At 53.0% G+C, this 136,342-nt stretch overlaps 7 protein-coding genes and 2 pseudogenes across 24 annotated transcripts; 5 read left to right on the forward strand and 4 right to left on the reverse strand.

Annotated features, from left to right (window-relative positions):
* Positions 1-2,476: 2,476 nt before the first annotated feature.
* On the forward strand, positions 2,477-8,789 carry G6PC3 (glucose-6-phosphatase catalytic subunit 3). Of its 5 annotated transcripts, none has more exons than XM_075994597.1 (6): positions 2,477-2,987; positions 6,424-6,530; positions 6,941-7,031; positions 7,428-7,546; positions 7,764-7,905; positions 8,138-8,789. In XM_075994597.1, the coding sequence occupies exons 3-6, from the start codon at positions 6,961-6,963 to the stop codon at positions 8,499-8,501; spliced, it is 696 nt and encodes a 231-aa protein (XP_075850712.1). In that variant the 5' UTR covers positions 2,477-2,987; positions 6,424-6,530; positions 6,941-6,960; the 3' UTR covers positions 8,502-8,789. The 5 variants fall into 5 exon arrangements, with proteins under 5 accessions (XP_075850712.1, XP_012642144.1, XP_075850715.1 ...); XM_012786690.2 differs by having other exon boundaries at positions 2,477-2,927; XM_075994598.1 differs by having other exon boundaries at positions 2,870-2,987; positions 6,424-6,578.
* On the reverse strand, positions 8,137-44,982 carry HDAC5 (histone deacetylase 5). 4 transcript variants are annotated; one of them, XM_012786686.2, is made up of 27 exons: positions 44,841-44,982; positions 39,199-39,409; positions 32,501-32,572; positions 21,351-21,610; positions 21,120-21,264; positions 20,906-21,020; positions 20,506-20,636; positions 20,194-20,340; positions 19,992-20,104; positions 19,541-19,672; positions 19,090-19,312; positions 17,957-18,168; positions 17,403-17,687; positions 16,488-16,653; positions 15,640-15,773; positions 15,161-15,281; positions 14,648-14,697; positions 14,377-14,484; positions 13,895-13,950; positions 13,688-13,775; positions 12,591-12,710; positions 12,240-12,337; positions 11,961-12,079; positions 11,374-11,507; positions 11,013-11,097; positions 10,728-10,893; positions 8,137-10,644 (listed from the first exon to the last, which is right to left on the reverse strand). In XM_012786686.2, the coding sequence occupies exons 2-27, from the start codon at positions 39,218-39,220 to the stop codon at positions 10,605-10,607; spliced, it is 3,342 nt and encodes a 1,113-aa protein (XP_012642140.1). In that variant the 5' UTR covers positions 39,221-39,409; positions 44,841-44,982; the 3' UTR covers positions 8,137-10,604. The 4 variants fall into 4 exon arrangements, with proteins under 4 accessions (XP_012642140.1, XP_020136390.1, XP_012642142.1 ...); XM_020280801.2 differs by having other exon boundaries at positions 32,501-32,575; XM_012786688.2 differs by lacking the exon at positions 32,501-32,572.
* A 4,937-nt stretch (positions 44,983-49,919) lies between these two features.
* On the forward strand, positions 49,920-50,011 carry LOC142862363 (uncharacterized; annotated as a pseudogene).
* A 4,738-nt stretch (positions 50,012-54,749) lies between these two features.
* LOC105883513 (large ribosomal subunit protein eL27-like) lies at positions 54,750-55,508 on the reverse strand (annotated as a pseudogene).
* Positions 55,509-61,624: 6,116 nt separating this feature from the next.
* On the forward strand, positions 61,625-76,141 carry HROB (homologous recombination factor with OB-fold). 2 transcript variants are annotated; one of them, XM_012786694.3, is made up of 10 exons: positions 61,625-61,828; positions 62,927-62,977; positions 66,245-67,414; positions 68,659-68,742; positions 70,180-70,320; positions 70,900-71,008; positions 71,195-71,280; positions 71,656-71,778; positions 73,357-73,465; positions 75,224-76,141. In XM_012786694.3, the coding sequence occupies exons 1-10, from the start codon at positions 61,826-61,828 to the stop codon at positions 75,313-75,315; spliced, it is 1,968 nt and encodes a 655-aa protein (XP_012642148.2). In that variant the 5' UTR covers positions 61,625-61,825; the 3' UTR covers positions 75,316-76,141. The 2 variants fall into 2 exon arrangements, with proteins under 2 accessions (XP_012642148.2, XP_075850705.1); XM_075994590.1 differs by lacking the exons at positions 71,656-71,778; positions 73,357-73,465; positions 75,224-76,141 and having other exon boundaries at positions 71,091-71,274.
* Positions 76,142-80,083: 3,942 nt separating this feature from the next.
* ASB16 (ankyrin repeat and SOCS box containing 16) lies at positions 80,084-87,497 on the forward strand. The gene is made up of 5 exons (XM_012786695.3): positions 80,084-80,470; positions 82,242-82,509; positions 84,366-84,858; positions 85,362-85,475; positions 85,924-87,497. The coding sequence occupies exons 1-5, from the start codon at positions 80,170-80,172 to the stop codon at positions 86,107-86,109; spliced, it is 1,362 nt and encodes a 453-aa protein (XP_012642149.2). The 5' UTR covers positions 80,084-80,169; the 3' UTR covers positions 86,110-87,497.
* A 3,579-nt stretch (positions 87,498-91,076) lies between these two features.
* On the forward strand, positions 91,077-94,322 carry TMUB2 (transmembrane and ubiquitin like domain containing 2). Of its 3 annotated transcripts, XM_075994602.1 has the most exons (4): positions 91,316-91,868; positions 93,146-93,456; positions 93,535-93,712; positions 93,959-94,322. In XM_075994602.1, the coding sequence occupies exons 1-4, from the start codon at positions 91,834-91,836 to the stop codon at positions 94,320-94,322; spliced, it is 888 nt and encodes a 295-aa protein (XP_075850717.1). In that variant the 5' UTR covers positions 91,316-91,833. The 3 variants fall into 3 exon arrangements, with proteins under 3 accessions (XP_012642164.1, XP_075850717.1, XP_012642163.1); XM_012786710.3 differs by lacking the exon at positions 91,316-91,868 and adding an exon at positions 91,077-91,243 and having other exon boundaries at positions 93,146-93,712; XM_012786709.3 differs by having other exon boundaries at positions 91,317-91,868; positions 93,146-93,712.
* Positions 94,323-95,286: 964 nt separating this feature from the next.
* Positions 95,287-103,130, reverse strand: ATXN7L3 (ataxin 7 like 3). Of its 4 annotated transcripts, none has more exons than XM_012786706.3 (13): positions 102,660-103,129; positions 101,199-101,309; positions 100,765-100,897; positions 100,405-100,576; positions 100,121-100,218; positions 99,905-99,927; positions 99,535-99,580; positions 99,286-99,371; positions 98,907-98,975; positions 98,589-98,632; positions 98,240-98,311; positions 97,993-98,150; positions 95,287-97,905 (listed from the first exon to the last, which is right to left on the reverse strand). In XM_012786706.3, exons 2-13 carry the CDS (start codon positions 101,247-101,249, stop codon positions 97,757-97,759), a joined length of 1,101 nt encoding a protein of 366 aa, XP_012642160.1. In that variant the 5' UTR covers positions 101,250-101,309; positions 102,660-103,129; the 3' UTR covers positions 95,287-97,756. The 4 variants fall into 4 exon arrangements, with proteins under 4 accessions (XP_012642160.1, XP_012642161.1, XP_012642162.1 ...); XM_012786707.3 differs by having other exon boundaries at positions 99,286-99,314; positions 99,535-99,601; positions 102,660-103,128; XM_012786708.3 differs by having other exon boundaries at positions 99,286-99,314; positions 102,660-103,126.
* A 5,897-nt stretch (positions 103,131-109,027) lies between these two features.
* UBTF (upstream binding transcription factor) lies at positions 109,028-123,608 on the reverse strand. 5 transcript variants are annotated; one of them, XM_012786698.3, is made up of 21 exons: positions 123,165-123,608; positions 120,177-120,301; positions 118,533-118,708; positions 117,887-117,970; positions 117,634-117,789; positions 115,174-115,238; positions 114,826-114,946; positions 114,363-114,473; positions 113,896-114,029; positions 113,637-113,778; positions 113,303-113,344; positions 113,059-113,172; positions 112,801-112,956; positions 112,303-112,458; positions 112,108-112,218; positions 111,413-111,501; positions 111,120-111,309; positions 110,286-110,333; positions 110,113-110,184; positions 109,892-110,035; positions 109,028-109,796 (listed from the first exon to the last, which is right to left on the reverse strand). In XM_012786698.3, the coding sequence occupies exons 2-21, from the start codon at positions 120,232-120,234 to the stop codon at positions 109,671-109,673; spliced, it is 2,295 nt and encodes a 764-aa protein (XP_012642152.2). In that variant the 5' UTR covers positions 120,235-120,301; positions 123,165-123,608; the 3' UTR covers positions 109,028-109,670. The 5 variants fall into 5 exon arrangements, with proteins under 5 accessions (XP_012642152.2, XP_012642150.2, XP_012642151.2 ...); XM_012786696.3 differs by lacking the exon at positions 123,165-123,608 and adding an exon at positions 122,717-123,009; XM_012786697.3 differs by lacking the exon at positions 123,165-123,608 and adding an exon at positions 121,431-121,569.
* Positions 123,609-136,342: the final 12,734 nt, after the last annotated feature.

Here is a 136,342-nt window from a genome sequence, read left to right on the forward strand (position 1 = left end):
GAATCAATATCCTTATTTTACAGATGAAAAAAATAAGTCTTAGACTAAACTTGTCCAGAATCACAACTGTCAAGGACATAGTCTACCTGTTTCCAAAGATGGTACTGTATATTGCTATACTGTATTAAATAATAATACCTACCTCATAGAATAGTTAGGAAGTTCAAATGAAATCATGTGTATACATGCATGACATGTGGTAGATCTTTAATAAATGGTAGTTCCCCATGAGTCCTCTTGGAACTCAAAGACACTTTCCCATCTCCCTCCTTACCCTGTCCCCCAAGAAAGCCGGGCAAAAAAGGCAAGAATAAGAAGCAGGGATAGTGACAAAGGGAGACTTGGCAGAGGGACTTTGGCTTCTCAAATACCTTTTCATCTGATATATAATGTCCATCTAATATACAAAAGTTTTAACATTATGTAAGGTACTATGCAGTTGCATTTTCAAACCCGACCACCACTAACTGCCATCTAACCCACCCACCCCACAATATAGAAATATCAGAGCCTTATGTATAAGAAACAGGTTGACCTTTCTCTAATGTAGAGGGAGGCAAAGGGCCAGCCTTGGCATTACTTAACCTGAGCAAAGTTCAAAAGTGTTTCCTTGCCCTGCAAAGGCACAAACTTCCTAGTGTTGGAGGTATTGGCACAATCATTGTAATAGGAATAAAAATTCTGCTCCCTCATACTTGTGTCGTTTCCAGAGAACTTTCATGTTTCTCCTCCTTATTCCCCCATAAAAAATCATATGTAATCACCATCCACTTTTGATAGAGTATTATGATTATAGGTTTTCAGGCATGCACCACCATGCCCGGCTAATTTTTTCTATATATATTAGCTGGCCAATTAATTTCTTTCTATTTATAGTAGAGACAGGGGTCTCGCTCTTGCTCAGGCTGGTCTCAAACTCCTGACCTCAAGCAATCCGCCCGCCTCAGCCTCCCAGAATGCTAGGATTACAGGCGTGAGCCACCACGCCCGGCCTGATTACAGGTTTTCTTATGTGACTTCCAGGCACCATTAGGAGAGGCCTTCTCTAAGGAAGCAAAAAATCTCAGCTGAGAAGATTAATCAATTAGCAGGGAATGAGGGTGGCCATGTTCCAGGCAGAGGGAACCGCATGTGGCAGGACCCCTAAGAGGAGAGAGCTTGGCAATTTCAAGGAACACACGGTAGCTAAGAAATACTATGCAGTAGGGCCAGTGTGGTAGCTCATGCCTGTAAACCTAGCACTCTGAGAGGCTGAGGCAGGAAGATCACTGAGCCCAGGAGTTTGAGGTTGCCGTGAGCTAGGCTGACACCACGGCACTCTAGCCCAGGTGACAGAGCGAGATTCTGTCTCAAAAACAAACAAACAAACAAACAAAATATTATGAAGCAGGATGGCCTGGTGGCTCACGCCTTTAATCCTACCACTCTGGGAGGCTGAGGCGGGCGGGCGGATTGCTCAAGGTCAGGAGTTCAAAACCAGCCTGAGCAAGAGCGAGACCCCGTCTCTGCTATAAATAGAAAGAAATTAATTGGCCAACTAATATATATAGAAAAAATTAGCCTGACATGGTGGCACATGCCTGTAGTCCCAGCTACTCAGGAGGCTGACGCAGGAGGATTGCTTGAGCCCAGGAGTTTGAGGTTGCTGTGAGCTATGCTGACGCCATGGCACTCACTCTAGCCTGGGCAACAAAGTGAGACTCTGTCTCAAAAAAAAAAAAAGAACAAGGTTGCTTGAGTTAGAAGAAAAGGAGCCACTTCAATAGTCTTCTAGGCGGGACCTTGCCTAGAATAGCTGAGATGTCTCTGTATGTTCCTCCAGATGATTGTTCCAAACTTTGTCACGGGTGTGTGCCCCTTCTCTTCCCATACCAACACTGTCACTGTCTCTTGATTTATCTGCTTAGCTGGGTTTTGGGTAGTAAGAGGATAGAAGGGAGGAGGAGGAGGCAAGGTTAGAACTGCGAAGAAGAGCGACTTTGTGCTAGATGTGAGAATTCGCAAGTCTTTAGGGAAGACCCCTCAAAATCAAGAGTCGTATAGGTCAGCCTCAGTATGAATAGCGGTTGAATTAGAGCGGGAGTCTTGGGCTGAGGAAGGCTTGAATAGATTAGCAATATGCAAATTTAGGGTCCAGCTTCAGCTCCCAGGAGGACGGGGTGTCTAGGTTTCTAGGTTTCAGCCTTCTCTCTCCAAGAGATCTGAGGTGTTTAGTTTGTTTGTTTGTTTGGTAGGTAGCAGTACTGGAGAAGAGAGAGCGGTCTGGGAGGAATCCTGGCCCTAGAGATAATACATCCGCCTTCGCAGAAGCAGAGCGAGGACCCTGGGCGCGCTGTCCGCTTGCTGGTGAGTTCATCTCCTGACCCGGAACAGCAGCTGGTGCTGCCAGTATGCCGGCTGCCCACGTGCCAGCAACAGCGGCCACGTGGGGCCCTGAGGAAACGCCTTCGCGAAGGTTTGTCCCCTGCGCTGTCCGGTAGAGAGGAATGCAGGGGCAGAGCGCAGGAGGAAACTACCGGCAAGACGCCGGACTCGCGGGATCTGGGGCTGGCAGGGGGCGGGGCTTGGCGCGGACCGCTAACGGGAGGGCGGGGTCTGGGGCTCTGAAGAGTGGGGTTTGGGTGGAGGCGGGCAGCCACTTAGTTGTCGCCGGCACTCCTCGGCCTCCGCCCTAGAGCAAACCCTGGCCCAGCCGGCCCTTGGGTCGCCATGGAGTCCACTCTGGGCATGGGCATCGCGATAGCCGAGGCGCTGCAGAACCAGCTACCCTGGCTGGAGGACGTGTGGCTCTGGGTCACCTTTCTCGGCGATCCCAAGATCCTCTTTCTGTTCTACTTCCCCGTGGCCTACTACGCCTCTCGCCGCGTGGGCATCGCGGTGCTCTGGATCAGCCTCATCACCGAGTGGCTCAACCTGGTCTTCAAGTGGTGAGACAGCGAAGCCTTCCGGCATCCTGGTCCCCCATCCCCAAGGGCCCTGAGTCCTGTGTAAGCCTCGCTCTCTCTCAGCAGGTGTTGCAGAGGCCTTCCCACCCCTACTCTGTAGTCCCTGATTTCCCCCTTTGAGCATCTTTGTGCATCTTGGACTCAGACCTCAGAGTTCACCCATCCTACTCATTAGACCAGTGTTCATCTAACTGGCCTGATCACAGAAATCACCTAAGGGGCGTGTTTAAAATGCAAATACTCCATCCCCACCTCAAACCTATTGATTCAGAAACTCCAGGGGAGGGGCTGGGAATCTGTATTTTATCTATGGTGATTTAAGTAGCAGAAAATCCTACTTCTCAACTCACTTTTTCATTCATCAATTCATTACACATACTTTGTAAAAAGCATGCTTTGTGCTAGGCATCACACTAGCTGCTAGAGACAGAGAGGCCTTGCCCATTAAGGTGTGGTCTCTGGACCGTGCCCAACAGCATAGGCAGGACTTGAAAGCTTGCTAGAAATGCAGAATCTCAGGCCTGGGGCCGGAGCTACTGGATCAATCAGGGTTTTAACAAGGAGCCCAGGTATTTCGTGTACTCAGTAAAGTTTGAAAAGCACTGGACTAAAGCACACTTTCTCTTCTTTCTCCTTCATTCACTAGTAGGCTCTTCACACTGAGACTTAGAAGCCAAGACTCCCAGGCAGGTGGGTGGAGGCCCTGCAGCCCTCTGAGCTTATCTCTTTGTGTCACCTGTTCTGTCTCTCTCTTGGGCCCTGAAGGGAGCTATGCTTCCTGCTGGGCATGCAGCCATACCTTCCTTCACCTCAGCCTCGTAGCCAGGTCCCCAGGCTGGGGAAAGGAAGGGAGGTTCATAGGATGCACTTGACTGGGCCAGAATGACTTGCTGAAAAACAACATAGGAGTTACCTTCCCTTCCACTCTTCTCTGCAAGGGCTTCATCCCTGCTGTAAAAGGAAAAGCAGTTCTCTAATCACTTCCTTCTTGCCTAATTGCCCTTTGCTTTGTGCACTCTCCTCCCTCAGAGTCTGTATACACCTCCCTCTCTAGTCCTGTTCCCCTGAAGGAAAGTCAGACACCCACCTTGATGGACACCCTTAATGCCACCCTCTCCCCACAGTGAAAAAGCCTCTATTCATTTTCTTTTCTTTTCTTTTCTTTTTTTTGAGACAGAGTCTCACTTTGTTGCCCAGGCTAGAGTGAGTGCCGTGGCATCAGCCTAGCTCACAGCAACCTCAAACTCCTGGGCTCAAGCAATCCTGCTGCCTCAGCCTCCCGAGTAGCTGGGACTACAGGCACATGCCACCATGCCCAGCTTTTTTTTTCTATATATTTTTAGTTGACCAATTAATTTCTTTCTATTATTTGGTAGAGATGGGGTCTCACTCTTGCTCAGGCTGGTTTCAAACTCCTGACCTTGAGCGATCCACCCGCCTGGGCCTCCCAGAGTGCTAGGATTACAGGCGTGAGCCACTGTGCCCAGCCTCTATTCATTTTCTGAGTTTTTGGAAGGAAGAGGCAAGTCCTTTCTGGATCTCCCTCCTGGGCACTTGGCTTCCTGCCAGCATCTCCTCTGCTATTCCACCTTTTCTCTTTCTGGCCATAGCAGCATCTTCAGTGTATGGTTTCCCCGGGCCCAGGCAAGCACCTGCTAGACTAGGGGATTTTGAAGTTTTTGTCCTCGTTATTCTCTTCTCAGCCTCCTCTGTCCATTCCCCACTCCCATTTTCAGACATGAGAGATTGGCCTAAATAATTCAGGTGTGGGCTGGGCATGGTGGCTCACGCCTGTAATCCTAGCACTCTAGGAGGCCAAGGTGCTTGAGGTGAGGAGTTTGAGAGTTTGAGACCAGCCTCAGCAAGAGTGAGAGTCCCATCTCTACTAAAAATAGAAAAATTGCCAGACAACTAAAAATAGAAAAAAATTAGCTGAACGTGGCAGTGCAGGCCTGTAGTCCCAGCTACTCGGGAGGCTGAGGCAGCAGGATCATTTGAGCCCAGGAGTTTGAGGTTGCTGTGAGCTAGGCTGATGCCACAGCATTCTAGCCTGGGCAACAGAGTCAGACTGTGTCTCAAAATAATAATAATAATAATAATTCAGGTGTGGATCCTAGCACTTTGGGAGACTGAGGCAGAAGGATTGGTTGATTTCAAGACAAGTCTCACCCAAGAGTGAGACCCTGTGAAAGGGTGGAAATTAGGTGCTCACAGCAGGTGGAGAAATATTGCTCACACACAGTTTAGGCTAGAAAGAAGTACAAAGTTTATTTATTTTCCAGAGAGAGGCAGGGGGAGAAGGACGGAATAGCCACAGCACACAGAGGAAGGAAGGAAGTGTTGGGTGCTTTAAAGGGTAAAATAGCTTTCCCCCCTCTGCTTTAGCAAACTGATAACAGACACAACTGCAAAGCTGTTGTAGGTGTTATATTTTTCTCCTTTCTCTGTGAGGCCAGCTTTATCAGAGTCCTTGGAATCTGGTTTTTGGCAGGAACAGAGGCATAGAGCTTGGGTGGTAAGTTTACATCCCTACTGTCCACTTAGGGCTCCTCAAGGCTATGAAAGAAACAGAGATAAGAGTTAGGCCAGGGGTGGGAGGCCGAGGCGGGCGGATTGCTCAAGGTCAGGAGTTCAAAACCAGCCTGAGCAAGAGCGAGACCCCGTCTCTACTATAAATAGAAAAGAAATTAATTGGCCAACTGATATATATATATATATAAAAAAAAAAAATTAGCCGGGCATGGTGGCGCATGCCTGTAGTCCCAGCTACCCGGGAGGCTGAGGCAGAAGGATCACTCGAGCCCAGGAGTTTGGGGTTGCTGTGAGCTAGGCTGACGCCACGGCACTCACTCTAGCCTGGGCAACAAAAGCGAGACTCTGTCTCAAAAAAAAAAAAAAAAAGAGTTAGGCCAGGGGTGTTTAATTAAAACAAAACAGAGGGGGTAGTTGTGTTGGGAGTTTTTTCTTCAAAGGGGCAATTATGTGCTGTGAGTTTATTCCTCTTTCTGTTTATTTTCCTCCCGTTAGGTAGGTTATTAGTAAGGCCACCTTTCATCCAGTCTCTACAAAAAATAGAAAAATTAGCCAGGCGTGGTGGCATGCACCTGTAGTCCCAGCTATTTGGGAGGTTAAAGCAGGAGGATCGCTTGAGTTCAGGACTTTGAGGTTGCTGTGAGATATGATGTGAGCCAGGACGACAGAGTGAGACCCTGCCTCAAAAAAATAAAAAATAAAAATAAAAATAACTCAGGTGTGGGTAATTCAGGCTGGAACTGGGGACATGGGGTAGGGGTAGCAGGTAAGTCAGTGAGGGCCTGGAGGGAGGGAGCCAGGTCCTGGGCGAGAAGAAAGAGCTGACTCTGTAATGAGAGGAGTTAGAGTAAATCACATATGTAGCTCAGATGCATACAAACACATGCTCACCACCATCTCTTGCCTCTGTATCACTTTTAATCATCTTGCATCTGTTCTCTTCCAGGTTTCTGTTTGGAGACAGGCCTTTTTGGTGGGTCTATGAGTCTGGGTACTACAGCCAGGCTCCAGTCCAGGTTCACCAGTTTCCCTCTTCTTGTGAAACTGGTCCAGGTGGGAAGCCGCAAACCTCCTCCCTTTCTCGCTGTGGTTAGGGCCCCGGTGAGCATTTCAGAGTACTTTTCAGCCAGGGTGACCCAACCAGAGGCCCAGCCTCTCAGTTACTGGCCCGGAGAACAAAGAAACCCCAGGAAGACCAAGTTGAGTTATGAGAAGAGGGCACCCATGCCATGTCTCAGCTGTTCCCCTTGTACAGAGTATAGCCAAGAGACACAGGTCAGGGCAGAAGCCTGAGAGCAGTGACCTCAGGGATAAAAGAGACTTCAGGGCAGAGGGAGCTGTGGATCAGTGTTGAGGGAAAGCTCTCTTCTCAGCCAGGGGGAAGCAGCTGTGTTGTAGTATCACCAGGGGCAGCTGGGTTCCCCCTCCATCCTCTCACCATGAGCTTCTGGATTCCTTGGCAGGCAGCCCTTCCGGACACTGCATGATCACAGGAGCAGCCCTCTGGCCCATAATGATGGCCCTCTCTTCCCAGGTGTCCACTCGGACCCGCAGGTATACCTTTGACATTGCCCACCATTGGGAGCAGGGGTGGTGGCACCCTGGACCCAAAAGACCCAGTAGCATGGCAGCCTGGAAGCTGGAGTTCTGGGGAGCCTGGGGTATTTGGTCGACCATAAAGTGCCTAGGTGCTGAGGGAAGCCACACTGTGTATGGACACCCCCTAGGTCAGGGGTCCTCAAACTGCGGCCCGCTGAGGACATTTATCTGGCCCGCCGGGCATTTTTGCCACCACTGCCTGTCCTGCTTAGCAGCCAACCTGTCCTGGGCCCACAGTGCACATGTGTGGATGTGCATCACACTCTCCAACGGTCTGAGGGACAGTGAATTGGCCCCGTTTAAAAAGTTTGAGGACCCCTGCCCTAGGCCGTTTGCCTCTCTTCTTTCCAGCCGCTGGGTAAGGATGATACCTGGCCTGGCTTATTGCACCTTCCTGTTGGCGGTTGGCCTGTCCCGAGTCTTCATCTTGGCACATTTCCCTCACCAGGTGCTGGCTGGCCTAATAACTGGTGAGCAACTCGGGCAACAGGGTGGGCCGAGAGGGTGCCTTTGGCAGAGGGAAGACCAGTCTAGGATCTTCCCATCATTCCAGTTTCTCTAGAGCCAACCCCAAATGCCCCCCCGCCCCCATATCTGTCTGTTCTCTTGCCAAGCTACACTGGACCTGGGGGTGGGATGTGGGGAGCGTCATAACTCCTTGAAGCTGTTGTCACTCCACTCCCCTAGGTGCCGTCCTGGGCTGGCTGATGGCTCCCCGGGTGCCCATGGAGCGAGAGCTAAGCTTCTATGGGTTGACCGCGCTGGCTCTCTTGCTGGGCGCCAGCCTCATTTATTGGACCCTCCTTACGCTGGGCCTGGATGTTTCTTGGTAAGCTCACTTTGAAGGCCAGGCAGGCTGGGGCAGGTCCTACCTCACCTGTACCTAGCCTGGTTGGTCTCTGGTTCATTGTAGCTAAAAAAGGACACATTACCCATTCACAAACATAGACCCTTCTAGGGACAAGGCAGAACATGAGAGTGGGCCCCAAAGGGCAGATGGCTAAGAGCCAGTGGCCCTCTAGGTTCCAGTCTCTCCTGGCAAGGACTCTTCTTTCCCACAGGTCTATCAGCCTAGCCTCCAAGTGGTGTGAGCGGCCTGAGTGGGTGCATATGGACAGCCGGCCCTTTGCCTCCTTAAGCCGTGACTCGGGGGCTGCCCTGGGTCTGGGCATCGCCCTACACTCTCCCTTTTATGCCCAGGTACGGCGGGCACGGTTGGGAAATGTCCAGAAGCTAGCCTGCTTTGTGCTGGCTATGGGACTGCTGAGCCCCCTGGACTGGCTGGGCAACCCCTCTCAGATCAGCCTCTTCTACATCTTCAATTTCCTTAAGTACACCCTCTGGCCATGCCTGGTCCTGGCCCTCGTGCCTTGGTTGGTACACATGTTCAGTGCCCATGAAATACCACCCATCCACTCTTCCTGACCTCTGCCTCCTTCCGCCCATTCCCTCCCAACACTCCAGGACTGCCACACCCCAGGAAGCAGCTCCAATCCCTTCTAGCCCCCAAGCAGGCCTGGTTCACCTTAAGTTTCTTGCTTTTCCCAACACCTGGTCTTAGCCCCAAAGAAGGGCCTTCTTTCTCCCAGAGAGGCTGGTCCTCCTGCCTTTTCTCCCAAGCCCCCAAAGAGCAAAGGCAACAGCAAGACCAGCAGGTTCTTACAACACTGTGAGGGGTAGCCAGTGCAGCCCCAATAAAGCCCTGGAACAGTTTTGGATTCCTTTCTTGCCTGTGCATACATCTCCACTGAGCTTGCTAGCATGTGTACAGGTGGAACCCTTGCCAGGCCACCTGTCTATGCAGAGGCAGAGGAAAGGGGAGGGCTGTAAACTCAGGTGAGACCTCTCAGCCCCATGTCCCCTTCTTACTCATCACCACCTAGGCCACACAAGACGTCCTGTTAGATGCTGTAGCTACATTCAGTAAAACCTTGTCTTTTACCTACAGGACAGATCTCCCACCCTGGTGTCCTGTTTCCTAAATTGGCTTCGAGTTCCAGGGCTGGAGAAAAGAATAGTTTTCTTGGCTAGGAGTGGAGATGAGAAACCTCTACTCCATTTGGGAGCCCAGAGAAGAGAGACACTGGCCCCAGAAGGCACTGGCAGAAACAAGTTTATTTACACAAAGACACACAGTGTAACGGGTTACAGAATCCTTAACTGAAATCCATATCCAGGGAGACAAAGCAATGAGTGGGTTTACATGAGAACCAGACCAGCCACAGGGAGAGAGGGGGGTAAGGGGCCTGGAGCCTGGGGCTCAGCCCGGGGAGGCCTGGTACACTGGGCCTAGCCCCATCCCCATCCCCCAGGAGGATCTAGAACACACAACATACAAGTGCTCAATGAACCGATGGTGGTGGGACTCCTACCCCTTCCCTGGCTCCCTCAACCCTGCTCAGGCCCCCATTAGGATAATAAATATGTAAACAGATTGGTGGGGCCCTGGGGATAGGAGGAGAGGAAGTGTATGTGGTACTGGGGGTGAGGAGGAAGAGTCAGCCCCCTAGGAGCCACTTCCCATCTTTGGTTTCCTGTGGGCTGGCTGGACAGCATTCCCTGGAAGCCTTGTGGGCCCTCCAACCCTGGAAACAGAGAGGGCTCTGCAGGGTTCCTGGGAAGGCAAAGGGGCAGTACCCAGCCCCCTCCTGGATTTAGTTTCCTTGGGCTGGTGGCCAACACAGGGAGCCCAGGAGGAATGGAAGCTCCAGCTGAGGGCCAACTTCTAGGTCCCTGGGTTCTGGCTTTCTAGAACCCCCACTCTCACTATCCCCAAGCTCCAAAGCACAAGGGGCCAGGAAGGAGGGGAGCCACTGACCTTCCTACCTGCAGCCAAGGCTGGGTGACTAGGGGATCTGGTCCTGAACAGCAGGGGGGCTCTCACCAGCTGGAGCCCCCTTGCAGGGACCACCTTCTCCCCCTTCCCAGGCCGTGCCAGCAGAGTAAAGTGGGAGCGGGCCTGGTTCTGCGTCTCCTCCTGGCCCCTCCCTCCCCACACACTTTCAATGTCTCAGCCCCCGGGAAGGAAGAAAGGGAGAAGGTGGAGAATGCTGGGATGGGAGCCCACCTTCCTTCACTGTGCATCTGAGACAGGGGTGGCCCTGCAGATCCTCCCCGGAGGCTGGAGAGGGGAGGATGAAATTAAGGCATTTTCCCCCAAGTCAGCTGAAACCAAGGCACCGACTTACTGTTCCCTCCTCACTCGGGGGGGAACTAGAGAATACTGTCTGGCCCCCATGTCCACCTCAAGCTGGCCCAGGCTCCAAGGAGGAAAGGACAGAATGCAGAAAAGTGGGTTTAGGGTACAACATGGGGCTGGGAAGAGCACCCCACTGCCCCAGAGGGAGCCCACGTCTAGAGCTGTGACCTGGGCCACGGGCATGGGGCCTGAGGCAGCTTAGAGGAGCAGGAGGGGCAAGGCTGAGAGACCCACACAGCACACGTTGTTGAATGTGTGACTTTTTGTTTTTAATAGAAAAAATAAACAAAATCACAATGATGGAGCCCAGAGGGATGGGGGCCAGGGTGTCACAGGGCAGGCTCCTGCTCCATGGGCTCCTCTGCTGGCCTGTGGAGACAAGCACAGGGGAGGGCATTGAGCAGGGACACCAGCCGGGGCAAGGGCAGAGAGGTGGGGGAAGGGGGGCTCACCTGGGGCTTTGCTCCCGGGCTGCAGCAGCCTGCACCTGCTCGGCCCCCACCGACAGCAAGGCCATGGCGCTCACAGTCTCGGCCTCCTCGGTCTCACCTGCCTGGGCCTCCCGCAGGGAACGGCCCAGACCGGCGGCAAACCTCTGCACACAGCTCCAGTGTTTGCCTGTGGAAGAGGGAGGGGCAGCAGGAAGAGAGGACAGATAAGTCCCGTGGGCACAGCCAGCCTGGTGCTCCCACAGGCACCGCCCCCTCATCTGAGCCCCTCCACCTGTCCCCACGCACTCTGGATCTCGATGACTTTTTCTAGTGTGGCCACTGCGTTGGTATTGGGCTTTTGCTGCAAGACTGCCTCATCCAAGGGCTGCAGCTGGCAGGGGAAAGAAGAGAAAGCTTAGGGTGGGGAGTGGGGTAGCAATGCCTGCCCCTCTAACTGCCCCATTCAGCCCCAGGCATCCCTCATGGCAGAGGCAAGCATAGCCTTTTTGGAGGAACCCCTACATAGCCTTCCTAGCCACCAACTATCCTTAGGACCCAACAAAACCTTCCCAAGGGGCCCAAGCTCTGGCCCAAGTGCTACTTGACCCAAAGAAGGGGACATTCCTTGCTGGCCCTTCATGTCCCAGCCCCTCCCTCCACCCCTCACCTCTACGCTGAGCAGAGCCGAGACACAGGCCTCAGAGGCATCACAGATGGCGGTCAAGTCGTGGCCTCCCTCCAGGGCCAGCACCACCCGGCCCCCTGCCAGTGTCATCAACTGCCTAGTCAAGTGGCCGAAACCTTTGAGGATGGGTGAAGGCAGAAAAATGAAATGGTAAAAAATAATTCAAGAGACATTAAGAGCAAAAAAGAAACACATGAGATGGGACAGATAGCATAAAATAAGATAGTAGATATAAACCCAGATATATCTATAAGAAAATGTAATGTCAATGGACTACAAGCTCTATCAGAGACAAAACATTGACAGACTGGCCAAAAGTTCCAAGGATATGCTGTCTTACAAGGAACATCACTGAAACACCAGTGGTCAAGAAGCTCCCCGCTACGGTCCAGCAGGAGATACATCCTCTGCTACCCATGCTTCTACCTGCGGCCCCCAAGGCCAGGTTGGCAGAGGGAACATGGGGGGTCTTGGCCCTGCCCTCTGCTCTCCTCCTCTCCTGCAGCTCTCCTGCCCCGCGTCCCACTCGACTCCCCCCTTCCACACCCTCAATCCCCTAGCACGCTCACATCTGGCAGTGACAGAGTAGCCACCCAATGGAGACAGATGTCCTTCAACAGCATCAAACCCAGCGGAGACTAGGACCACGTCAGGTGAGAACTCGTGAGCAATGGGCATCACCACTGTCCTGCAAAGGGATGGCCCAAGCTGACTCCGGCAGATGGCAGGGCCAGGCCTTGCCCCATGCCGTTCTCTCAGAGACAGCCCCCTCCACCCACACTGAACCGAGCGCCTTCTACCCTCCCACTGCAGGGCCCAGGGCGGGGTGTCCCCTTCTCACTCCACACCTGAAGGCTGTCAGATACTCCACGTCTCCGATGGGGGGGTCCACGCCTCCTGTCCATGCCACATTCACATTGTACCCCACACCTGGCCCTCCACCGACCTAGCAGCAGGGTGGGGAAGCAGGTTATTCTCACAGCTGGGGATCCCAGGTATTGCCCCACCCCCATCCCTGCCTCCAGGCCTCTCTGCACTGACCTCTGCTCTGCCCAGAGGGGCAGTCAGACCAGTGTGGTCCTCCCACCAGGAGCCCAGACGCCCCAGGCACCGGCACCACCATGGGCCACCACGGCTCCCCGCCAGGTCCCACTGTGCTACCTCCTGGGAAGGCCTGCATTTAGGCCCAAGAGCTGTACCTCTTCAGGAGCCCCAGAGCCTGGAAAGAAGTTCCCATTGTCATAGCGGTGCAGGGAGATGTAGAGCACAGAGGGGTCGTTGTAGAACGCTTGCTGGGTGCCATTGCCATGGTGAATGTCCTAATGGGGAAGTGGAAGCATAAGGAAATGGCCCAAGCTCTGACCCAAAGGTCAAAAATTCCACCTGCCCCTATCCCACCCTGGGGTGAGCTCTGGGGGTACAGCCAACCACTGGCCACAGGGCATCTGTATTCCACTGGCCACGGTATTGCCCGCCTCACGCTTCCCAACTTGGGGTCTGCACATATGTGACATGGCACCGTGCAGGCGACAGACAAAGCCATGGGATAAATGTGGCGTGTCTCCCTGCAGAACCCATTCCACTTCACAGTTTGAAAGGAAACATTAAAGCTAGTAAGGAATTTAAAACAAGCAGATAAATTCTAAAGAAGGATCCAACGTTTACATGAATTTTTAAGCCAAAATTGGGCTTCAATGGGATCTCATCCTTACCGGGGATTGCTCTGCCTACTTCCCCAGCTCCCAGCGAGTGGCGTGTGCCTTTCCCTCTGCCATTAGGGACAGAGTTTGAGAAGCACCCACAATAGCAAGAGCAGAGTGTTGGGGTCAAAAGGTCTGGTCTGAACCCACAGCCAACATTCCCAGCTAAGTGACCTCGGCAAGTCACCCAATAATGCCTTCATTTACAGAAACGGACATCCTAGTTCTTACTACTCAAGGTGGCCATGAGCAGCTCACATGTCAAGTACTCATTGGGTTCCCGGCACACGGTCAGCCTCCAGTAGAGGCGGCTGGGGGAGAAAAGCAGCCACTAGCGATGGTGGTGGCATCTCTACTGTTCAGGGTAGGAAATCCCCTCTGTTGCTTGAGGCTGCAGGATAGGGACCAAGGAGGAACAGTCCCTCATAGTGAAGAGGGAGCTGTACTGGGCTGATGACCCAGCAGGAGGAACGCAAGGCTGGGCATCGGGATGAGACGCCGGGGCTGCCTGGAGGGGGCTGGAGAAGACTCCCTGAAGGCTGACCCTGGTCCCAGCTCTAACCACCCTTGCCCAGCCTCACCAGCCCACTGCCTACCCAGTCCACGATGAGGACCTTGCCCACGTTCAACTTCTGCTGCAGGAGTTTGGCTGTGATGGCTACAGAGTTGAAGAAGCAGAATCCCCTGAGGGGGGAGGGGAGAAGAGGGCGGGGAGGTCATCTTCAGCAGGGGTTTGCTTCAGGAGTGAGAGCCACTAAGGGGTGAGGGCAGAGGGTTTAGGGCAGGGATGGGGCGGCACTCACATGGCTGTGGATTCCTCAGCGTGGTGTCCTGGGGGCCGGATGATGGCAAATCCATTCTGAAGAGGTGTGGGCAGAGGGACAGACAAGAGGCAGACAGGAAGGCGAGGTGGCCATGAAGGGAGCAGACACAGAAGGAGAGAAGCACAAGCCAGGCATGGAAGTGAGCACACGTCAGAAACACATATATATATTCAATGCACCATTACGGACGCCAACCTTGGGCCTCACGCGTAGGCAGACGCTGTCTCTGCCCTCAAGACACCCACAAGCACACTACACATTAGTGCCCATCTGTTGGTCCCTCATACCTCTCAGCCCCCAGATGTCCCTGGAGCTGTCACTTCCTCCCCACCCTGGTGCGTGAGAGTTGAGGATGCAAAGGACAGTGCCTCACTGAAGGGAAGCCAAGGCTGCCCCTGTCCTCCACTCCTAAGGATGCAGGACCAAGCCAAGGGGCTCAAAGGACACAAGCACACTCTCACCTTGAGCTCTCCCGCAGCCACCTTGAAAGCCAGCTCCACCAGGCAGCCCACTGCCATGCGCACAGCACTGGAGGAATGCATCTCGTTCCACACAGTGTCACTGTCCACCTGCAGGGGCAGGAGAGCAGGCTTCAGCGTGCCCCCTGTAGGGGGAGGGCAAGAATGGGGGTGGGCACCCAGATCGCAGGCCAGCAGCCATGATGGGCAGGAAGGGAGGAGCCAGAGCTGGGACAGCCACCTTCCCACCCCCACTGGCACACACCCTACTCACCCCAATGCCCCCACAAGGCAGCACGGCGTACATCTTCTGGCTGATGGGGCCTGCAGGGAGGAGGGACAGCTACTCTAGAAGATGCCTCAACTGCCAGGGCTGCAGGCTCAGCTCTGCAGAGGGCAGTGAGCTCAGCCACAGGAAATGAAGGCTCAGCCCCAAGCACAGGACAGGCCTCTGCAGCCCACACCAGTTGGGAACTGTCAGTCCCCTGGGGAACATCCTACCTTTGGGGGCAGATGGCAAGGAGAGAGGGGCATTATACACTGGGGAAGGGAGCAAAGCAGTCCCATGCCACCAAGAGGACCCCTCTCTTCCATCCTGCACTATGGCCCACCAGCATGCTCTGTTCCTGTTGTACCTACATCAATGGCACCCTCCAGAGTTAGGAGACATGGCAACCATGCCATCTCTGCCAGAGTGATGCCCTGTGCCCTGCCTACCCTTCCTGACAGCCCCCAACCCACCCAGACAGTGGACATGCCCTGCCCACTGGCCATCCTGCTGGCTCACCCAGCAGCTTCTTGCTGTCCAGCTTCTGCCGGTTGAGGGGACTGGTCCCATAGAGCAAGGTGTGGTATTCCGAGTGCACCGTCTGAATCTCGTCTAGCGTGGCTTTGCGACCCCGGATCCGCTAACGAGGGCAGGAGGAGAAGCCAGTGAGAGGGGACGCACTAAGGCTCAGCTCTCCTGATGCCCAGACCCTCCCTCTGCCCCACGGTCCCAGGCACACTGACACTTTCTGTGAAATCCAAAGAGTTTTGACAAAGTGGACCCTGTTCCCCCAACCCTATGCCAGGACCCTCCCCCTCTCAGCTGAGGACCATGGAGAAAACAGGCAGCAAGGGATAGGTCTGGAGGTGGCTGTGGGGACTCGCCCGAGGTCTAGGGCTGCAGAGAGGATGAGGACAAGACACAGACAGGCTTCACTAGGAGAGACAAAGGCTTTTGCTGGATTTGAGTAGGGGCGGAGCAAGGAGAGGCTTCCTTACCTCGCACTTGCTCAGCAGGCCCGTCTCCTGCAGCCGGGACCAGATGCTCTGGATCCGGCCGGCGTGCTCGGGGTGCACGTGTGTGTTCCCGCACATGCACTGGTGCTTCAGCATGAACGTGTCGTACACCACACCTGCACCACAGACCCACGTGTCAGCCTGCACTGCTCTGGACCCAGGTTCCCAGCCTGGCCACCTCAACTTGCAGAGCTCTCCCCCAGCCCATCTGTGGCCCAAACATCTCCCCGTGGTCACCCAGATACCATCCCACACGCCTGCCTTTCTCCTCTCCAGCTTCCACCTGCCTTCTCCCTGTTCCTGTGTGTCCTTTTCTCCATTACTGCCCATCACAAGCTTCCGTGCTCAAGCCCCAACAGGGCTGTCTGCACACCCCCCACTGTGCCCCAGGCTGTGGCCCCTCATGACACACCCTTCTTTCCCCCTCCCATCTTGGCCCCATGTGCTGCTCCCCACTGGTGAGACAAGGCCACCCTCAGGCATGTCTGTGCCCCCTCAGAGCCCAGCATGTGGCAGCTTCATGGGGGAAGAGCTTTCTGGAACAGACTGGGGCCACATCCTGGACCTCACAGGGAAAAGGGGAAGACAGACAGGACAGTGGGCTCTTTCCACCAGGGCTCCAGGCTTGTGGCATGGTCCCTCAGTAGGATGAAAAGATGCTGGGGCAGAGGGCTGCTGCCACCACCATGGACAGCTATGGGGCACAGGGAGAGAAGGAAGACCTGTTCCTCCAGGATGTCTGAGGGGTCCTGGTAGCCTCTTCCCTCTGCCCACAGGGCTGGACCCTACGGTGCATGGGGGGAGGACAGAACACACAGTGGGGGGCTCACCCGTGGTGAAGAGGTGCTTGGTGGGCTGGTCTGGGGGGCTCTTCATGCCCCCAGGGGCAGCAGGTGAGGACTGGGTGCGGCCCAGGGCCTGGTGGGGCACAGTGGCCAGGCTAAGCGGCGCCTGGTACACCTGCAGTGGCTGCAGCTGCTGGGCATCTGAGAACAGCTGGCAAGGAGGAGAGTGAGACTCAGCCTCGGTGGGAATGAGGGCAGGTGCTCTCGGGGCCTCCAGGGGGCCCCAAGCCAGCCCTTCTCTTTCAAATCTCCTTCTTCCCCCACCTCCTCCCACTTGCTCCCTCCAGGGACAAGAGACACTCCAGCCTTCCCAGCATTCCCGAGATGGGGAGGGATGGGGGGAGGTGATGAGTCACACCGCAGAGTAGCATTGAGGTAAGAGGCTGGGGGGGCGGGGATGGGGGCGGGATGAGTCAGGCCCAGAGGGCTCAGCTGTGTCCGCAATGAATGGAGTGCCAGCTCGGCGCAAGGCAGGCTGTAGTAACGGCGGGGGCATGTGTGTACACACGCACACAGGCATGCATGGGGACCGACGCACAACCGGACGCACGCAGGCAGAAACGCAGATACACATGGGCCATGTGTGTGTGCGCGCGCACACACACACACACACACAGGCCAGCCAGTCGTAGCTGTAGGGAGGACACAGACACAGCTCTGACACAGCCAGGGAGGACACAGCTGTAGGGAGGACACAGACACAGCTCTGACACACACACAGGCCAGCCAGTCGTAGCTGTAGGGAGGGCACAGACACAGCTCAGACACAGCTCTTAGACCCAAGCAGCTCCCTCCCTGCATTCCCCTTTTGCTCCTTTCAGAAAGCTGCTCCCCAACAGCCTGGGGACTACAGACCCCGGGGGTGGGGGGGGGAGAGATCAGGGCGGAGACAGGGGGCACCTTTTTGTAACCAGGGCTGGACTCCTCCAAGTCGGGCCCTTCCTCAGCACCACTCTCGCCCTCCTCGTCCTTGACCTGGATACAGTCCTCCTCCTCCTCCTCCCCTTCCTCCTCCTCCTCCTCCTCCAGGTCTTCTTGTGTGCTCTCACTCTCCGTGGAGCCTTCCCGGGGCATGGTCAGGGCTCCCTCCCCCAGCAAGGCCTCCTGTTGCTCTGTCAGCTCCTCTTCTGTCTCCTCGGGGTGCGTGGTGGGCTGCCTCGGCAGCTCCCCTGTCTTGGTGAGGATCTAGGAACAGGACACAGGGGCCACATCAGCTGCAGGAAGCAGCCGTGTAGCCTGTAGCCCAGAACGGTTCATCCTTCCCTCCCTTCTCCCAGGCAGCCACCAGCCCATACACAGTTTATCAGTGAATTTAAAAAAGGAAAGGTGGCTGCTCTGAGCAGACACATGGCGCCGAGGGTGGCCGGGCATCAGCCCCACTTCTTTCTGCCAGCCTGGTGCTCTTCTTGTCCAGACCCAGCATGGCCCCGGGACATGTCCCTCTCCAGGCCCACCTTGCCCAGCTGCAGCTGCTGCTGCTTCTGCTTCTCCAGGAACTGCTGGTGCTGCTGCTGCATGACCAGCTGCTGCAGGGCCTGGGGACTCTGCGGCAGCGGCGAGGACTGAGTGCGGCTCAGCGGCCGGTGCCGCGGGAGCTTGCCCACTGTCCGCATGCTAGTGGCCACACGTTCACCTGTCACCAGTGGAGACTGCCCATGGAGCGGCACTGTGGAGTTGGGGGCAGGGGAGTAAGCCCCATTGTCAGGGCGCCAGGCCCCCTCCCATCTTACCTCCATCTGCCCCCCTGAAATACCGCCACCACCTCCATACTCAGGAAAAACCCTAGGCCTGGAGCACCCTGTCCCCAAACCTGAGCCCCATTCTTCCTCCTCCCCACGACTGAACAGCTTCACAACTCAGAGACACCACCTCCAGCAAGCCTTCCTGAATTCACCATGCTCTCCCTTTGAGTTGCTTAACTAAGTGCTCATGTAGTCTTGGGCCCTCCATGTGAGTGAACAATGACTAGTTCTTCCCAACTGTAACAAGACCTCCCTGATCGGATCCCACCAGGCTGTGAAGCCCTGGGGCCATGATCACATATTGTTCAAGCAGAACCTCTTCTGATGCCAACAGGTATTTAAGGGCTGTCTAAAGCTGTGCTGTCCAGTTCCATAGCTACTTGTTACATGTGACTTCTGGGCCCTTGAAGCTAGGCCTGTCTAAATTGAGATGTACGCAAGTGTGAAATATACACCAGACTTCAAAGATTTAGTATGAAACAAAAAGTAAAATACCTCATTGATAACTCTGCATATTTATTACATGTTTAAATGACAATGTTCTGAATATACTAAGTTAAATATATGTTATAAAATTAATCGCATCTGCTTTTTTACATGGCTACTAGAAATCACATACACAGATTGTGTTATGTTTCTACTGGACAGAGCTGCTCTGGTATGTGAACTCCACAATGGCAGATTTTGTAAAAAATAGTGCGTGGCACCCTGTAGGTACTCAGTGTTTCCAGAATATGGAAGAAATCAGTGATGCTGTTGAGGGGAGCTGTGACGGGGCTGAAGAGTCTCCCTGACTGCTGGTCCCAACCTGAGCCCCTCTCTGGCACAGCCACCTGCCCACTCACCAGCGATGAGGGTGCTCTGCTGCCGGGCCTGCTCCAGCAGCAACACGTGCTGCAGCAGGGAGGCGTGCCCATGGGGGGTCGTGTCACCCTCCAGAGCCACTCCCAGCAGGCAGCCGGGAATGGAGGATGTGCTCATGAACTTGCCCGTCAGCGTGCCGCCCTGCCGCAGTGACTGGAGGGCCTGCCTCTCGGCCTCCTGCTGCGTCGACAGCTTTGGGGAGGCCTGGAGGGACATGGGAGGTAAGGGAGGGGCTTATGCTGCCCCTGTGCTGCCCACTTTGGACCAGTATCCCTCATCAACTCTCTGTCCACCTCCCAGCTCTGGGCAGGGCCCTCTGATACTCCCTCAGGGCCCTGGGAAGGCAAAAGTCACAGCTGGGCACAGCCAGGACCAGTGACCTCAACACCGGAGGGAGGATGGAGGGTTTGTGCCCCCCCCCCAAGTACTTACGGTGAGGTGCGAATTGGTGACAGTGACTGTGGCCTGCAGCCCTAGGGAGATGTTGGGCAGAGAGGGAGACGTGTAGAGGCTGAACTGGTTGGGGGAGCTGTCCAGAGGGAGGGCCCGGTGCTGGGGGAGCATCTGGGGAGTAGTGGGAAGAGACAGGCATGAAAGCAGGCAAAGGAGAGGCCGCAAAGGAGGCAACTTGGATGGAGGCCAAGGTCTCGGAAAGGTGCCCCTCCACCCCCACTGGGGGAGTCTGAGATCAGAGCCCTTCATGGCCCCATGGGACAAATGCCCCTTCAAGGCAATGACCCCAAGCAAGGACCCTGAAGCCTATCCACATGGGCAAAAGGTCTCTGCTGGGCACCTCCAGCCAAACTGGAAGAGGTGCATTCCTTCTTCCAAGGGAAGAAGAGCAGCCCTGCCCCATCCCACCAGCCCTCAGCCAGGCCTGTACCTCTGTGGGGATGTTGGGGACTGAGCCAGTGAAGCCGTTCTCAGCGATGGTGCTGTGGGAACTGTTGGGAGAGCTGGGGCCGGAGCCTGGCGCACTGTTACACACGGACGACGCTACAGGAGAAGTGGCTGTCACCTGGGCCTGCTCTGAGCCACCCTCCACTCCCAGACCCTCAGAACAGGGACATGAGAGCCGCTCTTACCCCCAGGCCCAGCGCCTGTGATCTCCACAGCTCTCTTCTTAAAGGTGCTAATAACAGTCCCATCCTTGCGACGCAGGAGGGGACTGCTTCTCCGCTCAGCCACCTTCTGTTTTAGCCTCGAACGCACTTTCAAGTTGGGTTCAGAGGCTGGAGAGAAGGTAGCCGGGGCTCAGATACATGCACACATCGGCACACACCTGCGGCCCAGCACACCACGGTCGGCCAGCTCAGGCGGCAGCCCTGCCCCCTCCACGTGCCCACCTCTACCTCCCAGAGCCATGTTCTGGGACAGCAGGTTGGGCACTCACTCACCTGTTTTACGGAGGGGAAAGTCATCTCGGCTGTCATAGGGCCCAAGCAAAGGCAGTTTGTAGGAGGGAGGCGTCCCAGGGGGGCCGCTCTGGGGAGGGGAACTCTGGTCCAAAGAAGCATGGTGGGCTCCCCTGGAGGTGGCAGTAGGGATGAAAGCAGACCCAAGTTATCACCCAGCCCGACGAACCTGCCACCCAGCAATCTACATTTATGAAAAGTCTACTGGGACGTGGGTCCTGGGGAGGGAAATGAATAAAGAAACCACAGGTGGGAGTCTCGTCTCCTAGGAGAGATGGCAGGCCCGTACATGGCCACAGGGCAGGAGCCCATTGCCATCCTGCAGCCAGGCAGCCCCTGAGCAGCGCACCTCTGCCCACCCATGCCTGCCCAAGGCCATTACCAGCATTTGGGGTGCTGTGGGAGGGAATGGTTGAGGCCGCCTGGTGTGGGCTCCTTTGACTTCGACAAGAGGAACTCCTGGAGCCTCAGCTTTACCTCGGTGCTGGCAATGGCACCTGCGGGACAGGGCACAGCGGACCTGGGTGCTGGAGGCCAGGCCCCTGCGGGCAGGGGGCAGGCGGCCAGGGCAGCGGCCCCAGGAGGCCCCGCCTTACTCTCTTTGCTCTTCTCCTTGTTCCGAAGGACGAGCAGCTGCTGCTCCAGCCGCTGCTTCTCCAGCTCCTCCTGCCGCTGCTGCTCCCGCTGCCGCTGCTGCTCCAGCTCCTGCTGCCGCTTGGCCGCCAGCATCTCCTGCTGCTGCTGCAGGGGCGCCAGGGAGGCGGGGGTGAGCCGGGCCCAGGCGGGGGTCGGAGGTCTGGGCAGCCCCCCGCGCCCCCCTCGCTCACCTTGAGGTGCTTCTGTAGCTGGACCTCATGCTGCCGTGTCAGGTGGTCGTGCTGTTTCTGGAACTCAGCGAACAGGAGCTGCTTCTGCAGCTGCTGCTGCTGCTTGAGCGCCAAAAGCTCCTGCTGCAGTTGCTGCTCCCGCAGCACGGGGTCCACAGAGCCCGCCAGAGCCCCCCGCAGCTCCACAGGGCTGGGGCTGCCTCCACTCCCACCCCCTAAAGAACTGGGCATGGCTCCTGGCAGCACTGGCTTCACCTCCACTGTGGACAGAAGAGACAAGAAGGGGTCAGTGGGCCCAGTCCCAGACCCCAGCCATGCCTGGGGCCCAAACAGCTATCAGGCGGGACTAGGAGACTCAAGGAGAACAGATAGAGGGGAGGAGTGAAGTCCTTCTGCTCTATGTATACAGCCTTCTGCTTTAAATAAAGGAGGCTAAAGCCGTGAACTTGAATAAGAAAATATGCATAAGCATGAAGCACAATCCCAGCAGGCTGTGAGTACTCAGCACATGACACTGTCATTTACAGTTAACACCTCTGGGCATTTTACATGAATGACTCACTGAAAACTCATAGTTACCTATGACTTACATGCTACTATTACCCCATTTTACTGATGAGGACACTGAGGTTTAGAGAAGTTTAAGTAATGAGCAGACACAGCCAGGTGATCGAAGAACCAGATCCACTGCTTTTAACCACCATGCTGTACCCTCTGCCCATCTCTCAATGCCACGCCCCCCCCTCAAAGCCCAGACTACAAGAGAAATTGAGGCACAGAGGTTGGTTCTAGAACTGATGGTGCTGGAAGCCAGCGCCCTTGGTAAGCCCAGAAGAAGCCTGTGGAGACCTCCTGGACATCCCCACCCTCTCCCCTTTTTCTGCCTCACACCCAGCTGGGGCAGAGAGGGAAGGAGGGATGGGCTATGCGAATGGGGGTGGGGTGGGAACAGGAGGCCTCAGGGAAAGGGGGTGCAGGGCTGCACCAAGCCAGGGACGGGAGGGGGCTGGGAGTCAGACTTGCTTCCTTTGCTGGATTATCTCCTTTCAACAGTTTTATTGTAATTACCCTGAAAATGCCGCTATATATAGAGTGAGCCAAACAGCAGCTGTGCCTGGGGGGAGGGGGATGAGAGGATGGGCGGGCAGGCGCAGGGAGGAGGTGGGAGGAGGAGACAGGAAAGGAAAGGGAATCAGACAGGAAGAAGGGTAAGGGCAGGGGGAGGGCGGGAGCTTCAGCAGAGATCTCAGAACTACAGTCCCAGAGAACCAGCTGGGGAGGGGCAGGTGACCCAAGGTCTGCTGGGTTCCAAGACCTTGGGTCCACACCCCACTTGGACAGTGGGCTTCCCATAAGCCCACTGGAACCTTCTGCACTCCAATGGGCTTATGGGAAGGCTGGGTCTCCACCACTTGGTCCTCTGGTCACTGAATGTCTCTCCCCACCCCTGCCCTGTGGTTGCCAGGGCAACTGGGCAAACACTACACCAGCAGGGAGCCCCAAGCCCAGCCCACACCCCACAAAGCCTCCAGAGGCCAGCAGGAAGGGGAAGGCAGGATACCACTGCCTGGGAAGGAGGAAGTGAGAGAGTCAGGGCCAACCCATCTTGTTTCTTTTTACTTCATTCTCCAAAGAAAGCCCTTACTTTCCTTGTTACAGCCAGGGAGATCACAGAGGCTGGGAAGATGTGGCCCACTCCAGCCCAGGCCTAGAGGAGAAAGGACCCCAATTTCTTGAGGGCTGCCAATACCTTCTGCCCTTGTGAGCAGGCCTCCCCTCAGACCCCCACCACCATCCCACAAGAGTGGAGAGGGGGAAAAGAAAGTGTTTTTTTGTTTTTTTGTTTTTTTAAGAGTGGAGACGGAACTGGGAGGGGGCAAACAGTGGGCTAAGAGAGGCCCCTACACCTATCCAGACAGGTCTGGATCTCTCCAGGAAACCCAGCATTGAAGAAAGTGTCACCAAGGCAGGAGTAAGGCCTGCTGAAGGCCAAGGCTATGCCACCCTCATGCCTGAATATGGCTCTGGGACCCAGTGGGAGCAGGGGTGGGGTGGTAGAAGGTAAAGCCTGAGCAGGATGTCTCTTTCCGTTCCCACCAGCCCCTGTTCCCCCCAGCATGGTTGGGCACATTCCTCTGTGGTTTTCCCGCCAGCCGTCCTGACGACTCTGTGGCCACAAGGCCAGAGCCACATCTGCAGGAGTGGCCAGATGTGGCTAGGAGGGTGGGGTTACACACACACTCACTTTCCCTCCCAACCTATGTCCCGCCCCAGCATCAGGAGGAAGGGTCCTTGAAAATGGCAGAGGACCTTCCTGGTGGTGGCCAGCCCAGTCCAGGGTGGTAGCAAGGAGTTGGCAGCCAATCTTAGGCCTCCCCAGCCCCAAACTGGCTGGAGGGTGATCTGTTCTTAGGCAAGACTGGCTTGGCCTGGGGCACTCTGATCACTCAGCCAAGAGGTGGACGAGCTTCAACCTGCTGCTCCCGGCAGTGCCGGGGTTACAGGAGCCGGATGCCAGCTCGCCCGCCCAGGGAAAGGCAGGGGTCCAAGCGCTCCTGGCTCCCAGCAGATAACCCTGCCTCGGGCTGGAATTGCTGCCAACAATGCTGGCTTCCCTTGCAGGAGCGCTGCAAAGAGCACATGGGCTAAGGCAGGGGAATCTCCCACCAGACTCTCACTGCTGCTGCAGCAGCAGAGATGTGAGGCCAAGCTGCAGCAAGAGCCGCAGCCCCATTGGTATGCAGGTGGCAGAGTGGCCAGAGGCCTCTGCCACACAGCCTTGTTCCCATGCAAACGGGAAGCACGGGTGACTCAAGAATATTAATTTACAGGCCCTGCAATTTGCAACCTGTAGCAACCTGCCCCATCCAAAATGGACGGGACCATGACCGCTCAGCTGGAGTCAGGGAAGTAGGGGCATGGAACCCCCTGATTACAGGCTGCTGGGTACAGAACCTAGGGCCTGCCATGCACCCCCTTGAGGATCTGTGCCCTCTGCCAGCTTGGCATGAGCAGCAGCTGCCATCAGAACCAAGCACCTGGATGGGGAAGTAGGTGTGTCAGGTTAGGAAGATGCTCTTGGCTGCCTCCTGGTGGACCCAGGAAGGTTGGGGAAGCTCTAAAAAAGAGAAGCAGGGAGATGAAGGGGCACTGTCCTCTAAGGGGACAGGTCAGGAGCTCTGGCTAGCAAACAGCCCCCCTGAAAGGCCAGCAAAAGGGAAGGGCCTAGGGAGGCCCATCCCTCACAGCCCCACAGGCCTCACTCTGCCAGAGAGCTGTAGTGAGTCCAGAGAGGCCAGCCAGCCCACACAGCAAGCTCCTTGGCCCCCCAGCCTGCTCCACACTCTACTCTTTCCAGGGTACTTGGACCCTTCCTCTTCCTGGAGTGGTGGCCTCAGGAACAAGCAGCTACACCATCCTGTCCTCTGGCCTTCCGCAGGGCTGACCCACACTGCCTATGCGGAGAGGCTGGGTGGGCAGGCCTGGGTGTCTCCAGCCATCAGAGTGGCCCTGCACATAGCAAGCTCTGGCTCAGGAGGGGCTGCCCTAAGAGCCTGGCTCAGGGGCAAACTGAGTGGTGGCAACACCTAGTGAGACTTCCTTCCCATCCAGCTGGGCCTCCCTCCTCTCCAGGGACCCCATCAGCCCAGTGGGGGCTCCTATGGGAGAGTCTTCAGGCAGCACAAGGGATAGTGAGGGTCCTCTGGGGGAGATGATGTAGTTGCTGTTGGGGCTACCCCGAGACTATTGCCAGCACAGCCTTAATCTAAAAAAGGAGTATCCAGGCAAGGGGACACTGTCTTCAAGCAGATAAAGGGTTATGGGCCACGAGGAGCAGGTTTTAGCAGTGCCTTTGGGAACAGGAGTTCACAATAGAAAACAGATCCAGCTGCCCAAGAGCAAGGCCAAGTCTTGCTCTTGCTCTGAACGTACCACAAGCCATGCCCCAGCTTGAATCCTTCTCTTGGAGACAGTATCAGCAAGTCAGAGTCCCTATAACATGCGAACCCTGGCTGGCAAGGAAATGGGACCTTTAGTTCCCCCTGGAGAAGACCAGGGGGTAGGGGGCTGGCACAGTGTGTGGACCCAGCTGGCAAACCCAAGAGGCTTAGCATCTGGCTCTAAAAAGACCCTATTCCAGGAGTCACCAGCCCCAGAAGGCTAAAAGGAGGGGACCCAAGGAGCATAGAGTACAAAGGAGGGGTGCATTAAACCATCTGGAATGTCTACACAGGACGGAAATGAGGCCTGTGCAGACACTCTCTGGATCTGAGAAGCTGCCTGCCCAAGAGGGGATCTATTCCAACCCCCCTCATCGCACAGGCCAGGAAACCAAGCTTCTTAGAGAGGCTGCTGTGCAGAAGACCCCACCACCTAAGCAGCAGCAAAACGGGGATCCAAACCAGGTGTCCTGACTCCCAGAGCAGGCAGCTTCCCTCCGCACACAAACGTGTGCAGCCTGCCGCCAATGTGGGCATGCCGTGCGCTCTGTGCAAGCCAGCCCTGCGTGACCAGCCCTCTGGAGAGGTGAGACCCCTCCACCAGCACCCAGGCCCTCAGGATCTCCCCTGTCAGGCTGGGGAGTCAGCAACTTCCTTACATGTCTAATATCTTGCTCTGTACCTTGGAGAATAGGAAAGGCTCTGGTCCCTGTCCTGGCCTCGGGGAGTTTGGAAGGAGGTGGGGCGCAGCATTTCACACTCTCAGCCCATGACTCGATGGCCCCTCCCCACCAAGGACAGTTTCCCATGATCTATTTCTGTGCTCTTATGTGACTAGTGAGGCCAATTTAGGCTCAACAGGTTCTACCACAATTCAAGACTATTTCCACATGTGCAAGCTGGTCTGACTCTCACCTAGCAATTTTCACAACTCCTCATGTAATGCAAGTGAACATGCATCACGTAATGGTTATGAGCAAGGGCTCTGGGTAAGACAACGCTAGGGCTCCAGGCAGGCACGCCACTGCCACTTACGAGGGCAAGGCACCAGGTCCCTCCCTTGCTCCGTGCAGGCATCTGTAAAATGTGGGTAAGAAGAGCACCTACCTCCCGGAATTGCTAGGCGCAGGAGAATGCACGCAGAGGAGCTTGGCGCACGGCCTGGGAGGATTGCAGGAGGTGCTAGTCAGGGCTGTTATTAATGGCTCCTGACACTTTTTTGTGTCCTGGACTCCTCTGGCAATCTAGTGAAGCCTATGGACCACTTCTCCGAATGTTTCTAAAGTGCCTACGATAAAATACTTAGAATTACTAAGTATTTTAAGTGGGGCCAACTTACAGACCACCTGGATTCTAAGGATGCCAGGCTCACAATGAAGCCTTAGTTCTCATTTCAGACTCTCCAGAAGGTCGCACTGTGGTCCTGACACAAACAAAACCCTTCCTGTGGGCCACACCGCACAGAGCGGCCAGCGCCGGGTGCCAGTGCTAGAGAGGGAGCCCCTGGGAGAAGCCTCCTCTCGACTCCAGCACGTCCAGGCTGTCTCACGCTATCTCCAAGAAGGGCCACTGTGTCCTCTGAGGCTCAGGCCACAGTGGTGGGATCCCTCTGTCCCTCAAAAACACTACTTAGCACAGATGAGCACAAGTTTTGGTCCCTGCTCTTGGGGCCCCCAGCTCCACGCAGTCTGAAACTCTTCCCCAGTCTCTAATCTCACCATGCCCTGCTGCAGGTGATACCTCTCTCCCCAGTGTGATTCCACACCCTCCGAGGGTGGGCATTTGGGAGGCCCTAAGCCTCACTTCCTGCAAGGCAGAAGCAAGTGAAATAGACCTCAGAGACCCTTAGAATGTCAGCAAAGGAACGGCATGGAGACTAGCAACTCAACTATCCCAGCTATCAAGAGGAGGAAGTGAGTCCAGAGAGAAATCAGACTTGTCCAAGGTCACCTAGAAAGGACGTGAAGGAGCCGGTGCTTAATCCTGGCTCTTCTACTCCTCTGGCTCTCTCTCTGCCCCCCCCCCCCCCACTAATAAACGAAAGGGAAACACTGAGAGCTGGTCCCAAACTTAAACAGAGACAGAACAAGGAGCCAAACTCGGTATTAAGGACCCATGGATCTAGACAAGAGCACCTGGCTGGCCCCCAGAACACCAGAGCCCAGGAATACAGAAGGGAAGGGGACCGAGTAGAGAGAACCCCCAGAAACCTTGAAGCAGACTGTGACTCTGAAGGACCTTAAGCTCAGGGGATGCTGAGCCCTAGTGGAAGGCACAAAGCATCTGTCACTGGTGAAGATGGAGTTAGTGGCTGATCTTGGGATGCTTACTGGAGAAGAAGGCTCACATCTACAGCCCAGCCATTTCCAGGAAATACATGGGCACAAAGCTAGAGGCAATTAAAAGGCACACCAACCATGCAAAGTCTGCAGCTGTTGCTGGGACTGTTTGCCCCACACCTGGGGTGGAATGGCAGGGGCCCCAGGGCAGATCTGCCTCCACTCCCCAAACACAACACAGCCCTGAGTGTCCATCAGGGCACCCTGCCCACCTGGCCATTTGCCATAATTCCCCACCCCGCTGGGGTTTTGACACCTGCTCCCTGGTGTCTCAAAACATCCTCTCTCCAGACTGACAGGCTGCTGCGAGTTGGATTTGCCTCTAACTGGGGCGACAGCCTCCCTCCCTCTGTGTAGGCCCTTCACCCAGGAGTCCCAAGGCCCAATGGGGCCTTCCAGGGATGCTGATGACATCCACTGGCAGGCTTTGGGTCCCATGACTCCAGTCCGCACAGCCCTTAGGCTGTCCACCAAGCATGGTCTGAGTCTACTGACACCAGAATCACCTGAGAAGCAAGTGAAAGTGGCTGGCACCTGGGCTGCCCTACAGAATCTGAACCTTTGAGGGGAAGGGGGGGGGAATGCCTGGCCTGGGAATCTGCACTTTAATCATTCCCCTGGCAATTCTGATGCAATTGAAAGTTTGAGAACCACTGCCTCACAGTGTCCCCAGGCTGCCTGCACTCATTTCTGCAGCCAACCTGACAGCTGTTACAGCTGTGTGTGTGTGTGTGTGGACACAGTTAATCTGATTTCCTGTCTGGCAGCTGTGCAGCAGGGAAGGGACAGCTGAGGGTCTCAAAAACAAGGAGAGAGGCTGTAGAAACAGCCCAAGTGCCCATCAATCCAAGAATGGATTAATAAAATGTGGTATATGTATACCATGGAGTACTATTCAGCTCTAAGAAACAATGGTGATATAGCACATCTTATAGCACATCTCCTGGTTAGAGCTGGAACCCATACTACTAAGTGAAGTATCCCAAGAATGGAAAAACAAGCACCACATGTACTCACAAGCAAACTGGTATTAACTGAGTGGCACCTAAGTGGACACATAGGTACTACAGTAATAGGGTATTGGGCAGGTGGGAGGGGGGAGGGGGGCGGGTATATACATACATAATGAGTGAGATGTGCACCATCTGGGGGATGGTCATGCTGGAAACTCAGACTTGTGGGGGGAGGGGGGAAAGGGCATTTATTGAAACCTTAAAATTTGTACCCCCATAATATGCCAGAAAAAAAAAAACAAAAAAAACAAGGAGAGGAGATGAGGTAGGAGGGAATGGGGCAGGAGAGGTAGTCTGTAGTTGGAGAGGGTGGTGTTCAACTTTGTTCCTGGGCCCTCTTCTCCCCATGAGCTGAAATCTCTGCAGAGAAGAACATTGACCAAGTGGTCCCAAGTATTTATAGAAAACAAGGCCTCCTCTCAGAATCCATAGGAGCTCCCCAAGGCCAGAATAGTCCCTATTCTCTAAGAACACAAACTTTGAAGCCATACAGATAGGCCCACCACGTGAGGTTGTGTAGGTTGTACACTGCACGTGGGCACCCAGCTGGAGGGGAGAGTTGGAGCTGAAATCTAGCCTACCCTCCAATTACTAAGCCATGAACAGTGCCATGAGGATGTATGCACCCAGAAGGAAGGCCACCTTTTAAAACTTTGCACAAAAGAAGTGGATTAACAATGGCCTACACAGAGACCTGAGTTCAAATCCCAGCTCTCACTTACCCTGTGACCTTGGGCAAGTTCCTTAACCTCTCTGATCCTTCTCAGCTATAAACTATGGCTATTAATACCTTCCTAAAAGAGATAATAAGGCAAGGAAAGAACCTGATACCCTCATCACTGAGTACATTATAATATCAAATCCACTCCCACACCTGACTCTCACCCTTCCCACCTTCCTGGCACCCCTACACCTACACACCTACACACACAGCCATGCTCGGCACGGTCTTATGAGCATGTGTAAGACTATCCAGGGAAAGCCCCAATGCCAAACCTGAACACCATGGCACTTCCCAACGTCCACTACATTCCTTCCTGGCACGAGCAGGGAAGGAAATCCACTCCCACACCTGACTCTCCCTCAATGGGAAATGGAGGCTCCTCTTCCATGCCTTCCCGTAAAGTCCTGCACACTGCCCAGGCTTCAGCTCTACCCAGCACAGGGCGGAGGGGATCTAGGGCCCACAGAAGGGAGGCAGTGAATGCCCCAGTTCTGTGTCTGTGGGAATCTCACACCACAGCTCAAAGTCCCCGGCTTGGATGACGGAGGTGCCCACTGTGCGCTGGGCTGTGGCAGGGCTGCCAGGCGGAGACCCCATCCATCAGGGAAGACTTCTGATGGCCACTCGAGCAAGCTCTGAGATGTGTCCCCCTCCTCAAGCAGGAACAGCAGAGAGTGCTCTTATCTCTCACGGACTCAGCTGGCTAAGGCTCTGGCTCACCCACTGGGGTGACGCACTATAGCTGCCCCTACTTACCCAGAGGTCCAAACCTCAGAATAAAGCCCAGGAATCCTGCCACCAGTCCTGGACTCCAGCCCCCCATGCAACATTCATTCATCCATGTGCCAGGCACTACGCTAGGTCCTGGGTAATCACAGCAAACAAGACAGCCCAGACAGCAAAGACTGCCCCCTAAAACTGGGTTCCAAAGACGTGCTACGGGAGGTGGCAGGTAGGCACCATCCTAGAAAGCCCCTTTCTCCAACCCCTTGGGCTAGGGAGGCCTGCAAGACACACTGCCCAAGAAAGCATCCCTGGACACCTGCTTTTTCAGCCACCAGCTTTCATATCCTGTCTGGAGAAGGATCAAGAGATGGGGAGAGGGGGTGGGGAGGAAAACACCAGGCTGCCTGGGCCCTCATGGCCGTGTTTATCTGGGGTGGATTTTTTTTTAACCCAAAGGTTAAAGTGTTTCTATTTGAAACATCTATTTACATTCCAGAGTCCAAAAAAAAAAAAAAAACAAGGCAGCCAAGCTCCAGGCCTATATCTGTCCCCAGCCGCGTCACAGGCACGGCATCAGAGCTGCGCAGGGGGAACATTCTTAGCCCTCTCCCCGAGCCGCTGAGGTGACTCACGCCTCCCTCCTGCCAGCATGGACCAAGCCACAGCTCTGAAGGCCAGGCAGCGGGGGGTGGAGGATGGAGGTGGGGAGACAGGGATCTGGAGAGAGGGGCTGGGGTCCACGGGGGACAGGCAGGCTTAGGGAAGGGGTAGGGCAGCAGGGGTCCCAGCTTGCAATGTTTCTGGGATTTAATGCAAAAGTAGGTAAGTGAACAAGCTAAGGAGGAAACTTCAGGCCAACTGCTGGCTGCTGCTATAGACAAGGGACAGTGGGGACAGAGCAGGATGGGTGGACTGATATGCCAAACAGGGTAGAGCTGCCCTAAGCAGATGCTCTACACAGCCATTCCTCTGCTTCCCAAAAGACCATCTTGAGTCCCAGACGCTATGGGCTAGGGACCAGCAGGCAGGGTCTTCAACTAGAACTGTAGATTCAACCAGACCAGGGCAAGGACCACCCTCCATGTTTATATCTCATCCCAAGAGCCTGGGAGGTAACCTGCAGGGCTGGTCCCCAGTGTGATATCCCCACCTCTGGGGACTGCATGAGTGCCCTCCAGGGCTGGTCTCCAAGACTGTGCCCTACACCAGAACACTGCATGGGCATCCCTGCCCAGGCAGATGACAGGCCACGTTCCAAGGATTTCCCAAATCTTCCCCAAACATTCGTCCTCTGCACATCCAAGTCCCGCTGCAGCCTTATCCCTGGACAGCTCAGAGCCAAATCACGGTACCCATAAAGGCCCACAGTTCCCCCACCTTCCAATTCGAAGCTCAGGGATCACACCCATGGATCCAGAGGCCAGGAATCCCCATATACCCCACACACACACACACACACACACACAAACACACACTCTCTCTCTCTCCAGTGCCAAGCCACTGCCAGGAGGGGCCAAGCGGGCATGAGTCCAGCAGGCCCCTCCCTGGAGGAAGCATCTTGCGGTGCCGGCCTGGTGGGGAGGCTGTGCCAGAAATGCCTGATGCTGCCAACAGGTTCCTGGGAGTAAGGGAAGGAGTGGCCCAGCTCTGGGGGACCCCACCCCCAGGCAAGGAATAAAAAAGTCCTTGCTGAGAAGGTGGCAGGATTAGGGTATCCTCCAGCCCATGGGAACCAGAGTAACACCTCCTCATCCTCAGGGGGTGGGAATGAACCAAGGCCTGGGGAGGGGAGAGATGGGGGGCCTGGGGCTAAGGCAGCCGAGCCCCTCAACATCCCCCTCGGGCTAACTAGACCACAAGGGCATCGAGCCTCCTCCCCAAGTGTCTGATTCTCAGGAGTCCTGCCTGGGGACTTGCAGAAGTCACTGCACTTGACCCTCTGCCCCCAAGAACCAGAGGAGCTGGGGTAACCACTATTTTTGTAGACGCCCAACTACACCCTCTTCCCCTGCCCAAACCGGGGGAGCAGGCAGCGTGGAGGCAGGTCACTGACCCACTTCCTCCCCTCTGACCACAGTGCCAACTAGGCCAGGATCCTCCAGTAACCCCCAGCCCCCAGCAGCTACTGCCGACCTCGCTGGGTACCACAGGGCCTGGAAGAGATGCGATGGAGTGCAGCTGGGAGGCATGGGGCAGGGCAGACTCTGGGCAAGGAGCACAGGGGCATCAGGCAGGGAACCCCACCTCTGAGCAGGGCTCCCCCAACCTCGCATATTCTCAAAAAATCTCTCAAGAAAGATCTGAGCAGGACTCTATCTGGGCAAGGCTCGGAGCGGAGCCAGATGCTCAGCCCCACGGACAAAGATGCCCAATGGCAGAGGGCAGGCGGGGACACGGAGGCACTTACCTGCCACAGGGATGCTGTGCAGAGGAGTCCGTGGCAGGATTTCCAAGGATGGTTCCCGGCCTGACATCCCATCTGCTGAGAAACAGGATTCTGTCTCATAGATGGTCTGCAGCATCTCCACGAGCCCCTGAGCCTTGGGCACCAGCAGCATGCCAGGGAGGGGCCGCCCGAGGCGGGGCGCCGACCAAAAGGAAGGTGGTCGGTGGAGCCCGCACTGCTCAGGGACTCCCTCAGGCCACTGCTGCTGGGACCCGCACTGTGGGGAGGCGCCTCATCCGGCTGGGCTGGGCGCTCCTGGCAGCAGGAGAGGCGCTGGAGCTGCAGGCCTAGCTCTGCTCCAGAGGGGCGTCCGGCTACCCGCCTGTCCTTGGTTCCCGGAGCTGGGGTATGGCTAAGCACTCGGGACAGGAAGAGGAGCTCAGCGGGCAGGCGGGCTCTCTGCGTTCCCTCCCAGCCCTGGGTGACAGCTCTGGGCCCCGCTCCCTGCTCCTCCTTCCCGAATGAGCCGCCGGCAGCTGGCAGGAGACAGAAATAGCAGTTGGGGGAGGGCCCTGTCTATAAATAGGTGGAGCATGCTCAGGGAGCCGCGGGCGGCTGCCAGGAGGCCCCATGGGGGGGAGGCGCGTTCTACCCCAGGAGGAAGCGCCAGGCGAGGGGGATGGGAAAGGGGAGGGCCTGCACTCAGGGCCAAGGCCACAGAGCTGGGTGGCCAGAGGCTGGGCTCGGGAAAGGCACAGGCCAGGGTACCAATGCATCTGGGAGTGGCTCCGGCTGCTACTCTTAGCAAGCAAGCAAGGAACTGGAAACTAAGAAGCCAGACCAATCCTGTCGCCCCTCTTGCCATCCAGAGCTGGTAAAGGACTCAGAAAGGTCTGGGAGAGGGTGGCAGACATGGCCACCTGGCCTAACCTTGCATCTTTCCTGGAGTCCTTCTAATAGCCTCTTGGGGTTTGCTTAACTTCTGCCCTCCTGCAGAGTTGGGAGGTGTCTCCCCACGCCCTCACCCAGGGGGGAGACCTCTAAACAGCAGCTAAATGGCAGCTCCCTCCTGCCCACTCTGGGGTATTGCCTCCAGAGGCTGCTCAGCTTCTTTCCAGGGGTCAGGGAGACTTCCTTTGCAGGCCTGGCCCCAGCCCTAGGAAGGGGACCAGATAGCACCTGCCCATTCTCATAGGACAGGTAGCTCTTCCCTGGCAATGTGCCAAATGCGATACTAAGAGCATCACATACATCACCTCATTTATTCTGTGTGATGACCTTGAGAGATGGGTACAGATGGGGAAACCGAGGCACAGAGATGAAGTCAGTTGCCCTAGGTCGTATGGCTGTTTACATGGTAAGGCTGGGACATCTGAGGCTTAAGTCTGAGCTCCAACCACCACGTTCTACTGCCTTCCATGCAAGGGAGTACACGAAGCTGCCCCAGTGTTTCCAGAGTTTCCTTTAACAGGTACAATAACCCCCAGTGCCCAAATGGGAACAGACTGGAGGCTGGAGTCCCTCCAAGAAGAGTAGAGAGTCTACCAGCATCCAGCCCTCCCCTGCCCAGCCTCAGGCCTGGCAGAACAGCCCCTGCTCCCTGGGCCCTAGGACTAGTGCACCGTGAGGGCTGGTGCCACTCGCCTGCCCTGCCCACTGCAGGTCTGCCCCTGCTTCTCAAGCTGTGCCTCCCACTGCCACAGAGATCCCACTTGGCCCCTTGACCTCACTGGAGCCTTTTAATAGCCTGGTTATTCCTGGGTCTGCATCCCCCTCCCCCTTCCTGATGTCACAGTTGCTATTTTGGAGCCCCCTCCTGGCCCCTCCTTGCCCCCTACTCCAGGCATGGAGCCAGGGACACCTGTCCTCTCTTTGGACTGGATGACCTCACCGTCCTGTCGGGTGCCCAGGAGGAACTGGCCAACCAAGGACACAGTGGCTGCAGCTTGTGGAGGCCAATTTCCCAGCCAGCTTCTGCCAGCCAGGGATGGCAAAGGGGTCTCCTGCCCTCAGGTGGGGAGTGGTGGGAGCACACCTATAGGGGAGGTGGCAGAGACAGGCTTTCCTGGATCCTAGACTGGCAAGATGTTGCCAGGAGATGCCCAGTGGTGGACCAAGAACAAAACAGGGGTCTGGGGCCACAGTTTCTCAGTCAGGGCACACACCAGAAAAAAAGCAATGGAGCAGTGCTCTACCAGGGGCCTGGTGCTGATGGACAACTAAGGGTAGGACCTCGTTCACCACGATTTGCCCCAAACACATCCAGGCCAGCCAGGCCCTCTCAGGAGGAAGGCGAGGCCAGGGCCCATAAGGGGGTGATGGGCAGCACATTCAAGGGAGCCCAGACGCTGGGAGCAGCAGCCCCTCCCAGCCAGGACTCCACCCACCCACGCTGGGAGCAACCTGAAGGGCTGGCTGGCCCTGTCCTGGCTTTCTGTCTGCCCCAGGCACAGGTGAGCATGGCAGAAGAGGAAGTCATCAGTTACCACCACTTTGACTCTTTGAAAGCAGGGTCCCCAGAACCTGGAGCAGCCAGATGCCTACAGAAAGAGCTGCCCTGCTTAGGGAAGATGGGTGCACCCAGAAGACAGGCACCCAGAGGAGACCAGAGCAGGGACTTAGGGCCATTATGACTTCCACAAAGTGGGGAGCAAAGCATCAGACACAGCCAGACAATCCTCAGTGCCACTCCCAGAACCCTAAAGGCATTAGAGAAGCAGCCTGGGGTGCAGACAAGTGTCCTTTTTCTCCTGAGATTCAGGTGATGTAACAAAGTCTTCCTAACGTCTAACCTCAGTCCTTCCTGCTATAGCCCCTCCACTTCATTTCTCTTCTTCATCTCCTCTCACCCAGCACGCTCACATATCATCCCGCAAACCCTACAGAGCAGCCCCTAAGCATGAGGCACATGAGCCCCATCCAGAGCCAACACTGTCCTCACCAGACCACAGTGACTCTGTCCCCTCCCTCAGAGGCTGCAGTCTGAATCTGGAGAAGGGAAGAGCCCAGTGCTGGCTCCTTGAGCTTTTCCAGGCTCCTATTTCCTGGGCCCAAAAGGCTGGGATGGGGCCCTGACTGAAAGGAAGAAGGGAAGATCTGCTTGTGCACAGTAAGAAGCCAAGACTGGCCCAGGCGCACCCCGGATGGAGTGTGGGCTGCCAGACATCAGGCCTGCCTGCCCTCCAGTCCTTTCCTGCCCTTTAAGCCCAGTCGTGCTGGAGCCCGTCGGCATGGCCCAGGAGCTACTATGTGCCAGGTCCCAGGCCAGGTGTTGGCTGAACCCTCTCATTTGAAACTGAATCCAGGAAAAAGGTGAACACCTACTTTGGCATCTTCCACTTCCCCTCAGGGTTGACCCTGCCCCCTGCGCTGTCCCAGTCTAAGCCTCCAACCAGTGTGGGATAATGGAACAGGGACGAGGAAGGGAGCAGACGCCCATCTGCAGTAAGCACAGAGGTGTGCGGGGGCATCTAGTGGAGAAGGGAGGCCAGGAGGCCACTTCTCAGCCCCCTGCTAGCACTCACCCACTTTCTTGATGCCTGCCCGGGGCTCAGAGGCAGAGCCGAGGCTGGGAGGCAGGACACCCAGGTTCCAAGCTCCACCCCACACCCATGCCCCAGATTCTCTGGTCACCCAGAAAGGAGGGGGCAGCTGCCCTCCCTCCTGGGAAAGGGAAGGAGAGAAAGTGCAGAGGGTTCTGGGAGGTGCTGGGCAGGCAGGTGTTGTCATGAGGCTTGTCTCCCTCCCACGCCGGGGATAAGAAAGCTGGCCTCCTCCTCCAGGGCCCCGCCGCCACCCAGACTGGCTTGCAGGGCGAGCCTCGCTCTTGCCCTCTCCTCTGGGCAAGGGCACAGAGGACAGGGTATGACCACAGCAAGCCTGGGTCCCGGGTCCCAGGTCCCAGGGCAGCTCCTCCAATCTGGTAGGGCCAAGCCTAGGCCAGGCAGATTCTGTTAGACCTTCAACTCCACTGAAGAGAACAGGCAGAAACAATCAGTTCCAGAAAAACAAAGCAAGCGTCCATCCCCAAGCCCCCTTTTGCCTAAAGAGAAGGCAGAGACCAGCGAATGGCCCCCTCAGGGAACCAGGCAGCCCCATCGGTGGCCTCTGCCAGACTTCCAGAACTGCAAAAGAGGTCAGTAAGGTCAAATGCTGGTGTTCAGCCCCACCCAGAGGTGAGTGGATGGGCTCCCACTCCCTCGGTGGTGGGCCCCAGAAGGAAACTGATCAAAGTTTCCATCTGTTGCCCCTCACCAAAAATCCTCTCTCTCACTAACTCGTTCGCTGTGAGGGCAGGAATGGACCATCTCATATTTTCTTCTGTTCCTCCACAGGCCGAATATCACCTTGTTGGTGATATTCACCAAGGACTTGCCAAAGAGAAAAGCTCTTACGCTGAGAAGAATTGAGAGGAACTAGAGGGAATGGCAGAAAACTCTCCGCCCTTACCCAGCCCTGCTTTTCTCCGCCTAGGGACAGGGGAAGCAGGGAGAGGGCTGGAGGTGCTCAGGAGCTGGGACAGGCCCCAAGGACTAACCACTTCCCTCATTCCCAGCTCTGTCCCCTGCCCTCAGGCCCCATACCTTTCTTTCTTGGGGCTCTGCGGAGTGTCCACAGGGAAGTGGAGGCCCACGTGCTCTGGCTACAATGCGTGGTTTCATTTTACTTCCGTGGAGTCCCAGGGCACATGGTTTCCAGACTTCTCCCAGGTGCTGGGCACCCGCAGCCCCAGCCCAGATGCCGGCCTGAGCTCTGGGAATAGCAGATGCTGGGCACCTCAAAGAGGAAGGGGTGGGTGGCAGCTGGCCGTCTCCCTGGCCCAGGGCAGCTGGAACCCCACATCTGGAAGAGCCAGTCCCAAAACCCCAGGGACACTGTGGGAAGGGCCTCAGAGAGATTGTCCCCAAGCAGTGACCCCAGCTCTGAAGTCTCTCAACAGTCCTAAAATGAGGTTCCCAGTCCCAGGCCCCCTCCTTCACTAACCCCCCTCCCCAACGCACGGAAGACAGCATCTCCCCCTGCTGGGGGGAGCTGGAAAGCCAGCCAGGAGGCATGGCCAATGCCACAGGCCTACTCAGGGGACCCATCCAGGCCAGGGCTCAGCAGCTGCTCCCAGGCTGCCTGCCGCCTGTGCCGCTGGGCACCTCCAGCTCCCGCCATGCTCCTGCCAGCTCCAGCAGAAGTAGCTGTACACGGAACTTGGACCAACAGTGTCTGGAAAGGCAACCCAGTAACTTCATTTAGCCTGGGTTGAATATTATAACCTTTCACTGCAAGGGAAAGAATCTCAAAGGTAGGAAACGTCCTTCCCAAGCCACCAACAGATGCCTCTGGGCAGCTTCTGTTTCCTTGGCCAAGAGTTAGACCCCAGCCCCTCGGCTGGAGATGGCTCTGAGACAGGTCAGTGCTGTGGCTCAGAGGAAAGGCGCAGCTGGCACTCGGCCGGGCACAACCGACCACGCTGGGGTAGTGGCCAGCTGAGATGCACAAGGGATGGACGAACACCCACCAGGCCTCTCCCTCCCTTTGCCAACCCAGCCTCAGAGGAAAAATCAGGAAGACAGAGCTGGGCAGCCCACCTGGCCCAGCCCCCACAGGTTGAATGAAGGCAGGGGCAGAGGCAGGAGGATCAGAGGGGAACCACAACCCTGCAGGAGGGACGACGGGGAACGGAATTCGGGGTGGGAGGGAGGTGGCTGGACTCCCCACTGATGCTGCTTCTGTACCATCCTGCAAATGGGTTTTCACCCTAAGCCCTAGTTTCCCTATCTCTAAAAGAAGGAGAAATGTCCATCCACTCCTAAGGATGTGGGGGACATGATGGGGCACAAAGGGTTAAAGTCGAGCAAGATGGACTGTGAACCCTTAAGACTGTGCAGAAGGAGACAGCCAAAGACAGAGGCAGTCATGACTCTGACCACAGTGCCCCAGGACCCTTCTGGGAAACTCCTGAGGGTCCACTCAGACCACTTGGACATATCCTCAAGGGCACATGTCCAGATCCACCTGGACATGAAGCTGCCTGGAGTCCCACCCATAGACTACTTCTGACAACACTGGGCAGGGTCCTAGGAGCAGAGGGAGATAGGAAATCTTAGAGAAAAAGACCCCAAACTAGGGACCTACCACGTCTAGGGCCCAAGAGGAAGAAGGGTAGTCTACCTGGACTCCAAAGAGAGCCAAGACTCCTCTACAAACATGTCACCCCCCTCCCACCCAATGCCACACACCCAAACACAGAGGCTAAGTCTCAGGGCTATGCAAACCTCCACAAAAAAGTATGGAACACAGAGAAACATTCCACCAAGGAAAGAAGCCACCACCACAAAAAGGAAGCTGGGCATTCAGCTACGGTAGGGAAATGTTTCCAACGTCATCCCAGACTTCCCAAAGAGGTTCAGGGATACACATTCTGCTCTCAAGCCTGCCTATCTTGGCTAACAGGGCAGGGTGGAGCTGGCACCGAAGGCCCCCAAGTTGAGAGGACAAGCGTGGGGGCAGAGTTGGACCCATGCCCTCCCAGGGCCAGGCTGGACCATCAGTTCCCAGGTCTGCCTCAGGGTTTGCCTGTCCTTTTCTTGCAACACTTCTCCACTCCTGACCCCTTGTTCCCCTACAGCTCAGAAACTGAAGGTCAGCTGCCCTGGTCTGCAAACCCACGCGGCCCATTGTATCCAAAGCTACCCCAGGGTGCTCTTCTCCAACCTCCCAGCTCTTACCCGACTCGTTAGGAGAGTTCATGCCGGCTCTGGGCCCGCAGGAAGCTGGCGTTGGGGGCTGGGACAGGAGGGGGTGGAGCTGCGGTGATGTCAAGAGAGACAGACGATAACAGACAGACGGACGGGACGGGTGCCCGGGGCCGCCGTGCCTCTAATGCCCATCCGAGGCCATCCTTCGGGGCGAGGCAGTCAGGCACTCAGAACGGCTTCCCTGGGGAGAGACGGAGCAGGGTTAGAGGCCCCTAACTCAGGAATCTGAGAGTTACGGAGACCTTGGAGCTTGTCAGTTTATACCTGGAGATGAGAGGGAGGGACGCCTGCCGGGGGCACAGAGAAAATCAGCAGATCTGGATCAGACCCTGGTTTCTTCTCTTACTAACTGATGAGGCTTCTAGTGCCCAAGGGATTGGAAACAGCTATGGTGGCCACACGCAGACACTCCTTTTCAGACAAGTGTCCACTGTCAGGTGTGGAGACCTCAGAGACTCCCAAAGGTGCCTGGCATGGGACTAGGTGTGCACCAACGGAGACAGTGCAGGGAGGCTTCTGACCTCTATCCATGGCAGTGGGGAGGTATAGGACTGATCTAGAGTCCCTGGCAGCAGCCTAAGCTGGGACTCCCAGGGGGAAAGTCATCTTCTCCTCACTTTCTGACCCTAGTACCACCCGATCCTAGAAGTATGGATGTGCTTCTGTCGTGGTCTCCCCACATTCAACAACGGACCAGGGCAAGAGCTTATGTTTCCAGGAATTGAGACAGTCACAGACCTCATCCCTGATCCAGCACCTCTGGCCTAGAGGTCCAGGCTCAAGCCCAGGGCGCTCTGTGTGTTGGACAGGCTGTGCTCTGTGCAAGGAGGTCTGGCCCAGGGAGGGATGAAGAGAGCCCGTGCTCTGCCTGCCAAGCCACGGCCTGACACATGCTGAGCCCACCCAGAACAAGGGACACCTTTTTCCAGTTTGTACAAAGGCACCAAAAGGCCCAGCAGCATCCCTCCTGAGGCCAATATAGTAATGGAGGATATATTATATTACAGGACCACGGGTTTGCCAACCCGTGTCCGCTCCTCCAGCCCTCCCCACCCCAGCCCCACAATTAGTCCTCGAGCCTCAGACGCTAAGCACGCACCCACCTGGGCCCATCCCTAAACAGCCCACGATCCACCTCAGACATGATCTCATTCGTTTGCTTCCAAATGAAGGCAGGCCCTCCAGTGCCCAATGGAAGCAAGGTAGCAGGAAGCAATCGGAGGCGGCTGAGAGCTTCTGGATGTTTAAGCTCCAACTCTGCTCCCCAAGCCTCAAACAGGCAATCAGCTCTGCCTTCTGGACAGCCCCACCTTCCTGGCAGGATTAATTCTCAGTAAGCTTGGTATTCTCATCAAGGATTCCCAGGGGTGGGGTCCATTTGGAGCCCAGAAGCCAGCCATGGCAGTAACACACACAAACACACACAGAAGAGACCTTCAGGTCCTAGGCTTGCTGCCCCTACTCTCGCCCACAGGGCTTGCCCTCTATGGCTGGAGAAAGGTGAACTCATATTGGGGAGGGCAGAGTTGAAGGGGCCGAATTGCTCCCGACAGGCACAGGTGTGGGGTAAGCTGCACGGGGCTGGGGCCAAGCTCAGGAATGCAGCAGGTGGGGCTGATGGTGTCCTGGCAGGGCCTGCGTGGGCAGGCAACTCAGCCCGTGCCCACACCAGGGCTGGCGCCCAGTCCTGCTCACACCCTTTCCCGTGGGCCGGGGAACACAGGTTCAGAAATTCCCACGATTCCCAGCAGCCTAAGTAGCCTAGCCCAGCTCCGTAATGAGAGGCACCTCCGCAGCAGTGTGCTCGGAAGGGGCAGAGCCCCAGTGGCACAAAAACTAGGTTAAGCTCAGCCCCCAGCCCCCATCATCCTCTCCCACCCACTCTCTGGGTCTTAAAGGTGCTGATCCTCACCCACTGGGGAGAGAGGAGGAGAGCAGCTCCTTGAACTCACAGTGGGCTCAGGGCTCAATCATGCTTTACTTCTCCCCACCCTATAGGATTCCGCAGGAACCCTGGGCCCCATCCACCTGTACAGAGTGTCTGCCAACACCCCCATCAAGGCTCCCAAGTGAACAAAAGCCACCAGCCAGGGCCTCCCTGAGGAACAAAGCAGCGTTCAGAGCCTGATCAGGACAGGCACAGATTCTTGTCTGGGGTGGGGCATAAAGGGGGAAAAGGGCAACCTGATGTTTAAAACCTGAGCTGTTTGCTCCCACTCTGCCAGAGAAACTCACTGACTGCTGTTATGTGAGGATCTCAGTGGGCAGTCAGAGACCAGGAGCTGTGTGGCTCCTAGATGACCTAACACGTGGATGTCAAACCCCTGAGCAGCCCAGCTGCCATGACATCATACGTAGGCAGCCCCCCAGGGCCCAGCCCCCCACCCCATGACAACTCTTTCTTCCAGACCTCTACCCGGCTCCAGGATCCAAACCCACCTCCTACCTCCAACCAGGACAGCAGGGCAAGGCAGAATGAGGGAAACTGGCTGCATCTCACCCTGCAAGCTCACGGCTAAGCTAGAGGAGGCAGGACAGAAACCCTAGGGAGACACCCCCCACCTCACTGCCGAGCACTAAAAACTCTAGCAGAGGGTGGGAGGAGGAGGCAGACAAGTGAGGGAGACCTGGTGTAATGTATACCCCAAAGGCCACAAGATCCCAATGTTGCCCTGCAGGGATCTTATCCCTCAAACAACTCCCTCTGAATTCCTCAGGAGTCAGGTGTGCCTTGGAGAACCTGGACTCCAGTGCCACCAGGCAACCCCTTCCCAACATACCTGCGCTGGCCCTGCTAGAGGCAGGCCCAAGTCCTGAGTACCCAGCCTCCGGTGCCTCCCAGGTCGCAGGTGGCAGGGTCTAGCAGTCTGTACCAAGTCATGAGTCTGAGACTGCTTCACTCTCCCCCAACAACTTCACCAAAAAGCCACAAGCCCAGACATCCCATCTAAAGGCACTGACGACTAAAGGCACCGTGATCTTGACCCTTCCTGACCACGACCACAATTCGCCAGCCTCCGAGAGCTTCCATCACCTAGTGCCTCCCCCAGGTTGGGCCAACAGAAGCCCGGAAGGATCAGAGCCATGCAGGCTGGCTGACTTGGGTGTCCAAGCCCCAAACCAGGGAAAAGGGGAGGGAAACAGGGGAGGAAAAAAGGCACCAGGCTGACAAATTCATTTTTGCAATCGGCCCATTTCTGTTTGTCTGCTCAGACGCAGCTCCAGGCATCTGCACAAGCCAGATGGAGGAGGCTGCTATTTCTAGAAAAAAAAAAAAAAAAAAAAAGGAAGGGGGGGTGAGAAGGGAGGAAGAGAAGAGGCGGAGGCAGAGGGCAAAAGACGGGGGTCTGTTTGCCCTAAAACCTCAAGTAGAATGATACCCCCTCCCCAGCACTACAAGACAGGGTCCCCATTCAAGAAAGGGCTGGGGCTGGGGTGAGGTAGGGTGGGGGAGAAGAAAGGCAGAGAAAGTTTAATTAGCCAAAGTTGGCTACAATAGGCCCCCTCACGGGCTGCATCAGGTTTTCATTCATGAGCAAGCTACAGTGCTCCAAAAATGCCAAGAACCGCCCCCCCTCGCTGTCTCTCCCTCAGCCCCCCCCACCAACAGGAGTGCGTCCTCTAGCAGGCTGGCTGAGCCTGATGCCGTGTTCCAGACATCCCTCCTCAAAGGGATGTGAGTAGGAAGAATTAATTATTAAAGAGCAGCTGGTACTTCAGCACTGACTGCACTACCCCCAGCTCCTATAGCTGATCTCCCCTCCCCTGCTATGCAGAAACACACAGGACCCTCCCCATTCCCAGGCCCCATTTCTAAACACACAGCTAAGATGCCACCCCTTGGGAAAGGAAAGCAAACCTTTGTCTCTGTAGCTACTTGGGGTGGGTGGGGCGTGTGATACTGCTCCCCCCACTCGAAATTAAACGATCCAGCCAAAGTAGGAGGATATATTGGGGGAGAAGGGGAAGCTGACACAGAGCTCACATTTCCTTCATCCTTGCCCCCAAGTAACCTGTACCTAGAATCTGTCCCTCTAGCCCCTGGTGTGCATACATTGTCAGGACAGAGTGGAGAGGGCTGGGGGCCCACTCTTCTAACTCAGAGAGACCCTATCTGCCTTATCAAGACAGCCAGATCCAAGTTCAAATGAAGAGAGAGCAAAGAGGGGATTCAAGAAAAGGAGAAGGAGGCAAACCAAGATCTCCCCAAGCTTTGTGCTGAGGGAGGGAGAGGCAGGAGGAAAGACTGGAATGAAGACGCAGGCAGCCCCCAACATGGCTCACCATCCCCAGCCCTGCCCAGCAGCTCAATAGCCAGCATCGGCACAGGGGCCCTGGTGCCTGGGACTTGGGAGACTGAAGACACTCCCTGCGTACATCCTCTGAACCTAAGAGAAGACCCAGGACAGGACCCAGACCCCAGCTCCAATCCTGCAAGGCAACCTGACCAGGGGGCCCTCTGGCTAAGACTCCTGGATCTCCCATCCCCTGCCTCCTTTTGTTCCTATGATCTGGCTCCATCTTCCCCTCCCAGTTGGACCCTGAACCAAATCACCAACAACAAGAACCCCCTCAAGCTCCAAAGCTAATTCTGAGTCCCAGAAGCATGATGATCACTGACTGAGTGATGGGTTCCTTTTGCATCCCCCAAAAGCAACTGCAGCTACTACCCTTCCTCTTTAGGGACACACCTCATCTCAGAAGGCCAAAGGCAGGGGTATCAAGTGGTCACCTCCTCCCCCAAATGAAGCATCCCACCTCCCCACTCTGCCTCCCCCCTCCCAGGCTCTCAGATTAATTATCACGCAGCCAGTTCTCATCTTCCCCAGGGCCCCAGAGAAGGGTGGGGTACAGAAGCCTACTCCCCCCAAGTTAGCAAGCCACTGGCAGTGCCCCCACCTCTAAGATAAAGATCCAGAATGAAAAATGGGGGGCATCCACCCCAGGAAAGAAGAGGGTGGGGGAGAAGTTCCATTTCATCTCCCAGCTCTCTCTCCCTGGCTCTGGGGTGTCAGACAGGAGAACAGGATGGGAACAAACGCAGCAACGCCTCACGGAGGAGGGGGTGAGAATAATGGGAGAGAGAAGTAAGGTGGGCTCCGCAGTACCCCTCCTCATGCACGGAAGTCAAGGACATAAAATAAGATGCGTTCTTAGCTACGGGGAGAAGCGCTGTGGGTGGGCAGCGCCTCTCACCTCAGAGTACCAAGAAAGGGGTGTCCAGCTAAGAGGGGTCTGCAAGGAATCCGGGCGCAGGGCTCAAATCGCTCCGCAACGCAACATGCGCCGCCGGGGAGGGGGCAAATCATACAGCCCGGTCGGTCTCCAGGCTATTTGGGGGCGCGGGGAGCGGGAAGGCGGGCCCCTCCCCTACCTGCAGGGAAGGCGCCCCTGCATGGGAGGGGCGGGAAGGGACGCGCGCAGTAACCCCGAGGCTCGGCTCCCGGGCTGGCGATGATCCCGGGGGGTGCCGCCTGGCACTCGGGCGCCGAGAGGAAGGAAGGGGGGCGCGCTCGCGGGGAGCCAGCGGGCAGGACGGCAGGAGAAGGGGGCGCCACCTTGGGTCCCGGGGGCCGGGGGGGATGGGATCTGGGCTGCTGCGGCGCGCTCACCCCCAGCGGCTCGAGCTCCGGCTTCGCGGGCGGCGGCGGCAGCAGCGGCGGCGGCAGCAGCGGCAGCGCCTCCTCGACGGCTCCTCCATCTTTGCGGCGGCTCCTCCGGCTCCGCTCGCCGCCGCCACCAACAACAACATTCGGAGACGTCACTCCCATCACGTGACCCAGCCCGGAGCTAAAAATAGACCCAGACCCCCCCCCCCCAGCCACCACCAACCCCTCCCCTCCTTTCGGCCCTCCCCGCCGGGCGGGGCCAGCAGCGCCACCGTGACAGCTTCTTAAAGGGCCGGTACCCAGCAAAGGGTTGGGCTGGGGAGGGGGTGGAAGGGAAAGGTTCTTAGCCAGCGAGTAGTAGTGACAGGAGCGTTGCAGGGGCTGGGTCTGGTTGCTGGGGCTCGGCCTTTGGGATATACGCCTTTCCTCCCTGCGCTTCCTGGACTTCCATTTCAAACTGTGGATGGTGCAATCATTGCTTGCCGAAGCAACTCCCTAACACGCCTTCGCGCGGTGGGAGAGGGGAACTGGGGACAGATTCCCAGGGGCTGAGAGGGCCACCGAAGCCCCTGCTATGGGACCAGGCTGGGGTGCATGGCTCGCACACATCTCAAACCCACCAGGCCTGACCGCACACACTGCATCCGTGCCAGAGAAAGAAAAGCCTGGGTAAGGCTAAGTTATGATTGTAACAGTCTGAGGTCTTCAAAAGGACAGACCAGGAGCCAGAAAGACTCTGGCCCCTGACTTTGGTGCCATCCTATGTACAGCTACCTTTGACACAGTATGAGCATGTGTGATTAAACATAGTTTGTCAATGACCCAGCAATTCCACCAACAAAAATATCTTCTAAGGAAATAAACATTATTGTGTTCAAAAATGAGCAGACAAGAAAAGAGATTGTTTATAATGATGTGAAAATTTGGAAACAACCTAAATATCCATCAATAGGGGATTGTCCAATAAACTGGGGGACGTCCATTCAGTGGAACACCATTCAGACATGAAAATTTGTAAAGGTCTCTACTGACCTGAAAAGATGCCCATGATATTGTTTTCTCAAAAATCAAGAAACAAACAAATATTACTGAATTGTTCCATTATTGTACACAACAAACTAGATTCATATGTCTGAGTGTGTAAGTATGTTAAAAAGCCTAGAAGAATATAAACCAAAATGTCTTTACTTTATTGCCTCTTTCTATATAGCTGAAATTTTGCAACAATTATATATTACTTGCTAATCGGAGAAAATAAAAATATATAACTTTTTTATAATAAATGATAAAAATTCTTCCTACTAAGTATCTCATTAATCTGTCCATTCCTATCTATCTCCATCCCCGCACCCTTTTCTAAATCAAATCACCCCTCACCTAAGATACTTTAGCTGTCCCCTTAACCCATCCACTTCCTATATCCATTCCAGCCTTCTGGCAAAGCCAGAGTGACCTTTTTAGAATCTAATCTAATCTAATGAAGAAAGAGCTTAAAACCTTTCAGATTTTGTCACTGAAATCTGTAACTGGCCCAGAAAAGTGGTTTTCAAACTTTCAAGGATACTTATAAAAAACCCAAGGAACATATCCAAAATGCTAATTCTTGGATCCCACTCCCAGAGCTCCTTTTATTCAGTGTAAATGAGGCCCAGAAATCTTCATTTTTTTTTTTCTTAAGAGAACAGGATCTTTCAATATTGCCCAGGCTGGACTTGAACTCCTGGGCTCAAGTGATTCTCCCACTTCAGCCTCCTGAGTAGCTAGGACTACAGGTGTGTGCCATGGCACCACCAAAATCTTTATTTTAAAAAAGTACCCCAGGGGATTTTGCTGCAGCTAGTTCTCTCCTCATATTTGGGAAAACCAGCCAAAACTTTCTACATAATCTGGTCCCTGCCTACCTCACTTCTCTTCCTTTAGCTCTCTGTACTCCTGCCATGTGGCTTTCTCTCATGTCCTTGAGCAATGTGTTCTTTGCTCTTTAGGGCCTTTGCACAGGCTGTTTTTTCCTCTCTGGGATGTCCCCTTCCCCTCTTCTCCTAGCCTGGCTAAGTCCTACTTATCCATCAGGGCTCAATTAAATATCACTGAAAGAGGTTTTTCTTGGTCCTTTAATTAAATTAAATCCCCTTATATATGTTTTCATTAATCCGGATACAATTTGTAAATATATATATATATATTTATGGTATTATTGGTTCAGTATCTGTGTCTTCCCCTAAACTACAAGTTTCTTGAGCATAGAAATTACACATCTCCCAGCACAGTGCCTGTAACACAAAAGACTTAATGAACATTTGTTAAATGAAATGAATGAGTGTTAAAATACTAAACAAAGGTGAGCATTTTCTGACTGGACAATGGACTCTGAGCAGAAAGAACGCCCTCATGCAGTCATCCCACATCATTCTAAGACAGGGGTCCTCTTACTTCCTTCCTATAATGGTACTGCCACCCATTTGTTATTACTCTTGCACAATCTTTTTTTTTGAGTGAGACAGAGTCTCACTCTGTCATCTGGGCTAAAGTGCCGTTGCATCAGCCTAGCTCACTGCAACCTCAAACTTCTGGGCTCAAACGATCCTCCTGCCTCAGCCTCCTGAGTAGCTGGGATTACTGGCCCCACTAATTTTAGTAGAGAAAGGGTCTCGCTCTTGCTGAGGCTGGTCTCAAACTCCTGAGCTCAAGTAACCCTCCCGCCTAAGCCTCCTAAAGTGCTAGGATTACAGGAGTCAGCCACCCCGCCCGGCCATTCTTGCACAATCTTATGATGTCTCTTGGCAGTTGGGTTGGGTTGGGTTGGGATTTTGCTTTCTCAGTGCATAGTTTTGCCTCCTCAAACAGATCATGAACCACTTAGGAAAAGGGGAAAGGCCATAGATCTTTTTGCCTTTCCAGCACTTAGCACATCACCTCACACATAGCAGGTACTCAATAAAGGTTTGGGGACTGGGCGGGTGGTTCACACCTGTAATCCTAGCACTCTGGGAGGCCAAGGTGGGAGGATCACTCGAGATCAGGAATTCAAGACCAGCCTGAGCAAGAGCGAGACCCCATCTCTACTAAAAATAGAAAGAAATTAATTGGCCAACTAAAAATACATAGAAAAAATTAGCCAGGCATGGTAGCACATGTCTGTAGTCCCAGCTTCTCGAGAGGCTGAGGTAAGAGGATTGCTTAAGCCCAGGAGTTTGAGGTTGCTGTGAGCTAGGCTGATGCCATGGCAGTCTAGCCAGGGCAACAGAGCGAGACTTTGTCTCAAAAAAAAAAAAAAAAAGGTTTGGGGACATTGGAAGATTCCAGAATCTCCTCTCTGGGGATCTCAACATGGGAAAAGGATCTCCCTATCTGGTATAGCAGATGATTGTTAATAACTGTCTCATGGAGCATCTTGGCTAGGCACTTCCCATTCCACAGTTGAGGGAACTAGGTCTCAGAGTATCTATAGAATTACCCAAAATTACAGCATTTATACAGGCAAGAACCAGGATTCAAACCCAGATCTCTCTGTCCCCCCACATACAAAGAACAGGGCTGGTGGAGGGCTCCCAAGCCCAGAGCTCTAGCCTTCTTCTCTAGAGGTCTCTGAGATTATTGACTCAGTCTCCCTGTGACCAAATGGCCCAGAAATTACAAGAATTTACCATATGAGGCGCTGATGAGTCTTCAGATTTCCCCTTCTCAGGTGAGTGAAAGCTAAATAATTCAGCATTAGTTCTACATGTTTCTTGAGTGCCTGCAGTAGGGGCTGGGGATAGAGAGATGATTTTGCCTTTAATGAGATTCAAGTTCCATATAGGGAATAGAACTGTCTTTTGTTATAAGTCCTAAAGTTAGGCAGAACCCTTGCCAGGACCATTCACTATGGAAACAGAGTTCAGAGGGCTGTCTCCTTAACCACTACCTCAGTTTCCCAATGTAGACTAAGCGTACAGATGGGATCTAGAAGCTGACTGGGGAACGTCTGACCCTGTGAACCCACGGTGAATTTGGCCTCTTGGTAGAAGGAACTAAATCTCAGGAGAGAGCCAGGCATTTAACCTGTAGCCTGACAGATGGCAGCACGACTGGACTTTGGAAAGGTGTTGAGGAAGGAACGGGGAGTGGTGAGCAACACTGCTAGGGGCTCTGGGAGTCGCTACTCCTAACTGGAATCATGAGAAATGTCCTGGCCAATACTTGGAGCAAGAGATAGAGCAAACTTCCTGCTTAATGGACACCGCTGAACTGACAGCTAGCACCCACCTCCTGCAAACCCCTTCTCACCCAGGAACCATGCCCTCCCCTCCACAGCCCAGAATTTCTCCTGGGTGGAAATCCTCAGATTCCCGGGTAGGATTCCAGAGGCTCTGGGAAGGCTCTGGCCAGCGGGGCCATACTTAAGTGGCTCATACTTAAGTGGCTGGGTTGGAAATAGTCCAGTTCTGCTTAAATACAGCCTCGGGCAGAAAATAATATGGAACAAGGAAGAACTGAGCTGATAAATGCAAGCAATAAGCATTTATCAGATATTTACCATAGACAGTATGTATTCTTTAAAGCTTTCATCAATTACCAAAAGTGTCTTGCTCACAAAAGCATCTCATGTGTATTTCATTCGGAAAGAATTTATTGAGCATATTGAAAAGTTATGAGACCAGCACAATGCTAGGTACTGTGAAGACTGCAAAAAAAAGAAAAGGAGGAGGAGGAGGAGGAGAAAGGCTGAGGTGGGAGGACCACTTGAGCTCAGGAATTCAAGGCTGTAGTGTGCTATGACCACACCTGTGAATAGCCACTGCACTCCAGCCTGGGCACCATAGCAAGACTTTAAAAAAAATTTTTTTTAATTAAAAAAGAAGAAAACAGGACAGGACAAGAGGTGAGAAAACCTGGGTCCTAGAGTTAGGGACAACTCCATCCTGGTATGCTGTCAGATTAGTTATTTCCCCTCAGGGTCTTGGTCTCCTTATCCAGGAAACAGGACTTGGACTTCTGTTCTCCAAGGTCCCTTTCAGTTCAGACACTCTGTGAGTCCCAAATTAAATATGGTGGCAGATAAGACAATGTCCATTATGGAGCTGGGCTTCACAGTTTAGGCCGATCCTTTTGTAGTTCTTAAGCATGATGATGAGGTGTTCATGCTTAAGTGTGAGATGTACCTCTCTCAAACTTTCTCAGCATGTTATAGGATGCTTAAGGCCTGCTCCTGCCCTTGGCTGTTTACAATGAGCTCAGGAGCCAGAATAGGGTTTATCTCAGGGCAAACAATCTGTGTGCCCCCAGGCACAAAGCAAAAGCATGTCATTGAGAGCTGAATTATGCAGAGTGTGATGAAAACTGCCCCTAGGATATCTGGGTTTGGTCCTACTCTCCGTGTGACCCAGGACAAATCCCTTCCTCTCTCTGGGCCTCTCTGTTATTATCTATACAATGAGAAGTTTGGCCTGAACGTCCTACGACCTTCCTTCCAGTTGGATTTTTCAACAAGGTGGTAAAGTTGAGAAGGAAGGATGGAAAAACAATAAAAACAATGTCTTCTGCCCCCCCCCATCCCCTTGAGGGAGAAGGAAATCAGTTTCAGTCCAGCATCCAGGACACAGTCATACTTGACTGTGATATTTGGGGAAAAAGTAAAGACAGGGGCCTTGGGCAAGCTACCAACCCTCTGGGCCTCAGTTTCCTCATCTGGAAAAGGGCATGGTTGGATGGTTGACTTCTAAGCATTTTTCCAGCTCTGCCAGGTAACTCTATTTCTAGAATTGTAGCTCAAGACAAAAAAACAAACAAAGAGGAGCTGGCTAGGGGCGAGAGGGCCTCAGCTGTGCCTACCTAGCCCCTGACATCTGTCCCTTCTCAGGCCTCCTACTTCCTGCTTTCTGGCCTAGAGATGGGGAGCAGGCCACTGTCTTCTTACTCAGCAATGGCCAATCCTGGGGAAAGCCAGCACCATGGCTCCTAGAACAAGCTGTGAATTTGCTTAAAAATAAAGACTATTCTGGGTACAGCTGCCACTGTTTGTCATGGCACTTAAAAAAATAAAAGATTTTATATACATATATAGAAAGAAAGACAGACAGAGACAAGAGAGTAGAGAGCAGAGTGAAGCTGCCAATCAGTCTCCTAGTCTGCAGATTCTACACCCACCAAGAGGCTCCCTCAGCAACCAGCCACTTACTGAAGGACAGCAGGTGACCAGAAGGCCTGGGACATGGTACGAATCCCAGGACAAGGCTTCTCAGCCCATCTCCCTCCAGGGGCCTGGAGTGGCCCACATCAAGCCTTCTTTCCCCTCCAGCAGCAAGAAGAGCACAGGTTCGAGGGAGTGGTTGAGAAGGAAGTCTCTCCTCTCCCCACCTCCATGCTGAGACCTGGAACTGAGGCCCAGGATTTGCTGGACTCTATGGGGCTCCTTCCTGCCTGCTCAAGGGTCAAGGCCACATGAACACGACAGTGCAAGTGACAGCCATGGCCAGTCACATCCTACATGTCTACAGTTTCTTCCAGAATGTTCTCTCTGAGCAGAGCATTCAGGAGAATGTTGGGAGGGGACAGAGGATGCAAATGTACCTGTCCTTGAGGAGCTTTAGATCCTGTGGATGCTGCATGGCCACAAGAAGCAGGATGTAGCAGAGAGGAGCTCTGGAAGACACAGGCCAGCTCTGCCTGAGAAGTTCAGGCAAATCACGTGCCCGCTCTGAATCTCAGTTCCCCTCTGTGATTGGAGGACACTGTGATTCCAGAAGGCCCTCTCAGCCCTAAGGTCATGACACAATAGAGAATAATACTCAGTGGACTTACAAGCTACGTAGAGAGGTGTGGACTATTGGCCCACAAACTGGCCCAATTGTCTTCCCTCCAGCAAGCAGTCTTCAGTTAACATACAGCTTGCAGCTCTTATATCGTAAACATTTATCAATTAGGCCTGGCACAGTGGCTGACACCTGTAATCCTAACTCTCTGGGAGGCTGAGGCGGGAGGATTGCTTGAGGTCAGGAGTTTGAAACCAGCCTGAGCAAGAGCAAGACTATAAATAGCAAGAAATTAATTGGCCAACTAATATATATATAGAAAAAATTAGCCAGGCATGGTGGAACATGCCTGTAGTCCCAGCTACTCGGGAGGCTGAGGCAGTAGGATTGCTTGAGCCCAGGAGTTTGAGGTTGCTGTGAGCTAGGGTGATGCCATGGCACTCACTCTAGCCTGGGCAACAAAGCAAGACTATGTCTCAAAAAAAAAAAAACATTTATCAAGCGACTTCCTTTTGAAAGGTTCTGTCTTAGGCTAGGCAGATGGCACACACCTATAACCCTAGCCCTTTTAGAGGCCGAGGCAGGAGGATCACTTGAGGTCAGGAGTTTGAGACCAACCTGGGCAATATAGCAAGACCCGATCTCTACAAAAAATTGTAAAAATTACCTGGGCATGGTGGCATGCTCCTGTAAGTCCCAGGCTGACGCAGAAGGATCGCTTGAGCCCAGGAGTTCGAGGCTGCTATGAGCTCTGATTGCACCATTGCACTCTAGCCTGGGTGACAGAGTGAGACCTTATCTCAATAAATAAATAAATAAAACAAAAATTAATTAATTTTAAAAAAGAAAAGCCCTGTCACAACAACTGTACAAGGTAGATATGCAATGGAGACTCGGGGAGGTTAAGCAATCAGTAAGTGGCAGGGCCAGGGCAGACCCTAGACTCTCTGGTGCAGCACCAGTCGGGGGTGTCACCCAGGCAGGCAGAGACAGCCATGCGCATTTCTCCCAGGAACTCCCTGAGGTCCCAGGACACCCAAACAGGAAGTCCTCCATTCAGAGTGTCTGGGTGGAAGGCATGTCCCTTCATGCTCAAATAGCAGAGTTTCCAGCACATCTGTGAAGTCACATTTTTGCTCAGCACACAGGGCAGCAGACAAGGGACCTTACCTGCATCATTTCATTTAATCCTCCCAGAAACCCCTCAGGGTGGGCATCATCATTATTATTATTATTATCATCCCCACTTTTAAGATGAATGACCTAAAGCTCAGGAGACTTCAGGAACTTGCAAGAAGCCACAAATCCAGTAAATGAAGATGTAGGGTCTGACCCCAGGTTATCCGAGCCTAGAGCCTGATTTAATCAGTGGCTTAACCATGGGAGGGGGCTGCCTTTGTGGAAAGCATTTCAATAAGTTAAAGACCCAGATTGGAATGAGGTTCTGCCACTCACCAGTTGTGTGAGCTTGGGTAAATTTCCTTAATCTCTTGGATCTCTTTGTCCTCACCTGCGAAATGGCCAATGACAGCCTTGCTCTGGGTTGTTGGGGGATGACGTGGAGCCCTGTGTGAAGGGCTAGCATGGGGCATGGGAACGGGTAAGCCTCACCCCCACCTCCAGCCTTGGCCTTTCCATTCCCTGGCCTTCTGGCTCTGGCCACTCCCACTCGCCAAGCCCCCACTCACCTCCCACACCCATGCTTGTAATGACCCCTGTCCCCACCCTCTCTCACCTTGCTGTTTCTGTCACCTGGGCTCCCCACCCCATTCTCCCAGGCTTTGTAGAATCATGGTGGGGGTGGGGGTGGAGGTACAAGGCCAGATGTCCACCCACATGTCTGTTTCCCTACCCCAGGGATCCTGTAGGAGTAAGGAGTCCAGACTAGGGTTACCAGAATTACCAAAGAATTGATTTTGGCCGGGCATGGTGGCTCACACCTGTAATCCTAATACTCTGGGAGGCCGAGGTGGGAGGATTGCTTGAGCTCAGGAGTTTGAGACTAGCCTGAGCAAGAGCAAGACCCTGTCTCTACTATAAATAGAAAGAAATTAGCCAAACAACTAAAAATAGAAAAAATTAGCTGGGCATGGTGGCGTGTACCTGTAGTCCCAGCTACTCGGGAGCCTAATGCAGGAGGATCACTTGAGTGTAGGAGTTTGAGGTTGCTGTGAGCTAGGCTGATGCCAGGGCACTCTAGCCCAGGGCAAGAGAGTGAGACTCTGTCTAAAAAAAAAGAAAAGAATTGATCCTATACCCTTACCCTCAAATCCTGTGTTTGTTTTAGGGCTCCTAGAAGCATGTCAGGTTGGAAGACTGATCTCGATGCCGACAGCCCAGCAAATGGCTTTTGTTTAAAAAAATTTTTTTTTAAATTTTTTTTATTTTGGCATATTATGGGGGTACAGATTTTAAGGTTTCAATAAATGCCCATTTCCCCCCTTCCCCCCAAAAGTCTGAGTCTCCATCATGACCATCCCCCAGATGGTGCACATCTCACTGTTTAAAAATTTTTAAACAACTTTATTTAAGTATAATTTATATAACATAAAATTTGCCCATTTTAAGTGTACAATTCAATAGTTTTTAGTAAATACACCAAGTTATACAACCATCACTATAATCCAGTTTTAGAACACCACAATAAAATGCCCATTTCCACTTAATTCCCATTACCGCCCCCACAAATGGTTTTTAAAACACTTAAGACATTAATTATTTTTTTCCACTGTAAAAAGTCATAAACTCTTATTGTAGAAATTCTGGAGGGAAAAATCAGAAAAGAAGAAAATAAAATCATTCTTAAATATATAATCCAACAAGAACAATTGTTACTAATTAGGTAAATACTTTTTTTTTTTTTTTTTTTTGAGACAGAATCTCCCTCTGTCGCCTGGGCTAGAGTGCCATGGTGTCATCATAATTCACCACAACCTCAAATTCCTGGGCTCAAGTGATCCTCCTGCCTCAGCCTTCCGAGTAGCTGGGATGGGGTCTTGCTCTTGCTCAGGCTGGTCTGGAACTCCTGACCTCAAGGGATCCTCCTGCCTTGGCCTCCCAGAGTGCTGGGTATTCAATCCTCTTTTGATGGACATGTGGATTGTTTCCAATTTTTCAGATTTATTTATTTATTTTTGTGGGGATTTTTGGAAATATTCTTAATGACTGAAACACAAAACACTTAAAACCACAATTTCTGGAAGAACTACTTAGTCTTGCTGGTCTCATACCTCTCTTCAAACTTGACCTTGGCCTCCCATTGGGCCTTGAGTTTAAGAGCAGGGTCTCTGAAGATATCCTTCTTTTTTTTTTTTTTTTGAGACAGAGTCTCACTTTTTGCCCAGGCTAGAGTGAGTGCTGTGGCGTCAGCCTAGCTCACAGCAACCTCAATCTCCTGGGCTCAAGCAATCCTCCTGCCTCAGCCTCTCAAGTAGCTGGGACTACAGGCATGCGCCACCATGCCTGGCTAATTTTTTCTATATATATATTAGTTGGCCAATTAATTTCTTTCTATTTATAGTAGAGACGGGGTCTCGCTCTTGCTCAGGCTGGTTTCGAACCCCTGACCTTGAGCGATCCTCCCGCCTCGGCCTCCCAGAGTGCTAGGATTACAGGCGTGAGCCACTGTGCCTGGCCAACACATCCTTCTTGATGACAGTTTGTCCAAGGGTATATCCACAGAATATCTTGTGGGCATGAGGTGATTGCAGTTATAAACTTTCACAAAAGACGTGATCTTTGATCACTTGGTGATCTTATTCTTGCCCATAGCAGCTTTCACTTTGTGGGGATAGCAATCAATTCCAGCCACCAGAGCATGGCTGTAGGGACAGTATGAGGTGCCATCATCAATGATCTTCACGATGATGGTGGCTTTCTGTCAGGTGTAGCATCCAGCCAGGACCAGCACCACTTTTCTAGGTTTTATAAACTTGCCCATTTTGATGGCAACCAGCAGAGCCTACAGCAGAAAACTCACAGTTCTAAATAATGCTGTGATGTACATTCTTATAGCTAAATCTTGGCTCACATCAATTGCTGTATTATTTTCTTAGGATACATGTTTAGAAGTGAAGCCTTTTCAAAGGGCCTACACATTTTTTAAGCCATTTGAGGGTATTTTCAGGAAGGAATACCACCATGGGACCCAGTTGTCCACGTCAGAAGCCTCAGGTAATGCTAAGTCCAAAGGGAGAAGAAGACTGACTGATGAAGGGGTTGGGGGGGCTGTCCCCAAGCAGGTGTATGTGGAGGAGAGAAGCTACCAGGCTCTAAGATTGTCAGGCACTGAGGAGATACTGTGTGGGACATCCCTGGAAACCAGAGGAATAGTCTTGCCTGCTCCTTACCCCCGCTCCCCACCCCTACTCCCCACCAGCCACAGGTGCTCCAGGCAGCACCCTAGCAACTCCTTTCCTGCTGCCTCCATGTTTGTCTTCATGCTCCTCCAAGCATGCTGGATGCCAGTCCCCTGGGATCTAGCCAGCTGCAACCTATCCTGAGCCCCGCCCCCCCCAGCCCTGAGTGGGTCAGCTTTGCTTTGGAAGCCTGACCCTGGCAACGCCCCCAACCCCCAGCCTTGGAGGAGGACCAACTGGGATAGGCTTGGGGAGGTGGGTGTTGGATGGGGGCGGAGAGGATAAAGAAGCCGAATGACTCCATCCTCAGGGAGATCTTGAGATGATTCACTTGCCACTGGAGAGGAGAGAGGGGCTGGGGGATGAATGGATTGCAAACCAGAGGGAGGGGCTGAGGAGAGGAGCTGGATTCGTCCGCGTCAGTTGCTTCAACAACATCTGCAGTGCGTGGGGTTGAGCGATCCCACCAGGGGCTTGGGGGGTAGGGCTGGGAGGCTGGCTGACGTTTGCTTCCCGCCTGCTGGGCTGGCCCTGAGCAGTTCATGAATGACTCACCTCATTGTCAGGCTGATTCAATGCTCCGCTGGGGACTTGGGGGGGGGCGCCCCCTCTGTACATTTCACACGCGCCTGCTCACAGGCGCACACGCGCGGGCGGGGCTTCAGTGGGTCTATTTACTTGTTGTGGTTGGGACAGGATGGATGGGCTTCCTGTGGTAAGAGGAAGGGGGATGCACACCACCTGGTGTGGGAGAACAGGCTTATGTTTCTGTCTATGGCATACCTGTGGCTACTTACATTTAAATCGATTAAAATTAAATACAATCAAAACTTCAGTTTCTTAGTTGCACTAGCCACATTTCAAGTGCTCAATAGCCACAGGCGGCTAGTGGCTACTCTATTGGACAGTGTAAATAGAAAACATTTCTATCGATATGCAGAAAGTTCTATTGGAAAGTGCCGGTTTACATCTGCTGGCTACACACTAACTCAGGATCCACAGCCTTCACACACACACAAAGCTGCACACACCAGTCCTCCACCCACGTATGCAGCACACAGCACACATTTAATTCCCCACACTCACTCAACATGCAACACCCACCCGCCAACACAACACTCTCAGTGTGTGTACACACTTCCTATCCAAATATGCCACTGTCCATGCCGAGGCAAATGTAAATATAAACACATGCATCATCACACTGGTTCGAATACAACTGTTCATTCGATAAAAATACAAATTAGGGTGAAATGTATTTGTAAATATGCCTAAATAGATAAAAAGCCAAGCCAGGTGCTTCCCATAACAATTCCCAGCACGTTTGCAAACTCAAGTAGGGGGGAAGAGAACCCCCATTTGTTGAAGCCCTGTCAATGTGCTTTGCATGGAGTTTGCCATTTTAATGCATTAACTCATTTAAGTTCATAATGTGGGGGGAAGAGGTATTATTCTTTTCTCAGAGATGAGGCACCTAAGATTCAGAGAGAGGTAATGTAACTTACTCAAGGTCACACAGCCAGTTAGCAGCAGAGTTAAATATGAACTAAGGTTTGTCTAACTCCATAGCCAATGCACTGCACTGCCTCCAAACTTAAACACACACACACACACACACACACACTCTCTCTCTCCAGGTGTGCCCTCATTTATACCTAAGAAAGTAAAGCTCCTCACCTAGCAATGCAGGTGTGTTTGTGGAAGTTAGCATGGAGTTGCACAGACTCATTCACACTCCCTCCTGACAAATGGCATTAAGTCCTTCAACAATGCTTGCTGAGTGTCTTCAGTGTGTCAGGTGCTGGTTCTCAAAGGTGAAAAGCCAGTCTTGTCCTGAAGGAGTTGGAGGTCCAGCAGGGAGGTGTGAAGGGAACTTAAAGACAATATAGGGCACACAATAGGGCTAAAATGGAGGTAGGCCCCAAATGCAGGGAACCAAAGGGAAGGAAACCCAAGGCAGTTAAAGAAGGCTTCTTGGAGGAGGCACCAAGTGAGCTGGTGCCTAAAGAATGAAAGGAGTGGAAAGGGATTGGTGCTGATTGGGAGGCTGGTTGAGAGACAAGATAAAGCAGGGAGGCAGATGGCAGAGCACTGCAGGCCCTGGGGATTTTACATGTCATCCTTCAACCACTGGGGAGGGATTGAATTTTTACAGTGAAAAATAGGATGCCCTTTGCATGTTAGAAAGAATGAACATTAGATATCAAAAGTCAAGGCTTAATTTTAAAAAGTAAAAAAAAAAAAAAAAAAAAGAAAGAAAGAATGAACAAAAGGAAGAAGAACTTGGACTAGGGAGACCATGCAGAAGGCTAGTGCAATAGACCTGGCAGGAGCTGGCAAGGCCTGTAATAAGAATACAGCCTGTAATAAGAGCACTGTCCTAGGTGCTGGGGATACAAACGCATCTGGAGAAGATGAGGGATTGGGGTTAGGGAGGAGTAGTGTGTAGCCTGTTCCTGAGACAGAGCAAAGCAATAGCCTTCTGACCCATTAAAATATGATGAATGCTATGAATTCCCTCTCAGAACAAGGCACATGTGCATTGCATAGGCGCATGATATTTTGCACATTATCACAGGGCTCTTATATATTCCCTGAAGCTGCAGGTTACAAACCGAGTTCCTTGGAATTATAAGAAGCAAAACAACATAGTATTCAAGCCTGTGGATGCTGAAGTCAGACAGCCTGATTGACAATCTCAGCCGTACCACCTCTTAGCTCTGTGAGCTTGGGTAAGATACTGACCCTAAAACTGTACTGGCACACAGAAAGTACACAGGAAGTATTGGCTATTATTATTATGGGTTAAATCAGAGTGCTATTGAGGCTCCTTCATGTCACCCACTCCCTTTTTTTTGAGATAGAGTGTCACTCTGTTGCCTGGGCTAGAGTGCCGTGGTGTCAGCCTAGCTCACAGCAACCTCCAACTCCTGGGCTCAAGCAATCCTCCTGTCTCAGCCTCCCAAGTAGCTGGGATTACAGGCATGCGCCACCATGCCCGGCTAATTTTTTCTATATATTTTTAGTTGGCCAATTAATTTCTTTCCATTTTTAATAGAGACGGGATCTCACTCTTGGTCAGACTGGTCTCAAACTCCTGACCTCAAAGGATCCTCTCTCCTCGGCCTCCTAGAGTGCTAGGATTACAGGCGTGAACCACCACACCCAGCCTCACCCAATTCCTTTTGTACCCCACTTCACAGCCAGGAATCTGGTGTCTTTTGATGTAGGTCTTCCTGCCCAAGGCCCAGCACTCACTTTTTCTATTTCCTGAACTCACCCCTTCCTTTATGGTCTGAGCCACCATTTTCCTCAAATCTGATCATTAAAGAGATAAGCCTGCTAACCTCTCTTCTAAGAGGAGGGAGAAAAGGACCTAGGCATCATCACCATGGAGACTAGCTCTTTTCATTTCCCTTGAGATGACAGTGCTAGAAAGAAAAGGATATTCGATCTGAGGGGACCCTCCAGCATGGGGGTCCTTACCAACTCTAAAATCACAAATTCCCCTTTCTAAAATGTTCCAGTTCCACTGCAACACTCCTCCTCCCACATCCAGGTTCTAACAGGAGTTGAGGGCAGCAGGTGACAAAGGCAGAGGACACGTTCATTTAACTTAGAAAAGTGACGGAGGAGAAAGCATGGGATTTCTAAGCAGAATATCCACCACTAAGTGACTGTGTGACCATGAGGGAGTCCTTTCCCCCTCTGGGCCTCAGTTTCCTAATCTATAAAGTAATACTTGTCCCTCATCCTTCATAAGATCTTTGTGAAAACAAAAATGAACAGCTGGTTAAATTGGAAGCTGCAAACTATAGTATGATAGTGTGGGTAGGAGTTATTGTTATTATTCTTGGCCTTGGTCATCTCCCTTTAGCTGGAGCTGATAGAACCCATAAACAGGATTATGGGGAGCCCTGAAACAGGATCTCCTGGGACTACCCAGGGCTGGGCAGGACGAGCTGTGTCTGGGATGCCTGTGAGGCAAGGAGGCCTGTATTTGACAGGGTTTGGGCTTTGTCCCCTAGCTCAGAAGCACAGAGGACTTGAGGGAATCCCTAACTTGCAACCCAGAGTTGGTAGTCTGGGTTCTCCCTCCCCTCGCCATTCTGGCCTCCCTTTTGACATAGGACAGGCAAACTGGTCCACATGCAGCTCTGATGACAGCTTCAGGTTGTCCCCAGGTAACACCAGGCCAGGCCACCCTGGGGAAGATTCAGGGATGGTTCAGATCAGATTATCAAGAAACCAAGTCAGCTACCTTCCTCCTGCTTGAGTCTTCAAAACTATGCAGCTCTAGCTGATGCTCTGAGTAGCTCTCTGGTGACAAGCAAAAAGGGAAACTGAGGTAGGACTAAAGGCTATTAACCACAGTCGACTTTAGTAAGGAGAGCTGGCTTTGGTGTCTCTGCCTTGTTATGAATTTGAATTTGAGGGCACAAGAAGTCTTTTTTTTGAGACAAAGTCTTCCTCTGTCACCCAGGTAGAGTGCAGTGGCATCATCATAGCTCACTGTAGCCTCAAACTCCTGGGTACAAGTCATCCTCTTGCCTCAGCCTGCTGAGTAATTGGGACTGCAGGTGCACACCAAGACTTCCAGCTAATTTTGGCTAATTTTTCTATTTTTAGTAGAGATGGGGTCTCGCTCTTGCTCAGGCTGGTCTTTTTTTTTTTTTTTATTTCTTTTTGAGACAGAGTCTTACTCTGTTGCCCGCGCTAGAGTGCCGTGGTGTCAGCCTAGCTCACAGCAACCTCAAACTCCTGGGCTCATGTGATCCTGCTGCCTCAGCCTCCCGAGTAGCTGGGACTACAGGCATGTGCCACCATGCCCGGCTACTTTTTTTTTCTATATATATTAGGTGGCCAATTAATTTCTTTCTATTTATAGTAGAGACAGGGTCTTGGTCTTGCTCAGGCTGGTTTCGAACTCCTGACCTCGAGCAAGTCACCTGCCTCGGCCTCCCAGAGTGCTAGGATTACAGGCATGAGCCACCACACTCAGCCAAGAAGTCTTAATTATTTCTCTATACCCAGTGTCAACCCTTGTACCTGATGCACAGTAATCACTGTGTCATTCATTCAATAACTCTACTGAACACTGTGCTAGGTTCTGGGGATACAAAGTTGAACAAGCCAGACAAGTTCTCATGGAGTTGATATTCTAGTGAAGACAGGAAGTAAAGATGTAAACCAGGGCAAGTATAAAATATGGAAAGTGCTGAGAAGGAAACAGAGAGTTGTGATGGCAGAAGGGATGTTACTTAAGAGAGAAAGTGACAGAAAAGATCTGAGGTCTGAGCTGAAACATGAAGGATAAAAAGAGCCAGACCAAGAACATTTTTGCTTGATAAATGTGTATCGTAAGAATGGATGGATGGATGGATGGCTGAACAGACAGACAAACCTACCGGGTGGGTCCTGGGGTGAATGAAGTCATGCTCCAGTGCCCAGTCCCTAGTGTGCTCAACACAAAAAAGGGATGAGGTGGGAGGCAGGACTGGACGTCGTGGGCCAAGATTCCCCAACCTGAACACCTGTTGAATCAACCCACTGGGCCGACAGGGCCGCTGGGGGGCGACCGAGAGCCCGTCCGTTTCCCCTTTAAGGCTGGGGCGGAAGACTGGAGGATGAAGGGCCTTTGTGTCGGCGGGTTAGAAACAGATCCGCCCCTTTAAGAGGGAGGAGTCACCTCGGTGGCGGCGGCTTCGAATACGGCCTGGAGCGCCTGCCCTCCTGGAGACCCTCCCGCGGCCCCCGGTGGCGTCGCAGAAACGCCTCCCTCTGACCTCGACCCGGGAGCACGGTGCCTGGAGTCCAACCCTTCCACCCGGGCCAAGCCCGAGGCCCTGGCGACCCCCCTGAGTCGGGATCCACCGGCCGGAGCCCACCCGCCATCGCCATGGTAATGCCGCGCTCACGCCTGGAGCCGTGGGGTCGCCTCGTACCCGAGCCTAGGGCAGCGCTCTCGGGGTTCTAGCTCCTCACCCGCACGAGCAGCGGGGCTGGGCTGGGTGGGAGTTCGGTGGAGTCGGGAGACCTGGGCTGTAGTCAGGGCTTAGCATAGACGCGCCGGAGACCCTGGGAAAGTACTTTCCACCCCTGGGCCTCGGTTTCCCTCCTGTTGCCTTCCTGCTCTTCTTGGAGAACTCCTGTTCATCCTTCCGGATGCGTTCAAATGTCGTACTTCTTGGGTCCATCTCTCCCCCTTTCCCGCCCTCACTCATCCACTGTGACCCTTGGACTCTCCGGAAAGGTATCTCTAACTGTAGCTTTTGCTGCTCTGGCATCTGGGGTTAGGCACAACCCTTGGCTCTGGCTTTGACGCTCATCTGGAGCTTGCTACAGCAGCCCTGCTGGCTTGAAAGAAAGAACCGTGGACTGGGGCATCCTACCCTTCTGGGACCCTAGTTTTTAGGTATTGGATTAGGTAGAAGGAAACCTGGCTTGATTTTCAGGCCACTGTGCTGGGCATGCTTGGATTCATGATATTTTCTCTCACATTTGACAAAGGTTTCTCAGATGAAACCTTTAGGATGTTGCAAAATCCATAGGCCCATCTGCCCAGTCCTGAAGAACTGGCCTTGCTCTCCTTGGCAGCCTTCTCATTGCCCCCTTCCCCATCTTCCAGGATTAATGTAGATGGCTGTAGTGGATTATTTTACAATAAAGCATTTTGCTGTTTTTTTTTTTTTTTTAAGAGACAAGGTCTCTCTGCACTGCCCAGGCTGAGCTCAAGCGATTCTCCCACCTCAGTCTGCAGAGTAGCTGGGATTGCAGGCATGTGCCACCATACCTGGCTAAGAAAAGTATTTTAGATCATTTAAGTCTTTAAATCCTGTTTCTTCTCAATCCCTTATTCCTCTCCCAGCACTAGCAAAACACAAACAAAAAACAGTACACCTGATAGTCTTGTTAGTGTTGGAAAGAAGCATAGTGAGGACAGAGCGTACTTTCAAACAGTATTTCTCCACCAACCTCAATTGTTTTGTTTTCCTTTCAGGCGTGCAGTTTGCAGAAGCTGTTTGCTGTGGAAGAGGAGTTTGAAGATGAGGTAAGGAAATGTTAGTGATCAGAGGTGGCAGAGGAAGTCCTAAGATGTAAACACTCAGGTCCAGAACATTTTGGAGCAGCCTGCACCAGCCTCCTTTTATTTGGCTGGTGTATTTTTTTGTCTGTATGAGGCTAAGAAATGATGAGAGAAATGTAAACAACCTACTTAACTGTCTTAGAAACAAACAAAAAATAACCAGAGAGATGAGTTGCCTAATTGTCATACCTTTAAATTATAAGGGCCCTTTCCTGGAAGCTGTGTCATGTAGATGATTTAATCTGCCTTCATGATGGGGAGGGGTGGGGGAAAATGTTTATGGAGAACCAGAGAGTGTAGAAGACAGCATAGTTACTGGATAACAAGAGTTCTGGGGTCACCAACTGGCTTTGTGAACCAGAACAGGTTACTTTATTTCTGGCCTTCCATTTTCTTTTCTACAGTATGAGAATGTTCTTCCACCTCACATACTCTTCCCTTCCTTCTGTCTCCTCAGAAGATGAGGGATTAGACTAGATCCAAATCCAGCACATCAGAATCATCCTTTTCTAGGCCCTACCACAAACCAATTAAATCAGAATTTTGGGGGGAGGGGCAGGCACGATGGCTCATGCCTGTAATCCTAACACTCTGGGAGGCTGAGGCAGAGGATTGCTGAGCTCAGGAGACCAGCCTGAGCAAGAGCGAGACCCCATCTCTACTAAAAATAGAAAAAAGTTAGCTGGGCAACTAAAAATACAAAAAATTAGCTGGGCATGGTGGCACGCATTTGTAGTCCCAGCTACTTGGGAGGCTAAGGCAGGAGGATCGCTTGAGCACAGGATTTTGAGGTTGCTGTGAGGTAGGCTGATGCCACAACACTCTAGCCTGTACAAGAAAGCAAAACCTTGTCTCAGAAGAAAAAAGAAAATTGGGGGGGACGGCCCCAGAGAACACAGCACCAGTGGTCTCCACAACTCTCTTCCCATTCAGAAACAATATAGTTTTATCCAGGAGGCTAGAAATTGACACCTCAAACTTTTTTCAAAAGAGACAGGATTTAAGTGAATTAAGGCCAAAGAGACAAATTAAGCTGCCTAAGAATATAGCACACACACAAAAAGAATATAGCACCAACAGCCAGGATGAGGACTTGGCCTCCCGATTCCAGTCTAATGTACATGAAAACTACTAAACTACATTTATAGAATTATTATATTTTACCAGTGACAAACCATTCAAAACCTACTTTTTTTTGAGACAGAGTCTCGCTTTGTTGCCTAGGCTAGAGTGAGTGCCATGGCATCAGCCTAGCTCACAGCAACCTCAATCTCCTGGCTCAAGCAATCCTTCTGCCTCACCCTCCCAAGTAGCTGGGACTACAGGCATGTGCCACCATGCCTGGCTAATTTTTTTATTATATATATATATTAGTTGGCCAATTAATTTCTTTCTATTTATAGTAGAGATGGGGTCTCGCTCTTGCTCAGGCTGGTTTCGAACTCCTGACCTCGAGCAATCCGCCCGCCTCGGCCTCCCAGAGAGCTAGGATTACAGGTGTGAGCCACCACGCCCGGCCAAAACCTACTTTTTGTCTCCCACTGCTTTGCCTAAAAAATTCTGTTTGGAATTTGTTCAGATGCCTAATTTATGCCTGGTATGGTGGTGAATGCTGCACCAGTGACCTTTCTGGCAGCCTGAACCCCACCCTTCTCTTCCTTTGAGGCTTGTGAAAGCTGAAGTGTGAAGGGGAAAGCAGACTTTCCTCAGACCTCTTAAAGATTGGTCTCTGGCTTGTCCCATTCATTGAGGGTCTAAGACATAGTGACATGGGCACAGATGAATTCTAGTCCTGGTTTTATCAAATGATTTAACCTGAGTCTCAGTTTCTGTACCCATAAAGTGAGAATAATAATAGTGCCTATTCATAGGGCCATTGTGAGAATTAATTGAAATGCTTACATGGTACCTGGTATCCGGTGAGGTTTCAAATGTTGGTTGTTTTGGTTATTACTTAGGAATTTGATTTTTGTTTTTACAGATAATTCAGAACTGCCACCTTTGTCAAGGAGATGTGTCCTTGTCTTTGTTTTTCAGCTTTGGAGATGTGTGATTATAGGCTGAAAAAGTGACTATTAAAGTGACCCTCTTGGGTCTTCCAAGGTGATGGGAGGACTGCTAGGCTGGTAATGGAATTAGAGTGAAGAACTCTGACAGCTCAAGTTTCTGTTCCCTGAAAACGGCAGAACAGTCCCTTTCCCCCTTCCCAAGGCAGATGATGTCATGTCTGAGAGTAAGCTCTCCAGGAGAAAAGGGGTCCATCAACCTCCAGGGTCACTAGGATTTTATTACTGCTATAATTCTGATTATTATTATTATTGCTAAATCCTAAGGCGGTCCTGCTGGAGTAGGGGACTCTCTTGGTAATACACAAAGCAGGAAAAAACCTTTCTCTAGCCCAGACAATCCACTGCTGGCAGCAGGGGATGAGGGTGGAGGGGACCTTCCTGTCAGTTAAATCAGCAGTTCTGACTCAAAAACACCCTCAGAACAGGTCTGTTGCTCTTGAAGGTGTCAATCTCACCTTGCTTCCCAACTGGAATCCATACTTAATTTAACTTGCCTGAAAAGCTATATTTAACTTCTGCCTATTTTGCTGGATCCAAGGCCTCTCTGGCTTAGTGTGTGTGTGTGTGTTGCACACAGGTGTGTGTTGGGGCTGAGGACTGAGCTGAGGGTAGGCAGCATGATCAGCTGGATAGATCCCTGTTGAACAGGCTGGACATAAGAAAGCTAGTCTCCTTGAGATGGGGGTGTGACCTTGGGTGATTTGTTTGACTTCTTGGTGCCCTGGTACATCTGCTTCTACTGTCCTCCTCTAACTGCCCTTTCCCAACCCCCACTCTGAGACTGAAGAAAGAGAGATGCTACTTGAAGGCTTAGCCTTAGAGCGTTTCTGATAGAAGCCTGGTGGTAGGCTTACGGAGTGAGGTCAAAAGTGGTGAGATACACCACCATTGCCTTTCTTTTTTTAAGAGACAGGTCTCACTGTTGCTCAGGCTGGTCTCAAACTCCTGAGCTCAAGCAGTCCTCCCACTTCAGACTCCCAGAGTGAGCCACTGCTTACAGGCATGAGCCACTGCTCCCGGGCTTACCATTGCCTTTCATGCCTGGGTTTATTTGCTTGCAGGTATCTGCACTCACACATACATGCCACATTTCTGAACTGTAAGGTGGTTTCTTGATTTTGATTTCTAGCTGCCAAGACCCTCTGTCTCTGCTTCCTTATAGGATTTCCTATCTGCTGTGGAAGATGCAGAGAACCAGTTTGCTGGCTCACCGCCTGTGAATGCTGGGTGCCTGAGACCTGTCTCTTCCAGGCCACAGGAAACTGGGCAGGCACAGTCCCCCAGGTCCCTGCCATTACACCCCACTGTTCCTTCAGAGGCTTTGGGCCAGCCAGCCCTGGGACTCTGCCTCCCTGCGTCCAGCATGCCCAGGGCCACCAGCCGTCCACCTTGCACAGGAACAGCTCCCCTAAGACCTGTCTCCACTTCTAGCAGCTTGACAGGCATTCAGAGAGGAGTGACACTGACAGAAGCACTCAGAGAGCCAACAAGACCCCAGTCCTCAGCCCCACAACCCCTTCTTACTTTTAAGAGCCAACAACAGTGGGTTGGTGGCTTTGAGGGGCCTGAACAAGACGAGTTTGATGAGGTCCTGGCAAGCATGGAGCTGGAGGGGCCAGACATGGAGCTGGAACTTGGAGTTAGCGGTGAGGCCATACGAATCCTGCCTGCCCAGCAGCGGGAGGATCCAGTATTGGCTAAAAAGGCCCAGGTAGTTGATCTGAGTGGATCTTGCTGGAAGGTGCCCATGCCTGCCACCCACGTAGCAGGTATCATGTCAGCCCAGGGTAAGCCTCTAGATCCTGCTGTCTACTGTAGGACTCCACAGCTCTGCTTGAGACCTGGTGCTGTGAGTCAACTTCCTGTCCCAACTGCCTCAACCATTCCTACTCAGCAACCCCACTGGGAAAGGTGTCCACAAGGTCCCCCTGTACGAGCACCCCAGCCTCTCCAAGTTGCTGGAGGGCCTGTTCAGAGCAGCCCTCAAAATCAATCACCCAGTCGGCGATTTCATTCTCCAAGTGCCTCATTGAGTGGCAAACCTCATTTTCCCAGACCTCGGACTCCCAATTCAGGCTATTCTACTCCCTCGAGGACTAGCTCTGGGTTACTTCCTCGGGGGCACTTACAACTCCGAACTCCAGTGTCTTCTGTTGAGTCTCCTGTCGGCACCCCAAAAGGTCCCCAGGGAGCTCTGCAGATGCCCATAGTCACCAACCACCTGGTGCAGCTGGTCACTGCTGCCAACCGGACACCCCAGCAGCCCACCCGCCCCTCCACCAGAGCCAAAACACGCCGCTTCCCTGGCCCAGCAGGGCTTCTGCCTCACCAGGTGAGTGCCCTGGCTCTGCAGGAATCTGTAGGCAAGGGAGAGAAGCAGGGTTCCAGCACTGCCCAGCCCGAGAATATCTTCCCTCCTGGAGGGGAGGAAGGAAGGAAGCGAAGAGAGGGAGGGTTTCCAAAGCTTCAGAAGAAGTGAGAGGGAAGAATCGAATTCTTGAAAATCCACCATGAGAGAGGTATTTAAGGTTCTGAGGACTTCATAATTTTTATACATTTTTTGAGTGCCTGCTGTTTGCTAGCACTAGGGCAGGAAGAGTCATTCACTCATATTTGCTAAGGACATGTTATGTGTTTGGCAATTTGCTTGGAACTGAGAATATGGATATTAAAAGAGAGAAAGTTCCAGTTCTAAGGAGCTTATGGTGAAGTAGAAGAAACAACAGAACAAATGATTATGCACAAAGTACACAATGTGAGTTGGGGTCATTCTGTGGGTGCTGGGGAGACGCTGACTCTGCTTTGGGCCTGCTGAGTGGGCTTTGGGCGGATAAGTAGGAAGTTAACAGGTGTGTATGGGGGGAGCTGTGCTCTGAGGAGGGTTCAGGAGTGAGAAGATAGGAAGAACATGTCCAGAGGCACACAGGCCTGAGAATGAGGTGCTCTCAGAGACCTGCAGAAGAGATCGTTGTGGCCTGTGTGTGGGGCCACTGTGGGTAAGCTGAGGCCAAAAAGGAGACAGAGCCCTCTGGAGAGTGGGGATTTAAGCAGTGGTAGAGGGACAGATCCATAAAACCAGTCTTGGATCAGATCCCAGAGAATTGGACTCTGAGGATCTGGCCTGGTTGTGGTAGGTGTACCCTCTTCCTCTCGTTTGAAGGGTGTTTGGAACAATTTCTGCCTGTTACTTACTCTTCCCTAGCACTTTAAGAGAAGTCCAAGGAGGCCTCCTATATTGCTCCTGGGCTGGATCTCCCTGGAGTGCAGGGTTCAGGCCCTGAGAAGAAACTTGGGGAAAGCTGCTCCTTTGCCCATTTCAGGCCTGTCTATTTGGGTCACTGCCCCCTTCAGGCAGCCCTGGGTTTTGCTTCAGCTTCCTCACATTCCCAAAACTGTCCCCAAAGTGTATTTTTTGAGCTGCCAATGAGGCTCTTGAGACTTCGTTAGGAGCAATGTAATATGTGTTAATTGTCCCTGATAGTTTCCTGAACTCATTATGTAACCCAGACAAGAAGCTGTACTTGTAAATAACAGCTGCTGAGCTTGCTCTCGCCTTCTCCCTGTCTCCTCTCTTAGCACAGTGGGAAAAATCTGGAGGAGATCATGGTTTCCACACCCCAGACTCCGACTCATGGTGCTCTGGCTAAATTCCGGACAGAGGTAACTTTTTCCATGCAAATGTTAACTTCCTGGACATCATTGGAGAGCAAGGGACGTCCCTGCATGTTTCAGGAGTTAAGAATCGGACAGTGCTGCTAGGCCTATTCCTTGGTGTCACACACCAAAGGGTATTTAGGGGCTGGGCATGGAGGCACACACCTGTAATCCTAGCACTTAGGGAGGCTTGAGGCCAGGAGTTCAAGACCTCCCTGAGCAACATAGTGAGACCCATCTCTACAAAATATAGAGAAATTAGCTGGCATGGTGGGATGCACCTATAGTCCCAGCTACTCAGGAGACTGAGGCAGGAGGATTGCTTGAGTCCAGGAGTATGAGGTTGCAGTAAGCTATGATGACACCACTGTACTCCAGCCACAAACGCAGAGTGAGACCCTGTCTCAAAAAAAGGCGGGGGGCAGAATTTAGGGAAGGCACTTGGAGGAGGCAGCAATTTTACTGGCATAAAGCAAGACCTGTCCTAATGCCAGCCAGGCATTATCCTGTACCATGGGTCCAGCCTACCTTCCTATCTAAGAAATAAAGGCCCAGCTAGCTCCATCTCTCCCAGGAGAGGAGAGTGTATGAGTATTTTGAGATTATATCTCAGGCGCCCTTCCTCTCCAGTTTCTGGGAACTGAGCTAGGAAGGATCTGCCTTAATCTTGCCTCCAGTAGGTTTCCTTTTGGTGGCTGAGACCCAGCTTCCCTCCTCCCCGGGTTCTGGTTGAACTCCCCTGACCTCAGACCCACTTTTGCTTTTGACTCTCCCCAGCATTTTTTCTCTGTTGCAGCTCCCTAGATCTGCCAGTCCATTTCAGATCCAAAGCAGTTAATACTCATCTGGACTCAAAGCATGTTGTTTTTTTTTTTTTTTTGAGACAGAGTCTCACTCTGTTGCCCTGGCTAGAGTGCCGTGGTGTCAGCCTAGCTCACAGCAACCTCAAACTCCTGGACTCAAGCAATCCTTCTGCCTCAGCCTCCCAAGTAGCTGGGACTACAGGCATGTGCCACCATGCCCGGCTAATTTTTCCTATATATATATTAGTTGGCCAATTAATTTCTTTCTATTTATAGTAGAGACGGGGTCTCGCTCTTGCTCAGGCTGGTTTTGAACTCCTGACCTCAAGCAATCCACCAGCCTTGGCCTCCCAGAGAGCTAGGATTACAGGTGTGAGCCACTGCGCCCGGCCTCAAAGCATGTTTTAATATAAGAAGATTATTGGAAGGCTGAGGCGTGTGGATCGCTCAAGATGAGACATACAACAAGATTTCATGTACCATTTTTTGGTCTTGGTGATAAAAGAGAGGAAAGACTGTGGCCATTGTGCTACAGTTTTTCCTAGGGGATTTGCCTTTCCTTTCCCACCATGTCTTAGTCAAGGGTCTGTAGGAAGATAGACCCATTAATGCGGGCTCCCCCTCTGCTCTGTGGTGCCAGATTGTTGGTAGTTCCCAGGCATCGGTGGAGGAGGATTTTGGGCGAGGGCCATGGCTGGCCATGAAATCTGCTCTGGGCCTGGATGAGAGAGACCCCACCTGTTTCCTCTGTACCTATAGCATTGTCATGGTGCTGCGGAAGGTAAGGGTTCTGAGCGCTGAGACCCATTTTTCTCCCTTTTACCAACCTGTTGCCCTGCTCCACCTCAGGAAGGGGTGTCTGTTTGCTCCCTCTTACCCCAGCCTGTCTGAGCAGCAGGATGAAGCCCCTTTGGTTGTATCTTCCACTTTTTCACTATGTTCCACAGTATCGGCCCAGGCTGAAGGGGAGAGTGGGTTATGGGCATGCCTCGGCACTTCCAGGCCCTGCATGGGATGGGTAGACATACTGCCACCCTCAGTGCTCCCTAGTGGTCAAGGGCCATGTGCAGATATGTGCCAGTACATGTGCCAGCATATCCCTGCCATGATGGAGCACTGTATAAATACATACGCAGAAAAGAAAGGAGGCAGGGGAGAGAAATGAAGCCCCTGCCATCTTCTCTGCCAGAGAAAGATGGGACGCGCCCTTCAAACTGCCCCTTTGCCTTCCACAAGAAAGGTCATCACCACACCTATACTCTGTCTCCTCCTGTCCCCTAGTTGTCCTGGCACACTTGGGGACCTGGGAAGTTCTAGGTGGGCCATGGCTGGCTCTGTGAATGCCTCTCCTTGCAAACAGGCAGCCCTGAAGCAGCTTCCTAGAAACAAGGTCCCCACCATGGCAGTGATGATCAAGTCCTTGACTCGGAGCACAATGGACGCCAGCGTGGTTTTCAAGGACCCCACGGGTAAGGAACTGGGTCCTGGGAGTGTCTGTTGAGCGGCCTCTGTTGAGGTCAGGAGATGAGGGATCACAATATCCATTTGCAGATGAGAAAATTGAGGCAGTGAGCAGCCCACTTCCCAGCCAGGGCACAGACCGGTCGCTGTGCTGTCCTTGACCCTGAGACTGATGGGCCATGTGGTATTTGCAGGAGAGATGCAGGGGACGCTGCACAGGTTGCTGCTGGAAACACGCCAGAATGAGCTGAAGCCTGGCTCAGTGCTGCTGCTAAAACAGGTATGGGGAGCGGCTCTCCACCCCCACCCAGAGCGAGCCCTGCACCGCCTGTCTCCTTACCTGTCTGGCTGCCTTTCCTCCCAGCGCCTAGGCTTGGCGTGGCTGAGCTGGTGCTAGACCCTGGTGTGAGGAGCTGGGGGAAGGCCTGTGGCCCTTAAGCCAGCTCCCATTCTTTGGGGTGGGTGGGGATGGAACGTTGTGTTGACAGGGAGGGTGTGATGAGTGGTTCTATTCTGGCACCAAGGCTGGGGAAGGAGCAATTTGTGTGACCCTGTTGCAAAAGACACCAAGTAAAAGGCAGGCAGGGACAAGGTGGCCATCTGGCAGAACCCAGTACTCCATCAGGACACTGACCTTCCCTTTCCTCGACTCCAGATTGGAGTGTTTTCTCCTTCACTCCGAAATCACTACCTCAACGTGACACCCAACAACCTGGTCCACATTTACAGCCCAGATTCTGGGGACGGGAACTTCAAGCCGTCTCAGCCCTTCCCCAAGGTAAGGGGAGCAGGATGGAATGGGGACTAGTAGAGCCCTCCTTCTGCCTGCATCGTCTGATTCCTTCCTGTTCTCTGCACTGGGGAGCAGAGGTGTGAAAGGGGCCAGTGCCTGGAGCTGAAGAGGTGCCTTTCGGGACAGGACTATCTCCTCCTGTCCCTGGTCCAGACGTCTGCCAGACAGCTCAGTAACAGTACCTAGAGGAGCAGCTGGCTCCTTGGTGATCCCTCAGTGTCCGATGGCAGGCTTGAACATTTGAGAGGATCGGAGTCACTTGAGAACTAACCAAGTTAGGGTAGGGGAACACTGGTGGGGACACCCCCTTTAGGAACTGAGGTGAGCAACTCCGGCGAGCATTTTGTATCACTGGGAGGCAAGGATGGATGGATACAGGCAGCTGCTCTCGAGGGTGAGAGTGCAGAGCTGGGCTTGACTCAGCCACCCCCACCCTCTCTGGGATCCTGGCCTAGGGGTCAGGAGACCTGGGTCTCAGCCCAGTTCTGCTGATAATTTGTACCATGACCTTGGGCAAGCCATGTCCCCTCCCCTGTTGCTGCCTCATCCCTAGAACAAGGGTGTTAGACTTGACCTCTAATGACCTTAGATCTCTAGCTCTAACTTTCCACTTCCATTTCCCTCATCTTTCTCTTAACCTTTCCACATTCTTTCAAAACCACCCCACTTCTAAAAAATGATGTTTATTTTTTTTAACTTCTAACTATCCATACTCATTGAAATAAATTGAAATGGCATAAAATAAGCAAAAAAACGAAACTTACCCTTTCCCACTCCTATTCCCTAGGGCTAACCATAGTTAATGGTGTAATTACCAATTTTAATGATCTGTCCATATATTAGCTAATTTGGAGATTTTTAACAGTTAATTTTTTTTTTTTTTTTTTTTTTTTTTTTTTTTTTTTGAGACAGAGTCTCACTTTGTTGTCCAGGCTAGTGTGAGTGCCGTGGCGTCAGCCTAGCTCACAGCAACCTCAAACTCCTGGGCTCAAGCGATCCTCCTGCCTCAGCCTCCCGAGTAGCTGGGACTACAGGCATGCGCCACCATGCCCGGCTAATTTTTTTTTTTATATATATATCAGTTGGCCAATTAATTTCTTTCTATTTATAGTAGAGACGGGGTCTCGCTCTTGCTCAGGCTGGTTTTGAACTCCTGACCTTGAGCAATCCGCCCGCCTCGGCCTCCCAAGAGCTAGGATTACAGGCGTGAGCCACAGCGCCCGGCCAACAGTTAATTTTTAATCCCAGGCTAACTCCTCAATATATTTTTGAATGGCTTCTTCACTCTGCTCAAGTTATATAGAGTCCCTAAAACATTAGATACCAACAGAATTAGGAAAGAAAATCAGTTTTGCTTTGTTAAATTATCTACTGTTTTGGGTGTTTGGCATACAGCTCCTTCCCGTCAGTGGGCCTGGGTGATAGATTGGCCCCTGCCACACTCTCCATCATGTCTCTTTCCTGAGCCCCTACCTATTCCTCTGAGGTTGTCTGGGTAGATGTGGTACCTTCCAGAGGGATTTCAGGGGCATAGGCATTGGTAACCAGATCCTCTGTCCCCAGGATTCAAGAAGCTTCCATGGCAGCCTCCACCACGACATGGCTGCAAAGCCTGGGGGAGGCCGCAGAACAGCACAGAAGCCAGAGGCAGGGGAAGAACCCCCAGAAGCAGGTAAGGCAGTCAGCCCATTTGGGAGCAAGAGCAGTTCTTTTATCTTCTCTTGAATAACTCAGCCCAATTTTTACTGGCTGCATTTTGTTACTCTTTCTGTGAATCTTTGAATCTTATATAATCTTACACAAATCAGATACAGCGTCTTGTTTGGCCAGGCTGCAGGCCTCAGACTTAATTAACAGTGTGATAGGGGCCACATAAAACAAGATGTGCTGCATAGGTCCCCTGCATTTCCAGGTCATGCGCTATTAGCCATGAGGAGGAAACATCACCATCTGTCCAGATGGACAGGCGCTGTCTTTGTGTCACACTTTGAATTCTCTGTGGGCTGATGGCCAGACCACAGAGGCTGATTTCCCATCCTAGCTAAGCTAAGAAGAATGCTAAGGAGTCAGGCATTTATCCCTGTGGTTAGTGGGGGACCAGGATACAAACCTAAAAGATTCAAAAACAGACCCTTGTGCTCAGGCCAGCTGGTTCCTCAGGAGGCAGCTTTGCTCAGATGAAGCTAACAGTCCAGCAGCTGTTCCTTAGCTTTTTTTTGGTAGAGATGGGGTCTTGCTATATTGCCCAGGCTGGTCTTGAACTCCTGGCCCCAAGCAATCCTCCCACAGTGCTGGGATTATAGGTGTGAGCCACTGCACCTAAGCCATCCTTGGCTTTTTTATTCCAGAAATTCAATTCTGTCTGGCCCCAAAGTTCATGGGAATATGGGTAGGTGTCTCACAATACCCAAATTCACAAAATACCAATAGAAAAATCACAAAGCTCATTTGTTAATATTTATATCCTATAAAAAGCATCTACCCCTTATGCTGGAATCTTGCATTGTCTGGAATCCTGCACTTTCTCCTCATAAGTAAGCTCAATGACAAGCCAATCATCATCAGAAGGTTGCTGGTAGCCAGACTGGGAGCCAGGCTCTCAGGCGTAGCTCAGTCTGACTTACTCCAGGGCTTCCTGATCTCACCCACTAAGTGGGAGTTTTCTAGCTGGCAGCAGTGGCTCTGGTGTCAGATGGAGTCTTAGTATGCTCACCTTGGGCAAGTTGTTTTACCTCTTTAAACCGTGTCCTGGAAGGTAAAGTGGGTTTATAACAGGAACTACCATGAGCTGCCCATGAAGGGTAATTGAAGCACAGAGCAAGCACTCAGTGTGAGCTGCTATTGTTAACAAAAGTGCTATCAGTAGGGGTTACTGAGGGCAGCTAACCTCAGGGGGTTGCGTGTGTCCAAGTTCTTGGACGTACGCATCACATCTAAGAACACAGTCAGGAACAGTTATTGTCATTCCCTAAGCCCACACAGGCACTTTGGGGAAGGGGGTGATGTTGTCTCCCACTGTCAGATGAGAAGCCAGGTTAATGAACTGTGAGATTCTGAACACAACTAATGGCTTTTCCCGGCCTCCTTTGTCCATCTGGTGAGAGGGTTGCACTAGGAGACCTCTGAAGCCTTCCTGCTTGGCACTGTGACTCTGCATGGATGGAGAGGAACCACTGAGGCCTAGGGAATCCTCTCTGTCACCAGAATGGTCCTAGGATCATGCCCTGCCTTTTGTTGTGCATGGGGACAGAGGGAACAGAGAGAAGTGGAAGTCAGGCCAGCCTGCCCACTGCTTCACTGTGCAGGAGGAACTGCCTCCCTGGCTGTACAGCCAGGCCCAGGCCTTCCTGAAGGACAGGACCTTCGGACCTGAGTCACTCAGAACCCAAGTGTTGTCACTAAGGCTACCCCCACATTCCCCTCTCTGCAGATGACCTGGATGGACTCCTGAGTGAGCTCCCTGAGGACTTCTTCTGTGGGACCAGCAGTTGGGACTGCCCCAAGGCAGAGCATCCACCGTGAGCAGGCAGCCTCTGGGTGTGCCTGGTCACATCCAGGGGAGAGAAGAAGGCCAGCATGAGACAGAGCTCGGGGCTTCAGTGCTTGCTCCCACCCTGGACGCTTTCCCTTAGAACTCCCTCGTCTCTTGCGTTCTGTGCCACCCTCACTTTGGCCCTTCCTTTGCCGTTGGCAAACTGGGACTCGGCCCCAGCCTGGCCCCCAGCCTGGCCCCCAGCCTTCCTATCCTCCAAGCCCTTTGGTGCATTGTTCCTTCTCCTCCTGTCAACAGGAAAGGAGTGTCACCTTCAGTGTTCCTCTCCTGCCTCAGTTTAACTGTAGAGGATATTGGGCCTGGTTTCCATGTCCCTTTACTCCCTAGTTTCCAGACAGCAGAGGAGCCACACTGCAGCAATGGCAACCTGCCCTCTGGTCAGGGAAAGAACACACTCAGACTTTCCTTTGCTTTGGCTCTTGAGGCCTGTGGCTGCCCAGCTCACCTGTGCCCAAGGTTCCTAGGTGCGGGGACAGGGGTTGGGGCTGTTGGACCTTGTTCTGAAATAAAGCAGCCCCTGCTCCACCTGCCTCTCCCTCCTTCCCACCCCTTGCTGCTCCTTGTCCTGACTGCCCTGCCACTGGTGCCTGGCCAAGCAGGGCTCAGGCAGATATCCTCTTTTTTCTTTTCTTTCTTTTTTTCCTTTCTTCCTTCTTTGTTTCCCTTCCTTCTCCTTCTCCTTCCCTTTCCTGTCTATAACCCACTACAACTTTATTTATTTTGTTGCCAAGCACCTCTTTTGTCACTGTAGCTTCTCTGTACCACCAGAGGTGGACAAGAGGCGTGGGTGGGGTATAAAAGGCTTAATTATACTAAGTTGCCAACTTCATTTTCCTTTCTGGAATGACAGTTGGAAAAACTTTCCCAACTCATGGGTAAGAGGTGGTGGATTAAAGGGCCAGGTTTGACTGCCAGCCTCCCCTGCCTCAGCCTCAGCTTCCACCTCCCCTAAGCAGGTGGGAAACAGGTCTTCCTGCAGGCATGGGTTTAGCGCTGCTCTGGGGGGAGTTGTTAATGTCCCCTTTCCCAAAAAGAAACTGATCCCACAGATCCCAGTCTGAAGGCTGAAGTGAGCAAGTGCTTTGAGAACGCCATGCTCTGTTACCTGCTGATTGCAGTGGGACCCTGTTCTAGAAGGCTTTGATGCTTCGAGGCCGGAGCAAGGACATAATTCCCCAGCACCCTGACTCCTGTTTGGTCTTCCTACCTGAGCCTGCCCTGTACTTCCTCCTCCCTTACCTCCACTCCCTGCTAACTCGCCAGCGCTGCCTCTGTAGCTTCCATCTGGGCCAGAGCCCTCCTACACCGGGGGCTTCCTGCACCTAAACCCCCATTCCCCCAGCCTGCAGTGCTCTTCCTGAGCCCTGGTCCCCACTGCTCCCCAGTCCAGACCGATGCCACACTGCTCATGTCCTGGTTCTTGTATACTTTATCACCCCTTAGGCTCTACTGGTGGGCATCTAATCGCCTGGCACTGTTTCCTCTAGTAGAGCTTCTGGGCACCCTGTGGGCCCTTGGACAGGTTTAAGTAGAGTCCTCCTTTCTCTCCCCTTAGGAAGCTAACGCTAGGACAATGAGACTGAACACAGTGATATCTTTGAGGGACTGAGCTGTCATCAAAGCACCTTCAGGCCTGTGTGTTGAGAAGGCAAGGGAGAGGCTGGGCCATGGCTATTGTGTGCCCCGGGGAGGAAGGGGACTCCCATCGACTTTGGCTCCTCTTGGCCACACCCAGCCTTGCTAGACTCCCAACCCTGGGAACCCAGCTGTGGGTGCTCAGCCAGGCCGTTGGCGGAGCAATTAAAACACCGAGTGGGTTCCAACAGGGTTAATCACAGCTGCATTCACAGAGGCGCCTTTCTCTGAGGACCTCCAAGCCCTCGCTGTGCATGATCTCATTCATCCTCTGGGATCCCCCCACCCTGGAATGCCACTGAGAAGCTGGGGCCAGGCTGAGTGGATGAGCAGCAGGGGAAGGGCAGTGCTGTAAAAAGCACAGGCTGCTGCCACCCACGTGGGCGGGCGGGTGGAAGAGTACTTGCTCTGGCAGAGAATAGGGACCTTCAATCAATGCACTACACATAAGAGGCCAGCCTGCCATGAGCCAAGTGCTCCCAAACACCATGTCAAGACCAATTGTGTGCAGGGCCTGCTCTGGAGCCCACACCCAGCATGGCAGACCAACATCTGTCACAAGGGATAGGTGCCACAGATTTGGATGTGGCTGGAACCGTAGGGGTTCTGTAGAGTCATCTCCCCGCAGCAGGTGACTTTGAGGTGGACTTCCAGGAATAAGTCAAGGGGATTCCAAGCCAAGGGATCTGGAGTGAGACTCTGTGATTAGAATGCCACCTGATATGAGTGATACGTGATACAGGGCCAATCCAAGGAATTGGGGCTTAGTTGGAGAGGGCTGTTGCTGGCAGTCAGCGGCTTTTCAGCAAGGGAATTAACCATTGTAGACAGGTCATCCTGGCAGCAGAGTGGAGCGGGTGTGGCCAGAGGGAGGAACTCCAAGTAGGAGGCTGGGTTGATCCAGGTTTGAAGCAGTGGGGGCCTGAACTTGAGACGGTGCCTGAAAATGTGAGGCTGGGAGCTAGGACTTGGTTGTGTGAGGGGACCAGGCAGAGGACGAGGTGAATGATCACCGAGCAGGGGGCCGCGGGGCCAGGAGGAGTCCACGCCGCTGGAGGAGACAGACCAGCCCTGCCTGCAGCCCGCATCCCTCCGAGCAAGCCTCGAAGGAAGCTTCCCTCCCGCCCTCCCCTTCCCCGGCTCGGCTGGCTCCAGCTCAGCAGGCTCCAGCTCAGCAGTTTCATGGCCTCATTCCTCCCCCTAGAGGCTCCTGGAAGCACAGCCTCTTTTTCCTGAAGGTGAGCAGGTTTGTGGCTTGAAGATCTCTTTGGTCCAGGTGCCCAGTTTCCAGGTCAACCTTTGGCCTTCCTCAGGCCCTGTGAGCACCCTTAGGAGTTTTTTTTTTTTTTTTTTTTGAGACAGAGTCTCACTTTGTTGCCCTGGCTAGAGTAAATGCCATGGCGTCAGCCTAGCTCACAGCAACCTCAAACTCCTGGGCTCAAGCAATCCTCCTCCCTCAGCCTTCCGAGTAGCTGGGACTACAGGCATGCGCCACCATGCCTGGCTAATTTTTTCTATATATTAGTTGGCCAATTAATTTCTTTCTATTTATAGTAGAGACGGGATGTCACTCTTGCTCAGGCTAGTTGCAAACTCCTGACCTCGAGCAATCCGCCCGCCTCGGCCTCCCAGAGAGGACTTTGATAAAAGAAAAAAAAATCAAGACTAATTGAAAGCAGTTTCTGGAGACTATGGTGTCCTGCTTGGAAAGTGGGGGATGGTGTGGGGGTTCTCACAATTGTCCACCCCACGTGGCCACAGCAGCTGGAGCCAAAGTGCACCATTATGTGGGGTCCTGGCACCGCCCCTCACAAACTGTGACCTTGAGCCAATAGTTTTAATTTGTTAAGCCCCTCATCTGTAAAACAGATAAGACCACCCATCTCAAAGGTGTTTGTGATCTTTTCTTTTGTTTTCTTCCATCACATTTTCTTTTCTTTTTTGAGACAGGGTCTCATTCACTGTATTCCCTGGGCTAGCCTGCAGTGGTGTCATCATAGCTCACTGCAACCTCAAACTCCTGGGCTCAAGCAGTCCTCCTGCCTAAGCCTCCATGCCTGGCTAATATTTTTTAAATGCTTTTGTAGACTTGGGGGGGGGTCTTGCTATGTTGCCCAGGCTGATCTCGAACTCCTGGCCTCAGGTGATCCTCCAGCCTTGGCCTCAAAGTGCTTGGCCTCTCAAAGGGATCACAGGTGTAAGCCACTATGCCTGGCCAACTGTGATCATTTAATTTATTGTCAAAACCAAGTTTGTTTTTTACTTGGGCGAGCTGGGAATTATGGTCACCTGAGTGAAGATGGATATGAAAGTGATTCAAATACCACACATCTCTGTGCACATGTGCAGAGTTACTGCTATTACTGCAGATGCTTCTCAGTGACTCTGTCTTCTTTTTTTTGAGACAGAGTCTCACTATGTTGACTGGGCTAGAGTGCTGTGGCGTCAGCCTAGCTCACAGCAACCTCAAACTCCTGGGCTCAAGCAATTCTGCCTCAGCATTCTGAGTAGCTGGGACTACAGGCATGCGCCACCATGCCCGGCTAATTTTTTCTCTATATATCTGTAGTTGTTCAGCTAATTTCTTTCTATTCTTAGTAGAGATGAGGTCTTGCTCTTGCTCAGGCTGGTCTCCAACTCCTGAGCTCAAAGCATCCTCCTGCCTCAGCCTCCCAGAGTAACTGTCTTGACCTCACCTTACTTCCTGTGCTAGGGTCAGCCCTCTCCCCTCCACATGGGCCAACAGGGGCCCCTGCCCTCCAGCCAGCATCACAGAGGCTGGAGGACCCAAATCTTCCTTTCTGCCCTGCCCATCTCCATGAATGACTGCTGCACTCACCTGGGACCTTGCCAGCCTGAGATGCTCACTCCAGAGAAGAGGAAGGATACTGCCCCTGGGGTTCAGGGGTGGCCTCAGCTGAGGGCCTGCTGAGCAATCAAAGGGCATTGGCAGGGGCAAGGGCTGGCCCTAGCCCTGGGCTGGGGTTGGCCAGCACCTTCTGTGCACCAGGATCATGACTCTGAGCAAACTGTTTACCACAGCAGCAAAGGGTCTATTTATAGCCTCAGCTGCTCTTCTCTCTGGCTCACGGAGGAGGGGATAGGGTGTCTCCTCAGAGCAAGGGTGGTAGGCTGAGAGAACCCTGCTCTGCCCAAGTGCCACTGCCCCGACCCCTGGGCCCCTCCCCATGGCAGGGGAGACCTTCCCCTTCACCTCCTCCACGCTGCGCTCTCTCCGCCTGCAGCGGGAGTGGCTGGAATGGGAGGACCGACGGCGGGCTGCTGCCCGGCAGAGCCGAAGCCAGAGGTGCCCCCTAAGTGCCCGGGCCCGACTCACTAGGCCGCGCCGCTCCTGCCGAGACCCAGCTGTCCACAATGCCCTGTTCTCCGGCGACCTGCAGCAGGTCCAAGCCCTGTTCCAAGATGAAGAGGCTGCCAACATGATTGTGGAGACGGTAAGCAACCAGCTGGCCTGGTCACCTGAACAAGGTAAGGACCACCAAGAGGCAGGAGTGGGAGCACCCAGGCCCCATTCCCTCCCTGCAGACCCACCGCCCAGCCCAGCCTCCTCCCAAACAGATGAGGCAGAGTCAGTGGCTTGTATGTCTTTTCAGAATTAAAAGTTATATTCTTTTTAACATACTCTACTTTAAATTGGCAAATATGATTATGTGTATATTAATTATACAGTAACAGATATATTCACACATAATTTTTTTCTTTTTCTGCACATATAATATATCCATGCATATGAATATTTCTTCTTTCAAAGAATGAAATTATATTCTACATGTAATTTTACAACCCGCTTTTTTCATGTAACATCTTTCCTGTCAATAACCATGTCTATAAAATATTTTAAATAGGTGCATAGGCCGGGCGCGGTGGCTCACACCTGTAATCCTAAGCACTCTAGGAGGCCGAGGCGGGTGGATTGCTCGAGGTCAGGAATTTGAAACCAGCCTGAGCAAGAGCAAGACCCCGTCTCTACTATAAATAGAAAGAAATTAATTGGCCAACTAATACATATAGAAAAAATTAGCCGGGCATGGTGGCACATGCCTGTAGTCCCAGCTATTTGGGAAGGTGAGGCAGTAGGATTGCTTGAGCCCAGGAGTTTGAGGTTGCTGTGAGCTGGGCTGACACCACAGCACTCACTCTAGCCTGGGCAACAAAGCAAGACTCTGTCTCAAAAAAAAAAAAAAAAAAAAAAATAGGTGCATAAATTGTACTGTGGGATATGTGCCATGATTTAAATAGCTAGCCCCCAAATATTAATAGACTGCGTAGACTGCATTCCCTTTTTTCTTTTTAACTATTTTAAATAACAGTATGACAAATATCTTTATGTAGTTGCCAGATGCCTTCCTTAGGATATATTTATGGTCTGAAGATAGATAGGAGATCACACTCATCCATGGACTGGGGCTTGAGTCCTTGGAAGAGCTGATCCTCTCACAGTCACCAAAGTCTCCAAATTCCTGCGTGACTGTGACCCCACCAGGGCATCCTGGTCTTGCCCTACAGCTTGTCCATCATCCCCAAGATGGAACTCAGCCCTAGTTTCAATCCTTATGAAAAGCAAAACAAGTTTTACCCAAGATTTCTAAAAACCAGAGACTTAATATGGAACACTTTATAGTTCCATGTTAGGCATCTATATCCTCGGAACAAGTCCTTGACCATTGCTACCATTCCAATCTGGATCCTTCTCCTCACTCTCTTTCCCCAGCCCCACCCCCATTTCCCCCCTCAGCCATTCCTCCTCCTTCCACCCAACCCTCCCTGCCCCAGGAGTATCCCAGAACTCGGTTCTGCTCTGTGGTCACTTCCAAACTCAGCCCCAGGCCCAACAGTCCATAGCCGCTGCCCCCCCCACACACACACACAGCCAAGGCCAGAGGAGAACAAAAACAGCCATTGACTCCCTAAGCATCTCAAAGACCCCAGGTTTCCTTTATGGGATTCACTCTCCTTAGTTGGCCCTTGTGGCTTTATAGAGGAATTAATTTTTTTTCTATGACACATACTATGTTTTGTTACAAATTGACAAACTGTTCTAAAAGGCTGTTCCAACTTTTATTCCCAATTCAGGGCTTGAGTGAGGCCCTTCCCACAGTTACAGGCTGGCACAGTGTTTGTGCTCAGCAGAGCCGGCAGTGGGAAGACCAGCGTCAACTGTCAGCCAGAGCCAGCACCCCACTCCCTGCCCTGCCTGCCGGTCTCACACACCACCCCTCACACTGCCTGCTCTTCACAGGGTTCTGGGTGCTGACCCCCAAGACCAAGCAGACGGTACCCCTTACCATCGCTGCGGCCAGAGGCTACACAGACTGTGCCCGCCACTTGATCCGGCAGGGGGCTGAGCTGGACGCTCGGGTCGGGGGCCGGGCTGCCTTGCACGAGGCCTGTGCCCAGGCCCGGCCCGACTGTGTGCAGCTGCTGCTGACCTTCGGCGCCAAGTCTAATGTGCTGTCTGATGAGGGCATGACCCCCTTGCACCTCTGCACGACCCCTGAGTCCTTGCAGTAGGTGCCCAGGGACCGGGATGGTTTGGGGAGGAGTGAGTGTGTGTGTCTCCAACTCCCAGGGCCAGAAGCAAGAACCTGACATCCATAGTGGCTTTGTAGTTCCAAAGCACCTCACATACATGTCTTCACAGCAGCCTGGAGACGGGGAAGAGAAAAATGAGGCTCTGAAAGGTTTAGTGACTCGTCCAAGGTCACATCTGCTAACTTAGGAGGCAGAAGCTCTGTTGGTTTTTGGGAAAACCCTGTTCCAACTTTCCAACTGCAGCCTCCAAATCCCTGTGAACCCTCTGTAGCCAAATTCCTAGTTGTTTCTAGGTGGGCATCAAGAAAGAGCTAGCCCCAAGCCAGGCATGGTGGCTCATGCCTATGGTGCCAGCTACTAAGGAGGCTGAGGCAGGAGCATCACTTGAGCTCAGGAGTTCTAGACCAGCCTGGGCAACATGGTCAGACTCTGTCTCTACAAAAAGAAAGCAAGAAAAATCTAGCCTCATGTTTCCCAGCCCCAATGTGAGACGCCCCCATACCTCCTTCTCCCAGCTTTTTTAAGGTCAACAGTTTCTTGGACCACCTGCATGATGGTATTTGCACTTTTACAATCAGGTCAACTCACAGGGTTGGCAGGTAAGGACTCAAGGGCTCCTGGAAGACCCTCCACAGCTCCCATGCTGGACACTGCTCCCTGCCAGAGGTATATCCATACTGGACCCAGAAATGATCCAAATTTGCCAGCCCTTTCTTGGGTTCTTATGGGCATGAGCTGCACCTTCCAACAGACTTCATCCTTTTAAGTAAGGTTAGAATGGTCACTTACTAGAACCTACTGTGTGAGCTTGTAAGTATTACTTAAATTTAGCATTTGGAAAGAAAAATTAGCCCATGATTAGAATGTACTGAGGAAATAAATTCATTAGTTTATGGAAGACTGGCTGCTACTAAATTCTTGGCCACTGAGCAAAGCACCTGCTGGAAGACGGCAGGAATTCTGGCCATTTTGGGACAGGATACCCAGTTATCAGGGTTTTATCAGGGTCGACTGATCTGCTCCTGAGTTTCCAATGGCTGCCATTGTGGGTTTTTAATTATAAATTACTGTTAGTTTAATCTCATCATTATTAATTTAGTTTGTTACATGTTTGGTTTACCCTGCAGTAGGTAATGATGCATATTTGCCACAACAGTGTTCTGGCCTATAATTTTCCCCAGCACTAAGAGACTGTGAAACGTGTACTCTCTCAAATCTGGGGTTTTTTGTTCCTTTGCTTTTGTTTGTTTTCTCTAGGGGAAGGTGGAGTAGGGAGGGCCCCAAGTGCCTGCCTTTGCTTGAATGATCGTGCCTTGGTCTAGAAGAGTGATCTTCAAGTTTGAGGGCAGGAAGAAAATATTAGAACTTCTATTTTTCTTTTTGGTGCATATATTTCCTATGCTTTGTAGTGTACATAGGAGTGGGTTTTCAAAATTTTGTGCTATCAAAATGTTAGGAGGCCATTGACAAATGATTCAGAACCAGGCCCTGGGGGTCCCATTCCAGTGGGAGTCAAGGCAGGCTCTGGGAGGGACTGAGGCAGTGAGTACTAATCTGGTGCGGCCACTACCTCGCTGTGTGACCTTGACTGCACGAATCCTTTCTGAGCTGAAGTTTTTCATCTCAAAATCGTGGATGCTCTGGTGGTTTTCATGGGCCTTCAAGCTCTGCTGTCTGTCATGCGGCTTCTGTAGTTCTGATGGGGGACATTAGGGTGGACATGGAGAAGAGGGGTAGGAAGGAAGCAGGGATGGTGACAACAGGTGGTGGGATCCAGGACCAGGCCTTTGGCCCTCAGAACTTGCCCCGGGGCCTTGTGCACTGTCCCCAGGTGTGCCAAGCTGTTGCTGGAGGCGGGAGCAACGGTGAACCTGGCGGCCTCAGAGAGCGAGGTGAGACCCCTGCACGTGGTGGCGGCGCGCGGCCTGGAGCAGCACGTGGCTCTCTACCTGGAGCACGGCGCCGACGTGGGCCTGCGCACCAGCCAGGGAGAGACGGCGCTGAACGCGGCGTGCGCGGGGGCCGAGGACCCGGGCAGAGGCCGGCAGCACATGGCCGCGGCGCGTCTGCTCCTGGAGGCTGGGGCTGATGCCCGGGCGGCAGGGCTGAAGCGCCACACGCCGCTGCACAACGCCTGTGCCAACGGCTGTGGGGGCCTGGCCGAGCTGCTGCTGCGCCACGGGGCCTGCGCTGGCGTCCCCAACGGGGCGGGCCATACACCCATGGACTGCGCGCTGCAGTCGGTGCAGGACGCCCCCAACTGGGAGCCCGAGGTCCTCTTCATGGCGCTGCTGGACTACGGGGCCCAGCCTGCTCGCCCTGAGGTGCGCAGGGAGGGCCTGAGAGGGAGGCAACCAGGGCGGGAGAGGGGGCCCTGCAGCTGGAATTGTCCTGCCTTTGGGAGAGGGGTCCCAGAGACTAAAGCTTACTCAGTGGCCAGAGGTCTGTCCCTAATTTGGGCAGGGGGAGAGGGTTATAGGGTAGGGTGTGCAAGGAAGGAAAGAGCAACCAAGGAAATTGGGGCCAAGAGATTGGAGCACACTTGAGGGTGGGGTAAACTGAGGCATACAAAGGATGAGGAGATATTCAGGCCTTAGCTCCCCCAATTTAGGTTACGAGGCCGCGGGTGGTGGCTCCCAGCACTTTGGGAGGACCAGGGGCTAGGATCGCTTGAGGACAGGAGTTTGAGACCAGTCTGAGCAACATAGCAACATGTCTCTACAAAAATAAAAACAAATTAGGGTGTGAGTGAGGATTTCAGTCAGGCTGGACTTGGGTCTGTCCTTGGTTGGAGGCACAGTACCCAAGACCCTCTTTTGATTCTTAGATGCTGAAACACTGTGCCAACTTTCCTCGGGCCCTGGAAGTCCTGCTTAATGCCTATCCTTGTGTCCCATCCTGTGATGGCTGGGTGGAGACAGTGCTTCCAGAGCTGTGGCAGGTATGTCTACCTCAGGGGATATGGGGAGGAAGGATGAGCCACAGGCCTGTTCCTCTAGGACCGGCTTCATGGGGACAGGCCCTGGATGGAAGAGTATGGGCAGAGTGGAACCCCTGGGTTCCAAGGTACCCCTTCCCCTGGCAGCACAGGCTGACTTCCAATTTCATACACCCATTTTCTGGCATTTCTGACTCGGTGGGCACTGTGCCAACATCTCTGGGGTGGGAGTGGGTACAGACACGGCTGAGACCCTGCCCTGAAGTGTAGCCCCAGCTCCGATGACCACTGCAGGGCCTCTCTGGCTCTCAGTCTGAGTCCTTCAAGATGCTCCAGACACCCAGGTGGGTGCATGTTGCAAAATCCCAGGGCCCCCAACATGGCTTCCCCCAGATAGTAGGGCATAGTCAAGGGTGTTGGGCCACCTGACTCTCTGTCACTCCTGGCCTAGGAGCACAATGCCTTCTACAGCTCGGCCCTGCGCATGGTGAACCAGCCAAGGCGCCTGCAGCACCTGGCCCGGCTGGCTGTGCGTGCTCAGCTGGGGAGCCGCTGCCGGCAGGCTGCTGCCCAGCTCCCGCTGCCCCCACTCCTCAGGGACTACCTGCTGCTGCGTGTGGAGGGACGCATCCAGTGAGCCTCATGCCACGCTGCTCCCACAGCTGGCCCTGCCACCTCCACTGGACCCTGCCCCCAACCCTAGAGAACTAGTCCCAGGCCCTCTTCTCCACGCTCTGCATGCCCTCCTGTTCCAGCTCATTGCCTCCATTGGCTTCTTGAGCCACTTGCTGACCTCCCGCTGGACCTGAGCTTCAGATCCGTTCTCTGGTGGGAAGGTCTGCAGGCTCAGCCTGTTCCCAGACTCAGCCTTTGCCCACCTCCTCCTGTGCTTCAGTGGATGGCGCCTTTGTCCACCCAGGCCCCAAGCCAGGAATAGGTGATCCTTGTCACCTCCCTCCCCTGCCACCCATATCGCTGTTCAGCCTCCTAAACAGTTACAGACTCTGCCTGCACTGCCTTGCCTACCTGCCCTTGTCACTTCTAGGAAGGTCCTGAAACCCATGCCCTGAATGGATGCTGGAATGATCCTTGAGAGTCACAACTCTTATCGTTTCCTTCATTGGATTTGCTCTACCTTCAGGCTAAAATCAAAACTCAATAAAACAAAGCCTCTAGACCCTGGCCTCTGCCAAGCTCTCTGGCCTCCTCACCTCCCTTCTCCCTTCTGAGGTTCCTGTAATCCAGCCTTAGTAAACTAGTTGCCAGGTGCTGGATACGACCTGCTCTTCTTTGCTTTCAGGTGTCCACATGCCTCTTCCCCACTGCTTGGCATACTCTTCCACATTCTTTGGCCTGGTGAAGGCTGATTTGACCCTCTAGACTCAATGCAAATACCAGTCTCTCTGCAGTGCCTTCCTGGGTGCTATACTTATTTAATTAACTGTGTTCCCTGAATAGGCTTTTCAGGAAAGATTATTGAGGAAGGAAAATGCATGAGGCCTTGGGCTTCCCCAGGTGTGCTCCTCCCCGCCCCCAAGTGATTCATGGTATCTTAAACAGTCACTACCTGTGTTCTCTGAGGGCCTGTGACAGGAGGACCAACCACCAAGTGTCTCCACCCCTTCACTTCTTCCTCTGGCCTCCTAGTCAAAGGTACCACAATACAGGTACAGCTCTAGGAAGCTTTCCAAGGCAAGCTGGTTTTTATGAATGCAAACAAATGATTTGTGCATAGAATGAAAGTGTGGATGTTGTTAGGTTTAAATATGCTGTCTGAGGTCCTCATCACTCCATGTTTATTTCCCCCCCTTTTTGCTCTTCTGTGGCTTCCAAGTTTTCTTCACTCAGCTACTGTTAGAAGAACAGCTCAAGGGTGGTCCCAGCTACTCAGGAGGCTGAGGCAGGAGGATTGCTTGGGCCCAGGAGTCTGGGGCTGTAGTTAGCTATGATTGTGTCTGTAAATAGCCACTGCACTCCAGCCTGGGCAACATGATGAGACCCTGTCTTTAAAAAGTTTTTTGTTTATTTATGTTTTTCTCTTGTTTTTTTCTTACCCACTGACCCACTATCTCTCAAAAAGTCTTGTTTAAATTAAAAAGCTGTTAGCTAGGCATGGTGGCTCATACCTGTAATCCCAGCACTTTAGGAGGCTCAGGTGGGAAGACTGCTTGAGCCCAGGAGTTTGGGGTTGCAGTGAGCTATGATGATGCCACTGCACTCTAGCCTGGGCAAAAGAGCAAGACTCTGATTCAAAAACCAAACCAAACAAACAAAAAAAAAACACTACCCCATCTATTCCCCCTTCCCCTCTAGCCTCTACTCTATGTTTTATGGAAAAGGAACACTATGGGTGGCACTCTTAAAACTGGTGGGAATGTAAACAGATACAACCTCTCTAGAGGACAATGTGGTGCCATGTATCAAAACCATTAACAATGTAAACATCCTTTGACCCAGCAATTCCAGTTTTAGGAAGTTATAGGGAAAGAATCATGGATGTATACAAAGATCTGTCATTAAACATAGATATTTATCAAAACACTGTTTAAAAACAAAATACTGAAAACAATCTCAATGTCCATCCAAATGAGATAGTTTAAAAAATGATGGCACAACACAGAAGGTAATGCTATTAGAAAGCTGTTTAAAAGTATGTCATGGCCGGGCGCGGTGGCTCACGCCTGTAATCCTAGCACTCTGGGAGGCCGAGGCGGGCGGATTGCTCGAGGTTGGGAGTTCGAAACCATCCTGAGCGAGACCCCGTCTCTACTAAAAATAGAAAGAAATTAATTGACCAACTAAAAATATATATACAAAAAACTAGCCGGGCATGGTGGCACATGCCTGTAGTCCCAGCTACTTGGGAGGCTGAGGCAGGAGGATCGTTTGAGCCCAGGAGTTTGAGGTTGCTGTGAGCTAGGCTGACGCCACGGCACTCACTCTAGCCTGGGCAACAAAAGTGAGACTCTGTCTCAAAAAAAATAAAATAAATAAAATAAAAAAAATAAAAAAATAAAAGTATGTCATGAGCTGGGCATAATGGCTAGTAATCCTAGCACTTTGGGAGTCCAATATGGGAGGATTGCTTGAGCCCAGGAGATCAAGACCAGCGTGGGCAACAAAGCAAGACCCCATCTCTAAAAGAAATTTAAAAGTTAGTCAAGGCTCGGTGTGGTGGCTCACACCTGTAATCTTAGCACTCTGGGAGGCTGAGGCAGGAGGATCGTTTGAGCTCAGGAGTTCGAGACCAACCTGAGCAAGAGTGAGACCCCATCTCTACTAAAAATAGAAAGAAATTAATTGGACAACTAAAAATACATAGAAAAAATTAGCCAGGCATGGTGGCACATGCCTGTAGTCCCAGCTACTCGGGAGGCTGAGGCAGAAGGATTGCTTGAGCCCAAGAGTTTGAGGTTGCTGTGAGCTAGGCTGACACCATGGCATTCTAGCCCAGGCAACAGAGTGACACTCTGTCTCAAAAAAAAAAAAAAAAAAAAAAAAAAAAGTTAAGCATGGTGGCTTGTGCCTTTAGCCTTAGCTACTTGGGAGGCTGAGGCAAGAGGATCGCTTGAGCCCAGGAGTTGGAGGCTGCAGTGAGCTATGATCACACCACTGTACTGCAGCCTGGGCGACACAGCAAGACCCTGTCTCTAAAATTTAAAAATTTAGAATCGGGAGGAATAGCTTGAGCTCAAGAGTTTGAGACCAGCCTGAACAAGAGTGAGGCCCCATCTCTACTAAAAATAGAAAAAAAAATTTAAAAATTTTAAAAATAAATACAAATGGGAAAAGCTTCATAGTATATAGTTAAGTAAAAATAGTGAAGGACCAAATACTATGGACAATGATCTTATTTATATATATATATATGGAGAGAGAGAGAGGACTTTAGCTCCACCACTAACTGTATAATTTGGACATTTATTCTTTCTTAGCCTGTTTCCAAATCTACAGTAGGAGCTACTTCATAGTGCTCCATAAGATAATGTATGTGAAGTCTTTAGCATAATACATGATACCTAGTAAGCTCTCTCGATAAACATAGTGGCTATTATTATATAAAAATATTAGCAGTGGTTCAATTGAGTGGTTTGTTTATTCCCTCAAATATATACTGAGAGTCCTTGAACCTGCTGTTCTGTTTGGAACTTTACTTGGTAAATCTCTACTTATTCTTCAAAATTCTGTTTAACTGGACTATGATGTCCTGCCCCCTTATGTGTTCTTCAAAATAAAAACACCAAGCCTTAAAATCCAAAAGGTACATGTACACAGAAATTAAAACAGTACCCTTCCTCTCACAAATATACTGTTGATCAAAAGAAGCCAGAGGCTGGGTGTAGTGGCTCACGCCTGTAATCCTAGCACTCTGGGAGGCCAAGGCGGGAGGAACCTTTGAACTCAGGAGTTCAAGACTAGCCTGAGCAAGAAGGAGACCCCATCTGTACTAAAAATAGAAAGAAATTAGTCGAACAACTAAAAACATATAGAAAAAATTAGCCGGGCATGGTGGCACGTGCCTGTAATCCCAGCTACTTTGGAGGCTGAGGCAGGAGAATCGCTTGAGCCCAGGAGTTTGACGTTGCTGTGAGCTAGGCTGACGCCACAGCACTCTAGCCCTGGCAACTGAGACTCTGTCTCAAAAAAAAAAAAAAAAAAAAAAAAGCAGCAGCAGCAGCTAGACTGAAAGGCACATGCTGTTTGATTTCATTTATACAAAGTATGAAAACAGGAAAAAATCTATTGTGACAGACATGAGAATAGTGGCTACTCTTTGGAGGTTAGTGGGTAGAAGACATGAAGTGAGGGTTCTGGGGAAATTTTCTATTTCTTGATCTAAGTGTTGGTTTCATCTGAGCGTTCAGTTGGTCCAAACCATTTCGCTTATGTTTGCCCCGTCTGCATTACGTATACTTTAACCAATAGTCCACCAAAACCCCAAAACAACCCCCAGCAAGTTTTTAGAAATTTTTTGAATTGCAAAATGGATAAGTTCTTGTAAGTTGAACTTTTTTCCCTGCCTTTTTTTGGTTCCTGCTCTTCTTGTGCCCTAAGCCTGAGCTGAATGTGTCTTCTCCGAAAGGCTTTCCCATCATATATATCAAGGTCCCACACTACCATTGGCCGCGCTCTTCAAACCCTGTAGGGGGACTAACTTGTCTTCTTCGCCTCTTTCCGACTAGCCCAGAACTGAGTCCTGGGAGGTCAGAAAGACCAATCCTCTCTAATCCCGCTCATCTGAAGCTCTGTGCGCGTTACAAAGCAGTAATGAATCCAATGTGACAGGGAGGCAGAGAGCAAGGCCGGAAGAACAAGGCTGGAAAAAGGGAAACCTCGCTGGAGCTCTGCCCCGCAGCGCCAACCACGGCACCCCTACACGGACACGAAGCCACGCCCCTTTACCAAGCACCTTCCCGATTCCTCTCTTGGCCCCGCCTCTCAACTCAGGCTGCCTAAGGCCCCGCCTATAAGGCGTGGCCCCGCTCCAGGAGGCCCAGGATCCCGCCAATAATGACTCCGCCTCTCCTTCCGCTGAGAAACCTGTCCCTTTTATTTAAAGAATACGTTTACGTCAAGCCGCCTTACGTAGCTTTGCGTCATCAGTGGAGGCGGGACTTCCTGTCCCTGGTTCTAACAGCTTCCGGGAAAAGCCGGAAGAGACAAGACCCTGGATAGAATTGGGGATTTTCAGCCCCTCTCCCGGCCCCTACGGAAAGACGAGACCAAGGGCCGTCCTGGCGAAGTCAAAACATTTAGTCTGGACTTTTCAGGTGAGGACTTCCTTCCCTCTCCAGCCACGGTACTGGTACAATCCCCTTTAATTTCCCATGACTCCCTGCGTCCCAAGGCCCCGCCCCCAGTTCCCTAGCCCCGCCCCGAAGTTTGAGGGGTGTGGATGGTTTGTGACCCCCTCACCTGACCCTACCCCTAACGGGCTGGGAGAGGTGGGCTTACGCACGGCGGCCGGTACCGGCAGCTCTTCAGTTCGGGTGGGCTCATGGACCTCACTCCAACGCCACGGGAATAGGACCGTCCAAACGCGGAACCTTCGCCTCAGAAAAAACAGGGTCGGGGATCCCTCCTCGCCGTGGTCAGGGGAGCTCCCAGGCTGAGGAGAGAGCGAAGGCCCTTGAGGCGGGAGACCTGGGGTCCTGCTCTACCCCTTCCCACGAGCGTTCCCTGTGTCTCTGCCAGTCGTTTTCGTCTTTGCCACGGTTTCCTTTTCTGTAAATCACTGTTGAATTGATGACATTAACCATCATACCATCGGTGGTTAGTTGTGGGAGAGATAAATAATTGCTACCATTTGTTTATTGAACAATTGTAATGTGCCAGGCACTGTGCTAAGTATTTCGCTTCGATGATTTCACGTCATCTTCAAAACAACCTCATGAGGTAGGTACGATTTTTAACCCCATTTTACTGATGAGAAAGCTGAAGCTGTGAAAATATCTGAAGTTACATAGCTAGTAAGAGGCAACACTGAGATTATAATTAGTTGTTTGGTTTTTTTTTTTTTACTCCAGGGCCGGTTTATTAAATAAGGCTGTGGAAACTATTCAGATGTTGATATGTTCCACAAATATTGAGCAAGTATGTGAGATTATGCTGGGGACTGTGGTACAAAGAGAAATACATGTGATCCTTGTCTGCCAGGAGTCTAATAGAGAGATGGACAGGTAGATAAGTATAATGAAGTTTTATAGGTGCTGTGAGAATAGTGTGATAATGATAATCACCAGACTGGATTTGCCCAGGGACAGGTGTGAAAGCAGCAGATTCTCCAAGGGGAAGAGTAGGTACTCCAAGGAGCAAACACAGGTCCTTCCTGCCTTTCAAAGAAACTGCAGAGGGAGAACCTTCATAGTAAAATAAAAGAAACTCAGATATGGTGATAGGTGATGTGGAATCTTTTCCAAATCACTTCCTCTTGGAGAGTGGTTATTGTAGTCATGAGCCCATGCTGACCTGGGAGGGTGCTGTTCCTGGTGTCTGCCCCACATGGCTCTCCAGGGCTTGCCACAAGGGTTTCAGAGGAGGTGGATATAATGTCTGCTGCTGTTGGCCTTTACAGAGTTGTCCCTTTGATGCGATCTGACTCCGCTTTTGTTGATAGGTTAATTTTCTTTGGCTCTTGACATCTGGGCCTGGATCTGTGACCAGGAATGAAATAGGCTCAAATGAGACAATCTGGCCAGGGTGGCTGCACAGTGCTTCCACAGGGGCCCCGACATAAAATATTCCAGGCTTTTGGTCTCTCTGAAGCCACTTCAGAGACAGCTCAGGGGGCATATTTTCTTGACCAAGTGATAGAAATCCTAGAGAAACTCAGGGCTCAAAGAAGTAAAATTTTTCCCCATCTACCAAAAAAGCAGTGGTCAGTAGCAACAGCAGCAAGGCTGTGAGGTTTTCTTGATGATCCTTGATTGTTGGGGGGTTAGAGTATAAGAGAGGAAAGGGCGTGAAACACAAAAGCTAGGGTTTCACACTAGAGGCAATGGGTAAGTCTTTAGCTTTAGGCTGGAGGTCCAGAGTTAGGAAGATTTGTCCCCTTATCTACTGGACACTGAATTCCATTTTCTTTCAGGGCTGGGTCAGTTAGAACCTAAACAGACTAGAAACCTGGTTGCAGTCCTCAGGCTCTGCTGATGCTATCCCCTTTGTTCCTGCAGTGTGGACCCAGTCAGCAGCCAGGCCATGGAGCTCTCTGATGTCACCCTTATTGAGGGTGTGGGTAATGAGGTGATGGTGGTGGCAGGTGTGGTGGTGCTGATTCTAGCCTTGGTCCTAGCGTGGCTCTCTACCTACGTAGCTGACAGCGGTGGCAACCAGCTCCTGGGCACTATTGTGTCAGCAGGCGACACATCTGTCCTCCACCTGGGGCATGTGGACCACCTGGTGGTGGGTCAAGGCACCCCAGAGCCAACTGAACTCCCTCATCCATCAGAGGGTAATGATGAGAAGGCTGAAGAGGCTGGAGAAGGTGGGGGAGACTCCACAGGGGAACCTGGAGCTGGGGGTGGTGTTGAGCCCAGCCTTGAGCATCTCCTTGACATCCAAGGCCTGCCCAAAAGACAAGCGGGTGCAGACAGTGGCAGTCCAGAGGCACCCCTGAGATCTGAGGATAGCACCTGCCTCCCTCCCAGCCGTGGCCTCATCAACGTGCGGCTCAAATTCCTCAATGACACCGAGGAGCTGGCTGTGGCCAGGCCAGAGGATACTGTGGGTACCCTAAAGAGGTGAGTGAGCTGGAAAATGTGAGGCTGCTTGTGCCCCGTGCCCCCAGCCCTCAGGCACCTCTGAGGATTCTGGTACAGATGTGGGAGCAGCAGGGAAGTGTAAAGTCCAGCCTCTACTATGGGTGGGTGGGATACTTTCTTAGAAGTCCACCCTTCAGTTTTTCCCTGCTGCCCTGCTTTGTCCGTCCAGGCCTGTTTGCCTTCTTTTTCCTCACCCTCTGTCTTCCATCTCTTTTATCCTCACAGCAAATACTTCCCTGGACAAGAGAGCCAGATGAAACTGATCTACCAGGGCCGGCTGCTGCAGGACCCAGCCCGCACACTGCGTTCTCTGAACATTACCGACAACTGTGTGATTCATTGCCACCGCTCACCCCCAGGGTCAGCTGTTCCAGGGCCCTCAGACTCTCTGGCCCCCTCAGCCACTGAGCCACCCAGCCTTGGTGTCAATGTGGGCAGCCTCATGGTGCCCGTGTTTGTGGTGCTGTTGGGTGTGGTCTGGTACTTCCGAATCAATTATCGCCAGTTCTTCACAGCACCTGCTACTGTCTCCCTGGTGGGGGTCACTGTCTTCTTCAGCTTCCTAGTATTTGGGATGTATGGACGATAAGGACAGAGGGAGAAAATGAAAGGCATGGTCTTCCTCCTTTATGGCCTCCCCCCCATTCCTGGCCAGAGCTGGGCCCAAGGGCCTGGGAGGGAGGGTGGAAAGGACATGGTAGGTATCTACTCCATAGGACACAGGGGACAGGTATGGAGCCTCCCATTCTCCATGGGGGTACAGACATCCCCTCTGTGCAAGCACAACTCAGGTAGAAATGAGGATGTCATCTTCCTTCACTATCAGGGTCCTGAAGGAGTTCAGAGCTGATGGCCAAACTCAGTGGGGGAGCCTGGGCTCTGTGGATTCCCTCCCAACTGTGGCCCTAGCTCTTCCCCTTATCCTGCATGCCTGCCCCCAGCACCCAGGGCTCCCTGCCAGGGCAGCTCAGCATGGCCCCAGCACACCTCTGTAGGGAACCTGGAATATCCTTCATTTCCTCAGCCAAATATCAACCTTTTGAGACTGAAATCACAGAGGCAGGAATGAAGATTGTACCAGCTTTCCCTATAGGCACCTAGCCACCCCCACCTTCTCCCTGTACCACTGTAGCAGGAATAGGGTGTTCTCCATGTTCTAGACATTTTCCAGTGTTCTCCTTTCTTTCAATGCACTTTGCTTGCATTATTACTTTTTTTAATAGCCCTTTATAGAGCTTAGTCAGGAAGGGGACTGGGGCAGAAAGCCAAGCCCCCAGCATTGGGAGTGGCCAGGCCACAGCTGCTACTACCCCAGGCCTATGGCTGTGAGTGAAAGACAGCACTGGCCCTTGGCCAGTGTCCTACCCTGCCCAGCTCCAAGGACGAACTGAGTATGGATCACTGGGCCCTAGGCTTTTGCCTTGGGCTCTGGTTGGAGGGCCAGTGTCTGTGACTGAATAAAGATCCATTTTGTGGCTGTGGAGCCTCCTTCTGTGACAGTAAGAGAATGGCTTTGCTCTGCCCCCAGCAACATGAGGGTGGGTAGGCTGGGCTACCAACGGGAGATGCAGTTTATTTACACCAGCAGCCATGGGGGCAGAGGGAATACACAGCGTTTACAAAGTTAGCTACCTGTACAGGATGGATTACATATGCAAAAATAAAAATCTCAAGACCACAGGACAGCGTGAGCCCCACCCCCCTCCCCCAATGACCCCAGCATGCGGTAATGCCAGGCGGGTGGCCCCTGGGCATGCGGGGGGGAGTGATGCATGGAAGGAAAAGCCACCGGCCATGGAAATTAGTACAGAACCCCCCCACACACACTCAGACACATGATAGGATACAGGGTGGACGACACCTAGCTGGGGTGGAAAGGATGGGAATTGAAACCCACACAGCCTGCTGTTAGAGGGAAGGGAGTGGGGAGCTCCCAGCCCCTGTTCAACTACATGGTAGAGGGGCACTCTCTCTCCCCAGAAGGAAAGGGGTTTGTTCCCTCAGGGTCCCTGCTGGACCAAGCCCATCTCTTACCCAGCCTGGGCAGGGGGCTCTGCCCTGAGGGTGGGCCAAGGAACAATGGGGAAGTTTATGTGGACAAACCAGTTCCCAGACAACTTCCCACTTCTCCCTCCTCCAACCAGAAGGGGGAAAGGGAGAGGCCAGAGGGGAAAGGGTGTATTAGGGCCTGAGCTGCAGCTGCCTCTCAGAAGGGAGAGTGGCCCACAGCCTTCCTCCCTTCACCTTCAACCTACTCCCAAGACTCCCTTTGGAAGCGGGCTGGAGGCTTGCTGAGTTCCTCCTTCCCCTCTGGCTTCCCCTTGGAGGGAGAAGGCTATGGAGGGCCAAGAACAGAGGAGCCCAAGCCCCAGGATTTATTCCAACTCCTGCCAAAATCTGTTTGGCTTTTTAAAAAATAATCACAATTCGTGGGTTAAAAACCAATTTGTAACCAGGCATCAGCCACAATGAGAACAACCCCAAGGGGGAGAGTGGGGTTCCAGACAGGGCCCTAATCTCTGTTGTTCCCTTAACCCTCTAGGGTCCCTAACCCAAATCAGTCCAACCAGTCCTGGGTACTAGCTACCCAAAAGTGGGATGGCTCCTCCCACGAGGAGGGCAGGGGAAGTGTCCAGCAAGGGCCAGAGAATTTGGCTCAGGGTCAACTCCACCCCTGTGTCAGTCAGCTCTGCTCCCAGCCCCAACTGCAGTCCTCCAACTCTGCTCCTGGGAGTGATGGTGCCTGCACAGAGGGGGACGGTACATCTCTCCAGGATACAGACCAGGCAGGTGGGCACACTGGCATGACAGTCCCATAAGGGGCAATGACACCCCTCCCCCTCCACTGACAACTCAAGAGCAGAGACCACCTTCTCTTCCCACCCTACTCCTAGCAAAGGGGGAGAGGCACAAGATTAGGATTTTCCTCAGAGCCCCAAACCACAAGTACAGAATAAATAACTTAAAAGCGGCTAAGGAAGGGGAAACAGGGCAGGCTTTGGAGGCAGGAGCATTGAGAGGAACTGAAGCTGGTCGAGGTGAAAGGGGTGGCAAGCAGCAGCTGGGAACTTGGGCTGCCCCTGTAGGGCAGTGGGGCAGGGTGGGCAGGAGGAACATGGGGCCACCCCAGGAGGGTGAGGCTGGGCCCCTTCCTGGGGCAGGGAATGAGGTAAGAAAACATTTCAAATAAAGCAGCACCGTTCCCTCTCACCTTGGGGCCCCACTCCTCACCAGCCCTGGGTCAGGGAGGAAAGGCAGGGGGGAGTCATTTTGATACACAGCTCCCTCTTCCTACCCTCCCCTTTCCCATTCCTTGAAGCTGTAGAGGCTCAGGCCCTTTCCTGGCACCCAACAACAAAAGGACAGCTCCTGCTGCCAAGGAGGCCCATGGGGACTGAGGGGAAAGGGCTGCCCCTGTGAGGGGCAGGGAAGGTGGCGGCAGTTCTGGACGCCTACCTCAGCAGACAGCACGCTGTGCCTGCCTACCCCTGGGACTGGGGGCATTTGATAGGATTCTGCACACAGACAGGACATGCCCAGCCCTGCCCCTCAGCTCCAAGCACCGGACCCATTCACATTGCTGAGGGCAGCCGGAGGAGGCCCCCTCCAGGCTCAGCTTCTGACCCACAGCCTCCCGGGGTAGCCACAATGCCCCTCGGCAGGGCTTAGTCCAGTTCCTGGGGTGGGGGGCAGGCAGTGCCCTGGCACAGTGCCCAGGTCAGGCCCCTGGCCTAGCTGGACATCCAGTAACTCACAGAATAAATAGGAAAACCGCCTCCCCACCAAACTTATGTCCAAGGCATAATATGTCCAGGTCTGAGTCCTGCACGCCGAGGGGTCGTGCTCCATTGCAGAGGACCCTGACACCCCCCAGGGGTGCATAATTGGATCCTCTGCCTGCCTGGCCCACCAAGCTTCCCAAGCCCAAACCCCCAGCAGCCGTCCATTTGCCAGGTTATGCCACCTGGGTGGGGGTTGGGAGAGAGGGCTCTGCTCAGCCAAAGGCTATCCCTTGCACCCAAGTCAGTTGATGTCATCATAGATGCTGGGCGTTGGGGGTGCCGGTGGCTTTGGCTTCTTCTTCTTGTTGGAGCCCAGGCCAGAAGCAGTCCCTACCAGGCTCAGATGGGATTTCTTTTTCTTGGTTTTCCGTGACTCGGAGCTGTTGGTACCTGCAGAGATAGAGGCAAGACAGATGAGAACAGGGTTTGGCAGGAGAGGTGGCACCCTGTGCCCTGGGACCCAACAGTGTCACATACCTAGACCCCATCCCTGATTTTCACTCGTCTTGGAGGAGCCTGAATCAGAGGGTGAGAGATCGGAAGAGCCGTCCCACTGAAGCCGGCTGATCAGGGCCTGGCTGTCAGTCATGTCAAAGCTGTCATTATCCAGGGAGCTCTCAACCTCCGGAAAGACGCTGGAAGGGGAGGAGCCAAAGGGCTTTAGTGATACCCATCATCACCCTAACCTGCCACAACCAACCACCCATCCTGTAGGGTCACTCACGCAGAGGGCCCGAGGAAATAAATCCGCACGGTTCGCCTCTGCTCATCTGTGTGCTGGGGGCAGCGCAGGGACCTTGTGGGAAGAAAATAATCAGATTCTGACAAGGCAGGGAAGGATCTGCCCAACTCAAGTAAAGCCCCTCCCCTCAGCCAAGGTGGAAGGGAGGGATGGGCAAAGATAGAGAAAGGATGAACGGATGGCTCCCAGACTGTGGCCTAAGTCCTGGCCATTGGAGGAGGGAGGGGAACAGCAGGAGCCCCACTGCTCAAGTCCGGGGGTACTACTGACCCGTGCCCAGGGTGAGTGTGCAGGAGGGCCCCCCGGCCCCCTTTCTAGGTTCTGTGCTCACCTTGTGCACATCTTCTTGGTGTGTTCAGAAATCACCCCACATTGCTGGAAGAGGAATATAAGCTGAAAGGAGGGATGGAGGAGAACCTACTCTAAACACTAGATGTTCCCTTCTGTACAAATGCTAGACTGCGCAAGCAGAAATGGCCCAAAGGTGTCCAGAGCAGACAGTCCCAGGCCACTATGGGCCAGGAAACCTAATTCCAGAGAGAAAAACTACATGACCCTAACTGCTATGTCACTAGCATCCTCCAGAGCCTTGACCATTGCCTGTGGCTTCAGTCCACTCCCAGGGGCCTCCCCTTCCCTGGTCTCTCACCGTGGTGAGCAGGCTACGCAGCTCCTCTGGCCCCAGGGTCTCATAGCTGATCCCAGTTGAGTTGTTATACTGTGGGAGAAGCAGAGGTACAGGTTAGAAAAGGGCAGACAAAAGGGGGGTGGTTGCCAGGGGTGGTAGAGAATCAATCCCTCTCATGCCTTTCTAAGTGAGGGGCTTTAGGACAACCCAACAGTTTTCCAAGTGATTCCTTTCATCCCACCTGCACATGGTGAGGGGGTGTCACCCAGAAAGAACATAATATACAAGACCCAAATAGCTCATCTACTGATTTTGGCTGTCAGTATTCTGATCCCCACTTGTCCAAATCCCAACAAACTCACAACATGGACAATGAGCGGGAGGGGCAACCTATACTCACCTTAAAAGGATCCGAATTGCTAAGTTCCCCTGAAGAAGAAAAAAGAAGGGGAAGGGTGTTTGATGCAGAGGTACAGACAGAGAACCCTGAAAATAACCAGAGAGGAAGTGGGGGTGACAGAAGGATCACAGGCCCTCCCTCAACACCCCTACTCCTAGGCTCCCACCCTCCACCCTCCCACCCCCAACCCCCACAATGAGTCCCAGAAGACAAGGCTAAAAGCACTCCCATTGTTCCAGCCCCACTTACCATTTTTGTGTTTTAAAGACTTGGATCTTCGAGGGGAATTGGGGTTCTGGAATGGGAGATACCATAGCTTTGGGGAAAGGGTAACGATAAGGGGGAGCCGAGAACCCAGGGAAGGAAAAAAGATTTGACAAAGAAACATCCTCAAATTCCTGCTCTTTCTCCCCGGTAAGAGGCCTGTCTACCCATATTCCCTTCCCCACTCCCCCAAGGCCTCTGCTGCCCCTCTGCCCACCACAGACACCCTCATCCCAAAACCCAGGGAGGCTCCCAATGACCTCAGACTTGAGTCAAGACACCCAAGGACTCCCTCCTCAAAAGGGAGGGTATCTGTCCTTTGCCCAAATTTCCCCCATGCTTGCCCGGCTCTCACCTTGTCTGATTTTCTCTTCTTGGCTGTGGGGAACAAAAGAATAAGGAGCAGGGTTACTTTAAGTTCCCAAGGCAAAGATTAAGGACATCTAAAGAAAAGCATGCAACTATACTTTCCCCCTATTGTTCAAGGCAATAGCTTGGGACCACTGTATACCCTATTCCTGCTTGCCCACCTTATCCCAACGTCCCCCAGTTTCCCCAGATCCCCAAACACCTTTCTTCTCTGAGCCATAGGACCAATCGTTGTCATTGATGTCATCATTATCCTCTTGGTCACTCTCAGACTTGTTCATATTGTTGCTATTGGCAATCCTGCCAAGGGTAGGGAAGAAAAAGGGTCAAAGCTGCCACCCTCTCCACCCCCAACTTCAAGGTATATGGAGCATCTGGGAACAAGTACAACCCTCTGTCCCCTACCGATTCCCCCAGGGGACTACACCATGGCATGGGCTGCAGAAGATGAGCAGCTCTGGTTCCAGCAGGGGGAATGGCCCTCACCGGCGGTTGGCGATTCGGCTGCTGTTCCGACCCATTCCCAGGCACTTCTCCAGGTGAGGAGCAAAGCGGGAGGCGGCAATGCTGCGGCTGCAATTGGGGCAAACACACTCCTTGCTCTTCCACTGGTTGAAAACCTGTCCAAAGATGTCCAAGCCCGGCTGGTCCACGATCTCTGGGGACAGGAGAGGCGTGGCGATCAGGGCAGGCAGGGGACCCTCCTTTCTTGTTCCCGTGGTTTCCTCAAACCCCCTGCCCAGGCTCACAGGCACTCCAGGATCTACATCTAGTGGTTTCCAAAGAAGGAAACGCGAAGTACTCCCAGGGCAGGGTTAGACTGCTCTCCTTCTCCCTGAAGCTCACCAAAATCCTTCATGCTATCGGGGTCCGTGTCGTCCAGGAAAAAGTAGCCACACTTGACAGCCCGGTGTACCTCAAAGCAGAATCCCAAACAAGAATCCTCGACCAGGTCCGCGTATATCTCCTGAGCGATGGCCTGGGCCCCAGGGGAGAACATCCATGGTCACAAGAGTCACAGCCCCCTGGACTGATAGCAATTCTCACCAACTAAATCTCCTGCCAACTGGCCCCAGCCAAACAATCATGCTTTCTTTGCCATTTTCCCCATCTTGACTTTGTGTTCTTTCTTCTTCCCGGATCCATGGGCCTTTTCAGCTGGCTATTCCCTTTAAGGAACAAGGCTGATTACCCAAATTCCTCCTTGGTGTGGATGCCAGATATAGCGACGTAGAGACATCAAGAGAAAGAACTAGAGGCACACGTGGGGGAGCCCTCACCTCTAGTTTGCTGTTATCCAGGCCAGACAAAGACATTTCCTCCATTTTCATTTGTAAACTCTTGTGGAGACGGCGCTCTGACTGCTCATAGCACAGCGGGCGGCAACTCGGCTGCACACATTGTGGGGGGGTGTTGGTGTGAGTCCAAGGCACCTCCAAAGACTGCCCCCTCCCCTCCCCACCTCGCTGCCCAGATATCCTGGCATCAGGGTATCTCCCTCCCCAAGCCCCAGGCTCACTAAGTCTGGATGGTCCTTCAGGGCCTGAAACCTAAAGGTGGCCTAGTCTTTCCCAGGCCTGAGCTCAGGCCCTGGACTCTACTGCCAATCAGAGTCTGGGTCTATAGGAGGCAGCAGCTCACCCCAGGTCCCTAAAACTCAAACCCCTCTTTGATACCCATGGTGCAATGCAGCAGGGGGAGGAGAAGGAACTCTAAGGCCTCAAAGCAAACCCACAGGGTGTGGCAAAGAACTGCACAGACTCCTAAATACACCCCCCCCTTCCCTAAAGGCTCTCCTCAGAGTCACCTCTGCTTTCAGCCAGGATGTCCACTTGGGGGGGTACTGCTACCAGAAGTAGGAATGGCCCTAGGACCCTACAACCTTCACCCTACTCTGCCTTCCTTTGAAATAAGCCTGTCACTCCATGAGGGGAGCTGAGCCCACAGAAGCCTACAGCTAAGGGACATTTCTAGCCACCATGAGCAAGAGGGGGACACAGCCCGGTGGGATGGCATGCCAGGAGTGGGCACTTCCCTTACCTGTTCTTCCTTTAGATAACCACCCTCCCTCCCTCAGGACCAGCCCGGAAGTCTCTCCAAGAGCCCCAAAGTCCAGGAACCCCCACCGAAGGATTCAGAAACAGCACCCACAGTCCAGGGCCCCTCTGAACGGTGGGTACGAGTTTAAGGAGCAGCCGGCCTAGAGTGGGGTGGGGACTGACAAATGAGCCAGGGGCACTGGGAAGGGTAGGAGGCCGGGCCTCGGCTCTTCCCCCGTCCCTGCGGCACTGCTGCTGCATCATACCGACTGGGGGGAGGAGAGCCGAGCCGCCGGAGGCCGGCGCCGGTCCGGGACAGACCGGCCCCCAGAGAGTGGGCAGAGTGGGACGCGTCCCGGCCCCTCTCCTTCCTCGCCCGCCAACAGCCCCGGCCGGCCGGGGAGAGGAGTCCGGGAGGGTGTCTCTATTGTCCCGGGGGCTGGGGCCTGGCTCCCTAACAAAGGCCCCGCGCCCCCTCCCCGGCCGGCCCTGCCCCGCCCAAGGGGGACCCAGACGGGGGAGAGCAGGGGGCCCCGGCCGGGCCGGGAAGCTGGGGGAAGCCGGGCGTTTCCGCGTCGGTCCGGGGGGAGGGGAAGGGGCGCTGACCCAGACCTGGGGGGAGGGGGCCCAAGCCCCGCCTCGGGCCCCGCCCCCCGCCCCCCGCAGGCCCCTCCCCCGTCCCCGTCTCCGTCCCGTACTCACCCCGCCCGGGGGGCCGCGCCGGGGCCCGGCGGCCTCTTAGGGCCGCGTCCTCCGGCGGCGGCGGCGGCGGCGGCTGCTCCGGAGCCCCATGTCCGTCGGTCCGTCCTCGCCTCTCCCCGGGGCCCAGGGCCCGGGGCCGGGGGGTCGGGCCGCCCCCCCGCCTCGCCGCCTCACCGGGCGGCCATGGCCCCTTCCCCTCCCTTCTCGTCCCGTCGCCGCCTCCTCCTCCTCACCTCACCCCGCCCGCGCGCAGTCCGCGCGCCGTCCGCGCGCCCCTCCCCCCGCCCCCCACTCCAGCCCGCCTCTCCCGGGCGGGGGGTGCGGCGCGAGCCCGGAGCGCGCGCGCGTGCCGCGACCGGAGGATGGATGGATGGAGCGAGCGAGAACGCGAACGTGCGCGCGCGCGCCCCTCTCCCCCTCCCTCCGCGCGGGCGCGGGGCCAAACGCGAGCGCGCTCCAACCTCCTCCTCTTCCTCCTCCCGCCCCTCCTCAACACCCCGCCCTCGCCCTCCCTTCCTCTTCCTTCTTTCGCTTTCGCGCGCCCAGCGACTGCTCGCGCCTGCTAGAAGGGCCCGAGCGCGTGCATCTGCCCCGCGGCCGCAGCTCGGCAGCATTTGCTCTAGGGGGCGGGGACCGGGAGGGGAGGAGGGGCGCCACGCCGCCGTCCAAAGTACCGGCGGACGGGGACGGGGGCGGAGAGATGGGCGGAGCCTTCCTGTACCACTCTGGCCAATCGCCGTGTCGTCTCGGCCCGGGAGGCCCAATGGGATGGGAGTGGGTGGAGCGGCGTTCAAGGTGAGGTGCGCGGTGCGCAGGGGGCGGGGACGCTGTGCCGTCCCGGCCGGCTCGGGGGCGGGGGCAGCGGGTGGCGTCGAAAGAGAGCGCCGGCTCCCAGCCCAGCCTGGGACGCCTTCCGGCCCAGGCTCCCCCGCCCTTCCCTCGGGGCTCCCTGCTCTTCCCCCCCCTTCACTCCCCCTTTTACCCCGAGGCGTGCAGCCACTTCTGTGAAGAGGCCAGACTTGAAGTGGGGCGCAGTTAGGACCTCAGGGCGGAAAACCGTGGAACCGTAGGGGCTCGTCCGCGCCTCCGTTTTCCCGGTTTCTGGGCGGATCTCAGCCCACTCCAGGCCTGCGAACCAACAAGCGCCGGAGTTGAGGGTCCGCTGCTGAAGGCGGAGGCCCGGCTGAGCCCTTCTGAGCGAGCACCCTCCCCGCCCTCATCCTAATTTAGATCCCACACCTGCTCGCCTTTCCTGCTTCCGGAACCCACGCTGGACCCCCTACCTCTCAGACAGCCTGCTTGGCGCTGCCCAGACCCTTCCCCCGAGTCAGTGCTGCTCCCCTGAGTGTACCTATACCCACACGCTCTCAGTCCCCGTTTACCTTCAGGAGGAAAAGGCCTTTTCCCAGCCATAGTAGATGCCTAGAGTGGCGCTTCCATCTCGGTTACTCTCGTGTCTGGTGTCCTGGAACGGTAGTGTGACAGCCTTCTCCCCTCAGGAGATAAGAGTGAAGGAGGATAGTCAGAAATCACATACTTTGGGACCATCATTGGCTCTTTAGTTTTCAGCATTAATTTATTTCTTTTCACTGGTTTCTCCTGAGAAATGTATTGAGGCAATTTTCTGAAGTAGTGAAGACCAGGAGTCAGATCTGAATTTCAATTGGTAGACTTGCCAAATGAACTCCCTCTGCCTCAGTTTCTTCTGTTGTTGGTCGGTATAATGATAGTGCTTATCTCATTAGATGGTTGTGATGATAAACAAGTCAGTGCATGTGAAACTCTTAGCTTTGTGTAAGTGCTTGGTAAATTTTAGCTGTTATTCTTACCGTGCTCCAGGTGCTGGCATACAAAGATGAAATGAGACTTCTTCAAGAAAGTTACAGTCTTGTAATGTAGACAAACCTGTAGGATAATAATTGCCAGTGTGATAAAAACAAGAGAGAGATGCAGAGTAAAGAGGGGGTGGCCAGGAGGAGGCTTCTAATGATACTAGACAATTGGTCAGGAAAGGCTTCTTGTCAGGAGAGATGAACTAGGTCAAGGTAGGCCAGGAGGGCATTAGAATCCCTGAAAGTGAGCTTTGGAAATATAGATCAGGCTGGAACAGGAATGGGTGGTGGAGCAGCAGGAGATGAGCAGGCCAGATCATACAGATGCTGAGAAGTTTGTGGGATTTAACCTTACAGGCAGTGAGGAGTCCTCAAGGGGAATCGTCTGAGCAGACTTGTATTTTTAGATCACTCCAGTGTGGAGTCTGGAGAATACTTTAGAAGCAGTAGTTTTCTGTTATTGATTGTGCTCTATGGAGTAAAGGAGTGGGAGGCCCTGAAAACACCTTTAACCAGGATGGGGAATTTTGAGAAGGACATGGGAAGATGCAGGAGGGTGACAAGTTCAGTTTGGGATATATTGGGGTTACTATGGGATCAGCTGATAGAGATTCTCAAAAGGTGGTTGAACTTGGGTCTGGAGCAAAGAAATAAGGCAGGCCTTCAGGAACTTCTACAGGGTGGCTTCAGCCTTCCTTTCCTCTTATTTCCCACCTCCTTTTCAGGCATTCTCCACTCCAGTGATGCTGACGTGTTTCTTTCCTAAATGTACCCAGTACATCTACTCTAAGGAATTTGCACATGCCCAGAAAACCCTCCTGGCTCCTCCCTGTTTACCTAAATCCTTCCTCATATTCCCACCCATAACCATCCTCATACCAAACTTCTTTACAGCTGAACTGTACTGTTCGTTCGGCACTTGGCCTGGGCTGCTCTGTGGTGGTGACCTCTTTGGGCACATGCCCAGTCTCCACAGTTAGCACCAGTTAATAAACACTAGGGCCTGAGCTGGTCCTGGTTCTGGGTGAGGCCCTGGGGTTACAGCAACAAGCAAGAAAGATACACAGAACGTGTCCTAGGGGAGCTTACAGCCCAGTAAAGCCTCATGGGAAAGAAACCAGTCTGAATGTGAAGGCATCTGAGCTGCTGAAGAAACGTAGCATGGAGACATTTTTTTTGTCAGAGCTTCAGGGAAGCCTCCCTGGAAGAAGTAACCTTTTAATTGGAGCCCTGTATTAACTAGGCAGAAAGAACACCATGTGTGCAGGCCCTTGAAGAGAGTGCAGTAAGTTTGAAACATGCATAGCTGGTGTGGCTGGAGTCGGGGCAGAGAGGCCACAGGGGCAGCAGATCCCCTAGGCCCTTGTGGGCCATACTTCTTCACGCAATCCATTAAATGTTTCTAGGGTGTCAGATGTATACCAGGCAGTTTCGGGTGCTGGGATCACAGCAATGAACAGGTAGGTAAGGTGTCTTCTACTTGGGAAAACAATAAAGAAATAAATACATAAATAAGGAGACATAGATGTAGGATGAAGCCTTTCTAGAGAGGGTAGTTGGAAAAGGCCTCTGTGAGGTGACATTTGAGCTGAGGCCTGAAGAATGAAAAACCAAGTATGTGTAGAATTGGAGGAATAGCCATTCCGGACAGAGAGAACAAATGCAAAGGCCCTGAGGTAGACATGTTTGAGGAACCAGAAGAGCGATCACTTGGCTGGGTGACTGAATGGTTAGGAAGAGTAGGGAGAAAGATGATGTTCTCTCTGCCTGGCTGCAGGGGCCAGGCCTTGTAGGGCTATGTTAGGACATGGTAAATTTTAAGTACAGAAGGAATCAGATTTGTTTTTAAGACAATGTTGGCTGCTGCATGAAGAATGGACTGTAGGGGCAAGAGTACAATCAGGAAGACCCGTTTTAGGAGGTCTCTGCTGAAGGTGAGCGATGGTGGTGGCCTTGAATTGGATGGGAGTGGCAGCTGTGAGGAAGGGCGGACAGATTTGAGAGAGGTTTAGAAAGTGGAATGGGTAGGTCGAGGTGATCAATTAAACATGGAAGTGAGAGAGAGGAGTCAAGGCTGACACCCTGGTTTCTAAGTTGAATGACTTAACAGCTGGTGATCGTTCTGCATGTTGAGGTATGAGGTGTCTGCAAGATCTCAGGATGCAGTGTCTTCCCCGGCCTGCAGCTGAAATAGTGGTCTCTGCAGATAGCACCTTTTAGAATGGTTTCGTAAGGGTGATAACTGGAGGTTCAGGGGAGAGTCATGAACACCTAGGATGAAATGAGGAAGAGCTGACACCAGGAAAGCAGACTAAGAAGGCAAGAGACAGTGTCCACTGGGTGTTAATAATGAACATGTGGTGCCCTGAGAGGGGAGCCTCAGGGGAATGGTGAGTAGGAGGTAAGGAAATAGGAGATCATGAGGGGCAAAGAGGGTTTTAGAAGTTTGGGCAGGAATAGGAGGGGGTGGGTGTTGAGGGGGAGGTCTGGGCCAGGGCTTGGGTCTTCTTCGCCCCTTCAAGTTCTAGGAACCCAGCCAGGGGCTCCACAGGGAAGGCTGTCTTCCTTAACTGCAGAGGAAAATTGTCCCTAACCCTGGGTGGAGCTGAGGTCTCAAAGTGGGGGGGGGGTTCCCTGCCACTCCCCATGACAAGCCCTACACTAGGAGGGCTTGCATGATCAGGGTGAACCCTTGACCCTAACAGCTCATCGCCTTTAGTTCCCCAAGGCAATGCCTTCTGGGTGAAAATGCATCTGTTCTCCAACTTTGCAGAATCCTTAGTGGTCTGACAACCCTAGGTGAACAAACTGAATTGAGAAAGTGCAAGAAGAGTAGCGGAGATCAATGTAAAGGTAGCTTGCCTATGGAATCTTTAGCAAAAAGATAGTTCTAGAAAGAAAGGGCAAACAAGCTGGTTTTAAGGGTCTTTCTACATCAAACCTGTTGGGTCACCCTTGCCCCCACCTTCATTGATTCCAGTGACCAGACAGCAGTCAAGCCTTTGTTTTTCACTTTATTGTACAAAAAAAGGGAAAACAAAACTTCCACAGTTGGCCTTAAGCTTAGGCAGACAACTCTAAGCCACTCCCTCCCACCTCCCATGGTACAAATTCAAGTTGTGGTTGTTGTTGAATCCTACAAAACACTCTTTAAATATTAGAAAAAAAAAGGGGGAACGGGGGTCCTCCCACCCCAGCCATTCCGTCCCAGTGCCAAAATGCACTCAGAGTGACCTCTTACAGCACCAACACCCCCACCCCCACAGCCCTGTTTGTACTGTAAGAATTTTTAAAATTTTAAAACAGGAAAAAAAAATGCCCCATTCAAAGTTGTTTTTAAATGAAAACACATTCCACTAAAACACAACAGTGCAGGGGCATTCAAACAAGAAAATGGGGTTCTTCGCAGGGGCTACTGGGAAGAAATAGAACCTATAAACCCCTGTACCTGATTCCAGGATCAGGACAAAGGAAGGGGAGTGGGAGTGGGGAGTGTCCCCCCACCTCCAGCACCACAGTCCAAGGCAAAGCAGAGGCTGACTCTGCCTTCTTTTGGGAGAGGCACCCACCAGGCCTCTTTGGGGCTGAGGCCCCTCACCAGCCCTGCCTCCTCGGCAGAGTCCCCACTCTTCCCCTAGTCCTTGGCTTTCATTCAGAGGGGGAAGGTGGACAAGCATAAAGCCCTAGTGGGTCACCGACATGATTGTAAAAAACAAAGGGAAAAAACCCTAAATTTAGTCAACAAAAAATTAAATCCACATAGATAAGGTGGCTTGGCTTATTAAGAGTCGAGGAATCAGGGTACCACAAAATTTGAGATGGCTGGGAAGGGTTAGAGACAGCTGCAAAAGCAGCTTTTGCAGACTTCCCCAGCTGCGGGGTTGGGGGAGCAGGGAGCAGACCTGAGAAATCAAAGGAAATGGGGGCAGCTGGAGGACATGGGGAAGGCAGGAGGGATGTGTTAAGAGCCCCCAACACATTTCTTGAAGCCCAGGTTCTGAGCCTAGGTTGGCCAGGCTTACCCCTCAGATGAGCTGGGGAGGCCTTTTCCACCCAAATAAAAGCTTTAAGGTTCACACCATCTTCCCCCTCGTCCCCTTTCCTGCTGGACAGAGACCAGCACAGCTCAGATGCCTATGACCCTGGCAAAGGGAAACTGGTCTAGGAAGCATCAGAGAATGGCTTCAGTACACTTCCCAAAATGGAATCAGAGACTGGGCAAAGCAGAGGATATGGGGAGAGGGGCAGCCTCAGCCTCTTCCCACCAGGGTCAACACTTCCCTGGCCCTCACGAACCCTTTATCCAGATTCACAAAAACCGAGGTGGGCTCCAGGACAGACCCCCTTCCACACACGCACTCGCACACATCCACAGGTGCACCCATGCTATGTACAGGACACACACACACACACGCACGCGCACACACACGCACACTCACTCTCTCTTCCACACGCATCAAGACCATTTTAAAAAGTCCCAAACCTACCCCCTAAACCCACCCTCTCCCAGAAATGACAACAGAGACGGCAGCCGAAATCGGTAGGAAACGTCTCGTTGACAGCTCAGAGCTTAAAAAAAAAATATATATACACATATATAAAAAACACTTCTGCCCCCTCCCCCATGAGTGGGTCCAGGCAGCTGCTTCCTGCAGGGGGCAGGGGAGAGGGCCATCAGGGCAGTGCCTGTTTTCTCAAAGGCACCTGCCCTCCTCTTCCCACATGTTCCCTGCCTCCAGTTCCAATGCAGGGGTCCAGGCGGCAAGCCCCTCTGGGAAGGAAGGGGTCTTCCCCAAGCTTCCACCCCACCTTGGCTTGGGCTGCAGGTGTGGAGGGCCTCCTAGAACTCTTTGGGACCCCCCACCCTCACTCCCCGGTCCATTGTCCATGCCGGAACCGCAAGTGCAGAAGTGGGTGGCTGGGCCGGTCCAGTGCTGGCTCAGTCTGATGGATGCTCTCCCTGGAGGACCCCCCAGGGCGGATGTCTCTTGAGGCTGCAGAGTCCTGGCCTGGGCTCCTCCAGCCCCCTACCCCCACCATATTTTGTTTTAAAAAAAAAGAAAGAAAGAAAGTGGGGGAGGCCAGGGGGCAGGGGACAGAACATGGGGGAGAAACAAAGGTGGTCAGTTGGGGAGGGGAGCTCCTGGGCTCTCCCTGGCTGCCCTGGGTGGGCTGAGCCTCAGTTGGAGTCAGAGTCTGAGGAGTCTCCTGAAGAGGAGGAGCTGGAGCTGCTGCCCTCGGACTCGTTGTCTTCATCCTCATCATCGTCCTCGTCATCATCCTCATCCTCATCATCCTCCTCATTCTGGGGGGTGGGGGTGAAAAAGGATGTGCAGTCACCAGGTGCCTCTCCTTGCAGGACCCACCTCTCCCCCTCCCACCATGCCCTGTCTGCCGCACCTCATCCCCGTCCTCGCTCTCGTCCTCGCTGCTAGACTCAGAGGAGTCCCCGCCATCCTCGGAGGAGTCCCCATTCTCATCATCTTCCTCTTCTTCATCCTCATCCTCGTCATCCTCATCCTCTTCATCATCGTCCTCAGACTCCTTGGAGGGACACAGGCACATTAGTGGTCTATCCCGCTACTCTAGGCACCCACCCCCATCTGGAAGGCGCTCCTTACCGACTTAGACTGCAGGGTAGTCCGGCTGGACTTGGGGTTCGGGCCTCGCAGCTTGGTCATACTCTTACGTTTCTGCAGGGGAGGATGGGGACACGAAGGGGGCAGCCATGAGTCCTAGACGTCCTAGACCCCCAAGACCCCCCACCCCACCGCTGCCGTACTCCAGGACTCACATTGGAGATGTACTCTTTGTATGCTGCACGGTCCTGGGGAGACAGACTCTGGGGGAGACAGAGGATTAGGTAAGGGCTAGGTTGCTTCCCAGACTACTGCCAACCGAGCCTGCTGACCCAGTGCAGGGTGGCGGGCTGAACATGGACACATCATCACCCACCCCATCTTTACCCCTCCCAGGCTCCCGCAGATTTGAGTCTCTGCAGAGAACCCCTGGGATCTGAGAACACAGCTCTAGCATTTCTGCTTCTGATGCCCTGAATCCACCTTTAGCCAATCCTATAGCAAGACTATTGGTTTTCATGTTCCTTCTGTTGCTCCACCAAGATGGAGGCTCCAGTTAGGGCCTTCCTCACCTCAGAGAAGTCCCCCGTGATGACTCATAACCTGGCATCAACCCTACTCCAACACCAAGCCCTCAAGCACTGAGGCTCACCAAATTTCTGGAACACTTAATCCCCACTATTTCTCTGGGTCCTTGGCCAACCTGCCTGGGTAGAAGGGAAGACACAGGTGATTCTCCCCATTTACAGATCTGACTGCTCAACCAACGCACAGAGGGAATGCTTAGAGGCCAGGATCCAAGCCAGAGTCCAGGAGAGTTTCCCTGGTCCCAGCTGGAGGGAGGAAAGGGCAGTCTGATTTGGGTTTTCCTTTTTACTCTGTGACCTCGGCAAGTTATTTAACTTCTCTGAGCCTTGACTTCTTTATCTTTAAAAGGATGACAATAACTGTTACTCTATAGGACTGCTAAGGCACTGAATGAAATCACGAATGAGGACCAGCCAGGACAATGCCTCCCTCTTCCTTCCAAGGGTCCCTTGCCCTCTCACCTTGACCCAGAGGTCCAGGTGCACCTTGTACTGCTTTTGCTGCTCCTCTGCTAGCTTTTTGTAGTGCTCCTTTTGGCTCTGGGAGATGCGCTGCCAGCGGCTGCCGATCTCCACCATGCGCTCCTTCAGTGGCAGGTGGTTCAGCTCCCCGTTGGACAAGAGCTCCTGGGAGAACTTCTGGTAACCGTTCCTGAGAGGTGGGGGTGGTATACGGAGGGTTAGGACCCCAACAGAGCAGCCCTCCAGCCCTGATACCCCCACCCCCCGGGGCAGGCTCCAGCTCCCAGGCTCACATGGGAGGTTTCTTGGGTTCTCCCTGGAACTTCATCTTCTTGGAAGAGTTTGTAGCAGCTGGAGGTGCCCGCATCTCACTCAGCTCTCTCTGTGGGGAAACCCGGAAAGGTCACACTGACCCTCCTCCCCCACCCCTGAAATACTGCTGCCTTCTGCCCCATGCCACCAGTGCCTTAGCTGGCTCTGCTTTTCTGTGACAGGGAGGGAAACAGGCACAGCCAGGGAGCAACTTCCTAACAACTCACATCTGTGTCAGGCCCTCCGGTTTTTTGTTTTGTTTTGAGACAGGATCTTGCTCTGTCGCCAGGGCTGGAGTGCAGTGGTGTCAACATAGCTTACTGTAACCTCACACTCCTGCCTCAGCCTCTGCCTCTGGAGTAGCTGGGACTATAGGCATGTGCCACCATACCCAGCTAATTTTTAAATTTTTTGTAGAGACGGGTGTCTCACTATGTTGCTCAGACTGGAGGGCCTGCAATTTAAAAAGTGCTTTCATAAACTGTACTAATGTTGTCACCCCCATCTCAATGATGTGAAATGGAGGCTCAGAGAAGGAAATTAGGGGACTTGCTCAGGGTCACACAACTGAGGCTGGGACTTCTGGCTCGGAGTCGAACACAGTGAGGAGAGCTGCCCATTCAAAAGGGAACCTCCAAGTTTTGAGTGGAGTGGGTGGCCCCAGCCACCTTCCCACCTCATATCGCTTTTGGTCTTCAGCTGCCTTCTTAATCCACATTAGTTTCTCCTTCTTCTCCATGTTATTCCAGGTCATCTCCATGGCTTTTAAGGCTTTCACCCGGTCGTTCTGGGGAGAGACCGGTATCAGCTGAGGGAGGGGTCACCTGGGGCTGGAGGCTGCAGTTAAGACCCCTTTCCCACGCCCTGGCACCTTGAAGCGGGCCAGGTAGTCGCCAATGACGCTCTGCTGCCAGATCTCCTCTGCTCTCTTGGGCGACTCGGGCAGCTTGCCACGTTCCTCACGCTCCCCGCCCGGCTTCCTCTCCGACTGGGCCTTCAGTGCCGCCTCCCGGGCCTTGTACTTGGCCTGCGGGGATGGCCCGGCGTCAGCCTTCCGGCCACCCCCAGGGGGCGCGCGCGCCCCGTCCAGCCACCGAGGCTCCCCCGCGGGAAGGGCTGAAGGGTGGGGCCTAGCAGCGTGGGCTGGTGCAGATGTCTCCCGCCTGGGGCTCAGCCCCCGCCCAAGGCCCTGCTCCCCGGGGAGCCTGCAGCCCTCAGCTGACAGCTTCCCGCCTTCCTGCTGGCTGGGCTCCCGGCCCCACCATCTGAGCCCAGGCACCGCGTGGGCACCGGGAGCAGGGGTGCGGCAGCCCGGGTGGGGAGGAAGTGGCCCTGGCAGCCCCCGGGGGCTCTCGAAGCCAAGCCTGACCTTCTTCTTCTCAGACAAGTCGTTCCACATTCGGGCCAGCAGGCGGGTCAGCTCGCTCTCTGAGAGCTCAGGCCGCTCCTCCTGCAGCTGCCGCCGCTTCTCCTCAGAGAAGATGAACATGGCCGACACGGGCCGCTTAGGCTTCTCAGAGCCGCCCTGTCAGGGGCAGAGAGGGTCAGGGTCGGGGTCCACGGGGTGGCCCGGGAACCGGCCTTCCTCACCGCCACCTGCGCGCAGGGCCCCCTGCCCCCTGCTCACCTTGCCCCCTTCCTGGGCTGGCTTCTTGGAGGCCGGGCTGGTGGCTTGCTTCTTGTTGATGTTCAGCATCTTCTCCTCCCCCAGGACCCGCTGCTGCTCCTCCTCAGGCAGGCTCTGGTTGGGGAGTAGTGCAGGCTGCATGCCTGGCTGCCAGGATGCTTCCTGCCCTCTCAGGGGCTCCTAAGGGCTTTGCCTGCCAAGCTCCAGTCCTCTGTGCCCACCACCCCACCGCAGGAACACTCACCTCGAGGAAACGGAGCAGTTCTACTTCATAATCTTTCTTTTTCTGGAAAGTGAGAGGAGTCGGGGTCAGTCTAGGGACAGCCTCAGCAGAGACACTGCAGTACTCGGAGGCCTCTGGAGCTTGGGTGCAGCTGTGGCTGCCCCCGCAGAGGTAAGCATGCGTCTGGGCTGTCTGCCTTGTAGGCACAGAGGCTAAGCCCAGCCCAACACTGAGTTGGAACCAGGTGCCCAAAGTGCACATGCCACCAATGACTGGCTGACCCTAGTTGGGGTCAGACCTCATGCTTCCTACACCCAAGATGGGTCCGAAGCAGGTAGCCCCTGTCACAGCTCACCTGGTCGCACTTCTTGTGGTAGGCGTCCTTCTCCTTCTGGGAGAGCAGTTTCCACTGCTGGCTGCACAGCACCATGCGCTCCGTGCTGGGCACGTCCTTCATGTTGGCCATGAGTTCTGCGCAGTACAGTGAGTAGCTGTTCCTATCAGGGCCAGCGGGAAGGGAGGTGCAGCCGTGAGCAAGCAGGGCCGTGGGCCTCCAAATCTGCAGAGCCTGACCCACCTCCCTACTTGCCCACCCACCCCAGGGGAGCACTCACGGAGGTGGCTTGGTGGGTCGCCCGTCAAACTTGTCCTTGAGCTGGCGTTCAGCCTTGGTGAGGGTGGACTTGGTGATGCCTTCCTCGCTGATGTTCAGCTCGGGGTGCTTCTGGATATAGTCCCGCATTATCTCCTGCAGAGTGAGGTGGGGGTGGAGGGCAATGGGGTGTGGGATTAGCCAGGGGAGGGGCAGGGGGAGAGCCGCTGGGGAGGGGGGGCAGGGAGCAAAGCTGGGGGTGGCCGTGTGTCAGCGTGCCACACGAGACATGATGCCCTGCCCTGCCCTAGCCTGAGATCTCATGGGGGTGGGGGCGGGGAAGGTAGGGGCAGAGGTGAGGGGCCCAGAAGGCCCCTCCCCCGATGGAGAGATGGGGAGTGACGCCTCCTGCAGAGTGCGGTGGCCACAGAGTCAGAGGGCAGAGGCTCGTGAAGAGCCGGATGGGGAGGAGCGCAGCGGAAGCCTAACCTCGTACTCCTTCCGCTGCTCCAGGGCCTTATGAATCCATTTCAGCCTCTTTTTGTCCGAGAGCTGAGACCACTGCTTCCCCAGGGAGTCCTTCACCTCCTTCGTAGTGGCCTGCAAACCAAAAGCCGTCAGACACACACAGGCAGCCAGGGGAAAGGGGAGGGGGGTGGGGGGCACAGAGGCCCCCGCCCCCTCAGGCCACAGGAGGTCACACCAGTGTCCCCCACAGGCCAGGAGGGGAAGATGGAGAGGCGGGGTTCCCGCCTGGGTGCAAGGGGACAGGCTCATACACGCACGCACGCACACGCTCGCACGCCAGCTGGCCCAGGCCCTGTCCATGCAGCCCACCCCTGGGGAGGGGCCTCCTCTCCTGCTCCCCTGCACCATGCCCGGCCGACCTGGCGCGGCTCCCCCCTTGCCACCACCGTGCGCCCTCCGCCCCCAACCTTGGCCAGACACTCACATCTGGCCGAACTTTGAGATACACCTTCTTCTCATGAGTGTACCACAGCTGCTGGGGGGTTTTGGGCTTCTCAGGGATGTCCGACTTCTTGGCGTTCTGAATTAAGTCAGGGTGATCCTCTCTAGCCAGGGCATGGGGAGCCAGAGTCAGCAGGGGACACTGCTAGGTCAAACCCAAGCTAGCTGTCCCCGGACCACCCCCTGCCTGCCCCTGGCCCTGACACACTGGGGTTCACACGTGGCCCATCCACCTTGCCCCACGACTGGCAAGCTCCAGGCTCTGCCTCAGGTTAGCCTATCCTGTCACACCCAGCACCCCATGGCCCTCCTCTGGGCTCCACTGCCTTACCTGAATCGGGCCAGGTTTCGCTCGAACTCCTGTTTCTCCCTCTGGAAGTCCTGAATATATTTCATCTGGGGGAAGGAGGGGACGGGGTCATCCGGGACCCAAGGCCTACCTCAGCCTGAGCTACAAAAGCTACCCAGAGCCCTGCACACCAGCCCTTTTTGCCCCCACTCTGACTCAGGGGAGTGGAGGATGGCAGCCTGCCTTCCAGTGGGATGGGGGCCACAGACCAGACCTGTTGGCTTATAACCAGAGAGGGTGAGCCACAGGGGTCTCTCAGACACTCAATCTCATGTCCCATTCTCTCCTTTTACGAGGGAGAGTCCCAGAAGGAGGACATGGCATCACCCACAGTCACACAGTGGGCAGTGTCAGGGCTGGAACTCCCAGTGAGGAGTTAGGGGTAGGCTTTGTCCCTGTTGCTCCCTCTTCCCATTGTCTGTGGCAGCTGACACTGGTCTGCTTCCTGGGAGGTGGCCCATAGGGCATAGGCAGGCCAAGTCCTGCTTCCAAGGCATGAGGGGAGACCGTGTTAAGGGGAACTCAGAGTGAAGCCTTGCAATGGAAATGGCATCCTGTCTCCTTAATTTCTGGGTCTCCAGCTGCCCTTTCCATTCCTTCCCAATTCTGACACCATCACTTTCTTCCCTGCCTCCAATCCTGTCCTCCAGCTCCTGCAGCCCTCCCTCCCTCAGCCCACTCATTTTCTTCTGCCACCTGGCTTCCCTTCCCTTCTCCAGCCCCTGCTCTCAGCCTCACCCTCCCTTCCCACCCCCACCTGACTCCCTCCCTGTATCTTTCCTACCTCTCCATATCCTCTCTCCTGTGCTTCCTTTCCAGTCTCTTCCCCTTCCTCATCCACCTCCTGTCCTGGCTCCCACTCAACGTGTATCCCTTCTTTTTCCCCTGGAGGTTGACAAGAGTGGCACTGGAAGGTGCTAGGGGCTCACAGCAGCTAAGCCCAATCCCTGCCCATCACAGAAGAGACACCAGGTGTAGAGAGACAGTTCCACCTTCCCCTGTGGTTCCCACAGAAAGCCAGGAGCAGAGCCCAGCCTCCTCTCCCCGGATCTTAGTCCTCCTCAGATAAAACAGCAGTTTTTAAGCCACATAGATCTGGTCACCCTTCACACTCAGATAAAGACCAGGCCTAGAGAACTGAAGTGACTTACCAACGGCCCCACACACAGCAATTCAGTGGTAGAGTCAGAAGAACAGGCCCCAGTCTTGTCCCCCCCAGGTCAGCACCTTGTCCACGCTACCAGTTTCTTCTGGCCTTCTCTGGTTCTCAGACCCTTTGCTTTTTGGCCTCTCCCTCCCATCCCGTGAGTGTTTGAGTGTTTTGTGTACAGTCAACTGTTCAACCTCATCCATGGGCTCAACAACAGCTCCAGCAATTCATACCCCTGCTTGGCATGGACAGCAGTCGTGCAGAAAGCTGGTTTTACCCAAGCAAGCTGGCTCCTTTTTCGGGTACAGCACCAAGTACATGTGATCTGCAGCCAAGGTATTCCAAGCAGGAAAAAGGGCCACTCACAGTGTGGTGGCCAGTGCCACCTTTTGAGAGCTGGCTGTGTACAATTTTGTTTCCTCTCCAAGCAGATGTGTTTTTTGTCTCTCCCACTGCTTTTCACCAACATCTAGCCCTGGCTCTGTCTTATTGGCCAGCATCTCCTGTGTGTTGATCTCTCTCATTAGCCCATCTCACTCCTGTCCCATCTGCAGGGCTCCTCTAGTGTCTTGCTGCCTGTCTCTGAGAGGGACTCCTGAGCTCTGTGCTTGACTGTGGCCACCTCTACCTAGGAGGCTTGGGCAATCTCTGCTCAAGGTTAAGGCCCTCTGATGGCCTAGGACAATGCTCCACCTCTGCAGGGAACAACATAAGGCCAGGAGGGACATGTGTCCTTGGGTGAACATGTGTATATGGGGGAGGGAGCCCATTTAACATGTAGCCATGGCTTTAAGAGCACTGGACTAGGAGTCCAGAGTGCTAACTCTAAGTCCTGCTCTAGCATCATTAGTTGTGTGACCTGGGACACTTAAGCCTCCTGCACCTCAGTTCTTTGCCCACAAAATGGGGATAACCCTTTTTCCTGGAGTTACCTTTACGAGGACATTGCAAATATCAAATGAGACCATGATGGAAATGTCAGAGTGAAAAACTGCTGTGCAGTCAATGAAGACACAAGTATGGGAAAAGAGCTAAATGAAGCAGAATGCTAGGGCTTGTCTGTCGGGGAAAGGTTGGTTGGATTTCCATCTGTGATGGTGCCTGTGCCTGACTGTGTGTGGGCCTGGGAGGAGGCAATCAGGTGTGGCTGCCCAAGCTCCTGCTCTGCTGTGCTGACTCACTCATGACCCTGAAACCAAGTCCCTCTATCTAAGGCCTACCACTCAGCTGACCCACACCACACCAGCTGCTCCTAGCCTTACCCCTCCCCCACCGTAACCCCCCCCCCCCACCTTCTTCTTCTCCGGAAGCTCCTTGTATTTCTTGGATAGAATCTTGGTTAGGTCCAGGTTGCTCATCTCAGGGTGGAGTTTCGCATACTTGGCCCGCTTCTCCATGAAGAAGCGGAAATAAGGGGTCAAGGGCTTCTTTGGGAAGTCTGGGTGTTTCTAGAAAAAGGGACAAGGACACAATGGAGGTAAGACACCATCCATTCTTAGGACCATTCCTTCTCTATTCATCATGCGCCTTCTTCTGGTAACTCACCTTGAGTTTTTTGCCTTTGTAAGGATTTTTAACATGTTCCTGAGCATCCACGATCAATTCTGTCAACGTACGGAACTTCCTCACCTGGAGGAAGAAGTGGGAATGGAAGGGGAAGTTGGGAAGAAGAAAATTCCACATAGAAGCATAACCCCATTTTCCAACAGGTCTCCTCCATTCTCCACTAGACTGAATTTACCAAAGAGGGAAAACAGAGGCCAAAAGAGCCATACAACACAGACAGCCCAATGCCCAGGCACTGGCCCATGCCTACCACAGAGCCCAGGCAGCCAGTACACACCAAAGGACAGCAACAAGGTGACTGCCTGACCTCAACATGGTTGCCCATACCAGCACTTCATTCAATCCCAGAACAGCTCAGGCAACAGAAGCTCCAATATGGTAAATATTCAAGGACACCAAGATAGGAAGTGGCAGAATTGAGAACTCAGTTCTGATGGCCAGTGTTGTCAACTGTGCCACCACCCAAAATACACAAGGGAAGGTAGAGAGCTCACAGGTGACCACACATGAACACCCCTCTTAAGTCTTTTTGTTTCCTGTTTACACGCGTGTTTCACTTCCCCTATCAGGAAGGTCAAGGTATAGATATGCATAGATGTCTTTGAGGAAAGGGGGAATCAGTTACCTCATTAGAAAGTTCCACCCATTTGAGCTTGCACATGTCTCCAGAAAAATCTTTAAATGCTACTTTTTCCCAGTCCATATGTGATTCGGTGGTTTTGAACTTGGAGCTGTCATTGGATGGAAGGTTGTTCTTCATGCATTCCAGCAAAGTCAGCATATCTTCCTGGGACCAGCGGTCTGGAGAGGGGTAAGAGGCCATTATGCCTGGCTCATGCTACCCTCCCATCTGTCCCCCAGCCCCTGAGTGCTCAACGTTTCCTCCTCAGAGCATCCCAGCCCTTGGTTTCTTCCCATCTAAAGGCATAGACAAGACATGGCCCAGCCCTAAGGAAACTTTGGCCATACTGGGACTCCAGTCCAGACAGTGGCATACCTAGAAAGCCAGGCTCAAACCCAGGTCTAGCTTGCTTCAAAGCTACTGTCATTTCTAACATGCCAGGCTGCCACAGGCTGCTATTTACTATAGGGGAAGGGTGGTGGTAATGAAAGTACAGTGATCTGGGGCCTTCTGGGAAAGCAGCTAGCTTATTAGAGATGGAGGGAAGTAGGGAAACGTATCTAAATGTGTTGTCAAGTTCAAGTCTAAGTTCTAAGTGGATACTCTAAATGTGCAAGGACTGAGGATAGCGTGTGGGCAGTAAGGAAAATCCATGCAGATCTCTCCAGCACAGCTGGAAACCAACATTAGAGATACCGCCATCTTTCAGCCTGTCAAGGTAAGCCAAAGGAGAATTTTTGGCATATAAGAAAAGAAGATGGAAATGGAAGAACCACACAGGGCAGCCTCTGAGGCCAGGCAGACAGGTGTGCAAAGGCTCTCGGGGCCCTGCTCCAGGGAGGACCTCCGGAATTACAAGTTGTCTTCTCGGTCCACCTCCTCATGGAGGAGAAAAGGGGGCTCTGAACCAGCTATTTTCAGCCACTGAAATGCAGCCCCTGAGAGCTCCAGGTCTCTCTGGAGAGTGGCTGCCCTGGAAGGTGAGCTAGGAGAATAGCTATCCACAGCCAGAAGTCAAAAGGGCTCTTCGTTTTCATTTGCATCTGGTAACCTGGGCCAGGGTTTCTGCAGAGTGGGTCACATGGACCCATAATCCCCTCTCCCCCTCAGTGTGCCTGCCACAAGCATTGCCAGATGCTCAGCTTCATCCTACACTCCACCCCCATACAGACTAGATCCCTGCTGGATGAGGTAGGGGTCTAGTATATATACATCCCATGGCTTGGGGCCACCAACACCCGCTCATTCCATCAGCCTCCACAAAAACCTTGCTACCTTAACAAAAAGCCTGAGAAGCCTTCCCAACTCCCGTCCTCCCCCTTCTTCCACACTGATCCTTCCTCCCATTCCAGGACACTGGGCTGGGACATACTTCAGGCTGACTGGGAACCCCAGAAGTTAGACCTACACAAGCTCCCTTCACCTGCCTCTACCATGGAGGGGAGAGGAATGGCCCCAGGCCAAATAATTTGGATTTACCCAAACTCCAAGTGTGAGGGATGCTTGACTCATAAACACTCCAGACACCTTCTCCCCCCAGTTCACAGAATGCAGACTGGAGAACTCTTTAGAAGGGGAGTGAGCCCTGCAGACAGCACGTGGGAAAGAGAATTTAAGTTTAAGAGGGCTGGAGATGGGGGCCCCTACCTTGGCCTTTGGGGGCGGCCATTTCCAGGTCTGTGGGACAGTCAGCTTCTCCGTTCATCCTCCTGCTGTCCTGCCACCTCCTCGGTAGTGCTGGCCGGGCAACCCGGGGTCAAAGCCACCTCACCCTTTAAAAGACATACCAGACCCCACTCAGGCAGGCTGAGAAGTGAGGGACTTTCTATCCCTCCCCCCCCAAAGGGGAGGGGGGTGCAGGTCCACACTCTCCGAGAGACCCAGCCAAGACCCTATTAGACTTAATGGGTTGGTGGGTGCGGGAATGCACCCTTCTAACCCCCTCCCCCAACCCCTGCAGCCCGGCTCCGTGGCGTGCGCCCTCCCCTGCCCACGCGAGAGACTGCTCCCAGCTCCCGCGTGCAGCTAGCACCCGCCCTCCGCCCTCCTTCCCCCACCCCGGCCAAAAAAAAATCTCCTCCTCCTCGGAGCGCCCGCCCCGGGGAGGCCCCAGGCTGGAGGGCGGGGGAGGAGGAAGGGCGGGTAAAGGGCGCGCGCGGCCACGGAAGCGGGCACGCGCCCCAGTCTCCTCCTCCCGCCTCCCCCCGGCCGGTTCCCCCCGCCTCCGCAACCCGGCGGGGACCCGGACGCAGCGCAGCCGCCGCCAGCCCCGGAGCGCAGCGGCCGCACCGCCCCCGGGGACTGGATCCGGATTCCCGCCGCTCCCCCCTCCCGGGTTCCCACCGCCGTCCCCGCCCGCCCAGGCGGGCGAGCAGCCGAAGAGAAGCGGCCTAGCCTGCCCCCCGCCCCCGAGCCACCCACCCCGGCCAGAGGCGCCGCCACCACCCAGCCACCCCGACGCGCACAGAGGAGCCCAGCGCAGAGGCGCGACCGCGGAGGGAACCGCCGCCTCCTCCCCCGAGCCTGCGGCCCAGCCCCGCCGGCGCCCCCGCCCCGGCCTCCGGGGAGCGGAGCCAAGGAGAGGGCGGGAGGACGACGGCCGGGAGGCGGGGGCGCAGCGCTCACCGGCCCCGCCGCCCCCTCCGGCGGCCGGCGAGAACTGCGCCTGCCGGCTCGGAGAAGCGCGGGCTTCTCAGCCCGCGGCCCAGGCTCGGCTCGGGCCTCGCTTCCTGCCCTCCCCTCCCCCGGCTTTCGGCGTCCTCCCCAGTGCCCTGGTCCGTTTGCGCCCAGTCCCCTGCTCGGAGGTCGTCCCGGGTCCCAGCCGGGCGTCCACCGCACCCGCTGTTGGCTCCCTGCCTTCCAGCCCCGACCCCAGCGCGCGTCCTCAGCCGCCTCGGTTACCCGGCGCAGCGCGGCCTCCGGGCTTCCCGCTCCGGCGGCTCCCTCCCCGACTCTGAGCGGCGGCGCCCTCCCCCGCTCGGCCGGGCACAGCCGCAGCTCCCTCCCGCGGCGGCAGCGGCTCCTCCTCCGGGCGAGGCGGCGGCGCTGGGGCGGCGGCTGCTGCTGCTGTGGCGGCGGCGGCGGCTGTGGCTGCTGCCTGCTGCTCCTCGCGGCGAAAAGCACAAAGCACAGCGCCCTCCGCCTGCAGGCAGCCCGCCCGCCGCCGGCCCCGGCCTCAGCTCGCACACCCCCCGCCGCCGCCGCAGCCTCCGCCGCCGGAGCGGGGAGGAGGAGGGAGAAGGGAGGAGGAGGAGCGGGAGGGGGGGCGGGAGAAGCGGGGCAGCGAGCGCGTCCTTCCCCGTAGAGCGCACACCGACCCCCGGGGAGCGAGCGCCAGCCCGCCCGCCTCGCCGGCTCCGCTCCCTCCCACAGCCTGCCCGGGCGGGCTCCGCGGGGGGCAGCTGGGAGGAGGGGCGGGAGCTGGGGGGACCCGGGCGGCCGAGGCGGAGGGAAGGAAGGAGGGGAGGGGGGTGGTGGTGCTGGTGCTGGTGGTGGTGGCGGCGGCGGCGGCTGCTGCTGCTGCTGCCGCCGCCGGGGAGGGGGGGGCCGGGGCAGGGAGACACGCAGCCGCCCGGATGGCGGCGGGGCTCCGAGCCGAGGCGGGCGGGCGCCGAGAGCGACCTCGCCAGACCCGCGGGGGAACTAGCAGGCTCCGCCGGTGCGGAAGGGAGGGCTGAGGCGCGGCCGCGGAGAGAGTGCCCGAAGGGCCCCCCGGCGGCCGAGAGGCTCTGGGGGTGCTCGCAGACTTGTTCTGGAGCTCTCCCCCAGGTCCTCCCAGCTCAGGCTCGGGCTTCCAGGCCAGCTCTCACCCGCTCCCCTCTCCCGCCTCCGGGAGCGGGCGGTCCGCGCCCACCCTCATCCCCCGGAGCGAAGGCGCCAGCTTGGGGCGCACGCACGCCGGCCGATCGCAGCGCCAGGCTTCGGCGCCTACCTCGCGGTCCCCTCGCTGCTGAACGGCACACATGAAACTTGAAAAAAAATTCACCTCTGCCCCCCCAAAATCCCCTTCGCTCCTTACACCCCGGAACCGGCGAGGGGACGACGGGCTCCAGCGGAGCCGCTCTGGGAGCCGGTTCAATCCAGCCCGGCATGGCTCCCCAGGCCTGCCCGGGCGCATGGAGATCCGCGTAGCCGCCTCTCGTAGCCACCCCTCTCCCCCGAAATCTGCGGCGCCGGGGCTCACTTACCGAGGGTGTGGATGGGAGCGCAGGCCGGGGGCACCTGGGGGCGCGGCGGGCCGAAGAGCCGAGCCGTAGCTCCGCTGCAGCCGACGCCGGGACAGGGAGTCGCCAGACAAAGCCCGAGATGGCGAAGCGGAGCGACGGCTAATGGCGAGCCCCACGCGCCGCGCTCCGCCCGCCCCGCTCCGCCCGCCCGCCTCGGCGCAGCGCAGCGCCGCTCCGAGCGCTCGCCCGTCAGAGCCGCCTCGGCGCTGCCGCCTCCCGGGCCACCCCGGTCTCGCTGGCCCCTCCGCCTCCTCCGGGCGGCTCAGCCTCACCCCTTCCCTCCCACCGCTCTAGGGGCTGCACGAAAATAAAAAAAAAAGAAAAATGCTTTTCTTTCTTTCTTTTTTTTTTTTTAACTGGGCGGGCGTGTTGAGACTTTTGGGTCTTTCTGCCCCCAGCTCGCACTCACCTGCGGAGCCGCCGGGAGGGCTGGGGGTGGGGGCGCGCGGGGCTGGAGCCGGCGAGCGCGGGTTGAAAGCCAGCCAAGCTCTGCAGCGCCCGACCCGGGCGTGTACGCCGCCGCCAGTCCCCGCAGAGAAATCGTCCTCCTACCCCCGCCTCCATCGCTCTGCGTTTCTCTTCCAATCAGCCGGTCGCTTGGTGGCTCCTCCATTCTCCGGCCAAGCCCGCTGCCTAGAACGAGCTCCACTCCATCTGCTCGCCCGGCTCCTCGCTCCCCTGCCGGGGCCGGCGAAGCGGCGTGAGGCCGGAGGGGGATTTGCGAGGGAACCTGCCTGCTTTCCCGCTCCCAGTGCTCCATCCCCGCTGTCTCCTGCCTCCTGCTTCTCTCCTGCGTCTTTCCAACTCTCCCCTGTCGCCACTGGTGTGTGTCTGAGTGTGTGCGCGTCTTTTTTTTTTTTTTTTTTTTATTGCTCTTTGCTTTTGCAACCCTGAAGCCAAAGGCGGGGGGGTTGTACAAAAAAAAAAAAAAAAAAAAAGCCAAGAAAAGAAGCTCTTAGATTTGCAACACATCGGAAAACCGGGGGAGCACCCCGCCTCGTCCGATCTCGGTGCCCCGCGAAGGCCTTCCGGGTTTTAGAGCAAGCCTCTCGTCGTTCTCAATACCCCACAGCTTCGCCGGGTTTAGGATCCGAGGAGTCGGAGCAAAAAGTTCTCCCCCTGGGTCGTAGTAAAGGGTGTCAGGGTGGAAGTTGGGGTTTTTCAAGCAGCAGCAGCCGTCCCTCCTCCCCTGGCTTCGGTAACTGGGCTGGGGTGGGGATAAAGAGCAAAATCCCGCTGGGTTTTCGGGAAGAAGCTTGGAGGGCGGGAGTCAGAACCGGGAGACCGGGCTTGGCACATTTTCCCTTCGGTCTCTACCTCCTGTCCCCTACCAGCTCCCCCTTTAATTTTTTTTCCCCCTCTCCTTTAATCTAATTTCTTCCAACTCCACCTTTGTTGTTACCGGCGTCACGCCTGGATCAGCCAATCCCCGCCACGCAATCAGCTTGTCAAAAAGACTCGGCCAGCCTTGGGAAAGCAGGCCGCAGGCGCTGCCCCCCACCCCCCAGCCCCCGGCGGCGGCGGGGAGCCGCGAGGGGAGCCTGGCACCGGGGCCTCGCCGCTGGAGCTGCAGCGGGGCAGCCTCGGGCTAGGCCTCCCCCAGGCCACTCTCCTGCCTGCCGGGACGGAAAGGCCTGGGCGAGAACCACCGTCCACCCTCCCACTGCCATGGCCGTGGTGTCTGTTTTTGCCTCCCCTTCTCAGAGGAAAGGTTATCGGGACTGGACACAGGGAGCCACAAGACAGTCTGAAGGACGCCTGCTTTCAACAGGCAGCCTATGGTCTGGGCCTCCGCTCCCGCTCCCGGGGCAGCGCCATTGCTCCTCCTGGCTCCCAGGCGGCCAGCCTGCCACACCAACACTGCTGCCACCATCTCTGCCAGCTGGGTCATCCAGCCCCTTTGGTCTGTCCCCGGGGCGCTCAGCCCTCTCGGTCCTCACACCGCCTGCATCGCTGCTGCTGTAATTCCTCTTGTCTCCAGAGAGAAGTGAGATTCCTTTCCCAGGACTTGCACATCCCACTTCTGCCACGTTTCACAACAGGGAGGAAAACCCTGTCAAGATCAGGTGTGTTCGGGTTTTTTTAGAGGGCACTGCCATGTAGAAGAGGTGGATTTAACATGATGCTAATGAAGTTAAAGCTTCAAGGCCCCTTACTTGCAGGCCTGCCCAAGGCCCCCTACTTAATTTCATATTCATTTTTTTTTTTTTTAAAGAGCGGTCCTACCCTCCTCAGTTGTACACGTTTCAGGTCCACAAACACAGATCTGTGCTTGAAACATACACAGGGCATTTGTGTAGGATCAAGCCAATTCAAACTGCATTGAAATTGGGCATGCAAATGACTTTATTGTTTTGACTGGGAAAGAGCGAAGGGTTTGGAATCAAAAGTCCCAGTTTCCCCACCTTAATAATGTGTGTATTTGAGCACATCCTAATTTACCTGGTCCCAGATTCCATATCTGTAAAATCAGAATTGTGATCCTAGGCCTGACGAGGTGCCTCACACCTGTAATCCTAGCACTCTGAGAGGCTGAGGCAGGAGGATTGCTTGAGCCCAGGAGTTCAAGACCAGCCTGGGCAACACAAGTACACCCCAGCTCTACTTAAAAAAGACAAAAGGCCGGCTCAGTGGCTCACGCCTGTAATCCTAGCACTCTGGGAGGCCGAGGCAGGCGGATTGCTCTAGGTCAAGAGTTCAAAACCAGCCTGAGCAATAGTGAGACCCCGTCTCTACTATAAATAGAAAGAAATTAATTGGCCAACTAATATATATAGAAAAAATTAGCCGGGCATGGTGGAACATGCCTGTAGTCCCAGCTACTTGGGAGGCTGAGGCAGGAGGATTGCTTGAGCCCAGGAGTTTGAGGTTGCTGTGAGCTGACCCCACGGCACTCACTCTAGCCTGGGCAACAAAGTGAGACTCTGTCTCAAAAAAAAAAAACAACAGACAAAAAACAGTCCTATTTACTCTACTTTCTTCATCAGGGATTGGAGGATCAAGTGAGATGATATAGGCAAAACTGTAAAATACTCCACAGGCCAGGCACAGTGGCTTATACCTGTAATCCTAGCACTCTGGGAGGCAGGCAGGGAGATTGCTTGAGGTCAAACGTTTGAGACCAGCCTGAGCAATGGTGAGACCCCGCCTGTAAGTAAAAATAGAAAAAATTACCCAGGCATAATGGTGTGCGCCTATACTCCCAGCTACTCAGGAGGCTCAGGAGTTTGAGGTTGCTGTGAGCTAGGCTGATGCCACGGCACTCTAGCCTGGGCAACAGAGCCAGACTCTGGCTCAAAAAGAAAGTAAAAAAAAAAAAAAAAAAAAAAATGATCCACAGTTGTCACTTGCCACGTTATAATGAGAGAATCTAAAAACCCAAGTAAGTTCCAAATCTTCCACACATAGATCTGGAGTCCTGGTGTCCTGGCTCCTGGCCTTGAACTTCTTGGCCGGGCCAAGGGACTTTTCGGTAAAGTGCTTTAGAATAAAACAGGACGAACGTGAATCATAAGAATGATTATTATTGATTCCTTGGGCAGCAAAATTCATGGCTGGCACCCTTCCCACTTGGAAACCAACTGGCTTGTTTTACATGTTGCGTCTGTGGTGAGGTCAGGAGTCCAGGACTCAGGCAACAGGCCAGAGTGTGAGGGAATCTGCCCTTGGCCCTTTTTCTTTGCCCCTGTTCCCAATTCATCTCCACCCTTCAAACCCGCACTCCAGTTTACTGGCATGTGCCTTGAAGCAGAGCCTCAGCACTCAATAACCCGAGCCCAGGCTGGTGACAAAGCATAATTCTAGCTCTGCAATCTCCACTTGGCCCCAGCCCTTCCCCAGGTTGCCAGCATCCAAGCCCCAGCTCATATAAAATCCCAGTGTGCCTAGAATGCGTTAACCAAAATGTGGTACTTGAATTCCTGGTATACAAGGAGTAACTTTAGATGGTATACTGATATTATTTTCAGAGTATATATATATATATATATATATATATATTTTTTTTTTTTTTTTTTTTTTTTTTTTTGAGACGGTCGTGTTCTGTTGCCCTGGCTAGAGTGTACTGGCATCATGATAGCTCACTGCAACCTCAAACTCCTGGGTTCAAGTGATCCTCTCACCTCAGCCTCCCAGAGTGCTAGGATTACAGGTGTGGGCCACCACGCCAGCCCAGAGTTATATTATTTTTAATGTATATTGGAAATGTTCTGTTTTTAAATTTTTATTGAAGATAGTGGTATAAAGACTCCTTTCTTAGGGGAGGGGGCTACTACTATCTCATTTATTTTTTCATTTTTATTGCAATATAACTTAGAGACAGTGAAGTGCACACATTTTAAGTATACAGCTTGATGAATTTTTACATATATATACATAGCATACACATTACATATGTATATACCATGTAACTACTACTACTCAGATCAAAATATTGAACATTTCCAGCACTTAGCAAGTTTACTCAAAGTTAATATTCCCCTCCAAATGTCATCAATATGCTGAATGCTATCACCATAGACAAGTTTTGCCTGTTTTTGTAGTATGCCATTGTATATTTATATTTACCACATTTTTTTTTTTTTTTTTTTTTTTTTGAGACAGAGTCTCGCTTTGTTGCCCAGGCTAGAGTGAGTGCCGTGGCGCCAGCCTAGCTCACAGCAACCTCAAACTCCTGGGCTCGAGTGATCCTTCTGCCTCAGCCTCCCAAGTAGCTGGGACTACAGGCATGTGCCACCATGCCCGGCTAATTTTTTATATATATATCAGTTGGCCAATTAATTTCTTTCTATTTATAGTAGAGACGGGGTCTCGCTCTTGCTCAGGCTGGTTTTGAACTCCTGACCTTGAGCAATCCGCCCGCCTCGGCCTCCCAAGAGCTAGGATTACAGGCGTGAGCCACAGCGCCCGGCCTATATTTACCACATTTATCTACTCTACCTCTAATGGACATTTGGGTTGTTTTCAGTTTTTGACTATTATGAATAAAGCTTCATAGAACATTCTTGTACATATATTTTGGTGGATGTATCTATTCATTCTTTCTGGGTATATTTCCAGGTGTGGCATTCCCACATCATAGGATATAAATATATGGAACATTAACAGATACTGACAAATGATTTTCCAAAATGGTTGTAACAATTTACCCACCACCACCATCACCATCAATAACACAGTATATGAGTTCCAGGCACTCCACATCTTCCCCAACACTTGATATTGTCAGTCCTTTTAATTTTAGCCACTTTGCCCTGGATAGGGTGAAATTTCATTCTGATTTTAATTTGTATTTCCCTGATAGCTACTGAAATGAGCAGTTTTCATATACAAAGTCTTTTTATTTTTTTGAGACAGAGTCTCACTCTATCACCCAGGAGAGAGTACAGTGGCGTCAGCCTAGCTCACAGCAACCTCAAACTCCTGGGCTCAAACTATCCTCCTGCCTCAGCCTCCCGAGTAGCTGGGACTACAGGTGCGCACCACTACGCCCAGCTAAGTTTTTGTATTTTTAGTTGCCCAGCTAATTTTTTCTATTTTTAGTAGACACAGGGTTTCGCTCTTGCTCAGGCTGATCTTGAACTCCTGGGCTGAAGTGATCCTCCCACCTCAGCCTCCCAGAGTGCTAGAAATACAGACAGCCACTGCGCCCGGCCCAAAGTCTTATTTTTAAATATTTTTATTTGAGTTTTAAAAGTAAATTAAGCAATCAGGAGGCTGAGGCAGAAGGATCGCTTGAGCCCAGGAGTTTGAGGTTGCTGTGAGCTGGACTGACGCCACGGCACTCTAGCCTGGGCAACAGAGTGAGACTCTGTCTCAAAAAAAAAAAAAAAAGGTAAATTAAGGAAAAGAAAAATCTTAAGTAAATAATAGTGTTAGTGATATACAGATAGTGTTAGTGATACACAGTAAATAATAGTGTTAGTGATATACAGATCTGGCAAAGATCATTAAAGTGATGGGTAAGAGAAGTTTGGAAAACTCTATGGCTGTACTGTTCAATACGGTAGTGACTAGGCACATGTGGCTATTTAAGCCTAAATTAATCAAAATTAAATAAAATTGAAAATTCTGTTTCTCATCACACTAGCCGCATTTCAAGAGCTACATAGCCATATGTGTCTATGTACAGTAGAGACACAGAACATTGCCATCATCACAAAATGTTCTATCAGACAATGATGCTGTATGAAGAATCCTTAAAGGTAGTGACTTTTGGATTTGGTCAGTTGTAGGCCTTGAAACATGAATATTCTAACCTGCAGCTTTGGCCTAGGAATTGGTGATGACATTGGTATGCTGTTGTGCCGGAAAGTGAAATAAGGAAAAGTAGGTTCTAGAATTCACTTTTTCTGTTTGACTTATGTGTATCAGTCAAAGGACAACTGGCCTCCCGGCTACCCCCCCTTCCCCACCAGAGGCACAGTAAGACAGCCCGCTGAGGACTGTCCTTGACACAAGGGTCTACAAACCCACCCCCGGAGGAGCTGTGGATTGGAGGTGGGAAAGACAAACAAGGAAATAGGTAAGAATAATACAATGTGCAGCCAGAGGTGGCTCACACCTGTAAGGTGGCTCACACCTAGCACTTTAGGAGGCCCAGATGAGAGGATCCATCGGGCTCAGAAGTTCAAGACCAGCCTGAGCGCAAGAGTGAGAACCCGTGTCTACTAAGAATAGAAAGAAATTCGCTGGACAACTAAAAATATGTAGAAAAAATTAGCCAGGCATGGTGGCGCATGCCTGTAGTCCCAGCTCCTTGGGAGGCTGAGCCAGAGGATTGCTTGAGCCCAGGAGTTTGAGGTTGCTGTGAGCTAGGCTGATGCCATGGCACTCTAGACCAGGCAACAGAGTGAGACTGTGTCTCAATAAAAAAAAAAAAAAAAAAAAAGGATAGCCACAAATTCAGCAGTTCAGTACTTGAAAGCCTCAGCCTTTCAAGTAGCTGGGACTCCAGGCATATGCCACCGTGTCCAGCTAATTTTTTTTCTATTTTTAGTTGTTTTGGCTAATTTCTTTCTATTTATAGTAGAGGCGGGATCTTGCTCATGCTCAGGCTGATCTGGGACACCTGAGCTCAAGCAACCCTCCCACCTCGGCTTCCCAGAGTGCTAGGATTACAGGTGTGAGCCACCACACCAGGCTGGTGGGCTGGCTATTTATCCTTTATTCCTTTGTTAACCTTTCAATGACTTAAAAGGTGTGAGCTACCGCCCAGCCTGCTTTGGGCTTAATTTGCTCTTTTTTTTTTCTAGTTTCTTACAGCAGAAGCTTTGATTACTGATTTGAGCTTTCTTCTTTTCTTATTTTTTTTTTACTCTTCTCTAGTGAGTAGCTTATTTTCTTTTTTTTTTTTTTTTTTGAGACAGAGTCTCGCTTTGTTGCCCAGGCTAGAGTGAGTGCCATGGCGTCAGCCTAGCTCACAGCAACCTCAAACTCCTGGGCTCGAGTGATCCTTCTGCCTCAGCCTCCCGAGTAGCTGGGACTACAGGCATGCGCCACCATGCCCGGCTAATTTTTTATATATATATCAGTTGGCCAATTAATTTCTTTCTATTTATAGTAGAGACGGGGTCTCGCTCTTGCTCAGGCTGGTTTTGAACTCCTGACCTTGAGCAATCCGCCCGCCTCGGCCTCCCAAGAGCTAGGATTACAGGCGTGAGCCACCGCGCCCGGCCTGTGCTTATTTTCTTTTTTTTTTTTTTTTTTTTTTTTTTTTTGAGACAGAGTCTCGCTTGTTGCCCAGGCTAGAGTGAGTGCCGTGGCGTCAGCCTAGCTCACAGCAACCTCAAACTCCTGGGCTCAAGCAATCCTTCTGCCTCAGCCTCCCGAGTAGCTGGGACTACAGGCATGCACCACCATGCCCAGCTGATTTTATTTATATATATATATATATATATATATATATGAGTTGGCCAATTAATTTCTTTCTATTTATAGTAGAGACGGGGTCTTACTCTTGCTCAGGCTGGTTTCGAACTCCTGACCTCGAGCAATCCGCCCGCCTCGGCCTCCCAGAGTGCTAGGATTACAGGCTTGAGCCACCGCACCCGGCCCTTATTTTCTAATCTAAGTATTTAATGCTTAGTTTGCCTCTAATCACTGCTTAATTGCATTTCACAAATTTTGATATGTTTTCATCTTCATTCAGTTCAAAATATTTGGTAATTTCACTTATGTCTTCAGCTTTGGTCTATGGGATATTTAGAAGTGCATTGTTCAGTTTCCAAAAATTTAGGGATTTTCCAGATGTCTTTCTGCTATTGATTTCTAATTTAGTTCTGTTATGAACATAGATTATATTTTCTATGATTTTAATTCTTTTATATTTGTTAAGGTTTGTTCTATGGCCCAGAATGTGGTCTATTTTGGTGAATGATCCACGTGCAGGTGAAAAGGATGTGTATGTTGCTATTGTTGGGTGGAGTCCTACTAATGTAAATTAGGTCAAGTTGGTTGGTGGTGCTATTCAGGTCTTTATATGCTTAATGATTTTCTATCTACTTGTTCTATCAACTATTAAGAGAATAGTTGTAGGCCACGTGCGGTGGCTCACGCCTATAATCCTAGCACTCTGGGAGGCCAAGGCTGGAGGATCCTTTGAGCTCAGGAGTTTGAGACCAGCCTGAGCAAGAGCGAGACCCCGTCTCTACTAAAAATAGAAAGAAATTAGTCAAACAACTGAAAATATATAGAAAAAATTAGCTGGGCATGGTGGCGCATGCCTGTAGTCCCAGCTACTTGGGAGGCTGAGGCAGAAGGATTGCTTGAGCCCAGGAGTTTGAGGTTGCTGAGAGCTAGGCTGACACCACGGCACTCTAGCCCAGGCAACAGAGTGAGACTTTGTCTCAAAAAAATAAATAAATAATAAGAAATAAATTAAAAATAAGAGAATAGTTGTAGTTTCCTACCGTCATGATGAATTTATCTATTTCTCCTTTAGTTTTCCTTCGTGTATTTGAAGCTCCATTAAAAAATCACATATGCTCTATTAAAAATATATGTAAATTAGTATTCACATATAAATAAACCTGGAGGACTATATTCTAAATTTTAACAAGTAGTTACTGGAAGTTTCTATTCCCTGCGTTAAATAGTTCTATAATTTTAAGTGTTTTATAATATGCTTGTATTATTTTTGAAATCTGAAAATATAAAGGTATGGGTTTTTTGGGCTTTGGGGTTTGTTTGAGACTTTTTTGGGCTTTTTTTTTTCCGGAGTCTTGCTCAGTCACTTAGGCTAGAGTGCCGTGGTGCCAGCTCACGGGAACCTCAGAAAAGGGCTCAAGAGATCCTCCTGCCTCAGCCTCTTGAGTAGCTGGGACTACAGGCACGTGTCACCACATTTAGCTAATCAATCTTTCTTTCTTTCTTTCTTTCTTTCTTTCTTTCTTTCTTTCTTTCTTTCTTTCTTTCTTTCTTTCTTTCTTTCTATTCTAGTCAAGTGAAGCAGTGAGAGCGGAGAAGGAACAAAGGAATCTGTAACTGGTTGTGATCAATTAGTTGTCAACACCACTGCACTTGGGCCAGCCTGATTTTTCTGCTTTGTGTAGAGACAGGATCCCGCTATGTTGCTCAGGCTAAGATACATTTTAATGGAAAGAGAGAGATGATTTTCTGCCTATCAATGTGTCCCCCTGGCCAGCAAAGCATTCTCTGGTCCATCTTGGAACACTGCTGAGCACTCTCTGCCTGTCCCACTCCTGCCGAGCTCCCGGCCCTGGCCCACATTTCCTGCTTCTGCCTCCTCCCCGGCCCTTCCTTCCTCGCCTCCTGTCATCTGGCTTCGGGCCTAGGTATATGGGAAAGAAACAATTTTCTGAAGTGTCCGTGTAGCCTGCCAACCCAGTAGGCTTTCCATGATGTCTCTTGACTTTGCTGAGCAAATTTCACCCATTTTATCTGCAGGCTGTTTCTCAGATGTGTCCGCTTTCCCAGACCCTATTCCTTCAAGACATTGCCCCTCTCTCATCACTGGGCCAACTTTACTTCTACTTGTCCCTCAGGAGTCAGTGCAAATATTTCTGTCTCCAGGAAACCCTGCCCAACCCCAGCTCCCCTCTGCTCTCACCACCTCCTGCACCCTTGCTGAATGCGGGGTCCTCATGCTGACTATATACACTGTGAGGGCGTGGCCTCTGTCTACCTGCCTCTGCTTTTGACTCAATGACACGCAAAGATTCCCAGTTTGCCTCCTTACAGCACATTCCCCCTGTATGTAACTCCCAGGTGAATCACTTCGATCATGTCACTCCCCAGCTCAAGAACCTGCCATGACTCCCTAGTGCCTGCTGAATCAAGTCTAAACTCTTCCTCTTGGCATTCAGGGTTTTGCAAACCTGACCTTGCTGTCCCTATCTTATATTAACCTGTTTTCCAAGAAGGACTCACCTCTGTAGTCAAGCCTTCCCTGTGCTGTCCACACACCATTCCCACCTCCCTCCCCTTGGCCAAACCATTCCCCTGACTATCTAGAAGTCACCCCACCCTCTACTCTCCCTGACCCTGGGATCAACTTGGTTTTGTTTTGTCTTTTAAGAGAAGGGGCAAAGTAGGGATTCCTTTATTTAAAAAAAATACACATTTATTTATGTATTTATTAGAGACAGGGTCTTGTTCTGTTGCCCAGACTGGAGTGCAGTGGTGTGATCACAGCTCACTGCACCTCAAACTGCTCACCTTGAGACCAACTTGAATTCTATCCTCCGTCCGAAATCTAGTTCCTCTTCTCCCCAAGCTTCTGTCTCTGAACTACATGTGCTTGATGGGGTATCAGTGAAGACTGGGCTCTTTGGTCCCACAGATGTGTGTTTGAATCCCACTTTGCCTCTTGGAAGCCATATGACCTAGGACAGACAGTTCCTTATCTTCTCAGTGCTTCAGTATCATTGGGGTTAAAATCGGGCTAGAATTTACCTTGCGGGGTTATTGTGAGGATGAACAGAGCAAGAACATGTAAAGTATCTGGAAATGTGCCTGTCACATAGTAAGTGCACAATAAATGCTAGGAGCTATTCCTGCAGCCCATTCTGATCTCAGTCCGCTCAATTTCCATGGCTCATGTCTCTGCAGCCTGCCAAATCTAGGTTGCAGCGTGCCGTACTGCCCTGGAACTGTTCTGTAAGGTGAGTAAACATGAGAGCCTAGATCCCACATTTTAGAAAGAGACAGAAACAAAACTCTCAAAGATGACACAGCTTATTAGTAGTGAGATCAGAGGACAAAAGTGTTTATTACTCAGCTGAGGAGTGACACCCTCCCCCGACAAGTCCATAGGGCCCAAAGCGCAGGGACCAAGAAGACTGATGAACTAATTTTGGTTCCCTAAATTCTAGGCTCTGCCTCCCTCCAACAAAGCTGGGTGGTGTTTGTATTCTTGGTTCTTCAAGGACTCTCGCAGGTGTCCACCCCCACCCTGGCCTCAACACTGGATCAGGGTGCAGTCTTTCCATAAGCTGTGCTAGAACAGGGGATTAAGGTGTAGGTGGGAGGAGGAAAGAAACACCCAAGCTAAGGTCCCTGTCCCTGCCTCGGGACCTTCCACTCAACTGGGAGAGATTAGATATGTATAAACAACAAAATTCAAAATAGAGAATGCTGCGCAACCGTGAGAATGAATATAAACCTTGACCCCGGAGTGCAGTAATGGGAGCCTTTGGGGACATAAGTTAAGGCTTTATGGAAGAGACAGAATTTCAGCCTCAGCGTTTGGACTTGAAAGGATAGATGGTCCTTCTCATTAAAAGATTAGCTGGGCGAGGTGGCTCAGGCCTGTAATCCTAGCATTCTGGGAGGCCGAGGAGGAGGATCGCTCAAGGTCAAGAGTTGGAAACCAGCCTGAGCAAAAGCGAGAGCCCTGTCTCTACTAAAAATAGAAAGAAATTGGCTGGCCAACTAAAAATATATAGAAAAAACTAGCCGGGCATGGTGGCGCATGCCTGTAGTCCCAGCTACTCGGGAGGCTGAGGCAGGAGGATTGCTTGAGCCCAAGAGTTTGAGGTTGCTGTGAACTAGGCTGATGCCACAGCACTTTACCCTGGGCAACAGAGTGAGACTCTGTCTCAAAAAAAAAAAAAAGGGAAGGAAGGAAGGAAGGAAGGAAGGAAGGAAGGAAGGAAGGAAGGAAGGAAGGAAGGAAGGAAGGAAGGAAGGAAGGAAGGGGAAGGGAAGGGAAGGGAAGGAAGGAAGGAAGGAAGGAAGGAAGGAAGGAAGGAAGGAAGGAAGGAAGGAAGGAAGGAAGGAAGGAAGGAAGGAAGGAAAGAAAGAAAGAAAGAAAGAAAGAAAGAAAGAAAGAAAGAAAGAAAGAAAGAAAGAAAGAAAGAAAGAAAGAAAGAAAGAAAGAAAGAAAGAGAAAAAAGATGTGGAACAGGTATGGTGGCTCATTCATGCCTATAATCTCAGCACTTTGGGAAGCCGAGATGGGAGGATCTCTTGAGCCCAGGAATTCGAGACCAGCCTTACCAAAGTAGCAAAACCCCATCTCTCTCTATATATATAAAAAAATTATCTGGGCAAGGTGATATGCACCTGCAGTCCTAGCTACTCAGGAGGCTGAGGCAAAAGGATTGCTTGAGCCCAAGAGTTTAAGGTTGAGTAAGCTATGATCTTGCCACTGCTCTCCAGCTTGGGCAACAGAGCAAGACCCTGTCTCTGAGGGGGAAAAAATTATATATATATATATATATATTTATATATGTGTGTGTGTATGTATATATAAGCAATTTCAATCAAATTTCAACTGAATTTTCTGTAAGACCACAATAATAATGAAATAATAATAATAATAGGCCGGGTGTGGTGGCTCACACCTGTATAATCCTAGTACTTTGGGAGGCCAAGGCGGGCGGATTGCTAGAGGTCAGGAGTTCGAAACCAGCCTGAGCAAGACCAAGACCCTGTCTCTACTATAAATAGAAAGAAATTAATTGGCCACCTAATATATATAGAAAAAAAAATTATCTGGGCATGGTGGTGCATTCCTGTAGTCCCAGCTACTTGAGAGGCTGAGCCAGCAGGATTGCTTGAGCCCAGGAGATTGAGGTTGCTGTGAGCTAGGCTGACACCACGGCACTCACTCTAGCCTGGGCAACAAAGCGAGACTCTGTCTCAAAAAAAAAAAATAAGATAATAATAATAATAATAATAAAGGCCCCCATTATAGCCAAAGTAAAGGGAGGTTTGGTGGAGACATTTTAGTCCCCTCTGAATATCCATGTGCTCTTCCAGTTTGGGGACTGCTTTCGAGTTAGGCGGGGCCACGTGACTAGTTCTGGTGAATGGGCTGCAAGCAAAGTGTCCTTGCCTGGCTGAAGCATTAAGCAGCCCTTTTTTCTTCTGTCAAAGTGACCTGGAAGTCATGTATTTCACTTTAGCCACAGATGTAATCAGCTTGGACCTATGCACCTCTCATGGAAGCAAGCTGCCCAGGGGTGACGCAGTGGACTCGTGTAAGCAGGAAATAAACATTCATGGATTAAGCCATTGAGACAACCTATCCTATCCAATACAAGGGGACTTGGCTCACCAGATATTAAGACATTCTATAAAAGTATAGCAATAAAACAAGCAGTGAAATAAACTAAAGGAATG

Source organism: Microcebus murinus, chromosome 18 (assembly GCF_040939455.1).
Source record: "Microcebus murinus isolate Inina chromosome 18, M.murinus_Inina_mat1.0, whole genome shotgun sequence".
Lineage (NCBI taxonomy): Eukaryota > Metazoa > Chordata > Mammalia > Primates > Cheirogaleidae > Microcebus > Microcebus murinus.

Coding starts and splice junctions, on each gene's coding strand:
- G6PC3 (XM_012786690.2), top strand. CDS start 2,710: ATGGAGTCCACTCTGGGCATGGGCATCGCGATAGCCGAGGCGCTGCAG. Junction 7,547..7,763: donor GCTGGCTGGCCTAATAACTG/GTGAGCAACTCG, acceptor CCACTCCCCTAG/GTGCCGTCCTGGGCTGGCTG. Junction 7,906..8,137: donor CTGGGCCTGGATGTTTCTTG/GTAAGCTCACTT, acceptor TCTTTCCCACAG/GTCTATCAGCCTAGCCTCCA.
- HDAC5 (XM_012786685.3), bottom strand. CDS start 32,651: ATGCTGCTGGTGCCCAAGGCTCAGGGGCTCGTGGAGATGCTGCAGACC. Junction 18,169..19,089: donor GCAGAGCACCCTCATCGCTG/GTGAGTGGGCAG, acceptor CCAACTCCACAG/TGCCGCTCCATGGGCAGTCT. Junction 12,338..12,590: donor GCTCTGGGGCTCCTGAAGAG/GTACAGCTCTTG, acceptor CCCTGCTGCTAG/GTCGGTGGAGGGCCAGGTGT.
- HROB (XM_012786694.3), top strand. Junction 62,978..66,244: donor AAGAGGAGTTTGAAGATGAG/GTAAGGAAATGT, acceptor GCTTCCTTATAG/GATTTCCTATCTGCTGTGGA. Junction 70,321..70,899: donor TTGTCATGGTGCTGCGGAAG/GTAAGGGTTCTG, acceptor CCTTGCAAACAG/GCAGCCCTGAAGCAGCTTCC.
- ASB16 (XM_012786695.3), top strand. CDS start 80,170: ATGGCAGGGGAGACCTTCCCCTTCACCTCCTCCACGCTGCGCTCTCTC. Junction 80,471..82,241: donor GGCCTGGTCACCTGAACAAG/GTAAGGACCACC, acceptor TGCTCTTCACAG/GGTTCTGGGTGCTGACCCCC. Junction 84,859..85,361: donor CCCAGCCTGCTCGCCCTGAG/GTGCGCAGGGAG, acceptor TTTGATTCTTAG/ATGCTGAAACACTGTGCCAA.
- TMUB2 (XM_012786709.3), top strand. CDS start 91,834: ATGATTTCACGTCATCTTCAAAACAACCTCATGAG. Junction 91,869..93,145: donor CTTCAAAACAACCTCATGAG/GTAGGTACGATT, acceptor TTGTTCCTGCAG/TGTGGACCCAGTCAGCAGCC. Junction 93,713..93,958: donor ACTGTGGGTACCCTAAAGAG/GTGAGTGAGCTG, acceptor TTATCCTCACAG/CAAATACTTCCCTGGACAAG.
- ATXN7L3 (XM_012786703.2), bottom strand. CDS start 101,249: ATGAAAATGGAGGAAATGTCTTTGTCTGGCCTGGATAACAGCAAACTA. Junction 98,976..99,285: donor GCAATTCGGATCCTTTTAAG/GTGAGTATAGGT, acceptor CTTCTCCCACAG/TATAACAACTCAACTGGGAT. Junction 97,906..97,992: donor AAATCAGGGATGGGGTCTAG/GTATGTGACACT, acceptor CTATCTCTGCAG/GTACCAACAGCTCCGAGTCA.
- UBTF (XM_012786698.3), bottom strand. CDS start 120,234: ATGAACGGAGAAGCTGACTGTCCCACAGACCTGGAAATGGCCGCCCCC. Junction 118,709..120,176: donor GGCCGCCCCCAAAGGCCAAG/GTAGGGGCCCCC, acceptor ACCCCTCTCCAG/ACCGCTGGTCCCAGGAAGAT. Junction 111,310..111,412: donor GAACCCAAGAAACCTCCCAT/GTGAGCCTGGGA, acceptor CCCACCTCTCAG/GAACGGTTACCAGAAGTTCT.